This window comes from Ovis canadensis, chromosome 16 (genome assembly GCF_042477335.2).
Source record: "Ovis canadensis isolate MfBH-ARS-UI-01 breed Bighorn chromosome 16, ARS-UI_OviCan_v2, whole genome shotgun sequence".
In the NCBI taxonomy this organism is placed as follows: Eukaryota; Metazoa; Chordata; class Mammalia; order Artiodactyla; family Bovidae; genus Ovis; species Ovis canadensis.
The window spans coordinates 36,246,403-36,390,581 of record NC_091260.1 but is presented as its reverse complement, the minus strand read 5'-3'; the positions used below and the strand labels follow the sequence as shown (position 1 = coordinate 36,390,581).

General features: G+C 40.6%; 2 protein-coding genes and 2 pseudogenes across 2 annotated transcripts in view; 1 reads left to right on the top strand and 3 right to left on the bottom strand.

Annotated features, from left to right (window-relative positions):
- Window positions 1-45,193, top strand: part of IL31RA (interleukin 31 receptor A) — a 50,806-nt gene extending 5,613 nt beyond the window's left edge. The window contains exons 3-15 of the mRNA XM_069556514.1: window positions 1,263-1,380; window positions 2,565-2,734; window positions 9,597-9,748; window positions 15,927-16,092; window positions 22,693-22,772; window positions 26,170-26,386; window positions 31,757-31,939; window positions 32,942-33,043; window positions 35,401-35,547; window positions 37,852-37,992; window positions 41,005-41,098; window positions 42,710-42,791; window positions 44,127-45,193. Of these exons, the coding sequence (XP_069412615.1) occupies window positions 1,263-1,380; window positions 2,565-2,734; window positions 9,597-9,748; window positions 15,927-16,092; window positions 22,693-22,772; window positions 26,170-26,386; window positions 31,757-31,939; window positions 32,942-33,043; window positions 35,401-35,547; window positions 37,852-37,992; window positions 41,005-41,098; window positions 42,710-42,791; window positions 44,127-44,573 (2,099 nt within the window). The 3' untranslated portion in view covers window positions 44,574-45,193. The remainder of the gene's footprint in view (window positions 1-1,262; window positions 1,381-2,564; window positions 2,735-9,596; window positions 9,749-15,926; window positions 16,093-22,692; window positions 22,773-26,169; window positions 26,387-31,756; window positions 31,940-32,941; window positions 33,044-35,400; window positions 35,548-37,851; window positions 37,993-41,004; window positions 41,099-42,709; window positions 42,792-44,126) is intronic.
- A 29,543-nt stretch (window positions 45,194-74,736) lies between these two features.
- On the bottom strand, window positions 74,737-143,423 carry IL6ST (interleukin 6 cytokine family signal transducer). The gene is made up of 16 exons (XM_069556512.1): window positions 142,953-143,423; window positions 118,585-118,663; window positions 110,956-111,261; window positions 109,965-110,085; window positions 104,954-105,120; window positions 104,275-104,429; window positions 100,857-101,016; window positions 92,861-92,943; window positions 92,011-92,221; window positions 91,263-91,445; window positions 89,056-89,157; window positions 88,726-88,872; window positions 88,306-88,446; window positions 84,075-84,171; window positions 80,441-80,522; window positions 74,737-79,492 (listed from the first exon to the last, which is right to left on the bottom strand). The coding sequence occupies exons 2-16, from the start codon at window positions 118,646-118,648 to the stop codon at window positions 78,755-78,757; spliced, it is 2,757 nt and encodes a 918-aa protein (XP_069412613.1). The 5' UTR covers window positions 118,649-118,663; window positions 142,953-143,423; the 3' UTR covers window positions 74,737-78,754.
- On the bottom strand, window positions 87,244-88,065 carry LOC138421991 (GTP-binding nuclear protein Ran-like; annotated as a pseudogene).
- On the bottom strand, window positions 126,071-128,220 carry LOC138929767 (small ribosomal subunit protein bS18m pseudogene; annotated as a pseudogene).
- Window positions 143,424-144,179: the final 756 nt, after the last annotated feature.

The window sequence follows — 144,179 nt, the reverse complement described above, 5'->3', positions numbered from 1 at the left end:
CCCAAATCTAAGCAGTGAATACAACCCATTCTGAAACTATTTATTACTGACTTCCTATTAGAAGGTGTTACCTCTGGAAGAGTTGAAATGTATACATTAGTCAGATATGCAGATATATTTTATAACATCCTTATTTTCGATGATTAAGCTAATCAGTTTTCAAAAAGTTCCTGCTCCCCTGGAAAGCAAGCAAGGCTGAGGAAGGGGACAGCACGGGCAGTACTTATTAGCATTGTCTCCGTTTCTTCTGATTTATACTGTTTTCCAGCTGATTCAGTCTCTCTGTGATAACTGTGCACAGTTCCAGAGTTTCTGCCTGTCCCCCTACTCCTGCCTAGGGTGGTGTCTCCGTATATGAGTGGGTTTATGTAACTTCAGAGTCCTGGTCTCATAAATCTGTGTGAGCAAGTCTTTGTTTCCCTCTGGACGTTCTACTAGGGTCTTATCCCTTCTCTGCTGTCTGCTGCTAGGCAGCCAGCTTTGCGTGGACTTTGGGGTATCGTTGCCAAACCCACTCCTGAAGTTCATGCCCCAGCTGTTTGCCTGTGGTCTTGACATCCCCCTGTGCACAGAAACCTCTTCATCTGAATCCCAGGCCTGATCTATAGCCATATCACCCTGAACGTGCCTGATCTCTTCTGAATCCCAGGCCTGGACCAACCCCACACATCTACACCCACCCACAGTTCCTCACCCTGAGATACTGGGGACTTCTGAATCCCTGCTTGCTACTCTCGCCTGTTCAGGACTTATGTGAAGAGCTTCCCCAGCCCACTCTCTGCAGTGCTAGGACTTCGATATCATGCTGGAGTTGGTGCTGAGTGGTACATGAGGCTCCGACAAGACTTGCTATGCCTGGTGAAATAGGCCACCAGCCCAAATGACCTTTGTTCTTCAGACTCATGCATGTTTGTACTGTTGCACCAAGAACACTGACATCCGAGTTCTTTGCTCCATCTTACTTTCACTCCCCCACTCCAATATTTTACTTGCTACAAGTGATGGACTTCTTACTTCTTATCTGATAGGAACTTCCTTGAATAAAAATATAAGAAGTGTTTTTTAAGTCAAAATCTAGCTGTTTAAAGGGAGTAACTGCAGAGATGGAGTTAGATTCTTTCCATGGCCCTGAGAAGGAGAACCTATTATACCTAATAACTTAGCAAGAAATTCAGCTTTCGATTAATCTGTTTTCATCAAACTCATTAATGCTGGTAATATCTATCATGTACTAAAGTTATTGTGTTTGTGTATTTTTCTAGACCTGCCAGATAAGCCTGAGAATATTTCTTGCGTCTTCTACTATACGAAAAATTTTACTTGCACCTGGAGTCCAGAGAAAGAAGCTAATTTTATATCATACACAGTCAGGAGAACTTTGTGAGTATAGGAGCTTGTGTGCCATCAGGGAGAGTAAAGGGAGGAGGCAGAGGCTCCCAGTTTAACTCATGACTCAAGTCACTTAGACAGTAAAATGTTTTCTCAATTATAGCTTTTAGATAACCACTATTTGCATCCAGTGGCTGGGGTGATATCTTGGTTATTTGCAACCATACTGATAGGATCTACAGCTAAGACGGTGGGGAGGATGCTTGTATAACCATGACACACATTACCCTGTACGCCATTTTTGCATTCTGTGATAACCATGGAAAATCCTGAGATCCCTTCTGCTTTCAGAATTCCATGGTTCTATATTTCTGTATGTTCAGTCAATGCCCCCTCACCCCTGCCTTTGCAAATCCTTACTCAGTGGGCCCCCTCTTCTGGTCTCAGCCTGTTTCATCTTCCACATAGTCCCTAGAGGACTCTAGCAATACCCACCTACTTGATTCCTACCAATATGTGTAGTCGTTTTCATTAAGTTACAGCTTGATAGGGTTTAAGTTATCTAAGAAAATAATTGTAATGAGTTTTCTGAAAACAATGTACACCAGTGGCAAAAAATTCAATCTGAAAAATATGAAGAATATAAAAAAAATCACCCAAAATCCCACTACCAAAGATAACAATTTTTAACATTTTGATGAAGGCCTTCCTAGACACCTTTAAGAAGAGTTATGTAAATATGTAAGTTCATATTAATGTAATCATTATTTACCTAATATGCATCTTGCTTTTTTTCACTATTAATAGAGTACCAGGCATCTTTCCATATCAATAAATATAGCTGTATTAAAAACTATCATTTTAAATTCTATTTATATGTCTGCTGTAATTTATTTAACAAATTCTTTTTATTTTTTTCTTTTAAGAATAAGTTCTCAAGGTTAGAATCTCAGATTTTCAAGAGCCTATTCATTATTCCTTACCAATAGGAAATGCATTATATGAATGTAACTTTTGATGAACTTACAGGGTTCCCAGGGAGGTCTCCATGGTAACTTTTCTCTCTCCTTGAAGGTGAGGAAGGAATCTGGAGAGATAAACATCAATTTCTGAACTATACAGTTCTCAAGAGAGACCCAGAAGGGAGCTACCAAATACATGCTTAATATATTAAATATGCTTATGTTTCTAAACTGCTGTACTAAACTCACACTGAATCATTTTTTCCTTCAAAGGTGTTATTTACGTGAAAATGATACTTGTATTTCTACAAGTGAAAATGGTTCTTCATGCTCTTTTTATTCAAGATTAACACCACCAGATATTTACATTATTCAAGTGGAGGCTGAAAATGCATATGGTATAATTAAATCTGATATAACATATTGGGACTTATATACCGTAGGTAAGTGTCACTTTATATTCTTATGTACTTTTTAATTAAAATATACCCTCTTCTTCTTTTTTTTAAAAGAGATATCTGTAAACTCAAAAGTAGATTCACAGCTCAAGCATATAGTAGGTGTATGTTATGGGTATATGGAAAACTTGTCTTCTTTTGAAGAAGGAAAAGAGAGGTAGGGTCAGAGGGAAGAAGAAAGGAAGTAAGGAGGGAACTTACCAAAAAAAGAAAAAAGAATGAGAAGAAACATTTTGCTGGTCCTTGATTTTCTCTGGCAGTTTGTACCATAAATTATATTAGAAGAAAGTGTTTCTTCTTCAAAATATTATTGCTCCTGCAGGACAAAGTAAAACTCTTATTTTTAAAAATATCTCACTGATAGTTACTTTTTAAATTATTTTTCAGAGTCATTTTTACTATTTAATTTAAAAATAACATCATTTGTGAGATATAATTCACTTTATAAGATTCACCTTTTTTGTTAATTTATTTATTTTTAACTGGAGGATAATTGCTTTACAATATTGTGTTGGTTTCTGCCATACCTCAACGTGAATCAGCCATAGGTATACATATGTCCCCTCCCTCTTGAACCTCCATCCCATCTCCCACCCCAAAGATTCACCTTTTAAAAATGACAATTCACCAGTTTTTAAAAATCATATTCACAAATTTATACAAATATCACCAGGACCTAGTTCCAGAAACTTTTCATCACCCCTCAAAGAAACTTCATGCCCATTAGCAGAAATCCTTAATTCTACCTTCCCCTTGATCTCTGGCAGTCACTAACCTATTTTTCTGTCTTTATGGATTTACTTATTTTTGAAAATTCATATAAATGTAATGATACAGTATAGTCCTTGTATCTTATTTCTTTCACAGCATAATGTTTTCAAGGTTCAATCTATCTTGTAGCATTTATTCCTTTTCATTGCTGAATAATAATCCATCGTAGGGACATATCACATTCTGTTTAACCCCACATTGGTTGATAGACATTTGAGTTGTTTCCACTTTTTGGTTATGAAAGCTGCAATTATGAATATTTGTGTATAAATTTTTGTGTGGATATAGGCTTCAATTCTCTTAGATATATACCTAATGAAATTGCTGGGTCATATAACTCAGTCTTTAACTTTTTGAGGAACTGCTGAATTTTAACAAAATGGCTGTATAATTTTACATTCCCACCAGCAATTTATAAAGTTACCAGCTTCTCCATATCCTTGCCAACACTAGTTATTGCACTTTTTTAAAATTATAACCATCCTAGTGGGTACTGGAGAAGGCAATGGCAACCCACTTCAGTACTCTTGCCTGGAAAATCCCATGGACAGAGGAGCCTGGTGAGCTGCAGTCCATGGGGTTGCTAGGAGTTGGACACGACTGAGCGACTTCAGTTTCACTTTTCACTTTCATGCATTGGAGAAGGAAATGGCAACCCACTCCAGTGTTCTTGCCTGGAGAATCCCAGGGACAGGGCAGCCTGGTGGGCTGCTGTCTCTGGGGTCGCACAGAGTCGGACACGACGGAAGTGACTTAGCAGCAGTGGGTATTAGGGGACTTCCCCGTTGGGTATTACATCATACTTCACTGTTCTGATTTGCACTTAACAAATGATTGATGATATTAAGCATCTTTTCATGTGCTAATTGGCCATTTGTACATCCTCTCTGGAAAAATGTTAATCCATAACCTTTGCTGATTTTACAAATATGTTATCTTTTTACTGTTCAATTTTAAGAGTTCTTTTTGTGAGGGTCTGTGCTCTGCAGCATGTGAGATCTTAGTTACCCTACTGCTGCTAAGTCGCTTCAGTCGTGTCCGACTCTGTGCGACCCCATAGACGGCAGCCCACCTGGCTCTCCAGTCTCTGGGATTCTCCAGGCAAGAATACTGGAGTGGGTTGCCATTTCCTTCTCCAACAAGGGATCAAACCTAAGCCCCTTGCAGTGGAAGAGTGAGTCTTAATCACTGGATTGCCAGGGAAGTTCGAGTTCTTTATATATTCTGGGTATCAGCTTCTTATAAGATATGTTTTGCACATATTTTCTTTCTTCCCATGGGTTATGTTTTCCATTTTTTTAATAATATCCTTTGAAACTACAACATAATTTAATTTTGATGATTTTATTATAATTTATCTATTTTTTCCTTTATTGCTTGTGCTCAGGAGTCAGAACTAATAAACTAGTACCTAATCTGAGGTCACAAAGATTTCTACTCTGTTTTCTTTTAAAGACCTTTATAGCTTTAGCTCTTAAATTTAGTTCTATGATCTTTTTTGAGTTAATTTTTAAACAAAGTTAACAAACTTTGTATTCCTGAAATAAATCTCACATGGTTGTAAGTGTATAATCCTTTCTATATGTTGCTGAATTTGGATTGATAGTTTTTTTGTTGAGGATTGTTTCTTCTATCTTCTTCGGGAATATTGGTCTCTTGCTTTCTTTTCTTGTGATATCTTTGTCTGTTTTTGTCATCATGGAAATATTGGCCTCACAGAATGAGTTGGAAAGTGTTTCCTGATCTGGTTTTTTGAAAGGGTTACAGGGATAAAGACCATCCCCAAGAAAAAGAAATGCAAAAAAGCAAAATGGCTGTCTGAGGAGGCCTTACAAATAGCTGTGAAAAGAAGAGAAGCCAAAAGCAAAGAAGAAAATGAAAGATATACCCATTTTAATGCAGAGTTCCAAAGAACAGCAAGGAGAGATAAGAAAGCCTTCCTCAGTGATCAATGCAAAGAAATAGAGGAAAATGATAGAATGGGGAAGTCTAGAGATCTCTTCAAGAAAATTAGAGATACCAAGGGAACATTTCATGCAAAGATGGGCTCAATAAAGGACAGAAATGGTATGTTCCTAACAGAAGCAGAAGATATTAAGAAGAGGTGGCAAGAATACACAGAAGAATTGTACAAAAAAGATCTTCATGACCAAGATAATCATGATGGTGTGATCACCCACCTAGAGCCAGACATCCTGGAATGTGAAGTCATATGGGCCTTAGGAAGCATCACTATGAACAAAGCTAGTGGAGGTGATGGAATTCCAATTGAGCTATTTCAAATCCTAAAAGATGATGCTGTGAAAGTGCTTCACGCAATATGTCAGCAAATTTGGAAAACTTAGCAGTGGCCACAGGACTGGAAAAGGTCAGTTTTCATTCCAATCCCAAAGAAAGGTAATGCCAAAGAATGTTCAAACTACTGCACAATTGCACTCAACTCACACGCTAGTAAAGTAATGCTCAAAATTCTCCAAGCCAGGCTTCAGCAATACGTGAACCATGAACTTCCAGGTGTTCAAGCTGGTTTTAGAAAAGGCAGAGAAACCAGAGATCAAATTGCTAACATCTGCTCGGTCATCGAAGAAGTAAGAGAGTTCCAGAAAAACATCTATTTCTGCTTTATTGACTATGCGAAAGCCTTTGACTGTGTGGATCACAATAAACTGTGGAAAATTCTTCAAGAGATGGGAATACCAGAGTACCTGACCTGTCTCTTGAGAAACCTGTATACAGGTCAGGAAGCAACAGTTAGAACTGGACATGGAACAACAGACTGGTTCCAAATAGGAAAAGGAGTACATCAAGGCTGTATATTGTCACCCTTCTTATTTAACTTGTATGCATGATGCATCCAACACTGGGCTGGAAGAAGCGCAAGCTGGAATCAAGATTGCCAGGAGAAATATCAGTAACCTCAGATATGCAGATGACATCACCCTTATGGCAGAAAGTGAAGAGGAACTAAAGAGCCTCTTGATGAAAGTGAAAGAAGAGAGTAAAAAAGTTGGCTTAAAGCTCAACATTCAGAAAACTAAGATCATGGCATCTGGTCCCATCACTTCCTGGGAAATAGATGGGGAAACAACAGTGGAAGCACTGGCTGACTTTATTTTTTTGGCTCCAAAATCACTGCAGATGGTGATTACAGCCATGAAATTAAAAGACGCTTGCTCCTTGGAAGAAAAGCTATGACCAACGTAGACAGCATATTAAAAAGCAGAGACATTACTTTCCCAACAAATGTCCATCTAGTCAAGGCTATGGTTTTTCCAGTAGTTATGAATGGATGTGAGAGTTGGACTGTAAAGAAAGCTGAGCACTGAAGAATTGATGCTTTTGAACTGTGGTGTTGGAGAAGACTCTTGAGAGTCCCTTGGACTGCAAGGAGATCCAACCAGTCCATCCTAAAGGAGCTCGGTCCTGGGTGTTCATTGAAAGGACTGATGTTGAAACTGAAACTCCAGTACTTTGGCCACCTGATGCGAAGAGCTGACTCATTGGAAAAGACCCTGATGCTGGGAAATATTGAGGGCAGGAGGAGAAGGGGACGACAGAGGATGAGATGGCTGGATGGCATCACTGACTCAATGGACATGAGTTTGGGTAAACTCTGGGAGTTGGTGATGGACAGGGAGGCCTGGCATTCTGCCGTTCATGGGGTTGCAAAAAGTCAGACATGACTTAGCGACTGAACTGAACTGAACTGAACTGAACTGAAAGATCACTGGTAATTCGTCTTTAAACCTTTGGTGCATCTCACCAGTGTAGATATCTGGGCCTCAAATTTTCTTTTTATGAAACGTTTTGACTTGGGTTTCTTTTTAAAACATTTTTAGGAACTCCTTTTGAAATGCTTACATCACATTGCTAACATTGGCCGTACCTCTTGTTGATGGGCCTAAAAAGTGCAAGGTTTTTCATTTCGTAAACACAAACTATTATTTTATTATTATCTTTGCTTTCTTAACATGAACATATATTACTTTAGCAATAATGTAGATTGATGTGACCATTACAGAAAATAGTATGAAAGTTCCAAAAAGACAATTAAAAATACAAGTACCAAATTGATAATACAACTACCAGCAATCCCAATTCTAGGATCTTATTGGGATCTTAAAGAGATACTTGCATTTCCATGTTCATTGCAATATTATTCACAATAGCCAAGATATAGAAACAACCCAAATACCCACCAACAGAGGCATGAATAAAGAAATTGTGCTATATACATACATTGCAATTACTGTAGCTATTTTGGGAAGCAAAATGACATTTTGTGGAAAGTAGCCTAAAAATATTTATGTTCTTGTTGTTTGTTGTTTAGTTCCTAAATCATGTCTAACTCTTTTGCAACCCAATGGACTCTAGCCCGCCAGGCTCCTCTGTCTGTGGGATTCTCCAGGCAAGAATACTGGAGTGGGTTGCCCTTTCCTTCTGCAAGGGATCTTCCCAACCCAGGGATCAAACCCACATCCCCTCACTGGCAAGTGGATTCTTTACCACTGAATCACCTGGGAAGCTCCAAAATGTTTATACCTTTTAATTTAATCCTTCTGTCCTAGGGGAATCTAAGGAAGCCATGAGAGATATAGATAAAGATAAAACTATTATCCACTTACTTGTTCACTTAACAAATATCTGAAATTTGCTGAGTGCCAAGTGTTAATCCAAGGCCTTGTGATTGAGACTCAGCTTCTGTTTTCAGGGGGGCTTTAAAATGAGAAATTGGAAACACTATCACTGCAGATGGTGACTGCAGCCATGAAATTAAAAGACGCTTACTCCTCGGAAGAAAAGTTATGACCAACCTAGATAGCATATTCAAAAGCAGAGACTTTACTTTGCTGACTAAGGTCCGTCTAGTCAAGGCTATGGTTTTTCCTGTGGTCATGTATGGATGTGAGAGTTGGACTGTGAAGAAAGCTGAGCGCTGAAGAATTGATGCTTTTGAACTGCGGTGTTGGAGAAGACTCTTGAGAGTCCCTTGGACTGCAAGGAGATCCAACCAGTCCATTCTGAAGGAGATCAACCCTGGGATTTCTTTGGAAGGAAAGATGCTAAAGCTGAAGCTCCAGTACTTTGGCCACCTCAAAGGGATGTTTGCTGATTCCATAATGTTTTTCATAAAGACAAAAGATTTATTTAGCATAGCATCAGTTTTCTTTTAAAAAGTACAAATTTTTATATAGGTAAAAGCCTGGAAATACACCAGAATGCTAATAATGATGATCTCTGGTTGATTGCAAGGAGGGCATGGCAACCCACTGCAGTATTCTTGCCTGGGGAATCCCATGGACAGAGGAGCCTGGAGGGCTATAGTCCATGGGATCACAAAGAATCCAACATGACTGAAGTGACTTAGCACGCATGCTGGTTGATAGAATTATGGTTGACTTAAAGTTTTTCTTAGTAGTTTTTCTATATTTAAAAAATTTGGGGGGACTTCCCTAATGGTCCAGTGGTCAAGACTCCGCCTTCCAATGCAGGGGGTGTGGGTTCAATCCCTGGTCAGGGAACTAGATCCTACAAGCTACAACTATGAATTCTCATGCTGCAACTTAGACCTGGCACAACCAAATAAATAAATTTAAATAAATAATTTTTGAAATGAGCCTATGTTACTTTTATAACCAACTCCTTTTTCAAGGAGAGATTTAGGGTGAAAATGTTTATAGTGTTCAGGGGAGATGAGAGGTGCTTCCTACTGGGCACTTCTTCATCCTGGGAGTCAAAGAAAGAGAGATGGGGAGAACAGACAAGAGGAACCACCCATTCTCTGGTCATGAAGTTTCTTTTTACCTCCCTTCTGTTTGACAAAAGATCTGACCCAGTCAGTAAAAGGCTGATTTGTTAAAAACAAAAACACAGAAATATAGCCTCTCCTCACTGGACATTCTTTTTTGAAGGGGTGGGAGGTGGCAGCATTCTTTTTGCCCTGCTTTCTTAATGCCTTTTGCATACACTAAATCATAGAATATGCACTATGATTTCCTTTGCAATTCTGGGTGGATGTTATTAGCACTTTCTGGTCTTTGTGCAAATACAAGAACTGTATGATTTTTATTTTCAGCTAAAATTGAGCCGCCTAAGATTTTCAGTGTGAAACCAGTTTTGGGCCTCAAACAGATGGTTCAAGTAAAATGGACACAGCCTGTGTTGGCACCTAAGTCATCTACTTTAAATTATACACTTCGATTCAGATCAGTAAATAGTACCCATTGGGTAAGTTATGCCATTATAATGTTTCTAAGAGAATTATTTGATGTTTGTTGATCTGGAATAATTTTTTTCCATTTTCTACACTTAAAATAGAAGATAGACAATAGTGAATACTTTTCTCCCCAGTTTTCCATTTGGGCCTTTTAGATTGGAAAAGTGTCTTACTATACGCATCTTGCATTCTGAACATAGGGGCATACAAAAAAGTGAGAAATTTATTTTTGCATTTCATTATGTTTTGTGTCTAGCTACATTGGTTCTTGAAAGTCTATAGCTTGGGAATTTCCTTTTAAATTGTTTTAACCTTTGTGATCTATAACACATATTTAGAAAAGTAAACAAAACATAAATATTGCATTTAACAAATTATTATTGTCAGTGTACATGTAAAAACCATTGATATAAAAAATAGCATGCTATAGCCCCCTGCCTACTCTTTTCTGATGACATACTCCTCCTGCCTTTAGAACTAATGATTATCCTAGTTTTCATGGTAATTACTTCTTTGCTTTTTATTATGGTATTACCATGTAAGCCTGCATCCCTAAACAATGTAGTCTGAGACAGTGTATAAACGGAATCCATATATTTTGTATTTTCTTTATGTTTGGCTCCTCTCTCTCAATATTGTGCTTCTAAGATCCATTCATGTTTTACAGTGCTGGAGTTTATACATTTTTATTCCAGTGTAGTCTTCTGTTGCATGTACACAATGGAATCATGGCTTTAATTTGCACTTACCTGACTTTCAGTGAGATTGTATGTCTTTTCATGTATTTATTGGCCACTTGGAATTCTTCTTTGTGAAGTATTGATTTAAGCCTTTTGCACACTCTTTTTTTCTGCTGGATGATCTGACTTTTTAATTGACTTATAGGAGTTACTTACATATTCTGTTTATGAGTCTTTCATTTTTTATGTGTCTTGTAAACATCTCTCACTATGCATCTTGCCTTTTTACTTTCTTAATGGTATCTTTAGAGGAACAGAACTTCTTAATATGAATACTGTCAAATTTTATCAAGTTTTTCCTTTATATTTATTGTCTTTTGCATCTTGAGAAATATTTTCTTACCTCAAAATTCATAAATAATTATCATATTTCCATAATGCACTTTAATATTATATCAGCTTTCTATTTCTAACCAACTTACATTATTGACTCTTAGCTTCCAGCCAATTAAATCATTTAAATCTTTGACTTCCCCCCGACACACACACAAAAGATTTTCTAGTAAGAACATTTCCATTATCTTATAAACTTATCCCTTTTTAACCTAAAATGCTGATGTTTTATGTATTCCTATTGAATTTATTCAGGTTGGTCTTATCCATCATTTTGGCCTATTGAGAATCTTTATTCTACTACCCAAAGCCTGTAGTCAACTTTCTATTTTCTAACTTTTCAATAAACCTTAGAGTTAACTTTTTACTTTTTAATTTTTTAAATATCTTCGGATATGATAACACTTTTATACCTTCATCTAATCATTGATCAAAAAGAATGACTATATTGGAGCCCATCCAAGACATCAGCCTCTCCTTTGAGCTAAAAGAAGCTCATTTACTCAAGCTTCTTTGAATATAGAAGACCACCACAATCATTCAGCCTACTTTTTTCATCTTGGCCATGAGGCCATCACTAGACTTTTTCCTTTAGTGAAGCCCGTCGTACTATATCTATTGCATCCTCCACTAAACTAGAACTCTTTCAGAAAAACAAACAAACAAACAAACAAAAAACTGGTTAAGTTTCGCTTGTCTTATATTCAAGTCAAGAGAAATAATGAGTTCACTCTTCCTCTCAGCTTCTTTTCTGTGTCAATTCTGGATCCATTCTCTTAGAACTGACTATAGGAACATAAGACTCTCTAATTGGTAGTTTCTGGAACCCAGAAAGGGACCTCTAAGTAGGGCACTCCCCAGCACAACATAAGCTCATCTTCATACCACATATCATGGGCTCAGTGAATCTGAGGAACTTCTGTGTGATCTACTGTCTGGCAACCCTTGGTTTCTTTTGTCTGATCCCAGAGTCCTGTGACTACTTTATAAAATCCAACAAGAAAAATAAACCAGGATCTATATTCCTCTGGAAAATTACTAAACCATTTACAATACAAAGTGAGGGCAACACATGCAAATGACTTCAATCCCTAGCATCCTGTACCCCACCTCTTTGATACACTTACCTCCATCTGTACTCATCTTTGTCTCCCTCCTTCCAATCCCCTGGAAGGAAGAGGTCCTTCCTCCTGCTAACCTGGAGAAAGTGGGAAGGAGAGTGGAATGTGCAACCAGAATCTCTCTCAGTTCTCAACCACAACCAAGTCTAATCAGTTCTAAATCCAACTAAACCAATCCAGTCTTGTCTGGATGGTTCTCATCCCATTGTCAATGGAAAAGGTCTAAATTCTTAACCCTCCAGGGCCTGGCCCCTATCAACCCCTTCAAACTCATCTTCCATCTTGCTCTTGCTTCTCTAATGATTCTCAATTGCTAGTTTCCCTTGCGTCATGTCATTTCATTATTCTGTGCTTCTGCCTAGAACAGCTCTCTGCTTTGTACCTCTCCTCTTGGCCTAAACCTTGCTAGATCCACTCATCTCTCAGAACTCTGGTCTGACATATTTTCTTCTGGGAGTCTGAGATAGGTGCTCCTCCTCTGTCATTGCACTTAACATAGTCACTTAAACTCATCTCTCCCCATATTTGATGATAAGTTCCTCAAACACAGAGACTGTGATTTTCATCTTAGTTTTATCATTGCCTGCCACATATGCTCAATAAATGTTTAATTAAACTAAACCACATAAAAACTAACTCCAAAATCCCAATATGTTCATATAACAAGACTCATATTTGTGTGATGCTAATATATCGGTTTGCTTCCCAGGTGGCTCAATGATAAAGACTCCTACTTGCCAATGCAGGAACTGCAGGAGACTTGTTTTCAATTCCTGTGTTGGAAAGATCCCCTGGTGGAGGTAATGGCAACCCACTCCAATATTCTTGCTGTGATAATCCCATGGCCAGAGGAGTTTGGTGGGCTACAGTCCATGGGATTGCAAACAGTCAGACATGACTGAGTGACTGAGCACCCATGCACACAATATATGGGTTACAGAGTGCTTTTTACACTCCAAGCTACTCAGTCCTTGGAAATATCCTATAAATTGTTTCGTTAATAAGTTGTGTCTGACTCTTTGCAATCCCATGGACCATAGTCTGCTTGGCTTCTCTTTCCATGGGATTTCCCAGGCAAGAATGTTGTTGTTGTTCAGTTGCTTGGTCATGTCCGACTCTCTGCAACCCCATGTGAATGCAGCATACCAGGGTTCCTGGTCCTCCACCATCTCCCAGAGTTTGCTCAAACACTTATCCATTGAGTTGATGATGCCATCCAACCATCTCATCTTCTGTCACCCTCTTCTCCTCCTGTCCTCAGTCTTTCCCAGCATCAGGATTTTTTCCAATGAATAGGCTTTTCACATCAGGTGGCCAAAGTACTGGAGCTTCAGCTTCAGCATCAGTCCTTCCAATGAATATTCAGGGTTGATTTTCTTTCAGATTGACTGGTTTGATCTCCTTGCAGTCCAAGGGACTCTCAAGAGTCTTCTCCAGCACCGCAGTCCAAAAGCATCAATTCTTTGGTGCTCAGTCTTCTTTATGGTCCAACTCTCACATCCATACGTGACTACTGGGAAAACATAAGCAAGAATACTAGCATGGGTTACCAATTCTTTCTTCAGGAGATGTTCCCAACTCAGGGATTGAAACTGTATCTCCTCCATTGGAAGGTTGATTCTTTACCACTGAGCCACCTGTGAAACCCCTCCTATAAATAAGATATCACTATTCTTCTTTGTTATTTAGTCAGTAAGTTGTGTCTGACTCTTTGTGACCCTGTGGACTGTAGCCCGCCAGGCTCCTCCTCCATGGGATTTCCCAGGCAAGAATACTGGAATGAGTTGCTGTTTCCTTCTTCTAGGGATCTTCCTGACACAGGGATCAAACCCACATCTTCTGCATTTGCAGGTGAATTCTTTACCACTGAGCCACCAGGGAAGCCCCATTATTATTACAGATTAGTAAATTGCAATGTAGAGTGCTTTGGTCATCTGTCCAAGATTTGTAAGTTACAGAGTTGAGCTCAGGTTTTGTGATGCCAAGTTCAGTCATTCATTTGCCCATACTTTAGCCTCCAAACCACCTTCCCATGGCCCTAGTGTAAAGGGTTTCTACTTTTATAAAAGGGAACCATGTGGACACTCTACCAAAGGATTTCAAGACTATTTTAAGAATTTGATTTAGGCTTTGCTCCAAAACTTCTGACTCATCTTTTAACACATAAACAATTGGAATAAGCTAGGACTTGGCACAAAATACAGGTTGCTAGAAACAAAACTGATGAAGTTAATTAGAGTTTTGGTAGGAGTCCATTGCTTGTGCTGAGTTTGGAAAATTTTAGATTTAAGCCTGTATATAGAGGATCAATTGATCTTGGACCGAGTGAGGACCAAAGCCATATAGCCCGGAAAAAAGCCACAGTAAAGAAGCCTTAGAGGAGCACTCTTTGGAACTTTAACTGCATTTTTTACTGCCCTGAGCCTCGGCTAGGAAGAACAGGTTTGCTTAGGTACAGTGAAGAGAGCTTTCTGATTGTGAGGAGACCCAGCAAGAGACCAAGCATGTGCTGAGAGTACTAGCAAAGCAGAAGGAAAATTCTGAGAAATTAAAAATAGAAGAATATTATGTATTTTAAAAAGCATGAAAAGTAAAATAGAATGTCATTAGACTCCCTTGCATGTATTTTATGGATTAATACTGTTTTTATTTTGATTTATGCATGGAGAGTACCATGTAGTTGAACTTCTCTCAAAGGTCTTAATCTGGTTTTAACTGAGCCCCATAACTGAGGTCAGTTGGGGAGGGTACTTCCCCAGAGATGATGAATTGTCCCAAGATATGTTCCCAACAGCCCTGTTCTACCACTGCAACGTCTCCAGGGGCTTTTGCAGGAAGGTGCTTAGGGAACCTGGGGTTCAGCAGCAAAATTGCTCTCAGGCCGAGATGCTGCTTCCTTGCTCTGATGCCATCTCACTGGACTGGGAGTTCAGAACCGTCCATCTGCAGCTGGGATGTTCAGCTGTTGGCCACATAGACACATCCTAATTTTGCCCCAATTTCCTTTAGGCCCAGCACCTATAGTTGTGTACCTATTTTCACAGCTGTTGTTGTACACATAAGCGATGTCAGGACTTCCTATTCTTGCCAGATTCTATGGGCTAGTGTGCATTCTCACAAAGTAGTCACGTCTGGAATACAGTTGATTTTCATTAATAAGCTCAATATAAATTTATATAAACCTACAGCTAAAAGTTCATGTTACAGCAACAATGATCATGCTCAGTAAGACATAGCTGAATTTCTAGTTTCTTGTGGAGAGTTAAGTCCAGAGGGACTTTATAGAAAGCAACACACTCATTTACTAACAAGGAAACTGAGGTCTAGAAAGGGGAGGTGGTTTATATGCCTCTCCCTGTTCAGCACATTGAAAGAGTGTCAGAATCAATTTATTTATCTAGGATACTGAGATCTTTAGCAACTTGAGTGATCACCCAAAGACCAATCATTTGAAAAGGGAAGTTTGAATAGAAGGAAAGAGTCTGAGAATGAGGGGATCTGTGCTCCCATCCTAGTTCTGCTGATTATAAATGCTGAGGTAGTCCATAATCACTTAACTTGTCTGAGTTTCATTCATGACATGAGTTTGACTTTAATACTGTCAAGGTGTCTTTTACATGCTGTTCCTTGAGATCTTATCTCTACGTATTGTTGTCACCTCCAGAAATTAAACTGAGGCCTGTGTCGGGTGCCAGGACTCTACCCTGCATCTTCCAGAACAGCAAGATTCACTCACATTCAGTCCAGAGGCAGGAATCTCTACCTCACAAGCTTAGAAACAAGAAAGGGGAGGGGTGGTGATTCTTGGGGTAACTCACCTCTATTTGATGCTAACAGTTTCCAGGTATGTGGAGAAATTTACTTATGAAAATTAAAAACTGTGAAATATAATGCTACTAGTTCAGAAAGGTAAGAGAAGGTTGGGAAGTAAAGAAGAAAAATGGAAAGATAACATGTGGTCTCCCATCTAGCTCAAGGCTGTCTTTGTCTTGTAGATGGAAGTCAACTTCACCAGAAGCTGTGTGAATGAAGAAGAAGCATACAACCTCACAGGGCTGCAAGCTTTTACAGAGTATGTTGTAGCCCTGCAATGTGTGGTTAACAAGTCAAGGTTCTGGAGTGGCTGGAGTCAAGAAAAAAGGGGAATAACTGTGGAAGAAGGCAAGTTGGTCCCTTGTGTTTTCTTTTTTGCCTGCTCTGGTTTAGGGCAAACTGAACTGAGCCTTTGTGAATTTTGTCAAGTACTTTGCCATACTTGGGAATCATGGAATCCCACAATCCCAGAGCCAGAGAGTCTGTACAATGCCCCTCCACAGGGCATGCATGGCACATGCCTGAGCCTACAGGATAAGCGGGCCCTCCCCTAATGATGTTAGTGACATTAGCAGCTTTTTGCCTTGAAGGCAAAGGACCATATCTTGAATACTTGTGTAAAGTTCTTATACTATGCTTGAAGTAGTATAATATTATTTAAAGATGTCCTATGATAAATTAAAGATTGATGTTGCAAACCCTGAGCTACTGCTAAAAAATAAAGGTATAACTAATGACAAAAAAGTTCACATCTTTAATTATAGTGAAGGAAGGAAGGAGAAGAGGATTGCACCTTGATTGAATGGTTACCATGAGTCAGGAATAGTAACTAAGAATACTATTGGGTTAGCCAAAATGTTCATTTGAGTTTTTCTATAACCTCTTACAGAAAACCTGGAATGAACTTTTTGGCCAACCCAATACTTCAAATCTGTGGGCTTGATATAAAATTTAGCCTGGCTGTGGAGTAACTTTGGGCAAGATACACAAACTCTAAGACTCAGTCTCCTTACTAATTTTTCCCCTTTTCCATAATGAACTATAATTTATAAAACTGAGTTAATAGTGGTACCTACTTTTTAGTATTATTTTAAAGATTAAATGAAATAATGTGTTTAGCCCATAATCAACATTCAGTAATTGACAGATTTCCTATTAGTGTTATTAATTCTCCTAAAAGCCCTATAAAATATGTAGAATCACCTCCATTTGCAAGTGAGACAGATGGATGTTAATTTGTTCAGGGTCATTCAGCATGTTACCATGCTCTATAAATTAGGAGCCTTGCCCAGAGCCTGACCCCAGTAGATGTTCAATAAGTGTTTGATAAATGTGTTAGTTTCCTGTGGCCACTGTAACAAATTGTGGGTGTGTGGGTGTGCTCAGTTGCTCAGTCATGTCTGACTCTTTATAACCCCAGGGACTACAGTATGCCAGGCTTCTCTGTCCATGTAATTTTCCAGGCGAGAATACTGGAGCAGGTTACCATTTCCTACTCCAAGGGATCTTCCCAACCCAGAGATTGAACTCCCCTCTCTTGTGTCTCCTGCACTGGCAGGTGGATTCTTTGCTACTGCGCCACCTGGGAAGCCCGCATTTTTTTTTCTCTTCTAGTTCTAGAATTCAAAGGTCCAAAATCAGGTTCACTGGACTAAAGTCAAAGTGTTGTCACAGTTGGAGATTTTGAAGGGAGAATATATTTTCTTGCCTTTTCTTCCTTCTAGTAGCTGCCTGTATTCCTTGGTTTGTAGCCCCGTCCTATGAACAAAGCATATTACTCCAGACTCTTCTGTTATCATATTACCTTTTTCTCCTCTTCCATGTCAACTCTGTCTGCTTCCTTCTTGTAATGACCATTGTGATAACATTTAGGGCCCACTGGGATAATCCAAGATAATCTCCCCATCTCAAAATCCTAACCCAATCACAGGTACAAAGTCCCTTTGGCCATATAAGGTAACGTTTATAGGTGATCGAGATTTGTACTTAGATCTTTGGGGTTCATTTTTCAACCTACTACAATGAATGAATGACTAATTAAATGAATACCTGTCAAAGGCCACACATCTTCTGAAATATGTAAAAGAAACAGAAAAATGCTGATCACTCTAATCTTCTGAGGCTTAAACTTTGTTTATGAGACATGTAAGTTCTAGACCATGAATTTGCCCCTACCCCACCCCTGGGCATGATTTCAGGCCCTTCTTAACCAATCTTACAACAAGTGCCTCACTGGTCTTAGGCAACATGTGGGGTCAGCTCCTGTGCTCCCTGTTCTATATGGCAAAAATTTATTCCCCTGGATCCTGGTTGAGTTTCCCATGACACCCAAATTAGTGTTAACAGATACTTGGCATGTTTGCCCATATGATCATATGTCTGGGAATAATCTGGTGCCTTCTGAATTTCGTATCTCCCACTGGAGATGTTCATGTTTAGTCTGGACTACACACTGGTGGATGTAGTTACAACAAAGATTCATGTGACACACATAGAGGATTGGGCTAGATGGCCTCTGAAGTCCCTTCTTACTCTGAGATTCTATTCATCTATGGCATTCAGGCATCCAAGCTTCCATGCTCAACTGTAAGAATACAGAAAAAAAGTAATAAAAAATTTCTAATCATTATGCTTAGAACAACAGTACCTTACAAATGGCAAGTGCTATACAAATTTTAAATAAACAAAAATGCATGCGTGATTAAAACAAAACTAGTCAAGTTGTGGACCTAATGTGAATTTTTGATTAAAATTATATGCCGTATTTGGGAGCACTCTATAGACATCATCTCAATTAATCCAATCTTAAAACAAATATACTAGTTTACAAATAACCAAACAGCACATAAATTGTACAATATAAAATTACCCAATGGTTATAATCTGTTGGAGTGCTTAGTTATTGCTGTCTGTGGCTTGGCTCATCCCTGTCTTTTAAAATATTAGAATGAAATGCAAGCAGTATCCTTGTGCAAGCTGTCTTCTCCCTCTGCTATGCCTTTCAGCAGGCAATCTGGGAGAGAGAGTTCTTCCCTGGGTTTGATCTTGTTTTGTACAGCTCTCCTCCCTGTAGCTGTCATTCTTCTTAGAGACCTAACATCATTATGGTTCACTGTCTTAAGTTCATCACAGTCCAACCACTTGCTAATGTCAATTTCATATACTTGTTTCATCGCTAGAAATGAGATTTACCATTTCAACTGATTTATTATTTCAGCTTGCTTGGCTAAGATTGACTACCAAAACGCTAGATGCTAGTGTTCTCTGTGCCCTATGCTAATTAAATAAAATGAACATCTGTCAACATTACCACTGGACAATTTTTGCTTTTCTTAATTTTTTCAGAATCCTGGAAGAAACTAATGAAAATGTACCCACCCCTAGCAAATCCTAATTTATCCTCTCCTAATTCATAAAATGTTTCTGTTTCACAATGTAATGCCAGCTGTTTTATACACACCACTTCAAACCTTTTCTAATTTGAAAATTTCTGTTTCAAGTTGAATATGAAGCACTCTTCCCTTTTACATTTCAATATATTGATTATTAGGATTATTTACTCACATTAAAGCATATAAATATATACTACATGAAACATGCATACTACATGAAACAGCCAATTCATTAGAAAAGACCCTGATACTAGGGAAGATTTAAGGCAAAAGGAGAAGCGGGCAGCAGAGGATGAGATGGCTGGATCACATCACCAACTCAATGGACGTGAACTTGGGCACACCTCGGGAGACAGTGAAGGGCAGGGAGGCCTGGAGTGCTGCAATCCTTGGGATCACAAAGAGTTGGACATGACTTAGTGACTGAACAGCAACAGGAAACAGATATAATAATATTCAATTCCTGGCTCTGTTACTTAAAAGTTAAATTGGGCAATTGTCTCACTTCTTAACACCTCAGAAGAGGAAATAGTAATATTGATGTACCTAATTATAGGCCTGTGGAGGTTAGATGAGATGATTCAGGTAAAATGCTTAGTATGTGATGCTTGCCAAAAATGAGCGATTCTTAGTGTTAGCCTTCAGCAAAGGCAGCAGAATGTGTCTAAAGTGCTGATTGGTGGTGACTGTGGGTATTTCCAGATTGTAACTGGAACAACAGAGCAGCAAATTCTTACTACATCTGTCCAAACAGTTGATGCCTTGGAATATGTAAACTCCAATATGTAGTTGTAGAAGGAAATGGCAACCCACTCCAGTATTCTTTGCCTTGAGAATCCCATGGACAGAGGAACCTGGAGGGCTACAGTCTGTGGAGTCACAAGAGTCGGACATGACTTAGTGACTAAACCACCACCACCAATATGTAAATATTTTGGCAAAGAATCCACGTATGAATGCAGGAGATGCAGTTTCAATCCCTGGGTTGGGAAGATCTCCTGGAGGAGGAAATGGCAACCCATTCCAGTATTCTTGCATGAAAAATTCCATAGACAGAGGAACCTGATGGGCTACAGTCCATGGGGCTGCAAAGAGTTGGACACAATTGAGCATGCACACACAATTGTAGAAGATTTAAATGCTAGCCATTTGTTTTACTAAAAGTCACATCTGTAGGAAGTCTACATCAGAAAGACTGTTTCTCTCTGGAACACATCTGCAGGAAATAGTGACCACAGTGAAAGAAGAAAATACCTGATTAAATTCATTCATCAGCACCGTCTACCATCTACTAGAATCAAGTGGCTACCTATGGGGTAAATCTAAGTAGAATTTTACTCTTTCTAATCAATGACTGGAATGATTAATTATTTAATAATCAGTTTATTTTTGTTTCTGTCTATGCTTCAGATGAGTATTTGGAACTGGCTTGTAATCAATACTTTGTCTTTAGGTTTTTTCTTTCTTATTCTCAATATTATTATCCCTGAGTCTGACTTCCATGTAACTGGAACAGAGAGAGTCTGCAAGTAAGAAATGGATTGAGAGTGTTTCCAGGTCTGTGGGTCGCCTATGAAGATCTCATGACTTTGTAGCTTTGTGCTGAGAAGACTGTCTTCTGGGAGGAACACTGTCTTTGCTTACATCTCAGGGTGTATCCTGTTGACAGGCTGAAACCTGTTGCTCAGTGTCTGAGAAAGTTGAGTCCTGACTGTCCAGTCTCTTGATTCGGTAAAGACCTTTGGGAAAACTCCTGGCAGAGCTTGTGAAACCACATTTCAATGGAATGCAGATCGAGTCATATATAAAGATTAAATAGTTTCAATTTCCTTGTATGGAACTTACATGGAATTACAATAGGGCTCATTGGGAGACTTGGAACCTAGCAGTTAGACTGTGTTACCCACACTTTGGCTTCTGCAAGCGTAGTTGTAGAAATGTCACCCTTCATTGATGACAAGATAGGTCATTGATTTAATTGCCCTTTAGTGCACTTTTCTACATTATGAAGTTGTCTTTAGTTAGGGTTCAGTATGTAATTTCACTTTAAACACTCAATTACCTGAATTAAAAACAAAAAAATCCCTAAAAATGGTCTCTCAGTTCTAAAATAGTTTAGATCTTGGCCTGAGTGGCAGACCCCGTTTTTTGCAGACTGAATTACATTCTTTTCATCCTGTGATTTCCTCGAGAAAAGATTTAGTGTTCATCAACTGCAGCTTCAGAGACATTTCCTCAATTTCATAAGTTAAAGGCCAGTAGCCTTCTGAACAGTTCTTTAGAACCCTGCTTTCCTCTCATGACTAAAGTGTATGTGTCATTCTCTAGTCAGTAGCTCAGCATTTTGAAATTTCAGGTGCATGTCAGAAGGTTCAACTATAAATTACCAGTTGCCCACTTTGTGCCAAAACTCCTTGAGACAAGATATTTGGGAGATACAGTCCAGAGGTCAAGTGTAATAGAAATTGCTCTCTCTCCTATTTTTTTTTATTTTAAGTTTTATCCCTGAATAGTTAGATCATCAGAAGCTAACATGCTTGAACTATGCTGTCTTCAGGTATGTTGTTTTTCACTGGAGAAATGCATGAACCTAGCTTTCACGTTATGATCTTGTATTTCATAGAAGACAACCATGAGAAGTGTACACTTGCCATATTTATGTACTTTTGTTCAATTGTGTTTGCAGGCATCAGCTTTTAGGTTATTTTTTGTCTTTTCTGACGGGATCTACAAGATAATTCCATTTATGAATTTAATGCCCATAGCCTGAAAAAGCTTGCCTCTTCACAATGATTTCTATGTGTTCTTTTTTTCAGTCCATAAGGAATATACAACTAAATTTTATCTTTTTCATTCTTCCTGCCTGGAAGATCAGCATTAAATTTAGAGCTCACATAGGGGCTTAGGAAAGATTATTTCTCTGCTGCTGCTTTGATTTTTTTGTTATGCTTTATAACATTGTAAGTGTGTGGTTTCATCTCTTTGGGGAGTAGATATGGCATAAATTATATATAAAATCTCTTTAGCAGTTATCTATGTTATTCCTAGCTTTCATGTATGTGAATGATAGAGGACATGAGATGTCATTTTCCAATGCAGATTTGGGTGATAAATCATATTACAGTTGGATCTATTGTAGTTTTGTTTTAGCTTACCTTAAGTCATCAGATCCAAGAGCAGTTTTATTTTATTTTTATTTTTGCCCTACATGATTGTGGTTTTATTTTTTCACAAAATACAAAGCTTTTTACCACATTATAGTAGTTTCTAATACAAGAAGATCCCAACATTTTCATTGCAGGGGAGGAGTGATTTATATATTGGATATTAATTTTATAGATCTTTTGTTATTTTTGACTTTTGGTTGATTCTAGTCCTTCAACCACAGCATGAAGACATCATTGCAATGAAGTCTTCCACTCTCCACCTTACTCCTGCTGGCCCCCTCAAGCAAATCCTCCCCAACTGCAATTTCTAAACAGCCTCACTAATTTCACCATCTTCTGCTACAGCTCCCTTCTGTTTCTGCTGAACACCTCACTCTTATTCTTTACAGCTCCACATGGCCTGGATCTATGGAGAGTCCTGAGATCAGACAAAATGGATGGAAAAAGGCCAGTGCAGTTGTTGTTGAAGGTGACCTCTCTCTGGGTTATTTATTTATAATTCTGTGTAAAAGCCTTGGTCTCTTATACCTTTAAGAACTGTGATCATGGACATTTTACCTCCTTAATTTCCTTCCATAGAGGCTTTTATGCCCCAAATCTCACAATGATTTCCTATCTCAGAAAAACCCCTGTATGTCATTTTGTAGATGTCCTGAATGCAGACCCTGAGCCTTCTTCTTTGATCTGAAATGTTAACACTTGGAAATGTTAACACCTGGGACAGGTACAAAGCGTAAGTGTAAGTGCAAGTGCAGGAGGTGCCTTGACCTTCTGGAGAAAACCGTCGCTGGCTGGCCTTCACTTTAAGGCAATGTAAAATTATATAGCCCCCGCCCCCTCCTGACACTGGAGAAGAGCACTGGCTTGGGGGTGAGCTTACTAGTGTGCCCTGAGGTCATTGCACGGGTGCCCCCCAGAGCACTGGGATAATGGGGTGCAAGGATAGAACAGGGGCCAAATGGTCCTTTGTAGGATGGATACGTCGGGATGAGGAACAAAGGAGGAGCCAGGTTAGTACCGAGGACACGAAACAGGGGATGAGAGGTGATGGTAGGAAAAAGGATAGAAAAGGAGGGGAAGAGGGAATCAGTAGGAAAGGAAAAGGGCAAACAGAGGGGGAAAAAAACAGCCAGAAAGTAGGAGAGAGGAGTTGGGGGAAAGAAGAGAGGGAGGAGAGCAGTGAGATGCCCTGATTCTTTGGTGTGTCTCCAGATTTCTCAGGAAATACTCATTGGGTTATCTCATACTTGCTCAAGTCTGGGCAGGTTTCAAATGCTCTTGAAAAGGGGGAAATCACCCTGCTTTTTCCAAAAGACACTCCATTCCCAGCTACCTCAGGGTTGGAGATCCTTCTACCTCTCTCCTCTCCCCACCCCAAGGACAAGAGGGACACCCTCAGTGGCAGCAGGCAAGGGAGAACACAGCCCGTGGTGTTGGGAAATCTTCGAGAATTGATCCCAGACGTTGTTGAGTTCTTTCTCAGTCATCAAGTGTGGAAACGAGTTACTCTGTTGACGTATTTCTGAGAAGGAAAGTAAACAAGGGCACATCCTGTGTGTGGCCAGACCCACATAGGTCAAGTAGGCCAACCTGTGAAGTAGGTGAGATGGACTTGAACACCCTTCTTCTCCCCCTCGCCTGGGGACTGGTCTTCCTTTTGCTTCAACAGAGTTTTCTAAGAATTAGAGCTGCTTAAAAAAGAATGAACTAAAATCAGATCGTGGTGACGATTGCACAACTCTTGACTATACTAAAAGCCACTGAGTTGCACATGCCAAGAAAGTGAATTTTCTGATATGTGAATTATATCTCAAGAAAACTATTAGTTTATTATAAAAAGAGAATGAGTTATCATGAAAGATAAATGCCTCCCAGTCATTAGGAAGATGTTTAACTGACTTTTTATGTCATGGGAGGTGTAAAGGAAATTCTCAAACCAGAAAGACAGTGGGGCAAAGTGACTTCTGAAGTCCTTCTGACTTTATATTCAGTCATTCTGCTCATCTCTCTGTGTAACCAGTAACAGAAAGAGAAAAACAGGAAAGCCCTCTAATTCCTGAGAAATATTCAGCATGCTGATCTCTAGCAAAACATGGGCTCAGGTTCAAGGCTGAAAAAAAGAGGTTGGCCTGGAGCCCCTGGGGTCACCTTCATTTCTCACCAAGGATTTGGTCTGGTAGGGTAACCTTGAATGTTCTAGTCCTCTTAGCTGGAATGTCTGGTTGGGGAAGCTTGCTTTCTCCTTGGAGAGGGTGTTATGGGGATAAAAGGACAGGGCGCTCTCCAACCCCTGGACGTTTCCATGAAAGAAATGACCCAGGGCCAGAACAGACTTGGGATTGGCTCAGAGGAAATGCCTCAACTTTTGTTTATGCTTCTCTGTCCATTACCAATATCCATTGAATCATAGAAAAAGCAAAAGAATTCCAGAAAAATACCTGTATCTGTTTCATAGACTACACTAAAGCCTTTGACTGTGTGGATAACAACAAACAATGGAAAATTTTTCATGAGATGGGAATATTAGACCACCTTACCTGCCTCCTGAGAAACCTTATGAAGGTCAAGAAACAACAGTTAGAACTGGACATGGAACAACAGACTGGTTCCAAATTGGGAAAGGAGTATGTCAAGGCTGTATATTGTCACCCTGCTTATTTAACTTATATGCAGAGCACATCATGTGAAATGACAGGCTGGATGAAGCACAAGCTGGAATCAAGATTGCCAGGAGAAACATCAGTAAACTCAGATATGCAGATGACACCACCCTTATGGCAGAAAGTGAAGAGGAACCTCTTGATGAAAGTGAAAGAGAAGAGTGAAAAAGTTGGCTTAAAACTCAACATTTAGAAAACTAAGATCATGGCATCTGGTCCCATCACTTCATGGCAAATAGATGGAGAAACAATGGAAACAGTGAGAAACTTTATTTTCTTGGGATCCAAAGAGCCCACTGTGGATGGTGACTGCAGCCATGAAATTAAAAGATGCTTGCTCCTTGGAAGAAAAGCTATGACAAGCCTAGACAGTGTATTAAAAAGCAGAGACATTACCTTGCCTACAAATGTCCTATAAGTCAAAGCTATGTTTTTCCTTTAGTTGTGTATGTATGTGAGAGCTGGACAATAAAAAAAGCTGAGCACCGAAAAATTTATGCCTTCGAACTGTGGTGCTGGAGAAGACTCTTGAGAGTCCCTTGGACAGCAAAGAGATCAAACCAGTCCATCCTAAAGAAAATCAGCCCTGAATATTCATTGGAAGAACTGATGCTGAAGCTGAAGCTCCAGTACTTTGGCCACCTGATACGAAGAGCTGACTCACTGGATAAGATCCTGATGCTGGGAAAGATTGAAGGCAGGAGGAGAAGTGGGTAACAGAGGACGAGATGGTTGAATGGCATCATCGACTCAATGGATTTGAGTCTGAGCAAGCTCCGGGAAAGAGTAGAGGACAGGGAAGCCTGGTGTGCTGCATGCAGTCCATGAGGTCGCAAAGAGTTGGACATGACTGAGTGACTGAACAACAACCACTTCCATTTAAGACAGAGAGAAAGATGCTGCCTAAAGAAAGAAGGAGTGGTTTGCTTGCACTGGGGTTTGGGCATCATGCTAGTTTAGCTTTGTGGAATTAGACTCATGTCGAGGGTTTATACCAAGAGACCATTTAGAAATCCCCTCTTCTGGCATTTGGAGGGTTAACATGGCACAAGGTATGTTACTCATCCCAGAGGGATCATCACATGGTTATAGTTTAGCACCTAATAGTTAATATCACCTCCCATCCCTGATTCCCACCATTTATTACTATCTCAATGACTTTCTTTCTTTGCTGTTAGCAGTAAATTTTGTTTCCTTTGTGTTCAGAAGGCAAAAGGAACCCCAGTCCTGGAGAAAGTACTTGGTTACAACATATGGTATTTTCCAGAAAACAATACTAACCTCACAAAGACAATGAATACTACTAACCAGCAGCCTGAACTGTACCTGGGAAACCAGACCTACTGGATACATGTGATTTCTTATAATTCTCTTGGGAAATCTCCAGAGGCCACCTTGAGGATTCCAGCTATTGATGAAAAGTGTGAGTATGACATAAACTTCTTATTTAGATGCCTAACCCCATCTGATATGCCAAGGAGTTGTCCCTATCCTCTCAATGGTTGCTGTTTTTTTAGCATCAAAATGAAAATGAAGTAAGGACACTTTAGGTTAAGGTGGGGTGATCATAATCTTCAATTAATTAATGAGCTTCTTGAAATAATTTTCTTTTGGAATAAAGCCTGTGTTGAAAATCAGATTTCGTAAATCATATGATACACAGTCATGAGCCAGAAGTTCTGTGTGCAGCATGTATTTGTTTTATTCTGAGTGAGTATAAGCTGGATTGAGCATTATAAAACTGTCAGATCTGCCATGTTTATCCTCAGTGGCTAAAAGATGTCTTTCGAAATCTTCCCTTTACAGTGCTGACCATATCCCAGTCTTGATTTGTTCACTCTCCTGTTTTCTTCCAGAGAAGGCAATGGCACCCCACTCCAGTACTCTTGCCTGGAAAGTCCCGTGGACGGAGGAGCCTGGTGGGCTGCAGTCCATGGGGTTGCTAAGAGTCGGACACGATTGAGCGACTTCACTTTCACTTTTCACTTTCCTGCATTGGAGAAGGAAATGGCAACCCACTCCAGTGTTCTTGCCTGGAGAATCCCAGGGATGGTGGAGCCTGATGGGCTGCGGTCTCTGGGGTCGCACAGAGTCGGACACGACTGAAGCGACTTAGTAGCAGCAGCAGCTGTTTTCTTCCTTTTCTCCCTCCCATTTGACTATCTAGTTAGGGATATTTCTAATTTAATTAGAAATTAGTTAATTGTTGTTGTTCAGTTGCTAAGTAGTGTCTGACTCTTTGCAACCCCATGGACTGCCTCATGCCATAGGTTTATTCTTGCCAATAATTGCTCATTACACCTTTAATTAATTTAAAAAACGTTGCTACTTTCATACAAACTTATATTTTATATCCTGTTTTGGAATAAAATAGTTTCTTTGAGTCTTATTCAAGGAATATCAGGCAATCTATTTCCTCTTCCTGACTTTATTTTCTCTATAGATCTTATTGCTGTTGTTCAATTGATAAGTCATGTCTGACTCTTTTGCAACTCCGTGGGCTGTAACCCACCAAGTTCCTTTATCCATGGGATTTCCCATGCAAGAATGCTGGGGTGGGTTGCCATTTCCTTCTCCAGGGGATCTTCCTGACTCAGGGAAGGAACCCTCGTCTCCTGTGTCTCTGCAACAACGTGCAGCAATGGCAGCTATTTGCAACAGAGCCCTGCAAAACCTAAAACGTTTACCATTTGACCCTTTACAGGCCTCTTTGCAGTTCCCAGTCCAAGACATTTAAGAATGTGATGTTTTACAGAATTTTGTTTAATAGAGTCACCTGGAGAATAGTTATAATGATAAGTGTAACTTTAACAATCATTAGCTGTAATCATCCAGCATTGTCTATTAGGATGTGTCAGACATTGTGCTAAAATGATACAGTTCAATCTAATTTTAGCCTCAAATGACCCATGAGATAGGTGCTATCAGGTTTACTTTTTAGCTGATGAAGCTGTGATTCAGGAAAGCTTAGTAATTTGCCAAAGATCTCTCAGGTGGACTTAACCACAGGTCTACATGATTCCAAACTTGTCCAATATATTTTATCCAGAACTGTGGACTTAGTAAAGTGACTTAGAAATCTAATCACAGCTGCTGTGTGATACTGAACGATTATTTTCCTCTGTGGACCTCTATTTTCCTATCTTTCAAATAAATAATTGAAATAGAAACACCTTCAGGTTCCTTTTGGCCCCAAGACAAGAAGCTCTGCCTCTAGGAGACCTTAGCCAGCAGACAGCTGTGGAGTGGTCTGAGGCAGGACATGGCAAAACATGGCCAGTTGTCCAATGAGGAGGTTGGTACTGAGTTGAGGTAGGGTTCAAGTTGGGCTAGGAGGGTGGGCAAAGATGAAGCACTGCTAGCATCTGAGAATGGTATTTGATGGGCCCAGAGTGACTGACTTCATACAAATCATAAGAAATTAATGGCTTTTGCAATCTAAGTCCCTTTCCTCTTTTCTCAAGAGGGATCTATTTCCTACCACATCTGGGGGTGTATTGTGTTTGGAGAAGTTGCTCAAAAAGTGATTATTGAGTGATGGAGGCAATTAGTCGACATTCAGTAGAACAATGACTTGGAAACTTCTTTCAACAACCCTTAATGCTGCCCAGGCCCTTTCATCTTGCTAGGCTGACTTATGGCTTGATTCCACACCCTCTGTGGTCCAGAATCTGTGCTTATTTCTTAACTCTTTAGACCTGGCTTCTGCTTCTCAGAGTTCTAATGCTGCTAAAGAGAAAGAGTGTGTGGTTAGCAACCAACATGCACTTCCATCTTCAAGTTGGGATGTTCGTGCAAGTGGTTTATTAATCAGAAAAGGAAGGAAGGCCAGGGAAGAGGAGGAAGAGGAGGCTGAGCCAAAGATGCTGATTGATTTTCCCAAATCTCAACAAAGCGCCATAGACTAGGTGACTTCAAACAACAGAAACTCAACTGCCTCATTGTTCTGCAGGCTAGAAGTCTGAAAATCAGGCATTGGCAAGACCGTGCTCCCTTAAAAACTTCTAAGGGAGGATCCTTCCTTTTTATTCCAGCTTCTGGAAGCCCCAGGCTTTCCTTGGCTTGTATCAGTATAATTCTAATCCAACTCATTCCTCACATGACCAGCTTCCTGTGTGTGTGTCTGTCTCTGCATTAAAATTCCACTTTTAAAGAGACCAGTCATATTGGGCTAAGGACTCTCATCTTATTTTAGCCACTTACATCTGCTTTCCAAATGAGGTTACATTCTGCAATACCAAGAATATCTTCTGCAGGCACACAATTCAACCCATAATGGTTCTATCTGAGTTGACAGTCCTGGGGAGGGTGGCTCTAGCCTGACCCTGCACAGGAACTCTGAATTTTGTTACAGGTCAAAGTTATCCCAAGCAGGCAACATATAAAGACAGCAAAAGGCATCAGAGGGGATCGGTTGGCAGTTTAGTCTCTTAAGTCGTGTCCGACTCTTGCGCCCCATGGACTATATAGCCTGCAGGCCCCTCTGCCCATGGGATTCTCCAGGCAAGAATATTGGAGTGGGTTGCCATTTCCTTCTCCAGGGGCTCTTCCCAACCCAGGAATTGAACCCAGGTCTCCTGTATTGCAGGCAGATTCTTTACCAACTGAGGGGATCAGGGAACACTAATGTTACCTGCTTCAAGAGGCTGAGTAAGTTTCCAAATGCTCCAATAATGACTTTCAGCTTGACTGCAACAGTGACTAAGGATGCTTAGAGGCTGTGAGCAGGGGAAGGCAGGGAGGAGAGAGCTGGAATGCTAGGGCTTAGGTGGGGTTGATTTCCTGGCTCTGTACTGCTTGCCCCACTCCAGCTTCACAATTTCCCCATGTCTCAGAGCTGCCCTTTCAAGTTGACAGATTCTCTGGCCTTGCCTCTAGACCAGATGCTGAAGTCTCTCATAAAGGCCCAGTATGGGGAAAGAACTCCTTTCCCATCAATTGTGAGCTTCAAGAACAGAGGCTCCTAAATACATACACAGCCCTCTGGGGCTTGTTGTTTTCCTTTTATTTTAAATTAATTTTTATTGGAGTATAGTTGCTTTTGGAGGGGGGAGCTTCCTTGGTGGCTCAGATGGTAAAGAATCTGACTGCAATGCAGGAGACCTGCGTTCGATCCCTGGGTCAGGAAGATTCCCCTAGAGAAGGAAGTGTCTACCCATTCCAGTATTGTTGCCTAGGAAAGCCCATGAACAGAGGAGCCTGGTGGGCTACAGTCCATGGAGTCACAAAGAGTTGGACACGACTTAATAATGACTAATATGCACACAGTTGCTTTACAGTGTTGTGTTAGTTTCTGCTGTACAGCAAAATGAATCGGTTATACATATTCACATATCCCCTCATTTTTAGATTTCCTTCCCATTTCTTTGGCTTCCCTGATAGCTCAGTTGGTAAAGAATCCGCCTGCAATGCAGGAGACCCTGGTTCGATTCCTGGGTCGGGAAGATACCCTGGAGAAGGGATAGGCTATCCACTCTAGTATTCTTTGGCTTCCCTTGTGGCTCAGCTGGTAAAGAATCTGCCTGCAAGGCAGGAGACCTGGGTTCGACCCCTGGGTTGGGAAGATCCCCCGGAGAAGGGAGCAGCTACCCACTCCAGTATTCTGGCCTGGAGAATTCCGTGGCTACAGTCCATGGGGTCCCAAAGAGTTGGACACAACTGAGCAACTTTCACTTTCCCATTTAGGTCACCACGGAGCACTGAATAAAGTTCCTTTTGCCATAGAGTAGGTTCTCATTAGTTATCTTTTTTACACATAGTAATGTATTTGTTGCATAGGCATAGCAGAATTTAGTACCCCCTGGCCTCTTATGCCAAATCTCTATACTTGCCTAGGTTTCCAACTTCAAGAGGCATTTTAGCTTTTTTTGAGGGACTCTATCTCATCTTCTGCCCTCATCCAGGACCATCTTTTATGTTTATTTAAAAATGCTTCCTGTGGATTCCAATTCTAAAGGCTCAGGGTTGTTGCAGGTGGTGAGGAGTAGAAGAGGGGAAAGCCACATGCTGTGGTCTTCTGAGCCCCACTCCTTCATGCCCTCCTTCTCCTCCTTCTCTCCCCACATCTCCAGTAGTGCTCTTTTCTGCGTATCCAGAACATTTTCAGTAAGGGAACTCTCTGATTCTGATTAGACCCCAGGTACTAGATTTGAAGCCACATGTTCAACTTTTCTACTAAAGAACACTGTGGACTGTTTTCCCGCCTGTCTTTTTGCTAGGTCTGCAGGGAATGTAGTCATTTACCTATTGGTCCACAAATAGGTGCTTCATTTGAGTGTGTCTATATCCTTCTGTAGCAGACACAATTCTTCCTACCTGAAGATGGGACTGCATAGACAGGTTGTATAGCACCAGTTTAGATAGTTTAAATTCAAAGTCATCACCCTGGTATGATTTTAGGGTCACCAGCTTCCAGCTTCCCAGTCACAAAATTATAGATGCCTGAAATTCTACCTTTAGAGATCCATTCTTTGTCTCCGGCTTACTTTCCTTTTGACTTGCACAGACCTCAGAGCTGCCAGGTAATTCTTCTTAGTCATCAACTGTCTAGTAAGATTCTCTGCTGGCAACAGGCAAATTTAGGGAAGATAACAAAAGGCACTTCATCAAATATTAAGAGTAAGGAAAAGGGATACAATAAAAACATTAAAAATAGCATCCTAGTGGAAGGTGGCAGTGGAGATCCTGAACTTTGACCTTCTTTACACTTTGGGCAGTGAATAGATGTAAATGTGGTTGGTGCATCTGGAGGATGAGTTCGGTGTTGTGAAGCAATCTTTCCCTCTCCTTTCAGCGTTCCAGTGCATCGAGGCCATGCACACCAGCCTCACTCAGGACCAGCTGGTGGTGGAGTGGCAAAGCTCTGCTCTAGAGGTTGATACATGGATGGTGGAGTGGGTCCCAGACTTGGATGCAAAGCCCTTGGCCATCTCCTGGGAGTCTGTGTCTCACACCAGGAACTGGACAATCCAGCAAGGTAGCCAGTGAGGACCCCACAGGTTCTTGCTGTGTAGGATTCACTTTCATTTTTACCGGTTTTAAAATCCTTAATTTTGGCTTCTTACCTGTAAATTGTGAGTAATAGAATTTGACAGGCTAGGGCAAGCTTAGTGACATGTGCTTCTTGGCATTTCCCAGCATTGCTGGAATAAGAAGCCATGAGCATCAGACTAGGCAGCTGACGTGTTTCCAGGTGGAAAGTACCCTCTTTGGTGGTGGACACCCACCATCAGAGAGCTCTTTCCAGATACCGTGATCATGTGGATGCAATGTGGAAATCATGTGATTGCGTGGAAACACCGGACTTTGTATCCCATCTGTCCTACTCAGGGGGCCTCCTTCAGTTCTGGCTGCATGTTTAGGTTCTAGGGCCCTTCCCCAAGTGACTGATACAGAGAATAGCCTTCTTTTCAAGAAAGTCCCTGCTCCATATAAGACATTTAAGTGAGGCTTTACTCTCCCAGTCCTATCACCCCAACCATTTTTAATACTTAATAGCATCTATATGAAGAATTATACTTATGTAGGGATGCAGACAGACAGAAGAGCTAGAATTTATGGTAGCTGAGTTCTCTAGGGTGATATGCTATTGAAAGAAGAATTAAGTTTATTCTGAGGTGCATCCCAAATGATGTAACAAAGTCAGTGACGAAGGAGAGCCTGGATCTCTTACTTCTCCTTTCCTGGGTGGCTCAACCATTTTGTCAGAGTGGTGCAGGTTTGGTTCTAGGAATTAGTTTTTAAATGTTAGAACCAACATAGATATTAGAGACCATCCAACTTAACTCCCTTATTTTCCAGATGTGGAGACGATAGGGAAATAAAATACCTTCTGTAAGTCATATGTCCTAAGTCTTAGTCTAGCGTTCCTTCCTCTATGCTGTGCTCTGCACCTAACGCTTCTTTCTCCCTCCCTCCCTCCTTCTCTCTCTTTCCCTCCCGCTGCCCCATTCCCTCTCTACCTCCCCTTTTTCTACAGATGAACTGAAACCTTTCTGGTGCTATAATATCTCTGTGTATCCAATGTTGCAAAACCGAGTGGGTGAACCATATTCCATCCAGGCTTATGTCAAAGAAGGTGGTATGTATGGACAAGGTTCCACTGGGCAAAGGCAACTCTGGGGCCTATCCATCATTTACCCAAGGCTGCGAAGGCCTGTAGCTTGTTCACAGTTGCTTTAGTGCTTATCCTTGCTGCACATTTAGCTTGTAGTAAGCTATGTATACTTATTACAGTTTGTAGTAGTTGACACAGTTGGGGTCAAAGTATGGAGTCACTGAATTTTAAAGCTGTGGTGGACATTAGAGATCATCAAGCTCAAGTCCCTCATCTCACAAAAGCAAGGCTCAAAGAGGTGAACCAACTTGCCCAGAGTCACAAAGAAACAGTGCCAACAGCTCTATAATCAGAAAAGACCAAGCTAGGGACCCTAAGAATAACTTGGAGATGCTAAAAAATTATATTTGATTGTATAACAATAAGCAAAGGTTTTATTGGTGAACTGCCGGGGTCCAGCCCCGGTGGATCCAGGGTAATTCGAAGTGGAGATGGAATCGGTGTCCTAGGAAAAAACTTATTTAATTACAGATATAGATTAGAAACGGATAGTGTAGTAGGAAATATTAGTGGAGAAAAAGAGGCTGAATAACTTGGTTTATGTGGGATACCAAAAAAATTCCAAGACAAGGAATTTGCACCATCTACGTTGGGCCACCGGTGCCACTTGAATATCAGAAGATGCCCCTCCTCGGGCTCCTTCTCACATGGAACTTAAAAGCCAGGGCAAGTAAGTAGACGTGGCAAGCACCCATTCTCCAGAGGGGAATTCAGCCAGAAAAATGGGGAGCAAGAAAGAAACGACACGGGGGAATCAGTCTTTCCAGAAACTGATCCAATCTCTTTATTTTTTAGGTTTGCTTATATACCCTTTGTTACACATAGAGACAAATGGAAACTTTAAAGTCACATGGGGGTCGGCAGTCCTGACCTTTATCAAAATCAGGTGCTTCACATAAATGTATACAAAACAGGTCATAGGGGTTTTACATCATCTTCTGGCCATGAGGCCTGCTGACATTTTACGACCCTTTCTTTCTGATAATCGTCAGTTAACCAGAAAACTTATTTTTTCCAAGGGTGTTTTTCTTAAACCAGGCGCCACCCTCTGAAGGTACCAGATAAAGTTGCATTCCTATAGGGTGAGGGTGTAGTGGGTTATAACTAAGAAAGGAATTTATTTAACCTAAGGTTAACATGATTAATCTTAAAGGTTAATACTTATTTCTCCTATATGCTAGTTATATTTATTATAAGGGCAGGGAATATGGAGATTTAGCAGCAAACATCAGCCCAACAAATGAAAACCCTTCACTGATGTTCCCCTTAAGATCTATTTAGTCTTAAGATAGTGATAAAGTTACATTTTTACATAGCAAGGACACAGTGATTTATAACAAAGTACAGTGAGTAACAGAAGAGAAAATTCATTAATTCAAAAAGTCTAGTATTGCTAACATCAAAAACTACTATATTTCCTTTTCTATATTCCAAATACATTAATATATTCCCAGGTGCCTAAGGATATGGAGGCCTGGCAGCAATCATTGACTCAACAATGAGAAAAGCCCTATGCTAATTAAGATTTTCAAAATACTCCAAACTCTCTGTGCTGTTTATGGTTGAGAAGTAGTAAACAATCATGTGCCTAGTGGCAGGAGTGTGAATAATCCTGTCACACAAACTAGTCTGCCAGCAGAGAGGTTTGACCTGAGACACCCTTGTCACGCCCAGGAATTTTTATTGACTGGACCTGCAAGTTTACTCCTTCTCCGAGAGAACTGGTGGGGAACAGCCCCCCATAAAGTCAGAGGTGTAGGTGAGAGCATGAAACAGTAAAGTAGGTAGACTCTGGTTTTGGGGGTAGATGCTCGGGAACAGGGGGTTTCCTGAGGCTCCATCTTGCCTTTGTGTATGCCGAAGCCTCCTTCCTCATGACCTTTGCCATGGGTGGAGTTCCTCACGCTGGCTCCCGGCATCAAACCACTCAGACTTTACTTCTACCTTTTTGGAAGTTAACATCTTCCAGATTCAACCTTAGGAAATATATCCTGTCACTCAAAGATAGCTCACGGAGGCATAATCTTCAACGGTTTGATAATAGCTATTACACGTATGGATGAAAGAGCTGGGTGCCAAATTAGTGAGAGGTCTATGAGGAAGTACTCTTTCTCTGGTCTTTGACTCTGCTTCTCTTCCTGTTTGAGAGGCATGATTCTAGACAACAGTTTTCTCAAGACAAGTTGATTCATCATTTCCCTACTCTGCCCCATCTCCCACCCCCAGCACTGATTACAGTTTGAGGACAGGGCAGAGACTTCGTAGGGGAAGGACCTGCTGGGGTGTGATTCGGTGTTCATTTGTCTCCTCGTCCTATAAAGTTCCATCAGAAGGTCCCAAGATGAAGGTGGAGAACATTGGTGTGAGGACAGTCACAATTACATGGAAGGAGATACCCAAGCATCAGAGAAATGGCTTCATCAACAATTACACCATATTTTACCAAGCTGAAGATGGAAAGGAATTCTGTAAGTGAGCTTATAGTCAAGCTGAAAGAACCCCAAGCCCCAGATAGATGCTGCAGCTAGACCTGCTATCGAGGTAGATCCTGTGGTGGGTGCCCTTCCATTTTGCAGGAATCACTAACTTCCTTGAGATTCTCTGAAAACAGAGTCAAGGGTGTCCATCTCTTGAGTTTTTAAGAGTCAAATGAGGTTGAAATGACTGTACCTGAGAGTCCTGTAGGGACCAGAGAAATTGATACAATTTGTGCCCATCAGGCTGTGAACAGTGGGCCTCCTGGGAGCTTCTTGACCTTTACTCCAGAGTGGCACATGCCTAGATTAAAGGCTAGAGGGGACAGACCCTGTTTGGTGGCACTTGCTTCAGTGAAGGACCCTTTACAATGGCTTCTACTGTCCACTGCCTTTTTCTTGCATCTACAATATTGCCTGACATCTTCAATTGTGGGCTAGGCCTGGGTTTCTGTTTAGGCTAATTTTTTTTGTTGTTATGGTAAAATACATATAATGTAAATTTTACCATTTCAAACATGTGAAAGTATACAATTTAGTGGCACTAAGTATTAAGCATCCATAATGTTGTAACCATAACACTACTTATTTCCACTCCAAACAGAAACTGTGTACCCATCAATCAGTCACTTCCTTACCCTTGTCCCACAGTCCGCGGCCACCAGAAAACTCCTTTCTGTTTCTATGGGTTTACCTATTCTGGATATTTCATATAAACAGAATCATACAATATGTGACCTTTTTTTTTTTTTTTTGGCCTGGCTTCTATCACTTGGCATAATGTGTTCAAAGTTCATCCATGTTGTAGCATGTATTAGTCCCTCATTCCTTTTTATGGCTAAATAATATTTTTTTATATCAAGAAACATTTTTTAAAATCCATTCATCAGTTGATAAAACATTTTAGCCGCTGTGATTAATGCTGCTGTGAACATTGGTGTATAAATATCTGTTTGAATCTCTGCTTTTAATTCTTTGGGGGTATATACTAGGATTAGAATTGCTAGGTCATTTGGGAATTCTAAGTTAACTTACCAAGGAGCCACCAAACTGTTTTCCATAGCAGCTATACCAATTTACATTACTACCAGCAATAAATTAGAGTTCTAGTTTTCTACATCCTTATCAACACTTGTTATTTTCCATTTTTAAAAAGTGTGGCTGTCCTAGTGGGTATAAAATGCTATCTCAATGTGATTTTTTAAAAATGTATTTATATATAATTGAAGGATAATTGCTTTACAACAACGTGTTGGTTTCTGTCATATATCAACATGAACCAGCCAAATCAATGTGGTTTTGATTTGCACTTCCATAATAACTAATGATGTAGAGAATCTTTTATATGTGTTTGTTGTCCATTTGTATATCTTCTTTTTTAAATTTTTATTTTTACTTTATTTTACTTTACAATACTGTATTGGTTTTGCCATACATTGACATGAATCCACCACAGGTGTACATGCGTTCCCAAACGTGAACCCCCCTCCCACCTCCCTCCCCATAACATCTCTCTGGGTCATCACCGTGTGCCAGCCCCAAGCATGCTGTATCCTGCATCGGACATAGACTGGCGATTCGATTCTTACATGATAGTATACATGTTTCAATGCCATTCTCCCAAATCATCCCACCCTCTCCCTCTCCCTCTGAGTCCGATTATACAGAGTGAAGTAAGCCAGAAAGAAAAACACCAATACAGTATACTAACACATACATATGGAATTTAGAAAGATGGCGATGATGACCCTGTATGCAAGACAGCAAAAAAGACACAGATGTGTATATCTTCTTTAGAGAAAGTCTTTTCAGTCTCTTTGCTCATTTTTAAATTGGGCTGTTTGTCTTTCAGTTGTTCAGTTGTTAGGGTGTTTTTTTTTTTTAAATTCTGGATACAAATTCCTTATCAAATGTATGATTTGCAAATATTTTTTCCATTCTGTGAGTTTTTCCCTCTCTTGATAGTGTCTTTTGATGCACAAGAACTTTTAATTTTGATGAAGTGCAGTTTAATCTTTCTGCTGCTTCTGTGCTGAAGTCATATTTAAGAAGTCTTTGTCATATTCAAGGCCATATAGATCTACCCTATGTGGTTTTGTAAGCATTTTATAGTTTTAACTCTTATATTTAGGTCTTTGATCCATCTTAATAAGCTAATTATAATGGATAGAGAGATAGGAGTGTGAGATGGCCAAGCTTGGAAGCACACAGGTTCCAGTGCTCTTATTTGAGCTGCAATAAAGCACAGTTTTCACTTGAGTTTGGCTGTGGTGTTTGACTTCTATATTTTTCCTTTAGCCAAGACAGTCAACTCCAGCATCCTGCAGTATGACCTGGAGTCCCTGACACGAAAGACCTCTTACACTGTTTGGGTCAAGGCCAGCACCAGTGCTGGGGGAGTTGATGGCCCCAGGATAAACTTCAAGACATTGTCAATTAGTGAGTACTCCTTTATTCCCTGGGAATGTCTCCTTGGCATTTCTCCTAGGCCAGTCACAGGTGGTGTTTGCCAGGGGCAGGGGGAAGCCAAGTAAAAGGGTGAAGTAGGAAGAACCATTTGTTCTCTGACTCACTGGCCTTCCAGGAAAACATATGAGTAATGGGAGGGAGGGCAGGAAGACTGAGAGCTGAATTTGGAAAGATGGTTCATTTTGCTTCTTCTTCGGGGGTAGCCCCAAATCTTCATAGAGAGGAGGGATCAAGTTAATGCCAACTTTACTGACCCTTCAAACCAGCCCCACCTGAAGACAGTCCCCAGTTCACAGTCGTCAATCCCTGTGTGTCAAACAAGTAAAAACCTTGCACCATTGACCCACTTAATGTCACATTTGTGGAGTCTTCTGAGTAAAAAAGTGCATAATATGTTCTAGTAATCAGATTTTATATTAAAAATGGGAGAAAGAAAAATTTAATAAATACAACAATAATATAAAATATAATGTGATTCATATGATGCTTGTGGGGGCTATTCAAGAGGGAAAGAAGATGGGCTGAGAAGGGAGATGAAAGAGAAAAAAGAAAGGAAGATGGGAGAAACAGGTTAATTTTTCCAAGTCTTTGAATGACAGAGATTTGATTGTTCAGTTGAGTTCAGTTCAGTTCAGTCGCTCAGTCGTGTCTAACTCTTTGTGACCCCATGAATCGCAGCATGCCAGGCCTCCCTGTCCATCACCAACTCCCGGAGTTCACTCAAACTCACGTCCATCGAGTCAGTGATGCCATCCAGCCATCTCATCCTCGGTCATCCCCTTCTCCTCCTGCCCCCAATCCCTCCCAGCATCAGAGTCTTTTCCAGTGAGTCAACTCTTTGCATGAGGTTGGCAAAGCACTGGAGTTTCCGCTTTAGCATCATTCCTTCCAAAGAAATCCCAGGGCTGATCTCCTTCAGAATGGACTGGTTGGATCTCCTTGATATACTAACACTGTTTTTAAAAATGAAACTTAAAAGTGAAAGAATATTGCAAAATTTCAATAAAAGCTAGAAATAGTCTAAGTATTCTTGGAAGTCCCTTGTTTATCATGTTTCCAAGAGAAGACAAGTAGTTTATGGTTCTAGAAAATGTGGGTACAGTATATGTTTCTACACAGAAAACATGTTCTTTTTTTATTGACTGAAACATTGTCTTTAGGGACTTCTTTTTTGATACTGCTCTTTAAAATTTTTAAAAATCGTGTTATATTTTTACAACACTAGGCACAAATTGCATTATCTGGTGGAATTTCTCTAGGGGTCAACTTGAAGGCAAAATTCTACCTTGGAGCCTTTCTTACCTTTGGTTCTTATAGATCTCCCTGCTTCTATCTTTGATCCTCTACCATCTGTTTTCCACACAGCAGCCAGAGTTTAGAATCCTAGATGCCCTGCTTAAAAGCCACCAGTGGCTTCTGTTGTATTTTAAATAAAATCCAAACTCCTTCCCATAGCTTTTAGGGCCCTTCCTCATCTGTCCCTTCCTGGGCTCACCTCCCACCACTTCCCAATTATGTTCCCACTTATGCTCCTGCATCTGCTCTTTTTTCTGCCTGGAATGCTTTCCCCAAAATGAACATGGCTCATTCCTTCTCATTATTCACATTAGCTCAAATTTCACTTCTCCCAAGAGCCTTCCTTTGCCACCCTATCTAAAGGTGCTAACTCCTATCCTACTTTACCCTAGTTATTCTCTAATAATAGAAATAATTTTTAAAAATACCCATTTTATCTGAAATAATCTTGCATTATTTATTGTCTCAATTCTTGTACAATTCTTTACTCTCATGTAAACTCCATGAGAGTAGGGATTCTTGTGTTTCTTGCTGTTTATTTTCTTACTCAGAATAGTGTTTGGCAAATTGTAAGTTCTCAGAAATTGTTTATTAAATGAATGAAACTGGAGGATGAACCTGGGGAACATAATTTCTGTCAGTATTATTCAGGGAAGGAGAAATGAAATGAATTTGAATTAAATTGGAAGAAAATTGACAAGGAATATGTTGCTAAAACTACTGGTTCGGTTCAGTTCAGTTCAGTCACTCAGTCATGTCCGACTCTTTGCAACCCCATGAACCACAGCACGCCAGGCCTCCCTGTCCATCACCAACTCCTGGAGTCCACCCAAACCCGTGTCCATTGAGTCGGTGATGCCATCCAACCATCTCATCCTCTGTCGTCCCCTTCTCCTCCCGCCTTCAACCTTTCCCAGCATCAGGGTCTTTCCAATGAATCAGCTCTTCACATCAGGAGGCCAAAGTATTGGAGTTTCAGCTTCAAAATCAGTCCTACCAATGAACACTCAGGACTGATCTCCTTTAGGATGGACTGGTTGGATCTCCTTGCAGTCCAAGGGACTCTCAAGAGTCTTCTCCAACACCACAGTTCAAAAGCATTAATTCTTTGGCTCTCAGCTTTCTTTATAGTCCAGCTCTCACATCCATACATGACCACTGGAAAAACCATAGCCTTGACTAGAGAAACCTGTGCTGGCAAAGTAATGTCTCTGTTTTTCAATATGCTCTCTAGGTTGGTCATAACTTTCCTTCTAAGGAGTAAGCATCTTTTAATTTCATGGCTGCAATCACCATCTGCAGTGATTTTAAAGCCCAGAAAAATAAAGTCAGCCACTATTTCCACTGTTTCCCCATCTATTTGCCGTGAAGTGATGGGATGGGATGCCATGATCTTTGTTTTCTGAATGTTGAGCTTTAAGCCAACTTTTTCACTCTCCTCTTTCACTTTCATCAAGAGGCTCTTTAGTTCTTCTTTGCTTTCTGCCATAAGGGTGGTGTCATCTGCATATCTGAGGTTATTGATATTTCTCCTGGCAATCTTGATTCCGGCTTGTGCTTCCTCCAGCCCAGCATTTCTCATGATGTACTCTGCATAAAAACTGGAAGGAATTATTAATGTTTGATTTTTGTCAAGAAAGTAAGGAGCTCAGCCTACTACTGACTTTTGTTCTCCTTTTCCCAAAGGTGTCTTTGAGATTTTTCTTGTAACTTCTCTGGTTGGAGGGGGCCTTCTTATTCTCATCATCCTGATGGTGGCATATGGCATCAAAAAACCCAAGTGAGTTTGGAGACAACAATGTGGGCCCTCAAAATCAGGGATGGAAAGGGGGTAGAAGGCACCATGGGTGGAAGAGGGCACTCTGCCATTTAGGCATATTCGTTCATTTTTTGATTTTTCACATAGCTACTGAGTTTATCATGTGCCTTACACTGTGGCACATCAGAATTCTAACTGGAGCAGATGATCTCCACCCCCCCACAGCCCCATGTACCAGGCCTAGGACTTTTTGAAGCCAGGGAAGTGCCAGCTGCCTCACAGGCTTTATCTGCTATGTTCTGCAATTGAGACTAGAGCTGGGGAGAAGATCCTCTCTCTCAGTGTCTAGTGGGGACCACTGGCAGCAGCAAAGGGTCTCCAGGTGGCCAGCTTCTCTTCTAGGTAGAGTAGGGAGCAGGGTGCCCATGGTGCTGGAGCACTGGCTAGCACATGCCCAGCATAGACTGCTCCTTGCTAGTTACACAGTGTTGGAGGGCGGGCTGAAGGCCATTTGTCCTGCCTGCTCTGGCCACTGTATGGAAGGAAGCCTGTCTTCAGGGTCTTGTGCTTTCTCTCCCGGGGTGCCTCATTCTACCCTGAGGGTCACAGGCTCCCTCCCTGGTAGGCCTCTCTCTCCAGAACTGCACAGTTGTGAGCCTTCTCTGCCAAGCTGCGCTTGCGTGTGCACGTGCGCTAAGTCACTTCAGTCGTGTCTGACTCTTTGCGACCCTAGAAACCCCGACTAGGGACCATAGCCTGCCAGACTCCTCTGTCTGTGGGATTCTCCAGGCAAGAATACTGGAGTGGGTTGCCATGCCCACCTCCAGGGGGTCTTTCCAGCCCAGGGATTGAACCCACGTCTCTAATGTCTCCTGCATTGGCGGGTGGGTTCTTTACCACTGACGCCACCTGGGAAGCCCAAGATGTGCTTAGTTATGGTCAGACTAAGTCAACCTCAGTTCCTGTGGATTGTAACTGAATCTTCAGCACAAATTCTTGTACATTTTGCATATCTAAAAGCTCCCAGGTGCTGATGATGCTGCTGGTTGGGAACCACACTTTGAGAATCACTGCTCTAAAATATGGGTATCTTATAAGACTTAGAGTGTTTCCTTTCCTGTGGAATAAATCTCAAACAAATGGCTCTGCAATAGTGTGATTCCCGGCACCAGGATCAGGGGGTGGGAACACAGTGGCAGGAGAGTGGGAAAGAGTAGCTTTGTCTGGGGAAAGGTCTCCCTCCATCACATCCCACAGATAACTTTCAGTTTCACCACCCACCCGCCCCCAACAAAGTATTTTGTTTTCTCAGTTTCCATCAGGAGGCTGTGAGCTTACCATTATTCAATAGGGAGCCATACAGTTCCCCATGTGTGTGTGCATGCTCAGTCATGTCTGATTCTTTGTGACCCCCATGGACTGTAGCCGACCAGGCTCCTTTGTCCATGGAATTTTCCAGGCCAGAATATTGGTGTGGGATGCCATTTCCTTCTCCAGGGGATCTTCCCAACTTGAACCTGGGTCTTGCGTCTCCTCCATTGGAAGGCGAGTTAACACTCTTTCGGTTTGGCCATGCAGTACAAGTAAAATGCTTCTTGCACTCACTTCCTGTTTTAAAATCTCTCTTATTAGCAAACTGAAGCACCTATGTTGGCCTGATGTTCCCAACCCTGCTGAAAGCAGTATAGCCACGTGGTGTGGAGATGATTTCAAGGTAAACACTCCTGTTTCTATTAAGGAGATTGTGAGCAGGCTGGTTATGGGAGGTGGACAGGATGTTGCAGGTGGGGAGCAGTCCTGGGCTGAGATTTGCACAGGGTTCACATAAGGGGAACTCGAGGTTTAAACATCCCAGGGAATGGCTGGCAGGACAAGTGGAATCAGCCTTCCTGGAACAACTTTGACCTCAATCTTTGGACAAGAGGAAAGGACTTCATTAGGCTCATAGAACCTGGTGTTTGCTGGGCATAGAACTGGTCCTATAAAGGATGCCACAGAAGAAAGACACTGGCCTTACCTTTAAGGACCTGACTGTCCAGTTAGAAAGAAGGAGAGCCCAGCTATAAGGTTGGAGGCCATTGAAAAAGCAGCCTGGAGCAAATGAATCCAGAAACCTTGACTGCTTATGTGCATTTCTGTCCAAAGGCTGGGGCAGGCTGCATCAAATTGTTTTTCTCAGATTGGAGAAGTTGGCAGTGGGTATTCTCATGAGTTATTCATAATAGAAAGTTTCCTTTCACATACATTTTGAAAGTGAAAACTGTCCTGAAATTTTTAAGGTTTAATTTCTTGGTTAAGTAGAAATAATCCCAATCAAGCATAACCTTTAAAACCTTATTATTGAAGGACTATTTTCAGTATCCCTTGATCCAGGAATTTTTAGTATTAGCCCTCATTTCAATTCAGAAGACTTTTTAACATGGACATTAAAATTATTTTATTATTTATTTAATTAAATTTTTGTTATTTTTATTTTCTTCTCTCATCATTCATGTATTATCCTATTTAACTTCCTACTGATCAAAAGTTATTAAGAGAGTAAATTAATTCATAGGAAGTATTGTCTGATGTCTAAAATGTTTTTTGAATTATCTGTAGCACCCACTTATTAATCACTCAGTATATGCCAGGCATTGAACTAGGCTCTGAGAATGCAAAGAGGTCAGACCCTGCCCCTGCCAGGAAGCCATCTTTGATTTTTCTGGTGACATTGGGGAAATCATTTGTATTTATGACTGTGGTTTTTCCATCTGTAAGAGTTTTAATTTTGATGCCTCCATCTCCACTGGGATTCTGTGAGCCTGTGATTATATGAAAAATAGCTTTGGGCTCCCTATAAGAAGAAATTATTTCAATATAGTGTGTTCTTCTCAGGAAATAGGCTTCTCTTGCCAAGCTCCCATGGAAGGGCACCACTTCTAGCCTCTGAGATGAATGTGGCAGACTAGTGCAGAGGTGGGCTTTGGGTGTCCCAAGCCCAATAGCTTTTGTCTACATCACATGTGGCCCCCAAATGACCACTGAGGGCGTGTCTCTCTCACTTTCCCAGGGTAAGCTAAATCTGAAGGAGTTTGACGACTCTGTGAACAGAGAAGACGGGATTCTAAAACCATGTTACTCACCCAATGACCTTATTGACAAGTTGGTGGTGAACTTTGAGAGTTTTCTGGAAGTGGTTTCCACTGAGGATCCTGGAAAGGTTTGGGAAAATATCTTGGGAGGAGAAAAGAATGAGTACGTGGCCTCCCCAAACAGGCCTTACTGTCTCGCTGTTTCAGCCAAGATTCCACCCGGAGGGCCCCAGTGCCTGTGCTCAGGGATGCTAGAGGGGACCTGCCCAGAAGCCAGAGAGCAGCTTCTCCCTCCCGTCCAGGGCTTTGGGCCAGACCATCTCTGTGAGGAAGGAGCACCAAACCCATACTTGAAAAATTCAGTGACAACCAGAGAATTTCTCGTGTCTGAAAAACGTCCAGAGCAAATCCACAGAGAAGTCTAAGTGCTGCCGTGGCTTGACTCCCACTGTGTCTCAGTGTGGGTGACACACAGAGGGGGAAGGTATGGCTACAAGAGCTTTCTTGGCATCTTCCCATCCTGCTGGTGTTAGAGAAAGCCTTGCACACCCCCAGACTTGGTTGGTACAGACGTGGAATTTGCTTGAGAAGAAAGGATGCTGATCAGCCTGAGCACTTTGCAGACGAAGAACAATTTTGTCGTTGTTGTTGTCCACCTGACAAGCTGTCCCTGAGGCCCCTGGCAGATGGACTTAGAGGGGCAGTAGACACTGGAGGCAGACATATGTGGCCTTCCCAAGGAAGTGGACCTTGGGCATGGCCTGTGCTGGCGCCGCTCCTCGCAGCTCCAGGAGAGACTTTCCCTGTTGCCAGAAGACCGTTGTTTAGTTGGCACTTGGGTGACCTGCTGGGAGTCGAGGGGATCTCCCATCTCCTTGACTTCCCTGGCTCTAGGCTCTACTCTGAGGCAGCCCTGGCCTCGCTTTAGAGTCGCTTTAAATCTCTCTTTCAACACAGAGGCGGCAAGTGGGGTGGCCTTCTAGATGGAGTGCCTGAAACACCTCATTACCCTCATTAAATCTTAAGTGTTTGCAGCAACAACCAACCCAGGACTCTTGCCCTTGGCCCACTCCATGCCTGCAGCGGGGGGTGGAGGAACAAGGGAAGGCCTCAGCATGGTGCTGGGGGAGGGACGCTAGCCTGGGCTGGCAGGTCCGCCCTGCTGTCCAGGTCATAGCCCAGCCCTACCAACAGTTTCCAGAGGCCCCTGCTGCCCCTCCGTCTGTACCCAAGCCTGGGGGTTGAAAGGCACTGTAGATGGAAGTGGCTTTTTGACAGGGACTCTGGTCCCTCATGCTGGCCCGGAGCCCAGGAATGCTTATGGAACACACCCTGCAAAGGCCTCTCCCCAGAAGCAGCCAAGCAGGGCCTGCACCCGTGGAATGCTTAGTAACTGTGCTGCTCCCACACCGGGCTCCTCTGCCTTCACCCGACACAGCCGGGAGCCCACAACCTTGACTGGCCCAAGGGCTGATGGCAGACCCCTGGGAACTTGCGGCTGGCCCTGGGCTCACACCCTGCGCACAGTGGCTTGCTGGCGTTGGTGATGGCTCGTCTGGCCATTGCAGGAGGTTGCTGAGAACCTGGTGAGGAAGGGGCAGTGGGGCCCAGTGAGCCCAGCATTTGCCAGAGAGAAAGGTTGATGGTATTTTCTCCAAGAGTGAGAAGTCTGTGCTTGTGGTCCACAAGCAGCGGTCACAGACTTCACAAGCCACTGACTCAGGTGTGCAAAAACATTGCTTTACTTTCCTATAACCAAGATTAATTTCCAGTGCCAGCCGCTGACCTTTAGAAGGAACCACCCCAAGTTAGAGATTGTGAGTTGCCTCGGGTTTGGAGCTCGGGCTCACCTGGGATTTCAATGCCCCGTCCATCCTGGGACTGGCTCTGAGTGCCAGCAAATATTCAGGGGAATGTGAGGTCTGCTGCCTGACCCCGGGCAGGGATGTGCCCTCTTCCCTGTCCCCTGCCACTTTCCTCTAATCACTGCATCCTTATCGTGGGCACAAGCAAGGATGCTTTCCCAAAGCTGTCTCCTCATTAAGTCTCCAGTGTCTACAGCACCCCCAGATTCCACAGTCCTGGTTCACAGAACAGTGACCTCTGATACATCTAGGAATAAAGGATGCCTGGGGCAGGCGCTGGGAGCCTATGTTCTGGGAGCAGAAAGGGACCAAATGAAAGGGACTCCCGGCTGTGGTGGCCGCTCTCGGCCCTGACGCCTCCCTCCCCAGCCCTCTTGTTATGTGGGCACTCCTGTGGACTCCCTGTCTTCCAGAACCCCAGACAGGCCCTTTCCACCCACCTCTGATCTCTGAGCTCACAGGAGGCCCCAGCCTGGGACCCCGCATGCCTCTCTCTCCTGAGAAACCCTCTGCCACCTCCAGCTGAGGGGCAGGGACTGCCATGAGTCCCTCTATTCTTCTCCTCACACCTTTTTGAACCTAAAGTCCAAGAAGTTGATGGTGGGGAGAGAGGAAAGTTCACAAATTGAAGTGGGTTTCAGGGATGAAGCCATTACCCTTGCTCTCCCTCCCTTACCATTCGTTGACACCTGAAGCTTCTGATGAATAGCTGGCAAATACCACGCCCTGGGGCTTCCCAGGCAGCAATACAGGTAAAGACCCTGCATGCCAGCCAGTGCAGGAGACAGAAGAGATGCGGGTTCCATCCCTGGGTCGGGAAGATCCCCTGGAGGAGGGCACAGCGATCCACTCCAGTATTCTTGCCTGGAAAATTCCATAGACAGAAGAGCCTGTCGGGCTTCAGTCCAGTGGGTCGCAAAGAGCTGGGCATGACTGAAGTGACTTTAACGCGTGTACCACACTCTTGGCCCTTCCTCTGTTTCATTCCCTTTCTCACTTTCCTTCTTGCCTCCTGTCTTCTGCTCCTTTTTCCCCACCATTCCCAGCAGCTTTGCATCTTTTTAAACGCTTCCTTTCTTCCCCTCCCATTTCTTGTTTCTTTTCTTTTTATCCCTTTCTCCCCTTTCCATTAGCCCCCTTATAACATCTTAAGATTTACTTCTGCTAGCTTTGAGGGCTAGGGAATTTAGGGCCCTCTGTTTTGTTCTAGATGGCCCAAGGTGGTTTCGCAGGAGTCAGTGTTTCCTGCCAGGAAAAGGGGCAAGTTTCAAGGAAGGCCAGCGAGCACACTGAGCAGCACTGCTCTGCAGAGCAGGTTGCGGGCCTGGCCTGGGAGAAGCCGGCGGGGGCCTTCCCCTCCTGGAATCCAGCCCTGGCCCGTCCCTGCTCTAGGGTCCTGCGCTGCCTCTGTGGCTGCAGATGGAGAGGGCCATCTGCGTTTTTTTCTGTTGCTGTCAGAGAGACGCTGAGAAGACACAAACAGGAAAACTTGTTTTATCAAGCTCATAAAAAACTGATAAAATTCTCCTTAGAGTTTTCTGGGGCTCTGGGAACCACGCAAACAGCTACATTAGTGCCGTGACTAGCCTTTGTTTCACAGTAATATCAGAAAAAATTTTTAAAGAATGGGAGAGAAGTGGTTAGTGGTTCAAATAAGAGAGATGGTACCTTCATCCTTTCTCGGGCAGCTGCAATAAAACGTGTGAGGTGGGGGTCCTGGTGGGGGTGGGGCTTTGAAAGAGGCAGAAGATGGGCAGGTCCTGCCACCCCCCATGGCCCCTCCTGCCTCGTGTGGGGAAAGCCTGTGGAAAGCGTGTGGGGTCTGCCCAACACCCCCAGTCACCCCCTGCCCCCAGTCCCTTCCCCAGGTCTCCAGGGGCTCTTAGCTATTGCTGCTGTGGCAGGCATGCTTCAGCCCAGGTCCCTGCCAGCTGGCCCTTGAGCCCAGTCTGGGCTTTGTGTTTGAAGGGCCCATGAGCCAAAAATGATTCTTACATTTTCAAAGACTAGAAAACAAAATTAAATGAAGAATAACATTTAATGATCTGTGAAAATTCTACAGAACTCAGTGTCTACTGATGAAACTTAGTTGGGACGCTGTCACACTCGTCTTTTATATATCATCGCCAGCTGCTTTCTGCACACAAAGACAGAACTGAGTAGGTGTGACAGAGTTTCTCCCATAGAGCCTAAAATGGTCACCATCTGGTCCTTTATAGAAAACATTTGCTGACCCACCCCTGTGAAGCCCACAGACACAGGGCTCAGACGGCACAAAGTGTTTTAATTTTGAAGTATCTGCAAAGGAAAAACAAAATCAGGCTGTGTCACTCTGGACTCCTAATTGGTTCAGGACAGACCTCTTAAAAGGGCACATATTCCCTGGCTCCCCGCGGCCCTCACGATCTCTGCCTCTGCCTGTGACTAAGCTGGAGAGTTGTGGCTTTTCAGCACTCACTCTGGTGGTTCTCGACCCAGGTCATTTGTCTCCCATCCTTGACTGTCAGACATTTGGCAATGCCTGAGGGTGCTGCTGGCATCAAGTGAGTAAGAGCCAGCAAAGACGGTGGTCACCCTACAAGGCACAGAACAGCTCCCGCAACACAGAATTATGAGTCTCCAGGCATCAGTGGTGCCGAGGTGAGAAACCCCGACTGAGCTAACCTCTGCCCTGCACCCATAGCACTGGCCGTGGGGCCGCTCAGTGCCCACACACAGCTCTAGGGGTCTCCCTTGTTTATTTTTTCGTAAATTAAATTTTGTTCTGGACTCAAGTCTACAACAGCAACAAGAACAAAAACCTCAATACCAATTATTTATTCCAATCTTAATTCATTTCTGATATGACCTGTGTTCCTTAAATGAATGCGTCTCCATTTAATCACAGGCGACATGTTGGTCCAGTTGGAGCCTCCCTTTACTGTCGCTTGTTATTTCGTGTATAAAATGTCAAGTGTGGATACAGTTCATAGTGGCCGCATCGCCCCTCTCAGTGTACCTGCATCTTGTGGTTTGCTAAGGATTGTTTCAAATGTCCTCCTCTTATAGGGAGAAACTTCAACGAACATTGTTGCACAACATTTTCTTTTCACACCTTTGTCCTCACTTCTTGGGTAGAATTGCTGGGTCAAACTAGTATGGTTATTGCATGACTGTTCCCCCACAAAAGCTACACTGATTTGCATAGCACCAGACACTGCTGTAAACTGGACTTTGTCAATTTACTGGGTATGGTCAATGAAACTTCATAGTCATTTGTCTTGCTTAAATCATTGTGAAGCTAAACTTTTCCCATTTATATTGTATAGCCCACAGACATGTGGGACCCTATCCACATGCCTGATAGCACCCACATAGGGGCTTATGGTTGAAATGGCTCATTATGTTGACCTCACAAACAAACAATAAAATCACAGTGATCCTTGAGACTGACCAAATTGCCCAAATGCTATTCTATTTTCTCACTGGCCCCTACTTTCTCAAGGCTACAAGACCACTGGATTTCAGACCTCCAGCTACATGTCAGCAGGACTCAGCTACAGGCTAAAAATTAACCATCCCTTCGGATAAGTTTTCATTGGCAGGGTGTAAGGAAGACCCCATCAGAAAGGGAGGACACTGATTCTCCTTAAGGGCCAGTCATCCTCTCGTTTTCCCTCTAATAAGTTTCTTTTTCTTGCCTGACTGCCCAGCTTGCTCTCTTTTTCTCCACACGCTCCTTACAATGTCCACCTGTTGACATTTAAAAATCTTGTATTTCTAAGCTCCTGAGGGCATTGAGAGACCAGCTGAGCTGCTACAAACGAGAGGCGCTCAGCAGGACTTTAGAACAATTGATGGACTTTATCCTTCAGCTGACAATTCAAAAATATCGGTTGTGTATGGGGTCACACAGAATTGGACATGACTGAAGCGACTTAGCAGCAGCAGCAGGGCATTTTAAAAGAGAAATTTCACGCTAATGTATTTTGTTAATTGTTTTATGTAGATGCTAATTAGCAACAAGGCCTATTTGTCTGTGGCAAATAGTATGTGGCATTACCATGCCACATCAAAGTATGTGGCATTACCATGCCATGTGCTCTTGTTGGGAATGCCCCCTTGCTGCTAAGAAAGGGGAGTGACTCCTGCGGGAGAGCAGACAGCCAGCCTGTAGGGAGCCACGTGGCGAGGGGAGGGGTCTGGAGGGGGGGCTGCGGGTCCAGGTCCTGCCAAGCTTGGGGGGTGAAATGCCGGGAAGATATCCCGAGGCCTGGACTTAGAGATAGAAATCAAGATGTGCATACCGGAATGCTGATGTCAGGGAGGAAAGCTGACTCTGTACCAGAGAAGCGCCTCTTGGTGTGCTCTGCCTGTCTTTTCCATGGATTGTTCGTATGTCGATATAACATGTAATGCATGTGCATGAAAGTTCATGTGTGTGAAAACATGGTTATTGTAATGAGAATAGCCTTTCACATGCTTTATTGTAAGTGCACTTATATTTTGATTTTTCAAATAATAAAGCAGTAACACCATTTTTAGCTAATGCATATACGTCCATTTTAAAGTTTTACCCACTCAGATGTTTAACATAAGACTTCGAAATGTAAAAGACCACCTTTGTTAGACATGAGGGGTGACTGTGGGAAACTCTAGAGCTCAGGTGACCAGGAAGCAGAGGTGGGCAATTACCCCTCATGCTCACCTCCCACTGCAGAGCCAGCCGGGCCTCAGGCGCAAGCCCTCGCTGTCCTCGGACCTGATTCCTCCTCGTGGCAGCATTTCAAACTCCTTCCAGCTCCTCAAGCTCCCTGGGGTCTCCCCTCACTGCTCCCCTCACATCAGCAGGTAACATGGTCCCCACTCATGGCAGCCCATCTCTCCTGCGAAGGTCAGAGGCGGAGGGGACCCAGCTTGCATCCATCCCTTCCTTGGCCTCTCCTGTACTGTCACCTTCTCCCTCTCCAGCGATTCCTCCCCCTAAGCCTCTTAACAGGCTTCCAAGAGAAGAGGACAGCAAACGTGCCTCCATCTCCGCCTCTGCTGTCTGTGACCCCACGGCTCCACTGAACATCAAGGTAGAGAGAGCCGCACCCCAGCAGCAGCTTCTCCAAGCGGCTCAACTCCTTTATTTTTCTTTTCAATAATGAGAAGATGGAAATGCTAAAATGTTCTAGAGGAATAGAAAGAAAGTGCTTTAGGAGCAGACAATTTGGAAACAAAGGCTTCAGACTGGCTTCTTAAGTGTTCAAGTATAAGGCACACATGTGCCCACTGTTGTTGGAGAAGCCCTGGGGTGGGGGGGTTACCTCAGGTTTTGTTCTGTTCATCACTAAGGTCACTCCTACTTGATGCTCCATGGCACTTACTAAGAGCTTTCTGTGCACCATCCAGCAGTTCTCACAATGCTGTGTGGTACTGTTATCCAACTTGCAGAAAGGTGGGGACCATCGATAGGCTGGTGTTATTGTTCAGTTGCTAAGTCGTGTCTGACTCTTTGCAATCCCCAGGGATTGCAGCATGCCAGGCTTCCCTGTCCTTCACCATCTCTTGGAGTTTGCTCAGACTCGTGTCCATTGAGTCGGTGATACTATCTAACCATCTCATCCTGTGCTGCCGCCTTCTCCTTTTACCTTCAATCTTTCCCAACATCAGAGTCTTCTCCAGTGAGTCCTCTCTTTGCATCAGATGTCCAATGCTGGAGCTTCACCTTCAGCATAGGTCTTTCCAATGAATATCCAGGGTTGATTTCCTTTAGGGTTGACTGATTTGATCTCCTTGTAGTCCAAGGGACACACAAGGCTGTGATTTGTGAAGGGGTGAAAGGGTAGTGAAAAAAGTGAAAGTGTTAGTTGCTCATAACTCTATGTGACCCCATGGACTGTAGCTCGCCAGATTCCTCTGTCCATGGAATTCTTCAGGCAAGAATACTAGAGTGGGTTGCCATGCCTTCCTCTAGGAGGTTTTCCCAACCCAGGGATCAAACTCCCCACATTGCAGGCAGATTCTTTACTATCTGAGCCACCAGGGAAGCCCAATAGAGTAGTACCATTATCCAATTTACAGACAAGGAAATTGAGTTCAGAGAGGCTTCAGGGACTTGGCCAAGACTCTGCAATTGGGGAATGGTGGGTTGGAACTGGGCCGCTAATTCCCCTGAGCTGCCCTGCCTCTCTCCTGAGATCAGAGAGAGTTAAAGAGGATTGGATTCTTCAAGGTGCAGAGGGCCCTTGAGACTCTGTTCCTGGTTGTGTCTGGAGACTCTTCCTCTCTCTTTCTCAGTGCCTGCCAGGACCCCTGAGATTGGTTATTGATCCAGGAGTGAGTGGAGGTGGAGGCAGGCACTATGTCCCTGTTCTCAGAAAAGGGAATGACAAGAAGAGAGAAGACCCAAGGGAGCTTGAGCTTCTGGATGGGCTTGGGATGCTGCAGGAGCAAGACAAGATGTCGCAACAGAGTGATAGACTCTGTGAACACCCTGGCCCCTCAAGCAGGACACAGGGAAGTCTGGTGGAAGACGGGACTTCCCATGAGATTTGGAACAGGGCCCTGCATGTAACCTTCCCTTCTGACTAATTCGCTCTTTCCACTCCTCCCTAATCACTCTTCTGCTCTTTGTTTCTCAGACTACTCTTGGTTGACTTGCCATTTGAACCTCACAGATCCCAGGGGTTGAGTCCCTAGTGGACAGCTTGCTCCGCAAACTCTTTGTCATTCACACCCAGCCTTCAGCTGCATCTGTGTCATCCCCAAATTTCCATCTGCACTGAGCCCAGGATCTGCATTTCCAATTGCTCGTCAGACATCTCCACTTGAAACGAACATGTCCAGGACAAAGAATGTATATCACCAACCCACCCCTCCTCTTTCAAACCTTGTTTCTCCATTCTCCTACTTGGACAACCTGAAGTCATTGAAGCTCCTTCCTTCCTTGCCATCAGCACCCAGTGGGTCACTGAATCCTTACCCTTTTCTCTGCAAAACTCCTCTCCCCCATAAGCCTCTCTTCTCTATTCACTCAAATTCCATGCCAACCCCTCGCTTGGTCATCTTTGGTCTGGGTCTTTGAGCAGCCTCCTCCCTGGTTTCCCTTGCTGCGACCCTATTTTCTACACCCAAATCCACCTTCCACATTACCTCTAGAAAGATTTCTATGCACAGGTCTGGTTCCATCTCTGGCCTGCTTCCTAATACTCAGTTGAATGGTCCAGAGGTAACATCCAAACTCCATAGCATAGTAATGGGTGAGGTTCCTTTTAAATTATTTGCTCATGTGCTACACTTTTAAAGAGTTAACAAATATTAGTTTTTTATGGCTTCTGTAACAAATTACCACAAACTTTGTTGTTCAGTCACTTAGTCATGTTCGACTCTTTGTGGCCCCATGGGCTGCAGCACACCAGGCTTCCCTGTCCTTCACCGTCTCCTGGAGCTTGCTTAAACTCATGTCCATCAAGTCAGTGATGCCATCTAACCATCTCATCCTCTGTCATCCCCTTCTCCTCCTGCCTTCAATTTTTCCCAGCGTCAAGGTATTTTCCAATGAGTCGACTCTTCTCATCAGGTGGCCAAGGTATTGGAGCTTCAGCTTCAGCAACAGTCCTCCCGATGAATATTCAGGACTGACTTCCTTTGGGATTGACTGGTTTGGTCTCCTTGCAGTCCAAGGGACTCTCAATAGTCTTCTCCAGCACCATGGTTTGAAGGCATCAATTCTTCAGCACTCAGCTTTTTTTTATTGTCCAGCTCTCACATCCATACATGACTACTGGAATAACCTTAGCTTTGACTAGATAGATGTTTGTCGGCAAAGTAACATCTCTGCTTTTTATTGTTTTTTAAAAAATATTATTTATTTATTTATTTATTTCTAGGTTTGTCACCACAAACTTAGTGCCTTTAGTGACATGAACTTATCTTACAGTTCTGTAGGTTAAAAGTTCAATGTCATCTCACAGGGCTAATATAAAGGTGCCATCTGCGTTGTGCTCCTTCTGTTTCAATGCCTTTTCCAGCTTCTAGAGGCAGCCTATATTCCTTGGTTTGTGGCCCGCTCTTCCATTTACAAAGCCAGCACCACTGCATCACTTTGATGGTTCTTCTGGAGTCCTGTCTCCCTCTGCTCCCTGGGGATGAGCTCAGTCTGAGGTCTGAAGCACATCACTAAAGGCCCAGCCAAAGCTTCACTCTGTGTCTGATTAGCTTTGTCTGCTTCTTAGTGTTCCTGACCCAGGGACAAGCCTTGTCTGAGACCAGAGCCCCATGGAAGCTAAATACGGACCATACCTGGACAGAGACCTGAATAATCTTATTGCCAGCAAAGCTGCCTAGAGTGCCTGGCTTAGATCTGTGAACCAGAGGACTTACTAATGGTCACCCCAGAATTAGACACACTGGGTTATGAGCCCATCTAGACTCCACAGGGCCCACTCTGCAGGGACAGGCCTTTTCTACGGGGTGGAGAGCTGACCAGGGTGCATAGGCCTTTGGATGGGCTGGCTCCCAGACAGATGCACCAAGAAACCAGCCCGTGGGCTGCCCCCTGGAGCCCTTGAGAGTCCTGGCCCATCAGAACTGCAAAGATAAGGCCCTGGGAGAGGAGCGAGGGGAGCCTGTGCTGGGTCTCAATAAGCTTCCACTCGGTTCAGAACTCCAAGTACTCACTTGGTGTTTAGGACACAGCAGCGTTCTGCACTCCAAGCAAGCACATCCCAACTAGTGGAAAACCTCCAGTGCTGGGGGGTCGAAACCATGGTGTGGTACATACACATCTCAAAGTTTCTTTATTCCAGACTTTCCTTCATAGAGATCAACCTGAAGGATGGAAAAACTCCCCTTTGCCCTTGCAAATAAATCACAAATATCTACTTAGAAGCTACGTTGAACATTTTCTCTGTAACTCAAGGAGTCAGCATGTGTCTGTAACTCAAGCCCCTCCCAAGACATTTGATCGGCTAGCTTTTGTTGTCTTCTAGGGAAAAAATAAAAAGAGTTCCAGGAAAAATATTCTAGGATTGTTAATGCAGATTTTCTGATGGTAAAATAACAGCCTCCTAAACTGACAATTCCATGAAATCTCAGGGCTGGTGCCAGAGAACACATAATACTTCAAGCCAGACAGAGAACGTGCCGTACAAAGGCAGTGTCTCTTGGACCCAAAGCAATGTTTTCCACCTCTCCCTGCCAAAACAAAACAAAAACAAAAACAAAATACCCCCAAAACAGGCACACAAAAGCCAGAAACAAGAAACAAACAAACAACAACAACAACAAAACAAACCCAAAGGAAAAACTTCAAAAGGAAACAATCCTAAGAGAAAACAACAAAATGAAACCCAGGGCTCCTACCATCTGTATTTTGTCCTTTGAGACCCTCTGCCCTTCTTGGCTGGGTGAGCCTGATACAAATGAGCTTGGGAGGGTCCCTCCAAGGTCTGCAGTCCCTGGTGACGACAGGGTGGTCCTGGGGACCCATGGCTGTGCTGCCCATGGCAGAGTGCAGGCCCACAGATGGACGCATTCCTGACTTCACGGGCCGGGCAGGCAGTGAGGCTCTGTGAGAGCCTGGAGATAGCAGATGGTGGCATCTGGCATCAGAACCACTACATGTGAGTTGGGACCAAACTTGGGAGATGGGGCAGGGGGCTGCCACCCTCACGTCTTGTAAATGGTCATCCTGGCTTCCTCCTGTTCCTTTCTGGGGATGGTGCCTGGCCGCTTTCGCTGGTGAGGGGCAGTGGGGGGAAGTGACTGATGGTCGTCTCTGGATGTTTGCGTCCCTGTTTCAGTTCAGTTCAGTTCAGTCACTCAGTCATGTCTGACACTTTCTGACCCCATGGACTGCACCATGCCATGCTTCCCTGTCCATCACCAACTCCTGGAGCTTACTCAAACTCATGTCCGTTGAGTTGATGATGCCATCCAACTATCTGATCCTCTGTCGTCCCCTTCTCCTCCTGCCTTCAATCTTTCCCAGCATCAGGGTCTTTTCAAATGAGTCAGTTCATTGCATCAGGTGGCCAAAGTATTGAGGTTTCAGCTTCAGCATCAGTCCTTCCAATGAATATTCAAGACTGATTTCCTTTAGGATGGACTGGTTGGATCTCCTTGCAAACCAAGGGACTCTCAACAGTCTTCTCCAACACCACAGTTCAAAAGCATCACTTCTTTGGCGCTCGGTTTTCTTTATAGTCCAACTCTAGCATCCATACATGACTACTGGAAACCAAAGCCTTGACTAGATGGACCTTTGTTGGCAAAGTAATGTCTCTGCTTTTTAATATGCTGTCTAGGTTGGTCATAACTTTCCTTCCAAGGAGCAAGGGTCTTTTAATTTCATGGCTGCAGTCACCATCTGCAGTGATTTTGAAAACCCCCCAAATTAAATCTCTCACTGTTTCCTTTATTTCCACATCTATTTGCCATGAAATGATGGGACTGGATGCCATGATCTTAGTTTTCTAAATGTTGAGTTTTAAGCCATGTTTTTCACTCTCCTCTTTCATTTTCATCAAGAGGCTCTTCAGTTCTTCACTTTCTGCCATAAGGGTGGTATCATCTGCATATCTGAGGTTATTGATATTTCTCCCAGCAATTTTTATTCCAGCTGTGCTTCATCCAGCCCAGCACTTCTCATGATGTACTCTGCATATAAGTTAAATAAGCAGGGTGACAATATACAGCTTTGATGTACTCCTTTCCTGATTTGGGACCAGTCTGTTGTTCCATGTCCAGTTCTAACTGTTGCTTCTTGACCTGCATACAGATTTCTCAGGAGGCAGGTTAGGTGTTCTGGTATTCCCATTTCTTGATGAATTTTCCGGTTTGTTGTGATCCACACAGTCAACGGCTTTGGCATAGTCAATAAAACAGAAATAGATGTTTTTCTGGAACTCTCTTGCTTTTTCAATGATCCAGTGGATGTTGGCAATTTGATCTCTGGTTCCTCTGCCTTTTCTAAAACTAGCTTGAACATCTGGAAGTTCATGGTTCCTGTACTGCTGAAGCCTGGCTTGGAGAATTTTGAGCGTTACTTTGCTAGCGTGTGAGGTGAGCACAATTCACGTTCTTTGGCATTGCCTTTCTTTGGGATTGGAATGAAAACAGACATTTTCCCAGTCCTGTGGCCACTGCCAAGTTTTCCAAATTTGCTGGCATATTGAGTGCAGCACTTTCACAGCACCATCTTTTAGGATTTGAAACAGCTCAACTGGAATTCCATCTCCTCCACTATCTTTGTTCATAGTGACGCTTCCTAAAGCCCACTTGATTTCTCATTCCAGGATGACTGGCTTTAGGTGAGTGATCACACCATCGTGGTTATATGGGTCATGCAGATCTTTATTCCATAATTCTTCTGTGTATTCTTAATATCTTCTGCTTCTGTTAGGTCCATACCATTTCTGTCCTTTATCGAGCCCATCTTTGCATGAAATGTTCCCTTGGTATCCTAATTTCCTTGAAGAGAGCTCTAGTCTTCCCCATTTTATTGTTTTCTCTATTTATTTGCACAGATCACTGAGGAAGGCTTTCTTATCTCTCCTTGCTATTCTTTGGAACTCTGTATTCAAATGGGTGTTTCTTTCCTTTTCTCCTTTGCCTTTTGCATCTTTTCTTTTCTAAGCTATATGTAAGGCCTTCTCAGACAACCATTTTGCCTTTTTGTATTTCTTTTTCTTGGGGATGGTCTTGATCAATGTCTCCTGTACAATGTCATCAGCCTCAGTCTATAGTTCTTCAGCACTCTATCAGATCTAATCCCTTGAATCTATTTGTCACTTCCACTGTGTAATCATAAGGAATTTGTTTTAGGTCATACCTGAATGGTCTAGTGGTTTTCCATACTTTGGAATGTATGAATTTGGCAATAAGGAGTTCATGATCTGAGCCACAGTCAACTCCAGGTCTTGTTTTTGCTGACTGTACAGAGCTTCTCCATCTTTGGCTGCGAAGAATCTGATTTCAGTATTGACCATCTGGTGATGTCCATGTGTAGAGTCTTCTCTTGTGTTGTTGGAAAAAGGTGTTTGCTATGACCAGTGCGTTCTCTTGGCAGAACTCTATTAGCCTTTGACCTGTTTCATTTTGTATTCTAAGGCCAAATTTGCCCATTACTCCAGGTAGCTCTTGACTTCCTATTTTGCATTCCAGTCCCCTATAAAGAAAAGGACATCTTTTTTGGGTGTTAGTTCTAGAAGACCTTGTAGGTCTTCATCGAACCATTAAAGTTCAGCATCTTTAGCATTACTGGTTGGGACATAGACTTGGATTACTGTGATATTGAATGGTTTGCCTTGGAAATGAACAGAGATCATTCTGCCTTTTTTGAGATTGTATCCAAGTACTGCATTTTAGACTCTTTTGTTGACTATGAGGGCTACTTCATTTCTTCTAAGGGATTCTTGCCCACAGTAATAGATATAATGGTTATCTGAGTTAAATTTACCCATTCCAGTCCATTTTAGTTTGTTGATTCCTAAAATGTCAATGTTAACTCTTGCCATCTCCTGTTTGACCACTTCCAATTTACCTTGATTCATGGATGTAACATTCTAGGTTCCTGTGCAATATTGTTCTTCACAGCATCAGTCTTTACTTCCATCACTAGTCACATCCACAACTGGGTGTTGTCTTTGCTTTGGCTCCATCTCTTCATTCTTTCTGGAGTTATTTCTCCGCTGTTCTCCAGTAGCATATTGGGCATGTACCAACCTGGGGAGTTCATCTTTCACTGTCCTATCTTTTTGCCTTTTCATACTGTTCATGGGCTTCTCAAGGCAAGAATGCTGAAGTGGTTCCCCATTCCCCTATCCAGTGTAACATGTTTTGTCAGAACTCTCTGCCATGATTCATCCACTTCGGGTGACCCTACATAGCATGGCTCACAGTTTCACTGAGTAAGACAAGGCTGTGATTCATGTGATCAGATTGGTTAGTTTTCTATGATTGTGGTTTTCATTCTGTCTGCCCTCTGATGGAGAAGGATAAGAGGCTCACGGAAACTTCCTGATGGCAGAGACTGACGGAGGGGGAAACTGGGTCTTGTTCTGATGGGCAAGGCCATGCTCGGTAAATCTTTAATCCAATTTTCTGTTGATGGTTAGGGCTGTGTTCCTTCCCTGTTGTTTGACCTGAGACCAAACTATGGTGGAGGTAATGAAGATAATGGTGACCTCCTTAAAAGGTCCTGTGAATGCACTGCTGCACTCAGTGTCCCCAACCCTGAAGCAGGCCACTGCCAATCCATACCTCTGCCAGAGACTCCTGGATACTCATGGGCAAGTCTGGGTCAGTCTCTTGTGGGGTCACTGCTCCCTTCTCCTGGGTCCTGGTGCACACAAGCTTTTGTTTGTGCCCTCTAAGAGTCTGTTTCCCCAGTCCAGTGTCAGTTCTGGCAGCTCTATGAGTGGGGTTAATGGTGACCTCCTCCAAGAGGGTCTATGCCATACCCAGGTCTGCTGCACCCAGAGCCCTGCCCCTGCAGCAGGCCACCGCTGACTGGTACCTCTGCAGGAGACACTCAAGCACAGGTCTGGCTCAGTCTCGGTGGGGTCTCTGGGTCCTGGTGCATATAAGGTTTTGTTTCAGCCCTCTGAGCATTTCTAGTGGGTATGGGGTTTGATTCTAAATGCAATTTCACCCCTCCTACCATCTTGCTGGGGCTTCTCCTTTGCCCTTGGACGTGGGGTATCTTTTTTTGGTCGGATCCAACATTCTCCTGTCGATGGTTGTTCTTAGAAGTCCAAGACGGTGGAGTAGAAAGACATGCACTCATCTTCTCCTGTGAGAACTCCAAAATTACAGCTCACATTCCTGTTTATTGATGGCAAAAACTCAGCCTCTGTGCACTGGTACCAACTCCAATCTCAGAGACAGAGTTTGGGTGAAGTTGAAAAGAACAGCTTTATTGCTCTGCCAGGCAAAGAGGGAGACAGTGGGCTCCTGGACTCAAAAACTGTGTGTCCTAACCTAGGAAGATTTGGTGAGGAGTTTTATAGCAATAGTTCAAGGGTATGGCTGCTGACAATATTATGGTGTGTGTACCCCTTTAATCTAGTCTTAGGTGATTTTCTCTGATATGAAAAATGCTGACATCTTTCATTGGCAGGTGGGGGGTGGGGTTAGTTCTATAAAGGGCTCAGAGATACTGTTATGTGTATTCTTTGTGCTAAGTCACTTCAGTCATGTCTGATTCTTTGTGACTCTATGGACTGTAGCCCACCAGTCTCCTCTGTCCATGGGATTCTCCAGGCAAGAATACTGGAGTGGCTTGCCATGCCCTCCTCCAGGGTTTCTTCAGAACCCAGGGATCAATACCACATCTCTAGTCTCCAGCATTGGCAGGCAGATTCTTTACCATTGAGCCACCTGGGAAGACACAGGCAAGCTGATATTGCCTCCCTTTTACAGAACTGCTGCTGCTGCTGCTAAGTCTCTTCAGTCGTGTCCGACTCTGTGCGACCCCATACACAGCAGCCCACCAGGCTCCCCCGTCCCTGGGATTCTTCAGGCAAGAACACTGCAGTGGGTTGCCATTTCCTTCTCCAATGCATGAAAGTGAAAAGTGGAAGTGAAGTCGTTCATGTCCGACTCGTAGCGACCCCATGGACTGCAGCCTACCAGGCTCCTCCGCCCATGGGATTTTCCAGGCAAGAGTACTGGAGTGGGTTGCCATTGCCTCCTCCTTTACAGAACTATTAACTTATTAATGAAGAAAGAAAAGTTATGTGGTCCGTGGTGAGTCTGCAGTATTGCTGAGAATGCCTTAAACATCCTCAGGAGCAGTTGGCTGTGATAATGAGTATCTGTTGTGATAAAGAGAATGTGTTTTATTAAAGAGAATAAAAGCTTTATTACAAAGTACAATTAATATTTCAGGACTACTCAATGCTTTTCAGCTGTGACAGAAGTACTGTACACAGTGGAATGCATGGGATCTGAGAGATGGCTGTGCTGGCTATTTCAAGCCCAAAATGTCTAAGTGCATGTGAATTACAATGTTTTCTAAAAATATTTTTTTGTATATTTGGGTTTTGCAGAGGTATCTTTAATACTGCTGATTTAAAATTTAAGAGAGAAAACATCTCTTTGTTTGTCCCCCAAGTGCCTTGTGTGCTCAGTTGAAACCGACTCTTGCAATCCCATAGACTGTAGCCCACCAGGCTCCCCTGTCCATGGGATTCTCCAGGCAAGAATACTGGAGTGGGTTGCCATCTCCTTCTCCAGGAGATCCTCCTGATCCAGGGATTGAACCTGTGTCTCCGGAGTCTCCTACTTTAGCAGGCAGATTTTTTTTCACCTCTGAGCCACCTGGGAAGCCCTAGGGCTGAGGGTGCCTTAGGTTAATTTCCCCAAAGAACATTCTGAGACTCCAGTTCAGGTGTAACAGATCTATTATCAGTGCATTCCCAGGAGGCGCTGGGAAAGGTGTGAGCGAAGTTTAATGGGAAAGAGGAAGAAGCTGAGGAGGGTGGCATTTCAGACACGGTCCCGAGGAAAGCAGCCCTCACCTGACCCCACAGAGGACGCTGGAGGTAAGTGGCTGGGTCCCCAGTGTGTGTCCCCAGCCACGACAAGGGGCCTGGGCTTTTATGCTTTTAAACCCCTTAGTCATTGCTATAGGCTTCTGCACTGGATGTGCAACTTTCCAGGCATATTTGACTGTGTGTGGAGGGACACCAGCTGCCCACCTAAGAGGAGGCACAGAGATGGTTAGGAAGCAACGCTTGGGACCTTGACCGATGGGGAGATACACCGGCATCCCCGCAAGGTGGCCACATTTAGCAACTAAAAATACAGAGCACGTGTTTATTTAACAAGAACCAGGTATAGGCTTCCCAGGTGGCGATAGTGGTAAAGAACCTGCTTGCCAATGCAGGTAGATTTAAGAGAGATGGATGCAGTCCCTGGGTCAGGAAGATCCCCTAGAGGAAGGCATGGCCACCCACTCTAGTATTCTTGCTGGGAGAATCCTACGGAAAGAGGAGACTGGTGGGCTACAGTCCATGGGGTTGCAAAGAGTCAGACTTGACTGAAGTGACTTAGCACGCACCCAGGTTCTGTGCTATGTGTGTTGGTCAAAGATTCTGTCATTTTAGTGTTCCCCTGGCGGCCTGTTCCCCTCAGCACCCTGATGCTGAGGCTGGAGCTGAGTGTTTGGAGCAGCATTGCAGAGGGCCTGTCTTGAGCCCAAGCCTTGCTTCCTGCTCACCTGTGGCCCTGTCTGAGTTCCTTGGCCTCAGTTTCTTTATCAGAAAATGGGTGGAAGAATAGTACCACTGTATTTAATTAAGTGGAGATTAAATGGAGTGAAGATGGTTCTGAGCTGAATTCACTATTTGGCATGTACTAAGTGCCCAGTGAGTAAAAGATATGCTTATTACTTGCGTTAAAAAGATTTTTAAAAGACCGTATTTTGAATGTGAGACAGGAAAGTAAATGGTGATAGAAGTTTTGAGGAGTGAAGGAAAGGTAAGAAATAGTTCTTGCAGTGGTGAAAGAATAATTTTATATTTGCAGTTGGGTGGACATCGTGCTGCTCCACCCCGAAATAGTTTGCACAAGGCGGAGAGGCAGGCAAGTAGGTGTGTCCTGGGTGTGGCCCTCTGGATGAGTATCAGGGAGGGAGAGGCCCTGGTAGGATCCTGGTGATCCTGGTGTGGGGGAAGGCCGCAACCCTGATAGAAACAGTGGGTGGGGCATGTGGGTTGTTGAAATGGAGCTTTTCCAGTGGGAATGTTGGAGCAAGTAGGCAGGGGAGGGGAGGCTGTTTGGCTGAAGGGAAGGAGAGGAGAGGAAGTGCTCTGGAGATTCTCGAGAGCCAGCTGGGTTGTCTGCTTCAGGCCCGCGGGCCCTCCCTCAACACTTCCTCTTGTCTTCCTCTCACTCAGGATTCATCAGATGTTGGGAAACAATAACTGATACCTTTTTTTCAGTTAAAAAATTGGGAAAAAAAAAACAACACTGCATGACCTGTTGACTGAAAAAAGAAAACAAAAATTCAACCTAGAGTTGAGAATGATGTTTTATTCACTGGTCTTACTGAAGACAGTAACCCAGGAGACAGGCTCTCAGTTAGCTCTGAGGAACTGCTCCAAGGAGGTAAAGAGGGAAGCAAGATATACAGAAATTTTTGCCTCAAAAGCCAAAAAACACCTGCATACTCGAACATCAAAAGATTACTGTGAATCACAAAACCCAGACATCTCAAGTTAATGAATCTAACGCTTTTCTATCTATGCAGTTCGAAACTCTGGGCTTTTTGTAATTAACCCTTCAGTATGCTCCTTAACTATCCGGGGCCAGTATCCTGTTTTTCTGTTCTGAATTCCCCTCAGGTAGGGAGTGGCTGTAGTGGCTGATGGCTTTACGGCCATTCTGTTCACTGAAATGACAGGTGACATTCTTACATCCTCAATCCTGGCCTCTAGCCCAGGTATCTCTTCAGCCTCAATCTCCTCTTTTTACCATGCTGCATATGCACTTTTGAAGCCAAAATGCATGTCTATTTTAAAAATCTCTCCAGTGCGTTCTCTCCCCACTTGACCTCTCCCGTATTTGGTGAAGTACCTACAGTGCCCACTCCATTACCTATCTATATTCCCGTAATACAGGGGATGTGGGTTCTACCCCTGGTCAAAGAACTAAGATCCCACATGCCTCGGAGCAACTAAGCCTGCATGCCACAACTGGGGAGTCTGTGAGCTGCAATGAAAGATCCTGCAGGACCCAACCAAGATCCTCTGTGACAACAAAGAGCTGATGCAGCCAAAATAAATAAAAATAAATGACTTTTTAAAAAGATACCTTGTGTGTGTGTTAGCCGCTCAGTCATGTCTGACTGTTTGCGACCTCATGGACTATAGCCCACCAGGCTTCTCTGTCCATGGAATTCCCAGGCAAAAATACTGGGAGTGGGTTGCCATTCCCTTCTCCAAGGGTTCTTCCCAACCCAGGGATCTAACCCGTGTCTCCCGCATTTGCAGGTAGATCCTTTCCTGTCTGAGCCACCAGGGAAGCCCTTAAAGACTAGATTTTCTTAAAAAAAAAAAAAAAAAAAGGACTACAAGTAGACATATGACTACTTAAGCAACACCTCTGAAGTTTAAACATTCAAAGTGTTCACATCATTTTCTTCAAGATCTCATTGAGAAATCAGGAAATCATTCTGTTTGGAGCTGTCTTATTGTTTTGCCTGGAGATAACTCAGAGCCTGGTGTTTGGCTTGGACTTATTGGCCTTTTCTGATGTGTTCTTTTTAAGGCTAATCCTAAGCCTGTCTATTTCACCTTCCATTCCAGACAATGACCTCTGAGAGCAAGGCTGTCCTCTTTTTCTATTAGAACCCTCCTAACTGAGTTTTTCACTCCTGCTTCACTTCATTCGTTCATCTTCTCATTTTCTTTGTCTGCAAGGGTAAGATTGAATAAAATAGTCTGTAAGGATCCATACTGGCTTTCATTTTTTTCTCGAATTTTTGTTTTTTGATTTGCTGAATGTATGTGCTGGTTTTAAACAGCTTTTGTCCTTGGGTAGGGGTGGAAGGGGGTTGGGGATGGAAATCAGCAGAAGCTTTCACATTGGAGGTGGAGAAGAGGGTAGGTTCCTAACATCCCATGGTGCCATGCAACTCTGGGTAAAACAAAATCTGAGACACACACTAAAAATTAAAAGAAATTCACTAACGAATTAAAAAGTCTGGTCTGTCTATACGTTCATCCAGCTCTTTTTATAAACAAGATTTTTCAAGCACCTATAAATACCAAACACTGTGCTAGGTGCCAGAGACATAGAGACAAGTAAAACAGGGACCCTGCCTCCAGGGGGTTCAGCTCCCTAGTCAGAGAGAGATAAACACTGGCATCGATCTGGTCTCAGGACACAGGAGACCCTTAACTTCAGGGGGAAGGAGAGAGGAAGAAAATGGAAAAGGTCTCACCCAGGAAGATATGTGTGAAGATTTTATTGGTGAGTAAGTAAGAATTTTCCAGTTGAGCTACTTCAAATCCTAAAAGATGATGCTGTGAAAATGCTGCACTCAATATGCCAGCACATTTGGAAAACTCAGCAGTGGCCACAGGACCGGAAAATGTCAGTTTTCATTACAATCCCAAAGAAAGGCAATGCATAAGAATGCTCAAACTACCACACAATTGCACTCATCTCACACACTAGCAAAGTAATGCTCAAAATTCTCCAAGCCAGGCTTCAACAGTACGTGAAAAGTGAATTTCCAGGTTTTCAAGCTGGTTTTAGAAAAGACAGAAGAACCAGAGATCAAATTGCAAACATCCGCTGGATCATCGTAAAGGCAAGAGAGTTCCAGAAAAACATCTATTTCTGCTTTATTGACTATGCCAAAGCCTTTGACTGTGTGGATCACAACAAACTGTGGAAAATTCTGAAAGAGATGGGAATACCAGACCACCTGACCTGCCTCTTGAGAACTCTGTATGTAGGTCAAGAAGCAACAGTTAGAACTGGACATGGAACAACAGACTGGTTCCAAATAGGAAAAGGAGTTCGTCAAGGCTGTACATTGTCACCCTGCTTATGTAACTTATATGCAGAGTACATCATGAGAAGTGCTGGGCTGGAGGAAGCACAAGCTAGAATCAAGATTGCCGGGAGAAATATCAATAACCGCAGATATGCAGATGACACCACCCTTATGACGGAAATTGAAGAACTAAAGAGCCTCTTGATGAATGTGAGAGTGAAAAAGTTGGCTTAAAGCTCAACATTCAGAAATCTAAGATCATGGCATCTGATCCTATGGCAAATAGATGGGGAAACAGTGGAAACCGTAGCAGACTTTATTTTTGGGGGCTCCAAATCACTGCAGATGGTGATTGCAGCCATGAAATTAAAAGACACTTGCTGCTTGGAAAGAAAATTATGACTAACCTGGACAGCATATTAAAAAGTAGAGACATTACTTTGCCAACAAAGGTCTGTCTAGTCAAGGCTATGGTTTTTCCAGTAGTCATGTATGGATGTGAGAGTTGGACTATAAAGAAAGCTGAGCGCCAAAGAATTGATGCTTTTGAACTGTGGTTTTGGAGAAGACTCTTGAGAGTCCCTTGGATTACAAGGAGATCCAACCAGTCCATCCTAAAGGAAATCAGTTTTGAATATTCATTGGAAGGACTGAAGTTGAAGCTGAAACTCTAGTACTTTGGCCACCTGATGTGAAAGACCCTGATGCTGGGAAAGATTGAAGGTGGGAGGAGAAGGGGACAATGACAGAGGATCAGATGATTGGATGGCATCCCTGACTCAATGGACATGAGTTTGAATGGACTCCGGGAATTGGTGATGGACAAGGAGGCCTGGCGTGCTTTAGTCCCTGGGGTCACAAAGAGTCGGACGTGACTGAGCGACTGAACTGAGGGAAGAATTTTCCAGCTGAGCTATGGATTGTGGCCAGGAGACCATTTTAGAAGAAATCATATGCATGGGCCAGGAGACAGGAAGAAACACAAAATGGTCTGATAACTAGCAAGTGCATACCTGGAGAGGAGGCTGTCTGAGGCTGGAAAAACAGGATCAGAAGATGAAGCCTGGAAAGCAAATGTCGACCTTTTGTTTGGAGCAGCAGGACCTCAGTAGGCCCTTCCTGCTGCCAATGCTGCCCTCTAGTGGATTAGCTGGAGTTGGGCAGGTACAGCTGGAAAACCACTTTGAAAAAAAGGCCTCTGAAGAGGTCAGGCTGGGAGGTAGTACCTGTGCTTCGCAGCAGACACATGAAGTTCATGGCAGAACCAACCGGGACAGGAGGAGTGTGATCTGAGCACTCAGGAAAAATGCCCTCCCCTAGATCTTTTGGTCACTGGCTGTAGTTGTCAGGTTCCACCGTTAAGAGTTGTTTTTTAAATAAAGCAATGAGACTGCCTGGGCTTCGCTGGTGGCTCAGATGGTAAAGAATCTACCTGTGATGTGGGAGACCTGGTTTTGACCCCTGGGTTGGAAAGATCTCCTGGAGGAGGGGATGGCAACCCACTCCAGTATTCTTGACTGCAGAATCCTTATGGACAGACGAGCCTGGTGGGCTACAGTCCATGCGGTCACAAAGAGTTGGGCATGACTGAGAGACTAAGCACACACACAGTGAGAATGCAGAACCTGTGTTAACAGGCACTGTGCTTGGGAAGGAGGGACACCTTTACTTCTCTTTTAGGTCTTTCTACACGTGGCTAGAGCAAATGCATGGGCTGAGGGTGATCTCCACAAGGCAGCCGTGAGCAGTGGCGTGAAGTGAGATCTTAATTCCCTGACCAGGAACTGAACTGAGGCAGGCTGGACATGAAAACCATAATCAGAGAAAGCGGACCAAAATGATCACATGGATTACAGCCTTGTGCAGCTCAGTGAAGCTATGAGCCATGCCATGCAGGGCCACCCAAGATGGATGGGTCATGGTGGAGAGTTCTGACAAAACGTGGTCCACTGGAGAAAGGAATATCCTTGCCTTGAGAACCCCATGAATAGTGCTAAGCTTCTCAGGTAGCACTAGTGGTAAAGAACCCACCTTGCCAATTCAGGAGACTTAAGAGAACGCAGGTCGGAGACTTAAGAGGATCCGTTGGGACGATCCCCTGGAAAAGAAAATGGCAACCCACCCCAATATCTTGCCTGGAGAATCCCATGGAATGAAGAGCCTTGTGGGCTCTTCCATAGTATCACACAGAGTCAGACATAACTGAAGTGACTTAGCACAGCACAGCTCATCCTTGTCTCAAGAACCCCATGAACAGTATGAAAAAGTAAAAAGATTTGACACCAGAAGATGAGCTCCCCCAGCTTCAGTTCAGTTCAGTCGCTCAATCGTGTCTGACTCTTTGCAACCCCATGAATCGCAGCATGCCAGGCCTCCCTGTCCATCACCAACTCCCGGAGTTCACTCAGACTCACGTCCATCGAGTCAGTGATGCCATCCAGCCATCTCATCCTCTGTCGTCTCCTTCTCCTCCTGCCCCCAATCCCTCCCAGCATCAGAGTCTTTTCCAATGAGTCAACTCTTTGCATGAGGTGGCCAAAGTACTGGAGTTTCAGCTTTAGCATCTTTCTTTCCAAAGAAATCCCGGGCTGATCTCCTTCAGAATGGACTAGTTGGATCTCCCTGCAGTCCAAGGGACTCTCAAGAGTCATCTCCAACACCACAGTTCAAAAGCATCAATCCTTTGGCGCTCAGCTTTCTTCACAGCTTGGTAGTTGTCCAATATGTTACTGGGCAACAGCAGAGAGATAGCTCCAGAAAGAATGAAGAGGCTGGTCCAAAGCAGAAATGACACCCAGTTCTGGATGTGTCTGGTGGTGAAAGTAAAGTCCAATGCCATACAGAACAATACTGCATAGGAACCTGGAATGTTAGGTCCATAAATCATGGTAAATTGGAGGTCATCAAGCAAGAGATGGCAAGAGTGAACATTGACATTTTAGGAATCAGCAAACTAAAATGGACTGGAATGGGTGAATTTAATTCAGATGGCCATTATATCTACTACTGTGGGCAAGAATCCCTTAGAAGAAATGGAATAGCCCTCATAGTCAACAAGAGTCTGAAATGCAGTACTTGGGTGCAGGCTCAAAAATGACAGAATGATCTCGGTTCATTTCCAAGGCAAACCATTCAACATCACAGTAACCCAAGTCTATGCTCCAACCACTAACACTAAAGAAGCTGAAGTTGAACAGTTCTAATGAAGACCTCCAAGACCTTCTAGAACTAACACCAAAAAAAAAAAAAAAAAAGTACTTTTTATCATAGGGGATTGGAATGCAAAAGTAGGAAGTCAAGAGATACCTGGAGTAATAGGTAAGTTTGGCCTTGGAGTACAAAGTGAGGCAGGGTAATGACTAACAGAGTTTTGCCAAGAGAACACACAGTCAGAGCAAATACCCTTTTCCAACAACACAAGAGAAGACTCTACATATGGACATCAATAGATGGTCAATACTGAAATCAGATTGATTATATTCTTTGCAGTCAAAGATGGAGAAGCTCTATGCAGTCAGCAAAAACAAGACCTGGAGCTGACTGTGGCTCTGATCATGAACTCCTCATTACAAAATTCAGGCTTAAATTGAATTAAGTAGTGTAAACCACTATGCCATTCAGGTATGACCTAAATCAAATCCTTTATCATTATTCAGTGGAGGTGATAAATAGATTCAAGGGATTAGATCTGATAGACAGAATGCCTGAAGAACTATGGAAGGAGGCTCATAACATAGTACAGGAGGCAGTACCAAAACCATCCCAAAGAAATGCAAGAAGGCAAAAGGATTGTCTGAAGAGGCCTTTGTCTGAGAAGATAAATAGCTGAGTAAAGAAGAGAAGTGAAAGGCAAAGGAGAAAGGTAAATATATACCCAACTGAACGCACAGTTCCAGAGAACAGTCAAGAGAGATAGAAAGCCTTCTTAAGTGAACAATGCAAAGAAAGAGGAAAATAGTAGAATAGGAAGGACTAGAGATCTCTTCAAGAAAACTAGAGATACCAAGGAACATTTCATGCAAAGACATGCACAATAAAGGACAAGAATAGCAAGGACCTAGCAGAAGCAGAAAATATTGAGAAGAGGTGGCAAGAACTCACAGAACTGTACAAAAAAGGTCTTCATAACCTGGATAACTATGATGGTGTGGTCAATCACATACAGTCAGCCTGGAGTGTGAAGTCAAGTGGGCATTATGAAGCATTATTATGAACAAGGGCTTCCCTGGTGGCTCAGTTGGTAAAGAATCCGCCTGCAATGCAGAATGTGAATGTGAAGTCACTCAGTCATGTCCGACTCTGTGACCCCATGGATGGTAGCCTACGAGGCTCCGCGATCCATGGGATTTTCCAGGCAAGAATACTGGAGTGGGCTGCCATTTTCTTCTCCAGGGGATCTTCCCAACCCAGGGATCGAACCCGGGTCTCCTGCGTTGCAGACAGACGCTTTACCATCTGAGCCACTAGGGAAGCTACCTGGGTTCAATCCCTTGGTTGGGAACATCCCCACTCTAGTATTCTTACCTAGAGAATCCCCATGGACAGAGGAGCCTGGTGGGCTACAGTCCACGGGGTCACAAAGAGTCAGACACAACTGAGCAACAAAGCAGCTAGTGGAGGTGATGGAATTCCAGCTGAGCTATTTCAAATCCTAAAGGATGATGCTGTTAAAGTGCTGTACTCACTAGGCCAGCAAATTTGGAAAACTCAGCAGTGGCCACAGGACTGGAAAAGGACAGTTTTCATTCCATTCCCAAAGAAAGGCAATGCCAAAGAATGCTCAAACTACCACACAATTGCACTAGTTTCACATGCTAGCAAGGTAACACTCAAAATCTTTTAAGTTAGAGTTTAACAGTATGTGAACCAGATGGAAGTTCTGGACTTAGACAAGACAGAGGACCAGAGATCAAATTGGCAACATCTGATGGATCATAATAAAAGCAAGGGAATTCCAGAAAAACATCTATTTCTGCTTCATTGACTACAGTAAAAGTCTTTGTGTGGATCACAACAGAGGAAAATTCTTAAAGAGATTGGAATAGCACTGTGGACAGTGATGGCAGTCAAGAAATTCAGATACTTGCACCTTGAAAGAAAAGTTATGACGAACCTTGACAGCATATTCAAAAGCACAGACATCACTTTGCCGACAAAAGTTCATATAATTGGAACTATGGTTTTTCCAGTAGTCACATAGGGATGTGACAGTTGGATTCTAAAGAAGGCTGAGCACCAAAGTTGATGCTTTCAAACTGTGGTGCTGGAGTAGACTCTTGGGTGTCCCTTGGACAGCAAGGAGGTCAAACCAGTCAATCCTGAAGGAAATAAATGCTGAATATTCATTGGAAGGACTGACGCTAAAGCTGAAGCTCCAATACTTTGGCCACCTGATGTGAAGAGTCAACTCATTGGAAATGACCCTGATGCTGGGAAAGACTGAGGGCAAGAGGAGAAGGGGGTGACAGGATGAGATGGTTGTGTTAGGTAGTTAGAATAGGAAAAAGGAGTCCAAAATGGTGGTATCGAAAAGAAGCACAAAAGGCCTCGAAAAGGGAACAAAGGAAAAATCCGCAGACCAGAGTGAGAACCTCAGATGAAACAAACATGCCCTCTTCCTGGCTAGTCCTAATTTGCATAGCATGGGCGGGGGCAAAAGGGTGGGGGGAGGAGAAAAAACCGTATAAAACAATGGGGAGCCAAGATGGGTTGAAACCTCTCCTTTGGGGTCGGCCTGCCCTCATGCCTCAAGAATGTACTATCCTTTGTTTATTGAATAAACTCTGAGGTGGAACTGAGCTGTCACACTGGTTCACCATTTCAAATCTTTGTTGAGGCAAGACAGAACAGAGGAAATTATACAGTTGGATGGCATCACTGACTCAACGGATCTAACTCTGAGCAAACTCTGGGAGATAGTGAAGGACAGACAAGCCTGGTGTGCTGTGGTCCATGACATTGTAAAGAGTTGGACACGACTTAGAGACTGAATAACAACAAAGCCTGGATGAAAAGCAGGAATCCTAGCCATCAAACCAACAAAAGCTAGAGGCTAGAAGCTAGTTTTCCCTGGATCTTTGCCCCAGTGAAAAATGCATTTATCACTGAGGCAAAACTGTAAATGCAGATATTATACAAAGTTCACTTTTAGAAACATAGCACAAGTGGGAGAGCACACAGAGAAATTAAGACAGGTAAAGCAGAGACGCACACCCAGAGAGAAATGATGTGGGCGTCCCCGCTGGTGAGGAACACAGAAAAGAGGCTGTACTGTGCTTAGTCCCTCAGTCCTGTCCAACTCTCCAACTCCATGGACTTGCAGCCTTCACGGCTCATCTGTCCACGGGGATTTTCCAGGCAAGAATACTGGAGTGGGTCGCCACGTCCTCCTCCAGGGGATCTTCCCAACCCAGGGACTGAACCCAGGTCTCCCGCATTCCAGGTGAATTCTTTACTGTCTGAGCCCCCAGGGAAGCCCATTGACCTGGAATCACTACATGCTTCCCTTTGCTTCTCCACTTCCTTCTCTAGCTCAGGTCTCCTTGCCTCCTTCTTTTCTATACTCTATTGAGTAGCCAGACCATGTTTATCTAGACTTAAAGATGGAAATTTGGAAAACTCAGCAGTGACCACAGGACTGGAAAAGGTCAGTTTTCATTCCAATTCCAAAGAAAGGCAATGCCAAAGAAGGCTCAAACTACCGCACAATTGCACTCATCTCAAACGCTAGTAAAGTAATGCTCACAATTCTCCAAGCCAGGCTTCGGCAATATGTGAACTGTGAACATCCAGATGTTCAAGCTGGTTTTAGAAAAGGCAGAGGAACCAGAGATCAAATTGCCAACATCCACTGGATCATGGAAAAAGCAAGAGAGTTCCAGAAAAACATCTATTTCTGCTTGATTGACTATACCAAAGCCTTTGACTGTGTGGATCACAATAAACTGTGGAAAATTCTGAAAGAGATGGGAATACCACAGTACCTGACCTGCCTCTTGAGAAACCTGTATACAGATCAGGAAGCAACAGTTAGAACTGGACATGGAACAACAGACTGACGGTTCCAAACAGGAAGAGGAGTACGTAAAGCCTGTATATTGTCACCATGCTTATTTAACTTATATGAAGAGTACATCATGAGAAATGCTGGGCTGAAGGAAACACAAGCTAGAATCAAAATTGCCAGGAGAAATATCAGTAACCTCAGATATGCAGTTGACACCACACTTATGGCAGAAAGTGAAGAACTAAAGAGCCTCTTGATGAAAGAGGAGAGTGAAAAAGTTGGCTTAAAGCTCAACATTCAGAAAACTAAGATCATGGCATCTGGTCCCATCATTTCATGGCAAATAGATGGGGAAACAGTGGCTGATTTTATTTTTCTGGACTCCAAAATCACTGTGGATGGTGACTGCAGCCATTTAATTAATTTAAAAATTACAATTAAAATTCCTTCCTTGCTCCTTGGAAAGAAATTTATAACCAACCTAGGCAGCATATTAAAAAGCAGAGACATTACTGTGCCAACAAAGGTCTGTCTAGTCAAGGCTATGGTTTTTCCAGTGGTCATGTATGGATGTGACAGACTACAAAGAAAGCTGAGCGCAGTAAGAATTGATGCTTTGAACTGTGGTGTTGGAGAAGACTCTTGAGAGTCCCTTGGACTGCAAGGAGATCCAACCAGTCCATCTTAAAGGAGATCAGTCCTGGGTGTTCATTGGAGGGATTGATGTTGAAGCTGAAACTCCAATACTCTGGCCACCTGATGCGGAGAGCTGACTCATTTGCAAAGACCCCAATGCTGGGAAAGACTGAGGGCAGGAAGAGAAGGGGACGACAGAGGATGATATGGTTGGATGGCATTGCCGACACAACGGACATGGGTTTGGGTGGACTCTGGGAGTTGGTGATGGACAAGGAGGCCTGGCGTGCTGCAGTTCATGAGGTCGCAGAGTCACACATGACTGAGCAACTGAACTGAAACATGGAAAAGACCCTAATGCTGGAAAAGACTGATGGCAGAAGGGGGTGACAAAGGATGAGATGGTTGGATGGCATCACCGACTCAATGGACTTGAGTTTGAGCAAACTCTAGGAGATGTGAAGGACAGGGAAGCCTGGTGTGCCGCAGTACATGGGATTGCAGAGTTAGAAACAACTTAGCAACTCATCAATGAAACATGTACCTGGGCTTCCCAGGGGGCTCAGTGGTTAATCTGCCAGCAACGCAGGAGACATGGGTTCGATCTCTGGGTCAGGAAGATCCCCTGGAAAAGGGAATGGCTACCCACTCTAGTATTCTTGTCTGGAGAATCCCCATGGACCGAGGAGCCCAGAGGGCTACAGTCCACAGGGTCGCAAAGTGTTGGACATGACAGAGCACACGTGCAATGCAAATATGTATATAAGAGCACAGTTGTACTATTTCTGTTTATATTCTGAGAGCGTTGAAGGAAGGTTGTATATTAAGAACAAAATTTAAACCGGAAGTTAAAATTGTTTGTCTCTGGGCCAGGAAAACGGAATGCCTTTTTGGCAGTAGGATGGACTGACCCATAATATAAATTAGGATAAGACAAGAAGTATCACAAAGAAGTCATGCTGTAAGAGCCTGTAAGAGACCTAACCAAAGATTAACACAAACACAAAGCCCAAGGCTGAGATGCTATTTCTGCAGCCTTTAGTATATGTGTGAAAGGATGAAGTTAAGTGAATTTTTCACTCCCTGCATATTTAGATAAAATCACAATGTGAAGTTACACAAATCTAGTAGTTCAGATTTCCTTCCAGGTGGAAGTAGTACTTTTATACACTATACTCAGCAAGCTCAGGGGAGTGGTGGTGGAGCTGGATCGATCGGCTTCACGCCTCACTGTGACAAGACTCCAGGGGGGTGTGGGTACAGACAGGTCACAAGCTGGCACAGCACCTCTGTACTTTTCACGGGCAACCCATTGAAAAATATCCAATGGGAGGTGAGATGCTGGGATTCTAGAAATCATCTTGTAAGTCCAGAAAACTCATAAATGAATTTGCCATCTCCAAGTCTATTCTATATTAAGGCTGAGGTAGGGTATTGATTTTCTTCTAAATCCTGATCCATTATGTTAAATGAGGAATTCAGAAACCACAGAACCCTCCAAAAGCACCAAGCTTATTAAAGCCTCAACACCAACAATGATAAAGTTACCTTAAATATTATGTATAATGAAACCAAATGGTAGTGACCACACCCAGAAAAAATTTGAGTAAGAATTTATTACATTTACTTAAAGGATTAGAGCTGATATATAAGAGAACATTTAGTTATGTCAACATAAAAACAATAGCTGTAGTTATGATATGCACATGCAATTCATTCTGCAAAAATAAAAATACACACTACTCTTTCTAGACAAGCCTTCTATATGAAGTAAGAGTAGGTCAAGGTCAAAAGGCAAGTGAACTTGAAAGGATTGCACTTATAATTAAACGGGACATAGCCAGGGTATAAAGAGGAGACATACCTAATGCTAACCACTGTATTGCAGAACTAGCAAATTGCACACTTATTTTTAGAGTATACTATTCAACATACATATATACTAAGACTAAAGAAATTTCAAATATCCACCTTTAAATTATCCCTTTATTTCTGACATATCACATTTTGATATTCATGTAATAGCATTTGAAATACGTAGTTATCATTGTCAAAGCTTATGTTTAAGGGATAAAAGGTCTGTAAGATCTACCACCATTGGCCTCAAATGCACTTTCATCATGATCTATCAAGTGTAAAAAAGAACTGGGTAATTAAGTTAAACTAACCTGCTTTAACTACAAAAAGCCTTTAAAAATTTAGGAACAAATATGTAACAAAAGAGCTCATCCAGAGCCACCTTTTCATTTTTAATGCAATGTATATTAGAATATCATGTGAATACATGTACAAGTAGAATATACAATGAAAAAAGAATAGACTGACTCCAAAGATCAGTATTTGGATTTGGAAAGTTTTGACTTGCATCTAAATTCTGCTTATAAATAGCCTGAAAGGAACTGCTATCAAGGACCAGTCTAAAGAACTAGGCTGTTAAGTTTGCTGGTTTAAAATTTCTTAAACCTAAATATCTTGCCATTGTATGGCTTCATATTCTTTTAGTTTACAGAAAAAGTGCAAAAAAAATTTAAAAGTAATCTTAGAGGGCAACAGAATCGAATATAGCCTACAACAGAGTTATCCCAGTATTTTTAAACAACTGAACTTTTAAGTTTTATGTAGCTTATTATGTTGACATTTTACCCATTTCAACAAACAGAAGTATAAGGTATATAATTTGTTCTTGACACCAGAGGAAGAGATTGGTGTGGAATATAATGGGATAGAGGAAGAGCTTTCCTACTTGATGTATAGTCAATACATGCCAGTTAACAGAAATATTTTAGGGAATGATACTATATAATTATCTACTTCTAAATTTACGTCATGATTATTTAACTACTTAACTATGTGAGCAGAAAAAAGACATCTTTTTAAAACTTGATATTTATAGAGCGATTTTAGATGTTCCACTTTAAATGTGAATTTTCATAGATAAATGTTTTCACAATAAACTAGGGTCACTGGATGACTTCACATGTTAAAAAAAAATCTCTCATCAAAGAAAAAGGCTGAAGTTAAACAACTAGGTGAGGAACACATGAGCACAACACACGTGAATGACTCTGCCTTCTCCCTTGTTTCCACTCATGTGTTGGGTATATTCCCCAGCGATGAATGATCCATGTTAAAAAAAGGGTTAAACTGTAAGGTTTTAGTAGGTTTGAAGTCTGATAGTTTTCCATGAGTTATTTAGCATCGTGCTTTTATGAAGGATGAGGGTAAGGTATCAAAGACACCAGTAATGAATAATCAAATTACAGTAACAACAAATGTAACATATGCTTGATTATTATTTTCAATCTTACAAGAGGGTAACTGCATCAAGTTTTTGGATACTAGATATTTAACGAGTAATAAACCCACTATCTTAAACATAGTCTAATTTTCACATAAATGAACCTAATTTCTCTGCCGACCTAAAGTATAATTCACATGTATCAAAACAGATTATTCTACGACATGCCTTATGAAAGTAATTTTCATAAGTTTCGTGACTGCTTTTCTCTTTTGGGGCAAAGATGTATATAAATATTTCCTGAATGAATTTTTGCACAGTATCCAAACATCCACTTAATATGCCTAAAGTGCTTTTGTGGTTAGAGGGCATTCACTCGCTGCACCATGTTGTACGTTAAGTTTCAACATACAAATCTACTTATAATGATGTCCTTTCTTAAATAACTGTTTGTTCTCATTCCTTCAGATCGTGAGTTCACATTTTATAATTTCCCTCCCCCCATGTATGATCATTACACTAGAATGTTCTTCACGACACTGCTATTTGTTAGGAGGAAGGTCAGAGCTAAACATGGTTATAACAACACGACCACTTATTTTGAGGAAATGAAAAAAATGTAGTAGATATAAATTTGCTGACATTTAGCAAGACCAATCCTTTCCTGATATGGACCAGCCTTTGATGGCCAGCTTAAATGGTGGTGGTGCTAACCTTGTAGAGTGTGAGTCTGGGGTCTGTCCCTACTTTTCCTCATGATTCTGACAGTCTGCCAGTCTCACGCTGGTTTTGCATAAAGAAGAACTGGACATATCAGAACACAGCATCTGCTCTGTCTCACAAAGCCCAGACATGTGAAAGAACTCCGACTTGTTAGGCAAGAATACAAAGGAGAAAGCGCAACAGGAAATCTACTGTGAACAATACTGATGAGAGAGCAGTGAGCAGACTTACATCTCAACTGTAAATGTGCACTAAATTTTCTCAACCTTTTATTCTTCAATAACCTCTGCAAATATTTTAAGTTGCCCTGGCTTTTGTATCTTAAATATGGCAGAGAAACAAACTTACTTGATAGCAGTAGTCAATACATGATCGATTTCTTCTTACTCAGCCCCTGCCTCCTTGTCAAGGTGGTGGGTAGAGGATAACGTGAATGTGAAAGTGAGTTTAGCACTAAACTCTGGAGGCTCAACTCACTTTCCCCCTGAAGAAGAGAACATGTGGGAAGAGGTTTAAAATATTCCTAATTATCATGTAGAACTAAGTTCCACCTACCTCAGGGCTGGCAGACATTCTCTTCATTAAGTGCCTCTACAATAAGGATATTTGCTAACTCTGATACTTATTAAGATCAACATGTACATTTTGGGGGTGGTGTTTTGTTTTGGTGAGTATCGCCCAAGTCCTATAACTTACTAGTCTGCTTCAGATACCTACTAGAAAAAAAAAAAAACAAACTCAATCTTGGCCTACTGAAAAACAGAGTATTAAGTCAAAACACAGTTTAAGGTGAAGATATATTGTATAAAGTGCTTAATCAACCAAATTCTCTGATGTCTTAAAAAGAAAGGTCAATAAAGTTTATATATAGGTATAGAATGTTTGAGATAGTTTGTCATACTCATTCCTAGCTCTTATCCGGACACTCTGCTGAGTTTGTGAACTGTATCTTCAAAGGCTGTCAATAACAATAGAAAGCAAATGTTTGAAAATTTACTTAATTATTGATTGTCTAATATTCAAAAATTAATATTTTTATTTTGCTGTGTTAAAACAGAATTCCTTTTCTCCAGCAACTGGCAGAGTCACTACCAATGGAAAAGGATTAATATCTTACATGTTGGTACGATTATAAATGACCCAAATTTTTTCTGGCAGACAACAAAAGCTGGGCTCATATTAGCTGTATCATCTGGATTCTTTTTAAATTATGTTGTCAGCTAAAGTAGAGGGTCTAAGACCTTGCTCCTCTAATTTTTGTTAATTCTCTCCCTAAGATTTGATATTCAATGACTATTCTCATTAAAATCAGTATAGCTGTTTATGACTAGCTTTAACTTAAATACCCTCTGTTTTCTAGACAGCAAAACAAAAAGTTTCACTTTATAAATTTTAGATAAGCTTTGTTTTTCTTCAGTGCAAACATCCTGAAACAGCACAAAGTCATTCAGCTATTCAGAGGATGAAGTCAGTTTATGTAGTGCTTAAAGTTGAATCCCAGATATACTGGGATGGAAAAAGCCCAAGTGGCAGGACAGTACATTCTTGTCCTTAAGGGCAAATGATCATCTTCAGCGAGTGAAGATCTGAAATCACAGATAAAGTATTTTTAGCTTTACTTTACAGGCATTTCTGAGGATGTAACAGGAGCTGGTCTTTCACTGAGGCATGTAGCCACCTCGTCTCACAGTCTGTGGTAAGTAACTTTTAGGCATTCCTTCATCAACTGCAGCCTCCATCCCAACTGTTTCAAATCTCTCTACTTGTCCCTCAATGCCTGGACCAAAAGCATCCACTGCAGGAACTTCCTGAAACATTTTCATTTTCCCAGATCCATAGGGCTGTGAAATATGATCTGAAATCTGCTGTTGTTTAAGTCTAACAAAATCTTCTTCATTGACTGAGGAAACTTGCTGTGACCTTTCAAAATGCGAAATATCTGGACTGGTTTCATGTTGACTGCAGTTTTGTTTGAAATACCGCTGCCTGGGCAGAATGCCATCACTGCCATCTACATTATCTACCAGCTGTAAATCTTCTGGCCGTTCTTCGGAATCCAACAAGGGCTGGGTGGACTCAGATCTTGAGAAGACTTGGACTGATGGTACCTGGTGTCTATAGCCACTGTGTACCACTGTGGAATACTGGACAGTGCTTGAAGTGTTCTGTGCAGATTCATTTTCATCACTGCTAGAAATGCTTGGCCTAGAAGATGACATGCACGAAGACCCTCCAATACCACTACTGTGTCCTTCAGTATTAACTTTTTCTTTCTTGAATAGGTCCAAAGATTTCAGATCATCTGGGAAAGGCTTTTTGTCATTTGCTTCTATTTCCACAACACTTACATCAGTGAAATTGCCATCTGGATACATTTGATCTTTTGAATTAAAATGCTAAGGAAGACAGAAAATTAATTATTACCTATGATACACATTCATTTAGAAAATCTGAAATAATTATATATAACATATTAGTTAAAAGTCACAAAATGCATCTCTGAAACTCCTCAGTAACTTAATAGTGCAAAGATAATCTATATCACTAAGTCACTGCTAACTTCTTGAATCATGGATTTTGTGAAATTTGTCTAAAAGGTAAGAATTAGACTGCATTTCCTCAGAATTCCAAATCAATATTGTCGGGGTGTTACATTTTTATAAACTAACCAACTCAATGGACATAAATTTGAGCAAACTCCAGAAGATAGTGAAGGATAGGAAAGCCTGGTGTGCTGCAGTCCATGGGGTTGCAAAGAGTCGGATACGACTTAGGGACTGAACAACAGTAACAAAAGTCTAGAAGTAAAATACTTCATGCCTAGTCTAGGCAGCCTAGGATTAACTGGATAGAAAAATGAAGAAAACATTAAGAAAAATCAAACTCAGGTTTCATAGGTTATGAAGGACTGTCAGAAGTAAAAAATACAAATAATCTTTCCTTTAAGGAAATCTAAGAAATTTATTATAGGCTTCCAGAAGTCACTTAATCATATTAAAATCATAGACCTTAAATTTGATTTTAATATACAATCTAAAATGCTTATCTTACAACAGAATTATCACATAGCTATATTAAAACACTAGGCTTTCAACTTACAAGTTCAGTCAAATATTTTTAATGTATACTAAACAGAATTAGGAATATAAAGACAAATATGCTATGGTGATAATAAACTCCTAGAATATGCAAGCGCTATTTTTAATTTTGACTAAAATTCTAATTTATGTACTATTTTATTTTCATTTACTTTTCAATTCAGCCCGATTGTTTTTTGCTTAAACTCTACAAATATATCGTAATACACTCGTGCATTCTAAGTAGTCAGAAACATTTTTTCTTACCCTTGGAGGTGTGTGAGGTGACCACTGGGCAATATGACTCTTTGAAGGATCTGGAACATTAGGCCAGATGTGTTTTTTAATTCTGGAGAGGAAAGAAATACTGCTTATGGAGAACCGCTTGTAATACACGTGATCATTTAAATCTTAAGAATAAAACCAACTAAACAAAAAATACCTACTGTACTCCAAAGCTAACAAAAACATCATTTTTCTTGTAACCAACAGAATAAAATACTATTTAAAAATGCATAACGATCTGAATCTTTATCCTTAAAGAAAAACTGATTATAAGACTAAAGCTGATAATCAGTATTCAATTTTTTAAAATCTCTGAAATCAAATTCTGCAATAAAAACCACTTAAAAACTTTAGCCAGGGGTACAAAACATTGTGGCACACCTTCTCTGCAAAACAAAAACCCCAAAATGTTCAATTTCCAACTAAAATAATTCAGACAATGATAAATTATCACACTGGTACAAGATAAAATATGATTTTTCACAAGGAAGAAAAGGCCAACATAAAAATAATTAATTCAAGATATCCTTCATCAAAAACCTATTTAAATATGTTTAATATAGTACCTACCACAACATTAGACATTCACAAGTGTATGTAAGTACACAGGAAATGAGTCACCTTGAGAATAAGTTCAAATAAAAAATAAAAATGGGTAGTAAGATCCTAACAGATTGTCCGGCAGGAACAACTATGAAGTCTGGACATAACAGAAAAAGCAACAGAGTTAACAACCTAAATAAACTGACCAACCAAAAAAAAGGAATTCCTTGACAGACACCAATTACTGAAGCAGACTGGAAAAGAAAACTTTAATAGCCCTATACTTATAAAAAATTCAATTTGTAATAAAAAATCTCCCTACAAAGAAAAGAGAAGCCCCAGACAGCTTCACTTGTGAATTCCATTAGACATTTAAAGAGGAAATAATACAAACCCTATACAAACACTCCCAGAAAATTGAGGTAATATGTACTGATTAACTTTAAGAGGGCATTCATCTGATGAGATAATCAGTATTACCCTGAATCCAAAATTAAACAATGATACCACAAAAAAAGGACAAATCAATACCACTTCTTAACATAAAAATACGAAAACTGTTAGCACACCGAATCCAGCAAATTCCAAGTAATGCAAGATATAACATATGACAATCAATGATAAAATTCACCATATTTATGAAAGGAAAAAAAAATCATAAGCTCATCTCAACAGATGCAGAAAAAGCATTAGACAGAATTAAATACCCATTCATGACAAAAACTCTTAGCAAAACAGAAATACAAGAACCTCCTCAACTCACAGCTAATATAACATGTAATAGTGTTAAGAGTGAATGCTCTAAAAAAAAAAAAGAGTGAATGCTCTCTCCCCTAAGATTGGGAAGAATGGAAAGATGCTGGCTCTTAACACTTCTATTCAACATTGTACTTACTGAAGGTCTGAGCCAGTAGAATAAGAAAAATAACTAAAAGTATAAAGACTGGAATAACCATCTTTACTTGCAGGCAGCATGACTGTATATGCAGAAAGTCCTATGGAATCTAAAAAGTGACTACAATAAATTAATTTATCAAGATCTCAGTATATAAGACCAATATGCTTAAAAGGATCAATTTTCAATATACCAGCAATGAACAACTAGAAAATAAAAACATGTAAATTCCATTTATAACAGCATAAAAAAATATTTAGGAAGGAATAAATTTAACATAGCCTGAAGACTACGCAACATTGCAAAAGGAAACAAGAAATGTACCATGTTCATGTACTGAAAGATGTATGTGACTCATGAACATGTGAACTCATGTTTACACTGCATTTTCCCCTAAACTGATGTATAGATTCAATAAAATTCCACTAAAAATTCTAACAGATTTTTAAGGGAAATTTATAAGCTGATAATTTTATATGAAAAGGCAAAGAACCTAGAAAAAATAATTTTGAAAAAAAAAAAAGAATACTGGAGGAATTCTGCTACCCGGTCTTATTGAAAGAGAAGTTGCTTAGTTGTGTCTGACTCTTTGCAGCCCCGTGGACTGTAGCCCACCAGGCTCCTCTATCCATGGATTTCTCCAGGCCAAGAATACTGGAGTGGGTTGCCATTTCCTTCTCCAGGGGATCTTCCCGACCCAGGGATCGAACCCAGGTCTCCCGCATTGTAGGCAGACACTTTACTGTCTGAGCCACCAGGGAAGTCCCCAGTCTTATTGTAGAGCTATAATAAATCAAGACCATGTGGTATCAGCACCAACAGACATATATAACAAAGGAACAGGATTAAGAGTCCACAAATAGATCTAGACTTATACGAATAATTGATTTTGGTACAGGTTGAAGGCAATTCAACAGGAAAAGACAGTCTTTTTAATAAATAATGCTGGAATGACTAGGTATCTATGGAAAAAATTCTTTAACCTGACTTCACACCATGCACAGAAATTTATTCTAAACAGATCACAGCACAGGGTTAAAATCATTAAATTTCTAGAGGAAAATATACGAGAACATATTTGTGACACTTGGTTAAGCAAAGACTTCATAAAAAGGACATAAAATCAACTACCATTAAAAAATAAAAACCCTAACAAAATGGACTTGATCAAAATTAAACACTTTTGCTTTTCTGAAATCACAGTTAAGAAACCAAAAAGGCAAGCCACAGTCTAGAATTTGTAAAACATATGTGACAAAAAATTTGTAACAAGATATATAAAGAACTCTTAAAGCACAATATTAACAAATCACCCAATTTAAAAATGGACAGAAGATTTCAAGACATATCACAAAAGAAGATGTAAGGTAGCACATGAAAATATCTATTACTAGTCCTCAGGGAAACAGAAGTTACAATCACACTGAGACAGCACTATAAACCCCTGAGGAAGAACAGTTAAAATTAAAAACCTTGACAGTACAAAGAACTGGGGATGATATCGAGCAAATGGAACTTTTCACATTGCTGGTGGGAATACAAGATGATATGGCCACTTTGAAAAACAGTTTGACAGTTTCTTATAAAGTTAAATATGCATCCATTAATGCTGGATTATATGATCCAGCAATCCCACTGCTAAATACTGACTCAAGATAAATGATAATCTATGCCTACACAAAGATATGTATGTGAATGCTCACAACAGCCAAAATTCAAGAAAAACAACTTAAATTTTCATAACAGATGTACGGGTCAACAAATTTTGATCTTTCTATACTATAGAATACTATTCAGGAATAAAAAGGAGAAAAATATTAGTATATGCAACAATATGATGAATCTCAAAAAAGTCAAGTGAAAGACATCATACACAAAAAATTACATGCTACTTGATTCCTATACATGTGAAGTCCTAGAAAAGGCAAAAATACGACCACAGATCACTGACTGCTGGGGCCAGGGGCTGAGGGAGAGGACAGACTACAAAACAGAACGAGGAAACTTCCAGGGTGATGGAGATGTTCTCCATCCTAAGTGTGGTGGTTAAACATCTACACACAGCTACAAAAATTCATCATCAAACTGTTCACTTCAAATGGATGAATCTCACTTAATGTAAATTATAGGTCCAATAGAAGTGGGGGGAAATGCAAAAATATGAACAAGGGTACTCACAGGTCTCGCTTATTAAAGCAGAATAAAACTCCCAAAAGGGTTGTCAATAGGAAGGCTAAGCAAACAGGTACAACAATAGCTTCAATTTCTCCTTGAGCTAAAAAACAAAAAGGGCAAAGAAGGAAAATAATTGTTGACACAAATGCTACAGACAAATAATGCAACTTTCCAACCAGGTTACTGTTGAAAAGATGAAATATCATCCTAACTTTTTTTTTCACAACCGTTTCAAACTTAAAGGTATTTCTCTCTCCCCACCCCTCCCCCTTGGTAAATCATATCCTAGTTGCTTATACCTTAGGTCATGGTAACCTGAACACAAAGTATACATAAAATAGAAGTTGGTTGGGGGAATAAAACTGATTAGTTCAGTTTATGGGATAGATAATATACCTGGTAAGAGCTTTCAAACCTAACTATTACATTTATCATCTGCACTCAGCAGAATCTTAGCAAAACTTACTTTTGAGTTCTAGGAGTGGAATTGGAAAAGCTCTAAATGATTTCAATAACTGAACTACAAAACTTTCTGTAAGGAATAAAAATGTAAACTTCAGGTAAAATTTTAATTATTATTTACTGATACAGGGCTAAGAATTTTAGGAGCACCTTAACAGGCACAAGGAGTGGCAGAAGTAGGAATATCATCATCTAAAAAGCAGCAAGCCTCAGATTCCTAAATACCACATGAATCCCTCTCTGAATTTGAAAGAGAGCTTAGTAATCAAATGAATCGCTAATTGGGATAATTTATATTAGAGATTTTTTAATGATTTGGTTGTTTCTGGTAAACTCCTCCAACCCTCCTTCAATTAGGTCTTTTACAGGAGAACTGTATGGAAGTAGTACAACAGCTACACATTACTCAGTCTTACCTTCCCACCACGCATATCCCTTCGTAAGTAACTTTACATCCTGTGAAGCATAACAGGAACTAAACAGTCAGAGGAATAAACTATAGGTTGGAGAATATTAATTCCTGAATGCTAAGATTCTCATACACATGACATCAAATTCAGGCAGAACCTGTCCTTTACTGGTGCTGAACTTCTTCCTCAGCTTCCACGCCTTGGGCCTTTCCCTCATGCTGCTCCAGGATGCTTTCTTCTTCCTATCTGTCCACATCTTAACTTCAAAGCTCAAGTACTGTCTTCTCCACAAAAATCTCTGAAGGTGAAAACTTCCCACTACCAGTAACTTTAAATGCTTGCTCTATTTACTAGTAGCATGGCTCAAATGGCTCTCTGTATTGTTTACTTATACTTTATTTCTTCAACTAAGCTATATGGTCCTTGAGGGCAAAGTCAAAGCCATGTGGAGTAGGTATAATGGATCCATAAAACAATAGGTCAGAGGGAAAAGTGGATGAAGCAATATTAAGTATGATCTCAGTTTTGGGAAAAAAATGTATGCATAGAAAAGACTAGGAGGATATATAAATACACTAAAAGATTATTTTGGATGAGGGAATAGGAGTGATTTTTCTTCATCTTTGTATTTTACCGAATCGTCTAAATTCCTTATAATGAACACTACTTTTGTCAACAGCATACATTTTTAAATTACTTTTATTTTTCTAAAGATCATGGCACAAAGTTTTATTTCAAATATTACAGGTGTGCCCCCACTTTCAGAAAGTTCCCATTTTACCATCTCACTTTCACAAAAGACTTACACTAATATACTAAAAAGCTTTTTTCATAAATTACATTGTCTGTTTTTGCTAACAAAAATAAATGTATAAAAAAAGCTTGTTACTGTATTTAATGTAGGTCTTTCATGACAATGAAGCAGTATAATGCAAACTTGCCAAAGGTGGGGGATACTCTGCTCTAAACCATTTTGGCTTATGAAAGGTTTCAGAGGAATGCTCAACTTTTGGTTAGAGGTGGAAACCTATATTTGTTACATATATATTCTACAAACATGTCACCACAAATCTTATCCCACAGACTGTATTCATTATTGGCCATCACAGAAAAGCTCAGGATCTTTGAATATCTATCTTATGTAGTAGTCACTTATCCACTTATTTGCTCATGCAGCAAACATTCAACCAACAAGGAATATGGAGCTTACTATTTATCATTCACTGTGTTGGTGCTTGGATATGACAAAAACAATTACCATAAAATAAGGTAATTTAACAATGATTCAAAATGTAGTAGTTACAGGAAAGAATGCATTTTAAGTCTGCTGTAGGGAGGCCATAGGAATAGCCAGAACAACAAAAGGTATAGGGGAATGTACTGGGAAAAGACATAAAGGTGGGGAAAATGAAAAGAAGTTTAGGGTCAAAGAAAGAGATTATGAAAGGGCATGCACAAGCAGCAATTAGAAAGCATGAGCAACTGAACTTTAGTTTATGTAAGTGAAAACGAGATGAAGAAATTTACTCCAACTACCCCTAAATTTCTGGGTTTGACAAAGAGCTGTGACATGGACAAAGAAAGAGAAATCTGTTTGGGAAGAGCAAGAGAGGGTGGCTGAAGTCTTAGACAGGGACTCTGAAATGGAAGATAAGAAAACAGTGCCAGGAACAGAGCTCTGGAGAATACAAAACATTTAGAAGAGCAGAAAAGGAGACCAAGAAAAAAGTACCACACAAGGAGGAGACTCAGGAGGGTGCTACTAGAAAAATACACCAAAGGAAGAGACTGTTTCAAGGATGAACAGGCCAATAGGAAGGATCAAATGTTGGCAAGTGTAGGGAAAAAAGATGACTAAAAAGCATGCACTGGACAGGACCACTAAGAGGTCTTCCATGTGTGACAGCAGAGAGGCTTCAGTGGAGTTGTGGGTGCGTGGAAATCTGGTTTCAGCAGGTTAAAAACTGAGCTGGAGGTACGGAAATGAGACTACAAGCGTGGATTAGTCTTTACAGCTTGTGTGTGTTAGTTGCTCAGTCGTGTCCAACTCTTTGCCACCCCGTGGACTATAGCCCGCCAGGCTCCTCTGTCCGTGGAATTCTCCAGGCAACCTGCCCATTAAAGGAAGAACAAGAGAAGAGACTATACCCAAGTTTTTTAAGATAGTTAAAATACAACTTTATCCTGATTCTAAATGAAAAGGAGTGGGAATGACAGTTCTCCTTCAGCATCCAAAGATTAGGCACATGTTCTGCTTAGCTACGTAATAATGTGGCAAATACGCTGCACCAGTGACATTACAGGACAGTCGCCTATATAACTAGACTTCCGACGCTGGGCCCCAGCTTCACTTTCTCACAGGTCATCATTTTTCATCTGGAAGAGCAGTCGTGTGAGCAACCTCTAAATCATGCTTGTACTGTGCTGCCAAGGCTATGTCCATGACCACCTCTGGCGGGGCAAGAGCAGGCATGGCGACCAACTCCAAGTTAGGGTCTCCGATCAATTTTCTAGCAAGCCAGAGGAAGGGCTTTTCAGAGATGTAGTTACTTTTGGCAGAAATGTGACAGTACTGAAGATTCTTCTTTTGGTGGAAGACAACTGACTTTGCCTTAACCTTCTGTCCATAATATCCAGTTTGTTGCCACACAACACAATTGGGATGTTCTCACACATACATACCAGATCTCTATGCCAGCTAGGCACATTCTTGTAAGTAACTCTCAGTGTTACATCAAACACTATAATGGCACACTGACCTTGTATATAATAGCCATCTCTCAGTCCACCAAATTTCTCCTGACCAGCTATATCCCCTACATTGAACTTAATCGGTTCTCTGTTGGTATGGAACACAAGAGGATGGACCTCAACACCCAAGGTAGCTATATATGTCTCAAATTCACCAGTAAGACGACATTTCACGAATGTAGTTTTTCCAGCACCACCATCACCAACCAATACAAGATTGAACTTGGGGTTCTCCTTGGGCAGCCAATGCGATGTTACTTCCCGAAGCATCTCCATGCCAGTCTGACTAAGCAAGACCATACCCAAGTTTTGCCAGTGAAAAAAATGAACCCGTTTAGAAAGATAGACAAATTATTTTGGGATTTATAGAGTACAGGTGAAATTAGAAGCAGCTGAAGAAACAACAGCAAAGTATGGAAAAAATTTTCTGCAGTTTAAAGAAATAACCAAACAACAAAACAAAAATCATAATTTATGAACACATCATTTATATGAATCCAAAGATGCACTTTAAACAAAATTTTAGCATGTAAGTTAAGCCCATTTTTAGTCTGATTAAATTTTTAAAAGAAAAGAGAAAAAAGGAAAACTCAAGCATCATTATTCCTTACCAAACTTTGGTGTAGTAAAAGTGAATTCTGGACCATCCTTTCCACCTTCATCTGTGTATGCTGCCATTCGTACCATGTACAAAGTGTCACTAGTCAAAGAGGACAGTGTATATTCTGTGTGGGAAGAATCCACATTCACAGCTAGAAGAAAGCAGTAAGTGCACTTTAACCAACTACTCTTGCATGGTTTGGCCTATATTTGACACTGGGAGAACACGAAAAAGGAATCAAACCATATTTCAACTAGAAAACAATGTATTTTTAGTAGGATCATGAAGGCAACCATAAAGCATATTTTCAGGTATCTCTTTTCTGAGCATAAAATGCTATATTAAGATGTAAAAAACACAAGACTTAAATTAGTATTTAAAAGCCTAAGAAAAAACACCTGATTCTTAATAACTGATATAGCTTTATTACCGATTTCATTTCCAATGACGGTTCTATAAAATATAGTATAATTTCTGATAAATCCATTCTGAGCATCAATAGGAAGGTGGTCCCACTCTAAGACAGCTTCATTTTTCCCCACTTTTTTTGTCCGAACAGTAGGTCCTTTGGAAGGTGCTGAAACAGAATAAGGTATTTACTAACTGAAAAGCATAAGAATTTAGTAAACCATTACAACTTGGTAAAATTTCATTATCATGGAATTATTTGAACATGAGACATACCCTTATTTAAAAAGGATAAATGTCTTTGTCAGTACAAAATGCAATGGTTTTTCAAAGAAAGTAGGGCTGGACTTACCAGCTTGTTTAAGGTATGCCTTTATATGCTCGGGGCTTCCTGGTCCATCATCATATACTGGAGTAACTGTTATCAAGTAACATTTCTTCTCTACTAGGTTTCCTAAAGTAAGAATAGTAGATTAAGCATTTTCTTCCTTATAATGAAAAAAAAAATTAACTCTATTACTTACTTTTAAATTATAATTTCATGACCACTGAGTTTTCTTTTATTTATTCATTTATGTTTTTAAAATTGAAGTACAGTTGATATACAATGTTAATTTCAGGTATACTAAATAATAATTTGACATCTGCTTGCATTATGAAATGATTACCATTGAACTTTCTTTTAAAACTACAACTTTTTAAGTAAACACTGCCTTTTGTGTACTAGATTCAAGCTTAACAGTAAATCTTTATGAAAATAAAAGGTTATTTTTATTGCCAATAAGTGAATAAAAATATTTATACTGTCAATAAAAGTAACAAATGACTGCATTTATAATCAGGATTTATCAAATGGGTCTTTCTTATAGTTTGACAATTTTTGTACATTTTACCTAATTGAGACCTGCCTATGAGCAAGATGTCACTAATCAGAGCTAGGGAAAGCACAAATGGCTGTGGCTGGCCAGGTGACTGGGGAAAAAGAGAATTAAGTATCATTTCCCACAACAACAGAATTTTAAAAGAAAAAATTATCTTAAATACTTCCTTTATTTATAATCTTTCCAAATTAACAAAGTAATCTATGTCTTTAGCACATAACAACAAAATTTATTTTTGTTTATAAAGTGCAGTTTATACCTTCAACAGGAACTTACATTTCCTTAACTGTTTATTCATGAAGTTATATATGCTTCTTTGTCTTCATAAATAGTCATTTTCTTAATGATTCAATATTATCAGGAAGATAATTTTTATATTCTGCTTATACAGTGATGTTTTACCAGGCCTACTGAACTCTGTGGGAATACTTGCACAAACTGAAGGTCTCCAGAGCCTTTGCTCTACTGTCCAGCTATTGTCCAGCTAGGGCTTCCCAGGTGGCCCCAGTGGTAAAGAATCTGCCTGCCAATGCAGGAGATGCAAGAGATGCGGGTTCAGTCCCAGGGTGGGGAAGAGCCCCTGGAGGAGGAAACGGCAACCCACCCTGGAGAATTCCATGGATAGAGGAGCCTGGCGTGCTACAGTCCAGGAGGTTGCAAGGAGTCCGACATGATTGAGCATGTATGCCACCCGTGGTCCAGTTATTACCAATCTATTTCCTCTATAGCTCTACTTTGCTTTTACTTGGACAAGACTGATAAACTAGACAAGTGGGATTAGTAAAATTATATGTTAAATAATGGGTTAATGAAGGCCAAACAGCCTATGTTATGAATAAAGCTCTTTATGGCTATATATAAACAGCATATTTTTTAACAGCTTTCTTATGATTAATCATATTATTTGTAGCTGAATTCTAATGGTTATCCTCTTTACACGCATACAAACTGAGTGCTTTGCTTTCTGTTTAAAGTTGTTCTATCACTTTAAAGCTACTTGAAAAGTAGTAACTTGCAATGAGAGCAATCCATACTGGAGCTCTTACTTTCTGTCCTTCATTAATACTTCCAGTTTAAAAGATAAGAAAATCTAAGTTCTGATTCTGCTTCTCTTGTTCAACAGCTATAAAAAGTTAACCAGCCATCCAGATGCTCAGGGAAATTTTTCTCATCAAAGGATGAAGTTAAATCAGGTACAGAGAACATACTAGTTAGGAGCAGAGATTGGATTACCTTGTATTTTTCTTACTTTACAGTTTTGTGAGCATTCCTTTTATGATCGAAACAACAGGAGAGTATTATAGAAGATAGTATTAACCCCACTTAGCATTGGAGAAGGAAATGGCAACCCACTCCAGTATTCCTGCCTGGAGAATCCCAGGGACGGGGGAGCCTGGTGGGCTGCCGTCTATGGGGTCGCACAGAGTCGGACACGATTGAAGCGACTTAGCAGCAGCAGCAGCAGTCTATAAACAGACCCTGAAGTTTAGTGAGGTTAATAAGTGTGACTTGCTGAGAGTCACAAATCTAGTAAACAAGAGTTGACTAGTAAGAAACAATGATAAACTGGACGTCTTTTCAATGGACCACAAAGCCTACAAAGCAGAAAAGTACAAGAAAAATCTGTCCAAAGAACTAGAAAAAGGACATCGACTTAAGTTTTTCTAGCAAGATATACCTCTTAAATAGGTGCGATGTACAGTACCATCTTCTTGTTGCCATTCTGGGATACAGGGCGATTTATCAGATAACACACACCACTCAAGTATGTATCTGTTTACAGATTCATCTGGAGCAGTCCATTCTACCCAAAGCACGTTATCTTTGGGAAATGCTTTAAGACTGGTTACCGGGTGAGTAGCTTTAAAAAAAAAAAACCAAAGTATGAATACTGATATGATAAATGAACATTTATAACTCTGAAGTTCCAATATTTTACATTCATTTTCATAACCATGTGATCTATCTTGCTATCATGTTTTTGTAGCACATAAGATTAAACTGTATTTACATGAATAAAAGCACTAATTTATAAACAGTCAATTTATTTTCAAATGTTAATTCCTTTCCCAAAATTCTTCAAGTATTCTGTGTATATAAGCTGCATTTTCTTCTTCTTTGAAAGCTACAGATAAAGCTATAAAAAATAATATATTTAAGTTAAATGTATATAATAAGTTCCTCAAACCTAAAAAATATATTTTTAAAAAAGACAAATAATCATAAAATGCTTAAACGAACTAAGTTGCAAAGTTTAAGTGAACCACAAAATGATGGAACGATTTGGCTGCTGATTGATTTCTAAAAATTTAACCACCGTAGATACTGAGGACATAGTCTTAGGATACTTATGTTTTTACAGGAGTCCTGTCCATACCTAACTACCCTTTACCATTTGTAAGTGAGGCTCCATCTTAGGGACAAACCTTGAAAATCCCAGGCAGGGATAGTTAAAACAGACGCATCTGATTTGCCAACAAGATTTCTTGCTGTCAGAGTTGCTACATAGCGATCATTTGTGAGGTTTACTGTCAGTTTTGTGTCTTTAACTGTGTAATTTTGTGAATGTGATTTCCATTTTGTGAGAGTCACTTCATAATCCAAAATTTTTCCATTAGCTTCAAAAGGAGGCAATGTCTGTAATAAAACAATTTACTTTTAAAACATATTTCACAAATCTTGAATAAAGGTAATGTTCTTCTTCATGTTCATAAATTCTGTCAAATCTCTAAATATTTAATTGCAAGGGGCTGGCAACCTTACTTTGAACTCACTACTGAAGGGAAACTACTACACACTGAATGAAGAGTAAAACCATGGCTTCAACCAAGAGGGAAAGTAGCACCATTCTGCTAGCTATTAGTTCTCTATACAGTTCTTCACTGATGGTATGCTGGCCTAAACTAGTTTAAGTCTGAATATTTTATTTTCTACCTTATTTTAGCATGATCCATTCATGACCATTTATGGAGTGCACAACAACTTTATTTCCTATTACCAGCATACATTCTGACTACCCCAAATGTTAATTATTTTTTGAGGCACTGAGGAAAGTTCGATAAAACACAGGCCCCTTATAGAACTTTCACAGAATTATGCTGAAATATCTATGAGGTATCACTAGCAGTTTATGAACCATTTTTTTAGTATATATAAAGCTTTGCATTTTTATTAAAGTTATCAAATACTATTTGATACCAAAAATTAAGCCCCACTCATACCATATAAAACATATTTATATGAGATAAAAGGATATAGTCAATTTTTTTTTCTTACCTTCCATTTGAGTTGTACAGATCTAGTGCCATGAGCATGAGATGGCTCTATCTTATACCAGAAACTTGGTGCCTTGGATGGTCCTAAAGAAATGATATAAAATTTTTAAAATAAAAGTTTCTATTATAACAAGATAAGCTAAAACCCTAGAAATTATTCTCTTACTTTGTTTTTAATATTCTTGCCCTTCAATGATATGGTGTCTCTATTCTTTCTTTACACCAGCATTTTCCCACCTCAGCATGATATGTCTTGGACTTCACACCTTTAGTCAGGGTGATAGCTTGACAATTTAGATTATATTGCAACTCTTTAGTAATCTTAAAATTGTAAAGGTACAAATATATCCTAAGCAATAACCAAAGATGCATCACTTTCTTATTGCTAAAAAACAAACTGAAATATATTTAAGTACATGTGTATAATCCCTAAATGAATATATTTAAGGATATAAGACAAAATAAATGGAGTAAGCATAGTATTAAGTTTATTACCTTATATTGGGAGTCAATGTAATGGAATATAATATAAATAAATTCACAGAATTGTTGTAATAATCACCAACCATGTGAAAAAGCACTTTACAAAACATCAAATCTGATTGCTAATTAAGTTTTAAAAATTCAAGAACTTTATAACTGCAAAATATGGCATTAAATAGAATAAAAAACAATCTGAGTAAAATCTAACCAACGTTGTGCTGACCATGAAGAAGTTAATTACAGGTGGACAAAACAAAGAGGAAAGGCAGACCAGAAAGGCTGGGGGAAAGGCTGCTGGTACAGGGGGTTTGAACAGATACATACATGAGTACAGTTCAGCATCCCAAAAGAATAAAGAACACAAAGCTATAAAGGAAATTTTAGAGGATAGAAATGGTTAAAACAAAACATGTTTTTAAACATCAATTGTTCTGATGTTAAAAAAACTCTGGCTTCTTTCACTAATTTGAAGAAATGCATATTCCAATTGTTCATAGCTTTTTGGACACCAGGAAATCTCTTTTGATTTGACAAAGGTTATATGCCATCTCTCCAGAAAATGCACACATGTATGAAACGCAATATTTTGTCTATATCTTAAAGTAGTTTAGGAACTCCCTCAAACTGATCGACGTACTTTTAAACTCTTCAAGAATACCAGTTTCAAAATTCCTAGCCAAGACAAAGGAATCTGACTCCCGAACCAGCAAGCATAGGATAACTTTCTTTCTTGGCATTTTTCAGAATAAGAGAATATTTGCAGTGGAGAACGGTACTTTACTTTTCTGCCTTTGACATTCTCAATTCACATAACTTTCATGAAACCTTTGGCAGAGCTCTGTGGAAGTGAAGGGATTTAGGAGGTAGGGAAGGTTTCAAAGTCATAGCTGCTGCCACTGACACCTCAAGAGGGTGACCGTGACAAGAAAATGCTCAGAAAAAAAATCTGTATTCCATAGGATTATTTTAATTAAAGGCTAACTGCTCTATAAGACTGTGTTGGTTTCTGCCATGTATCAACGTAAATCAGCCATAGGTACACACATGTCCCTTCCCTCTTGAACCTTGCTCCCACCTCCCACCCCATCCCACTCCTCTAGACTGTCACAGAGCACTGGTTTAAACTCCCTAAGTCATTCAGCCAATCCCCACTGGTGATCTGTTTTCCATATGGTAGCATATATGTTTCCATGCTACTCTCTCCATTCATCCAGTCCTCTCCTTCTCCCCAGTGGCCACAAGTCTGTTCTCTTATGTCTGCATCTCCACTGCTACCCTGCAGATAGGTTCATCAGTACCATCTTTCTAGATTCCATATGTATGTGTTAATATACAATACTTATTTTTCTCTTTCTGACTTATTTCATTCTGTATAATAGGGTCTAGGTTCATTCACCTCATTAGAACTGACTCAAATGTGTTCCTTTTTATGGCTGAGTTAATATTCCATTGTATATATGTACCACAATTTCTTTATTCATTCATCTGTCGATGGACATCTAGGTTGCTTCCATGTCCTTGCTACTGTAAATTATGCTGTAATGAACACTGGGGTACATGCGTCTTTTTCAATAATGGCCTTCTCAGGGTATATGCCAGTAACGGGATTGTTGGGTCATATGGTAGTTTTATTCCTAGTTTTTAAAGGAGTCCCCATATTGTCCTCCATAGTGGGCTGTATCAATTTGCATCCTCATCAACAGTGGAAGAGGGTTCCCTTTTCTCCACACTCTCTCCAGCATTTACTGTTTGTAGATTTTTTTGATGATGGCAATTCTGACTGGTATGAGGTGATTTCTCATTGTAGTTTTTAATTTTGATTTGCATTCCTCTAATAATGAGTGATGTTAAGCATCTTTGCATGTATTTATCAGCCATCTGTACGTCTTTGGTGAAATGTCTGCTTAGGTCTTCTGCCCACTTTTTGATTAGGTTGTTTTCCAGGTATTGAGTTGCATGAGCTGCTTATTTATTTTGGAGATTAATCCTTTGTCAGTTGCTTCATTTGCTATTATTTTCTCCCATTCTGAGGGTTGCCTTTTCACCATGTTTTTAGTTTCTTTTGCTGTACAAGAACTTTTAATTAGGTCCCACTTGTTTTTATTTCCATTATTTAAGGAGGTAGGTCATAGAGGATCTTGCTGTGATTTATGTCAAACAGTGTTTTGCCTATGTTTTCCTAAGAGTTTCATAGTTTCTGGTCTTACATTTAGGTCTTTAATCCATTCTGAGTTTATTTTTCTGTATGGTGTTAGTAAGTGTTCCAATTTCATTATTTTTCAGGTAGCTGTCTGGTTTTCCCAGCACCACTTATTGAAAAGACTATCTTTTCTCCATTGTATATCCTTGCCTCCTTTGTCAAAGATAAGGTGCCCATAGGTGTGTATGTTTATCTCTAGGCTTTTTATCTTCTTTCATCAGTCTATATTTCTGTTTTTGTGCCAGTACCATACCGTCATGACAACTGTGTTTGAGTCTCCTTTTCCCAGCCTTTGGGGTTGTATTCCTTCTTCCTTTTGGTTTCTGCCCTTGGTGGGTGAGGTTGTTCCAGTGGTAGGCTTTATGTTGGGAAGGACTTGTGCCTGCCTTCTGAGGGGAGGAGGGGAGTTTTTTCCCTCTGATGGGCAAGGCTGTGTAAGGTGGTATTCTTGGGTGTCTGTTGGAAGCTGGTCTGCCGATGACTGGGTTTGTTTTGTTTTGCTTGTTCTTTGGGTGAAGAATCCTGTACTGGGTGCTGCTGGGTCCTGGATACAGGTAGAAGTCTTCATGGGAGTTCTCACTGATTAACACTTCATGGGGTCAGGAGTTCTTTGGCAGTCTAGTGTCCTGGATGCAACCCTCTCACTCCAAAGGCTCAGGGCCTGATATCTGGCCAGGGAACCAAGACTCCATAAGCCATTTGTTATGGCATTAAAGAGGACTGAAACAACCACAGGGCTTCCCACGTGGCTCAGATGGTAAAGAATTTGCCTTCAATGTAGGAGACCCAGGTTCTATCCCTGGGTCAGGAAAATCCCTTGGAGAAGATCATGGCAACCCACTCCAGTATTCTTTCCTGGAGAATCCTATGGACAGAAGAGGCCGGCAGGCTACAGTTTCACGAGGTCACACAGAATCGGACGTGACTGACTTTCACAACAAACACACAAAACAGAAAACAAGAAACAAAAAATGAATCCCAAATAGTACATACAAAATCAGACAAATGTCAAAAACAAAGGTGCATGCACACACGCACACGCAGAACAATCCAAATAAAAGAAAATATAAGAGTGCCCTGGTGGTGAACAAAGGAAACCAAAAACGGTATCTCGACCAATTAAAAACAAAACACAAATCAGAAAACAAGACAAAAGCAGACTGCCAACTGGGGAATAAAGCAAAAAACAAACAAACAAAACAAACAAACAAAAAAAAAACAGACTAATGAACAGGGTGAAAGAAAAGGAAGGCAAAAGATGGAAAAGCAAAGTTAAGTAGAAGTATATGAAAACAAAATTATATATATTAAAGAATATACCAGGAAGAGAACAATAAGAAAAATAAACAAGCAATTTTTAAAAGAAAAAACCCCATAAAACTGCAAAAAGACAACATAGACGTAGAAGTATATAAAGGAAATACAAAGTGTGATTAAAAAAAAAAGTTCTCCAAAGCTTAAATAGAGTTAATAATAAAATGAACAACCATAGCAACAGGGGAAAAAAAATTCCAGAACCAACTACAGAATGAATCAGAATAATAATAATAAATGTTTTTCTCTGATCTCAACTGTCAGCATCGTTTCCCTTACTATGAATCACCTCTGCCTCCCTAGAAAGCCCTCCAATACTGGGCTGGTCTCTGGACCTGCTGTGGGGACAGCTCAGACTCTATAATCTGGCCCTATTCCTGAATGTTCTTGCCTCCAATGTCCACAGCTGCCAGAGTTAGGCATTTTCTTTTGTGGGAATTCTCATTCTCCTTTTATATATTCCATACACACAGAGTCTGCCTACTTGACTGTGTAGGTTTAATCTGTAGTTTGTACAGCTGGTGGAAAGGTGAAAGGTTTTCAACCCTCTTCCTTAGCTACATTGCCTCCACAGTTTGATTGTGGTTTTATCCCCACCTCTGAATGTGAGTCGTCCACAGGAGTCTGCTCCTGAGGATGCCTTGGAGGACTTGGGTCTGCCTCAGTGAGGACCGGGTGTAGAGGTGCTTCGATTATGGGGATCCTGGCAGTGCTAGGAACGCAAGGGAGCTGGTGGCCACGGGTACAGAAGATATAGTGCTCTTAGGGTTTTTCTAGCCTCTGGCCACTCTGTCCCAGAGAAGATAAAGCATGGAGGTGGTGTGGCTACTTGGATCATGGCGACCTTGGCAGCACAGGGGAGCCTGTGGCCATGGACACAGGAGGTATGTTAGGGTTTTTTCTAGCCTCTGGCAGCTCTGCCCCAGTAGGGATCAAGTGTGGAGGTAGCATAGTTGCTTGGATTGTGAGGACCCTTGAAAGGTTGTTGCTGAGCCATGAAAGATGCAAGGATTCTTGGCCTCCAGAGGAGAGAATTCAACCCAGGGCCAGTAACGAGGCTTGATCACTCAGAGCTTTTGTGTAATAAAGTTTTATTAAAGTATAAAAGAGACAGAAGACTTCTCACATAGACATCAGAGGGGGGCAGAAAGAGTGCTCCCCTGCTGGTCTTTAGCAGGAAGTTATAATATATATGTACACCTACTAGCAGGCTGCTAATTAGAGAAAGGAAATGTCTCAAAACTTCAGAGAATGGCACCAGACCCCTCACCCACAACATTCATTTTGAGGTAACACTGGCACAAGGTGAGTTATCCCAGGCCACAAAATGATTGACAGGAATCTTGAATAAAGGCATCCAAACAAATACATAGTCTCATTAACATAGATTAGGAGAACAATTGTATGAGTAAAACATACTGGTTTGTTGAGCCATTATCGGGGGATGGGGGTGGTGGGGGTGGTGTGTGTGTGTGTGTGTGCTTAGTCGCTCAGTCATTTCCGACTCTTGCGACCCCATAGACAAGCCTGCCAGGCTCCTTTGTCCATGGGCTTCTCCAGGCAAGAATACTGGAGTGGGTTGCCATTTCCTTCTCCACGTGATCTTCCCAACCCAGGAATTGAACCCAAGGTGGCTCAGAGATTAAAGTGTCTGCCTGGAATGCGGGAGACCCGGGTTCTGTCCCTGAGTTGGGAAGATCCCCTGGAGAAGGGAATGGCAACCCACTCCAGTACTCCTGCCTGGAGAATCCCATGGAGGGAGAAGCCTCGTAGGCTACAGTTCATGGGGTCACAAAGAGTCGGACACGACTGAGCAACTTTACTTACTTACTTACTTACTCCTGCATTGCAGGTAGATTCTCTACCAACTAAGCTGTGAGGGAAGTCCCATATATATATGCAAAATATATAATTTTGTATAGAGAAGGGGAAAAAAATGTGTCACGTGTAGTTTGTTTCCTCCTGCCGCTTGAGAAAAAATGTCTGACACCTGCAGCCTATTTCCTCCGTCTGGAGACCCCTAGCCTTCCTGCCTGTTACCCTCTCACCCTGGAGGCACAAAGTGTGCAGGGATGCCAGGTGCCTCAGGTGCAGGAGCTGTGGCACTATTAAGAGTTTTTTTTTTAACCTCTGGCAGCCTCTAGCCTCAAAGGGCCTCCCTGGCTGGTCCTTTCCTTGTTTCTTGGCAAAGAAGGCACTCAAAGGTCCCCCTAGGGTGGTGATGAAGTGTGAAAGTGTTAGTCGCTCAGTCATGTCTGACTCTGCAATCCCATGGACGGTAGCCCACTCGGTTCCTCTATCCATGGAATTCTCCAGGCAAGCATACTGGAGGGGCTTGTCATTCCCTTCTTCAGGGAATCTTTCCAACCCAGGAATTGAACCTGGGTCTCCAGCATAACAGGCAGATACTTTACTGTCTGAGCCACCAGGGAAGCTGGCTGGGGTGCTCCTCTGTTGCTCAGTGTGTCAGGCACACAAAGGGCCACCCTCTGGGTTCTTTCTCTGTTGATCAGCTGGCATGTGGGGAGAGAGACTACAGAGATGGCTCCATCCCCTGCATGTGACTCAGCAGTATCACCTTACCTCCATGACTACCCGACTTTCCTCCAAAGGCAATCCCTTCTGCAATCTCCTCCCTCACGTCCCTGGGAGCCATCTCCCTGCAGTCAATAGCAGACCTCACCCCGGGATTGCTCCCCAATCCCTACATTCCAGCTCCCAGCCACCACATGTTCCAGAGGACTTGCAATCCTGTCTGGGATACATATGGACGTGGCAAGGATCGTCTGTGTGGTTCTCACTCCATCCAGACTGTCACAGATCAACTGCTGCACTCTCTAACAGCCTCAAATGCTTCCCTGCATCCCAAACAATGCCCCAGTGTGGTGATCTGACCCTTGCTTCGGTTCCCTCACTCTCCAAGTACAGGTCCAGTCCTGCTTACTCTCCTCTTTCTTACTTCCTTCCTTCATCCTGCCAAGTTTTGTGTGGATCTATACATTCCTTTCCAGGGGTCAGGGACTCCTGCCTGCTCTCAGCTGGTGTTCTGAAAGATCTTCTGTATCTGAAGATGTATTCCTGAAACATTTGTGGAGGTGTACTACATGTCCACTACTCCTCTGCCATCTTGTCTTCCCCCCTCCCTACGATTATTTCTTGATGGTTATAGATGAAAGGGGAAGGAATCTTACTTCATATTGTGTATCCTTTTATGCCTTTTGGATTCTACCTATATGCATTGTATTATCATGAAAAACAAAGGGAAAATTAAAATAAACCAATCAATCAAAATGCAACAATGCTTTTTCAGGGGCTTATTAACTACTGATAAACAAATGAATAAAAACTACAGTACAGCTATCTTTTTGACAGTGAAGGTCTAATGCACATTTTGGTAGGTAGTATGATTTTACGGAGGAGGCGATGGCACCCCACTCCAGTACTCTTGCCTGGAAAATCCCATGGGCGGAGGAGACTAGTAGGCTGCAGTCCATGGGGTCGCGAAGAGTCGGACACGACTGAGCGACTTCATTTTCACTTTTCACTTCCATGCATTGGAGAAGGAAATGGCAACCCACTGCAGTGCTCTTGCCTGGAGAATCCCAGGGACGGGGGAGCCTGGTGGGCTGCCGCCGCTGGGGTCGCACAGAGTCAGACACGACGGAAGTGACTTAGCAGTATGATTTTAAAGATTCAGGATATGATCCTCTAGTTAGAGATATTTTGAGACTACTCTCCTTTAATAAAATGTTCTAGATTTACCAACTATTAATGATTTTCTCATTGTATCTAAGACACCATTCCACAATTTCCTTTAATTATATTAGATTTGTACTATCAATAATGTATATTAAATTTTACATCTTAAGATCCTTTAAAAAGTATAAAATATCAGTTTGAATAAAATGTTCATAAAAGATGCAATGAAGTCTATATTATTAAAAGCAGATAAAATATATAGTCAAAATTCAATTTTTTCTTCATATATTTATTTACTTACTATCTTCATATGTGATACCACTTGCTTCTTCACTCCAGTCACTCCAATATCCTTTACCATCTTCCTTCATACAACGAATCCTAAACACATATTCTGTAAAAGGTTTAAGGTCCTGAACAGTGAATGAAGATCGGGTAGATGATGTATCTTCAGGAGGAACCTGAAAACAAAGCAAATTGACCAACAAAAAATCCCGAGGTATTTATTACACATCTTCTAAGCTGCCTAATATTTAGAAGCTAATTAATGAAACAAGCCTAATAACTAATGAAAAAAAGACTAATTTGACTCAAGCTCTGCAGAGAAATAAATCAAAGTGAAAAAAGCACTCAAAATTAGTAAAACTTAACAGGTTTGGGAAATATGGAAACAACTATTATTAATCTTCTCATCCTTTTTTTATTTCTTTCTTCTATGCTCCTATAACACTCATGGTCTTAACAGGAAAAAGAGAAATTCCAATTAAAATTTAATTCAAGGAGGGTTTACTAAGGGAAATATGAGCAGAGTGTAGGAAACCTTATTAGATAGTATAGGCAGTACTCTTTGGGCTTAGTGGTGTTACCACCTTTAGAATCTAAGGGAAGAGGGGTGGTACCAGAACCTGGAAGAACAGGGTCACAAAGGGTTAACTTGAGAGAAGTAGTGACTTTAGGTTGAGACAGGAAAGCTTTATGGAGGAAGCAGCGCAAAAAAATATGCTGATCTCACTTCTCTCTCCTCCCTCTTGCCAAGACCCCGCCACAACCAACAGATACAATCCATACAGGTCTGCATCCCAAGACAAAGAGTAGGTGAAGAAGGGTAGAATATAAATCTAGAGGGGCAAAAAGGAAGATATCCAGCCCAATTATGAAAAACAAAAGCTATCTTTGTAGATAAACTTGGTTTTCAGAAAAAAAAGAGCAGACTAAACATAGATTTAGTGACTTCCCTGGTGGCTCAGGCAGTAAAGCGTCTGCCTACAATGCAGGAGACCCAGGTTCGATCCTTAGGTCAGGAGGATCCCCTGGAGAAGGAAATTGCAACCTACTCCACTACTCTTGCCTGGAGAATTTCATGGATAGAGGATCCTGGCAGGCCCCAGTCCATGGGGTCGCAAAGAGTAGGACACAACTGAGCGACTTCACTTCACTTCAAACATAGATAAAAGGTTCTTTCTACCACTCTGAGATTTCAATATTGAATACAAAATGTGTCAGTCTTTTTTCTACAAGTGAATTAAGATACTATGATATTGAAAAAATTCTGAAGAACTTCTGGTATGTATCTTCTCTGTACAATCCTCATGTACAACATGAAGCATTAATCCACTTTAGTTTGTTGCTTTTTCTGATTGTATTCCGAGTCCATGTGGAATAGAGGACAGAAGCAGGAAGGTCACGGGCTCAATTCCCTTTGGAGCTCAGAGAAACAAAGCAAACGCATACTGTTAATGATAAATGGAGTTATAACAGAGAGTAGTATGCAGATCTCAATGCTATGATGATAACCTTTTAAATTAAAAGCTCCTAGTATTTCTTCTGCTTATAACATCATCTTTAGGTGGTGGTGGTGGTATTCAGTCACTAAGTCAGATCCGACTCTTTGCAACCCCACGGGCTGCAGCATGCCAGGCTTCCCTGTCCTTCACTATCTCCTGAAGTTTGCTCAAATTCATGTCCACTAAGTCAATGAAGCCATCCAACCATCTCATCCTCTGTTACCACTTTCTCCTCCTGCCCTCAATCTTTCCTAGCATTAGGGTCTTTTCCAGTGATTTGGCTCTTCACATCAGGTGGCCAAAATACTGAAGCTTCACCTTCAGCATCAGTCCTTCCAATGAATATTCAGGGTTGAGTTCCTTTAGGATTGACTGGTTTCATCTCCTTGCAGTTCAAGGGACTCTCAAGAGTCTTCTCCAGCACTATAGTTTGAAAGGATCAATACTTGGGTGCTCAGTGCTCTTTTATGGTCCAACTCTTATATCTGTTATGTGACTAGTGGAAAAACTATAGCTTTGATTAGATGGACCTTTGTTAGCAAAATGATGTCTCTGCTTTTTAATACACTGTCTAGGTTTGTGACAGCTTTTCTTCCAAAGAGCAAGTGTCTTTTAATTTCATGGCTGCAGTCACCATCCACAGTGATTTTGGAGCCCAAGAAAATAAAATCTGCTGTTTCTATTTTTTCCATCTGTTTGCCATGAAGTGATATGACCAGATGCCATGATCTTAGGCTTTTGAATGCTGAGTTTTAAGCCAGCTAGTTCACTCTTCTTTTTCACCTTCATCAACAGGCTCTTAAGTTCCTCTTCAATTTCTGCCATTAGGGTGGTATTATCTGCATATCTGAGGTTGTTGGTATTTCTCCCAGCAATCTTGATTTCAGTTGGTGACGCACCCAGTCCAGCATTTCACATGATGTGAAAGAAGTTAAAAGTAAAGTGTTAGTTGCTCAGTCGTGTCCAGCTTTGTGATCCCACAGACTACAACCTATCAGGCTCTTCTGTCTATGGAATTCTCCAGGCAAGAATACTGGAGTGGGTTGCCATTCCCTTCTCCAGGGTATCTTCCTGACCCAGGGATTGAACCTGAGTCTGCTGTACTGCAAGCAGATTCTTTACCATCTGAGCCACCAGGGAAGCTCACATGATGTACTCTGCATGTTAAGTTAAATAGGCAGGGTGACAATATATAGCCTTGACGTAGTCCTTTCCAAATTTTGAACCAGTCCATTATTCCATGTTCAGTTCTAACTGCTGCTTCTTGACCTGCATACAGGCTTCTCAGGAGGCAGGTAAGGTATTCCCATCTCTTTAAGAATTTTCCAGTTTGTTGTAAATTTGGGTATACAGTCCTTTTATTTTTCAATCTTATAATCCGTCTATTTTATGGGTTGGCAAACTTTCTATAAAGGGCTAGACTGTAAATACTTTAGGCTGTGGGCCAAATGGTCTCTGTTGCAGTTATTCAACTCTTTCTATGTAGCACAAAAATCATCAGAAAGAATACGTAAACGAATGTTTGTGGCTGTGTTCCAATACAACTTTATTTACAAAAACAGATGACAGGCTGAATTTGGCCTGCAGATGTAGTTTGTTAATGCCTGCTCGACCTTACCCCTATAATCTCTTCATTTTCACTCCTCTACCTAATCTGCTCCTGTTATCTGTGGTCCTTTCACCTCTCACCAAAAATGCTACTCCCTCTCATTCTGCATCACTTCCATATTTCACTTAAAATCTACTGTGCTGAGCAAAATTGTATTCTCTGTCTGGATGTCTTCCTATTGGTCCTTGCTTGAAATACAGATCTAGAAGTGTCAAGCAAACTACTTCACATAACCAGAAATTTAAGACATTCAGAAAATGCCTGAGACTTTTAGGTTAGTGGGTTAAGGACAAGACTATTTGAATAAACAGTAACTTTCAATTTACCTGGTTCCAAGTTGAGGCATCTTTGGTCCTATATTGAATGTCATATTTCAGAGTTATAAAACTCTTAAAACGTGAGTCAGTCCATGTCAATTTTAAAATACTAGACAGTTCCTTTGAGCTGTTGACTGATAAAATATGTGGTGGATTGAGCTTCACTGAAAAATAAAAAAGATCCTAATGTTTACCATGGTTTACTTTTATAATTTCTTACAAAGTCCAATATACTCTTTATATTTTATTTCATAATATGCATTTATTCTCACCAAATGAACAAATCCGTCTAAAAAAATGCTATACCATACTACTATACTGGAAGGAAAAGGTTCTTAAAGAAATTCTAGTTCTTTTCCTTGTCAATTTATTACTTTTGATAATATTTTCAGGTCCAGATATTAAAAGTTAAATAGTGATGACATATGGAATTTAAAAAGAGTATAAAAATGAGCATATACACTATGACTATAATGCTATAAGATGTTTGATATCTGAATAGATATCAGAGATAATATTAAAAGCAGCTGCCAGTGTGGTTGGATTATGGATATTTTTCTTTTTCCAAACTATTTTTAATGTTGTTGATAAAGTTAATTTGCAGAAGTCACTAAGAAAATAAATGCTTATTATTTTCTATTAATTAAACTCAAAACTAATAAATTCTCAAATTTAGGTTTATAAGTACCTTTATCTATAGGATCAAAATTGATATGATCTGAGGCAACCTTCCCAAGGGCATTCTCTGCTTCTACCCAGACTTCAATGTTGACAAAATACACAGGAGGATAATCAACAGTGCATGAGGTGGGGGTGTCACGTTTTGCTTTACAATCATCAAACTTCTCTGTTGCCCTAAATACAAAAATGGTAAAGTCAGTCATTAAAAGATTTGAATAAATTAAGAGTGAAAAGGGTTACTTGAAAAGAGTTTGATGAGACCCAGATTATCATACCTTAGAAAAAACAAGTTAATTTCAATAAGTTTAAAACAAACTATTGAACACTAGAAACAAAATTTGTTAGAATTCACCTGTTTTTCTTTAAAACTGAGTTTGATCTATATCTTAAAACACAAGATTATTTTCAAAATTTTATTCCAAGAATATATTTAGAATCTTATGCTCTAACCCAATGACCCTTCTCCAAAACTTATTAGTGATATTAGTCCTGTTTTTTTCCTTTCCTTGAACAGAACCTTTACAGTATTAGCAATGTCTTTCTTTAAGCACAGTATGCTTTTTCAAAACACAATATGCTATGAGGTGATAGAGCAGGTATAGAATTTCTATCCTTCCAGAAAATTCCCTCAGTCCCTTTCCAACCACTAAACCACTTTCTAATTTCTATTACCATAGAAAGTTTCAAGTGATATGACTAAATTTACTCACATACATTTAAATCATGCATCAATTAAGAATATATATGCATATATACATATACATATATATATATATATATATATATATATATATATGCGCTGTTTTTTAAAATAGAAGGATAAATCAAAACCAAACCAAAACGGGTAACCTTTGGAAGGAGGGGGTAAATAAGGTAAAGGAGACAGGGAATGGAGACTTCTATAAACATACTTTGTCTTAGAAATTTGTGTGGATTAATTTATTACTGTATACAATGAAGAAAATTCTTAAAAACCACAAGCAAAATGAAACAGCTCAAAGAAAGGAGATATAGATGTTAGATGAATTAACTAAAAACATATAGTCTGGATTTTAAATTGGAAATACCAGTACGAGTTCATGATGTATTTTATCTTAAAAACATTTTTTGTTCTTTACACTAAAAAAGCCTAGAAACAACAACCCAGTAGCAATAAGCTACCCAACACCCAGACTACAGTCTCTAAATTATATTCCACACAAGTGGAACCATGACTACTTGGGAATTGGTTGATTCTAGGTCTGGAACAGAAAACATATTAAGATGAACCTGGAACATCATGTCACTTCAGGAATCAGGAAGCTATCAAAGAACTCATGAAGTTGTGTCAAAAGGATAAGCCAATCTGAAAAGTTCCCACTAAGATGGGACAACTTAAGTATTAAGAACAGTAACTGTAATAGATTAAAACACATCAAATCAAGAATTCCCAATGGTCCAGTAGCTAAGACTCTGCGCTCCCAATGCAGGTGGTCAGGGTTTCACCCCGATCTGGGAACTAAATACCACATGCCGCCACTAAGAGTTCGCATGTTGCAACTAAAGAACCTGAATGATGCAAAGAAAATCAAAGACCCTGCATGCTGCACCTAAGACCTGGCGCAGCCAAATAAATAAATAACAAGACATCAAATGTTTAAATATGAATTCATAATGAGGAGAAAAATCTCTTATATCTACCTTTGGAAGATGCTAGGGACTAATTAATTAATGATGTAAATGTTCAAGTGATTAAGGGTGGAAGTATATGGATGTCTCTAACTCACTCTGAAATTCATTAAAATGAGATGGGTTGGTAGATGGGAGACAAGTACAGTAAAATGTTAACTGTAGAATCTAGGTAATGAGTACATATAAATGTTCACTGTAAAATTCCTTCAACTTTTCTTTACATTTGAAAAACTAAGCGGAAATTCTGTTAGTACCTGAAACCACTGCTCAAATTTTAATATAAGAAAAACAAAAACAAACACCATATGGTCATTCCTAGTGAAAATACATATAACTCCTATGGATTATTTTTTTGGGGGGGAAAACTGATTAAATGTCTAGATCTAATAGCAAATTTCAGTAAATAAAGGGACAGAGGAATGTGTTAAATGATGTAAACCCATTATTTTAACAACTGAACTGCAAAGAAAGAAGGTAGAACCTATGGTTAAGAGAGACAAGATATGTGAATTGGCAATATATGGTGATTACTTAAATCTTGATTTGACAAGTGTAAAAATATATACATATATTCATGGAGTAACGGGCAAATTTGGCCTCGGAATGTGGAATGAAGCAGGGCAAAGACTTTTGCCAAGAAAATGCACTGGTCATAGCAAACACCCTCTTCCAACAACACAAGAGAAGACTCTACACATGGACATCACCAGATGGTCAACAGCGAAATCAGACTGATTATATTCTTTGAAGCCAAAGATGGGGAAGCTCTATACAATCAACAAAAACAAGACTAGGAGCTGACTGTGGCTCAGATCATGAAATCCTTATTACTAAATTCAGACTTAAATTGAAGAAAGTAGAGAAAACCGCTAAACCATTCAGGTATGACCTAAATCAAATCCTTTATGATTATACTGTGGAAGTGAGAAATAGATTTAAGGGCCTAGATCTGATAGAGTGCCTGATGAACTACGGGATGAGGGTCGTGACACTGTATAGGAGATGGGGATCAAGACCATCCCCATGGAAAAGAAATGCAAAAAAGCAAAATGGCTGTCTGGGGAGGCCTTACAAATAGCTGTGAAAAGAAGAGAGGTGAAAAGCAAAGGAGAAAAGGAAAGATATAAGCATCTGAATGCAGAGTTCCAGAGAAGAACAAGAAGAGATAAGAAAGCCTTCTTCAGCGATCAATGCAAAGAAATGGAGGAAAACAACAGAATGGGAAAGACTAGAGATCTCTTCAAGAAAATTAGAGATACCAAGGGAACATTTCATGCAAAGATGGGCTCGATAAAGGACAGAAATGGTATGGACCTAACAGAAGCAGAAGATATTAAGAAGAGGTGGCAAGAATACACAGAAGAACTGTACAAAAAAGATCTTCACGACCCAGATAATCATGATGGTGTGATCACTCATCCAGAGCCAGACATCCTGGAATGCGAACTCAAGTGGGCCTTAGAAAGCATCACTACAAACAAAGCTAGTGGAGGTGATGGAATTCCAGTTGAGCTGTTTCAAATCCTGGAAGATGATGCTGTGAAAGTGCTGCACTCAATATGCCAGCAAATTTGGAAAACTTAGCAGTGGCCACAGGACTGGAAAAGGTCAGTTTTCATTCCAGTCCCAAAGAAAGGCAATGCCAAAGAATGCTCAAACTACCGCACAATTGCACTCATCTCACACACTAGCAAAATAATGCTCAAGATTCCCCAAGCCAGGCTTCAGCAATAAATGAATCGTGAACTTCCAGATGTTCGAGCTGGTTTTAGAAAAGGCAGGGGAACCAGAGATCAAATTGCCAACATCCGCTGGATCATGGAAAAAGCAAGAGAGTTCCAGAAAAACATCTATTTCTGCTTTATTGACTATACCAAAGCCTTTGACTGTGTGGATCACAATAAACAGGAAAATTCTGAAAGAGATGGGAATACCAGACCACCTGACCTGCCTCTTGAGAGATCTGTATGCAGGTCAGGAAGCAACAGTTAGAACTGGACATGGAAAAACAGACTGGTTCCAAATAGGAAGAGGAGTACGTCAAGGCTGTATATTGTCACCCTGCTTATTTAACTTATATGCAGAGTACATCATGAGAAATGCTGGACTGGAAGAAACACAAGCTGGAATCAAGATTGCCAGGAGAAATATCAATCACCTCAGATATGCAGATGATACCACCCTTATGGCAGAAAGTGAAGAGGAACTAAAAAGCCTCTTGATGAAAGTCAAAGTGGAGAGTGAAAAAGTTGGCTTAAAGCTCAACATTCAGAAAACAAAGATCATGGCATCCGGTCCCATCACTTCATGGGAAATAGATGGGGAAACAGTGGAAACAGTGTTAGACCTTTTTTTTTTTTTTTGGCTCCAAGATCACTGCAGATGGTGACTGCAGCCATGAAACTAAAAGACGCTTACTCCTGGAAGAAAAGTTATGACCAACCTAGAGAGCATATTCAAAAGCAGAGACATTACTTTGCTGACTAAGATTCGTCTAGTCAAGGCTACAGTTGTTCCAGTAGTCATGTATGGATGTGAGAGTTGGACTGTGAAGAAGGCTGAGCACTGAAGAATTGATGCTTTTGAACTGTGGTATTGGAGAAGACTCCTGAGAGTCCCTTGGACTGCAAGGAGATCCCACCAGTCCATTCTGAAGGAGATCAGCCCTGGGATTTCTTTGGAAGGAATGATGCTAAAGCTGAAACTCCAGTACTTTGGTCACCTCATGCGAAGAGTTGACTCATTGGAAAAGACTCTGATGCTGGGAGGGATTGGGGGCAGGAGGAGAAGGGGACGACAGAGGATGAGATGGCTGGATGGCATCACTGACTCGATGGATGTGAGTCTGAGCGAACTCTGGGAGTTGGTGATGGACAGGGAGGCCTGGCATGTTGCGATTCATGGGGTCACAAAGAGTCAGACACGACTGAGCGACTGAACTGAACTGAATCCATGAGACAACTGGGAAAATTTGAACAATAATTAAAAATGTAACAATATGAGAGTATTTTCAATTATATTTGGATTTTTTAAAAGTGTCCTTATCTTTTCCATTAAAGTACTAAAATATTTATTGATGAGATGATATGATGTCTATTTTTTAAAAACAATCTGAGTGTGGGGTATATATAAAGTAAGACTGGTAATGGGCTGATAATTATTGAAGCTTGGTGATGAGCATGAGGATTTCTTACACTATTCTTTCTATTTTCATGTTTCAGGTGTTCTAAAATAAAAAGTTAAATAAAACATTTAAAATTTTGCATTTAATAATACTACAAGATAAAAACTCTACCACAAAGGCAAACTTAATAAATTCAATGTACAAAAAATTTAAAATAACTTGCCACTCAGATTTTAAAGTGTAGTTTGTTTCCAGGTGTGTTTCCCTTCCAGGATCCCACTGACACATCATTTTCTTTCCTTCATTCACAATGCAACTCAAATTTTTAGGTTTTTCAGGAGGCACTAAAAGGGAAAAATAAGCAAATTTCAAAAAGCTTCATATTCACAGAAAGCATGCAATTTATATACTCCTCTAGACATTTAAGATAACCAAAATCAGACAGAAAAAAACAAAACCAAGAAAAGACATAATGAAATACTGGTGACTAAAACATTAATTTCTTTTCTATGTAAATTCAAACATTTTAGATAGTAACATACATTTTCTATCATACTTGTCATTACTAGGTACATTTCAAATTAACTTTCTACACAAAGTTTCAACTTTTATTTATAGCTGGAAAGCATTATCAACTGACTTTTCAAGTGTATTTTAGATAGAAGCAAAAATGATTCATTTATATCTCTCCCTTCCCAAACTCTGCTGGCGAGAAAGCAAACGCTAAAATTATAGTGTTAGTTGATCCACAAATTTGGCAATCCATTCTTGGATCATAGTAAATTTATTTGTCTACTTCAATATAAAAGGATCCTCCAGTATTGATTCACTTTCTTCAGATAGTTGCTTTACACTGCATTTTCTCCACAACTAAGGAATATTGAAAGTCACTATGAGCACAGTCACAGATTTCAACTCAACATTTTTGGTGGGTATCTCTTGTCAAAATGTTTTTCTAGAAAGCTGACAGGTGCTTGACTTTCAGGAAAAATATTAAACTTGTGTTACTCCTTAGGCTTCTATATATTTGTAATGCAAATGCAATTCTACTCCTAAGCTTATTTTTTTCTTAAACGTTAAAAAGAAAAAACAGTCCAAAACTCATTGAGCTGACAGTTACTGCATTTCAAAAAGACCAAAAGACAATGGACATTAAAGATGTAATTCAACAGTCATGACAAAGTCTGAAATAATAAAAGTAAAACAAAACTTACAGCCTGAAATGATTCTGATTCCATAAACACTCCGATTAATCTGTCCAAACATACGAATGTTGCAAGTGAGCAGAGCATTTATTAAAGTTATATTTGGAAATGTGACACTAGATGCTGTTCTGTTTATGACAGCATATTGTTCATAAGGAACAGTAACACGGCCTGTTTTCCAGAAAATTTCATTAGCAGTCACATGATAATCATTCATACATTTTTCTTTTAGCACACAAACTGCCGTGAAATTCGAACCAAGTTGTACAACTGAAGATTCAGGGTGGATATGAGCACATGGAACTATAAGTTCACCTGGAAAGGAATAATAACAGAAAATGTAAGAATAGACTGAATTTTTCTGGTACAAAATGTCGTTCTATATCAGTACAGTTTCTCTATCATCATTAAAATATCTCTAAAGACATAGAAAAAGAAGAAACACAGTGAAAGTTAGTATCAACAGAATTTAATGTCTAAATTTGAAAAGAATTATACTGATTACGTGGCAGATGGAGCTGGATTTTACAAAAAAAAAAAAAAACCTATGCAAATTTCAGCCCTTTTTATAACATTCTACTTTGCTTTAGGAAATAGTTTGCCTGCAGGGTGATTCATATTTGCTCTACCACCAATTCTCTCAACTCACACCCAGTGTCTAAATAGACCCACCAGAAGACAGGGGATGGTCTCTGCTTCTTGCCAGTCCTGAATGCCTTTGAGGGTGCAGATGGGGACACACAAAGACAGTATGCGTTGTTCATATGTCAAAATCAAACAAAAAGTAAAGAGCAAGGGTGTAGCAAAATAAAAACAGGATGAGTAAAATAAGATGACCAAATACACTGGTTTTAACAATAAGTATATGGGATACAATCTCATATTAAAAAACAAAAAACCAAATTATATAAAAAAGTAAAATGCAACTACATGATTTTCCTATGACCTACTCCATGTTGATGACATGTAAACCCCTCTTTCTGACTCTAATTTTCTGTTTTCAGTGGCTTACAAGACATCCACTTGAGATATTTCATAAGTACTTTAAAATGAACATGTCTAAAATTATAAGTATCATAGTTTGTTTCAGTCGCTCAGTTGTGTCCGACTTTTTGTGACCCCATGGACTGCACCATGTCAGGCTTCCCTGTCCATCACCAACTCCCAGAATTTACTCAAACTCATGTCCATTGAGTCAGTGATGCCACCCAACAATCTCATCCTCTATTGTCCCCTTCTCCTCTCATCTTTAATCTTTCCCAGCATCAGGGTCTTTTCAAATGAGTCAGTTCTTGGCATCAGGTGGCCAAAGTATTGGAGTTTCAGCTTCAGCATCATTCCTTCCAATGAATATTCAGGACTGATTTCCTTTTGGATAGACTGGTTGGATCTCCTTGCAGTCTATGAGACTCTCAAGAGTTTTCTCCAACACCACACAGTTCAAAGGCATCAATTCTTTGGCGCTCAGCTTTCTTTACAATCCAACTCTCACATCGATACATGACTACTGGAAAATGACAGCTTTGACTAGATGGATCTTTGTTGGCAAAGTAATGTCTCTGCTTATTAATAAGCTGTCTAGCTTGGTCATAGCTTTTCTTCCAAGGAGCAAGCATCTTTTAATTTCATGGCTGCAAGTCACCATCTGCAGTGATTTTGGAGCCCCTGAAAATAAAGTCTGTCACTGTTTCCAATGTTTCCCCATCTATTTGCCCTGAAGTGATGGGACCGGATGCCATGATCTTAGTTTTCTGACTGTTGAGCTTTAAGCCAACTTCTTCACTCTCCTCTTTCACTTTCATCAACAGGTTCTTTAGTTCCTCTTCACTTTCTGCAATATCTGAAATTATTGGTATTTCTCCTGGCAATCTTGAGTCCAGCCTGTGCTTCCTCCAGCCCAGTGTTTCTCATGATGTAGTCTACATACAGGTTAAACAAGCAAGGTGACATAATACACCCTTGACATACTCCTTTCCCGATTTGGAACCAGTCTGTTGTCCATGTCCGGTTCTAATGCTTCTTGATCTGCATACAGATTGGTCAGGAGGCAGGTCAGGTGGTTTGGTATACCCTTCTCTTGAAGAATTTTCCAGTTTGTTGTGATCCACACGGTCAAAGGCTTTGGTATAGTCAATAAAGCAGAAATAGATGCTTTTCTGGAACTCTCTTGCCTTTTTGATGATTCAGCAGATGTTGGCAATTTGATCTCTGGTTCCTCTGCCTTTTCTAAAATGAGCTTGAACATTTGGAAGTTCTCAGTTCACGTACTGGTGAAGCCTGGCTTGGAGAATTTTGAGCATTACTTTGCTAACATCTGAGATGAGTGCAACTGTGCAGTAGTTTGAGCATTCTTTGGCACTGCTTTTCTTTGGGACTGGAATTAAAACTGACCTTTTCCAGTCCTGTGGCCACTGCTGAGTTTTCCAAATTTGCTGGCATATAGAGTGCAGCATCATCTTTCAGGATTTGAAATAGATGAACTGGAATTCCGTCACCTTTACTAGCTTTGTTCAAAGGGATGCTTCCTAAGACCCACTTGACTTCACATTCCAGGATGTCTGGCTCTAGGTGAGTGATCACATCATCATGATTATCTGGGTCGTGAAGCTCTTTTCTGTACAGTTCTTCTGTGCGTTCTTGCCACCTCTTTAATATCTTCTGCTTCTGTTAGGTCCATACCATTTCTGTCCTTTATTGTGCCCATCTTTGCATGAAAATTCCCTTAGTATCTCTAATTTTCTTGAAGAAATCTCTAGTCTTTTTCATTCTATTGTTTTCCTCTATTTCTTTGCATTGATCACTGAGGAAGGCTTTCTTATCTCTTCTTGCTATTCTTTGGAACTCTGCATTCAAATGGGTATATCTTTCCTTTTCTCCTTTGCCTTTCACTTCTCTTCTTTTCATACCTGTTTGTAAGGCCTCTTCAGACAAACATTTTGCCTTTTTGCACTTCTTTTTCTTGGGGATGGTCTTGATCAATGCCTCCTGTACCATGTCATGAACCTCCATTCACAGCTCTTCAAGCATTCTGTCTATCAGATCTAATCCGTTGAATCTATTTGTCACTTCCACTGTATAATTGTAAGGGATCTGATTTAGGTCATACCTGAAGGGTCTAGTGGTGTTCCATACTTTCTTCAATTTAAGTCTGAATTTGACAATAAGGAGTTCATGATCTCAGCCACAGTCAGCTCCCAGTCTTGTTTTTGCTGACTGTATAGAGCTTCTCCATGTTTGGCTGCAAAAAATATAATCAATCTGATTTTGCTATTGACCATCTGGTGATGTCCATGTGTAGAGTCTTCTCTTGTGTTGTTGGAAGAGGGTGTTTGCTATGACCAGGGCATTCTCTTGGCAAAACTCTGTTAGCCTTTGTCGTGCTTCATTTTGTATTGCAAGGCCAAAATTGCCTGTTACTCCAGGTGTTTCTTGACTTCCCCCTTTTGCATTCTAGTCCCCTATTATGAAAAGGACATTTTTTTTTTTAGTGTTAGTTCTAGAAGGTGTTGTAGGTCTTCATAAAACTGTTCAACTTCAGCTTCTTTAGTTACTGGTCGGGGCATAGACTATGTATCACAGTCCCTTCCAAACTTATTCTTTCTTCTTCTCACTTTCCTATTGCCGCTGAGACACTACTCCCATCCGGTCGCCTAGGCCAGATAACCTTGCAGTCCTCACTCTCTCATTTAGCCTCCTCCCACACTCTCTGGGTCTTTTTGTTTCTATATTCTTAGTATGTATAGCAACCTCTTCTCATCAACCCTACTTTGGCTGCTGGCACTCAGGCAATCACATTATACCACAATCTGACCTCCTTCTAGTTTATCTTAAACATACAGCTCCCAAAGTTACTGTTCAAAAATGATTATGCCATTTCCCTATTTTAAATTACTTAATGCCTACCTATTACCATCAAGATAAAATGCTCAATACTTGACATGATTCTATCCTTCTTCTCTATTCTCACTATCTAGAAACTTAAGGCAGCTTTCTTGAGTGAATGCCAATGGAATTTGAAGTTCTAACAGCTTTAATTTATTCACTTGGAAAATGAAGTTAATAATGACTATCTTGAAAGTTTCTTGCGATTAGATATTAGTTATGTAAAGAACCTACTACAATGCCTGGTCTTCAAAAGGCCTCCAATAGATGGTAGCCTGTCACCATTGCTTGGCTTCCCTGGTGTCTCAGTGGTGAAGAACCCACCTGCCAGTGCAGGAGATGCAGGTTTGCTCCTGGGTCAGGAGGATCCCCTGGAGAAGGAAATGGCAACCCACTCTAGTATTCTTGCCTGGAGAATCCCATGGACAGAAGAGCCTGGTGGGCTACCATCCCTGGCGTTACAAAAGAGCGACTAAACAACAACAAATCATCATTACTACTATTATCCAGAGACAAGTAATCTAGTCACACTGACTCTGGAAACGTCTCTCAGAGGTGACGGGTTCTAGCAGTTAAGATAAAAGATGTATAGAATCAGAGAATCAAAAAACTGATAACAACCTTGGAGAGAATTTACTTCAATCGTTTATTTTATAAAGAACGCTGAGATACTTTTATGGAGTAAACCTCAAATATCAGGCAGATTCTTCCAATTCTCAACTTGGTCCCAGGCTAGACTGCACAAAGGATAAAACTACTTTTAAAAACTAAACAATTAACTTCTTATTCCATATCTGTCATTATGCTCATAAGGCCCAGAGTGAAACTGTTTGTTTCAAAGCTTGTGCTGTGGCCTGTTTGTGTGGCCTTCCGTTACTGATGCATGGCTGTGGCACGTCCTAGCACACAAGCTCCTGTCAATGTCCATCCTGCGACAGAGTTACCCGGTGACAATGAGCAAGTCCTTAAAACCCCTCCAATCGCACTTTGTTCCTTGGTAAAATCATTCCTGTTTGACTTTCTCTTTAATAATGAGAGGGAACCTTACCTAGGAAATATACTTCAGAGTACTAAAGAACATGGGATATAGCCAGAGACTAAATAACAATTTTTAATCACACAGAATAAGAAATACTAGAAACAGGCAAATGTTCCAGTTTGCGAAATGAAGCACAGGCTCACTGAAACCATCCTGTGCCAAATGAAATCCACTTTTACAGGATTACTAGGCTGATTTTTGACTACTCTTGATCTATAGAAACAGATATTTCGTAACTTCAAACTAAAACATTTTCATTTGATTACCTACATATAAAAAAATCACTGACTAAAAAAAGTCAATGAGAGGGAGGCTAAAGGAGTATGGCTGAAGTGCCTCCCCTCAAACCTTGGGGCAGACTGTACTTTCCAAAGAAGGTCATGCTTATAAATGCATCCTATTCAACATGCTCATCTTACAAAGTGACTAATACTCCTCCAAAGAAATGAGGTCCATGTTTCCCTTTTGCTCTCAGATCTTTAAGGGTGCTTATGCCTGCCCCAGCCAACAGAGTGTGCTAAATGACTTCCAAAGCTAGATCACAAAAAAATACAACTCCTGACTAGCTCTCTTTTTCTCTTGCGACATTTGCCATGGAACCCAGCCACATGTAAGCAAGCCAAGGCCGCAAGGACAGACCACATGTGGTGTTTTAGCTAAGAGCCCCAAAGCCCTGAATCTACAGCCATCATCAACACCAGACATAATAAGTGAATGAGACTTCAGATGACTCTAGCTACTCAGCACTGAATATTCTAGCTGAGGGCCCAGATATCACAGGGAAAAGGAGAATCTCTGTGTCTGACTGAGCCAGTCACACATAAACCATGAGAAATAATAAGTAATGCCATTTTAAGGTATGAAGCTTTAGAGTAAGCTGTCTGGCAGCAACAGATAATATAGTCCTGTTATTTTCAACCTTTTTATCAACAACTTAGGGGGAAAACAGACACACACACTTGTCAAATCAGCAAAAGATTATAATGGATTGCCAATAATTTGGATAATGTCAGGATTCAAAATTATGCTGAAGGACTAGACTGATAGGCTAATAAATCTGGCAAAATCATCTTCTATTTAGGTTGATAAATAAATATAGAGTGAAGGGGAAATGGCTTTAAAGTAATTGACGTGAAAACAATCTGAGAATTTTCAGTGACTGGTAGGTAGATGGCTTAACATTAAACTACAGTGTATCTTAACTGGCAAAAAATTATGCTGCTTTAATAAAAATGATCCTTCAAAAGTAACTAATAAAATCACTATACTCAGAATATGTCGAGTTCTGATATATTTTTTTCCTTAAGTGCATTTTATTCAAACCTTAATAATAAATATATTATTACATTCCTTTTTATAAAGTGTACTATGGGCAGGTACTGCCCAAATGCCTTCTGTGTATTAACTCATTTAAATCTCACAATAACCCTAGAAGTTAGAGACATTACTATCCCCATCTTACAGATCATGAAACCGAGACACAAATTAAGTGACTGGCTAAAGTTTCACTGTTGTTAACTAGAATTAAGTAGGATGGTGAGGTGAAGGTGAGGTGAAGTCGCTCAGTAGTGTCCGAGTCTTTGGGACCCCATAGATTGTCAGGCTTCTCCACCTATGGGATTTTCCAGGCAAGAGTACTAGAGTGGGTTGCCATTTCTTTCCCCAGAGGATCTTCCCAACCCAGGGATCGAACCCGGGTCTCCCACATTGTAGGCAGACGCTTTACCGTCTGAGCCATATGATATGAAAAATCAAGGGAAGAGTCAGGAGGGTAATCAGTGCATACAGATTGGAAGTCAAATCCGACAAAGAATAATTAGGATAACTAGGTAAATTTAATTTGGGCAAGAGAGGGGTTAGAAAGCATTCCTTCAATACTTGAAGACTTGAACAGTGGAAAAGGAAAGTGGATCTACAATAGAAGGATTTTTAAGGTTAATGAGAAAAAGTTACAAGGAAGAAAATTTGGGTTTAAGACTAAGGAAAGACTTTTAAATGAGAAAAAATTTCAGCCTAAGGTTTGTATCATTTCCAGTGTTTAAAAAGAGGCTGCATTCTTGAATTTAAAGAGGGTTTGACTTAGAGCAATACTTCTCAAATTATCTGGGGTAAAGGATCAGTTTAGGTTTTATTCACCCAATCCTTTACAGACATACACTTTTGTTTTATATTATGTTTGATGAGGCAAGTCCATTGATCACATGCTTGGATATCATGGCTATGCCAAATTGTTAAAAGCATTTCTAAACATTTATTCTTAATTTCTGTACTCATCTCATTATGGACCAATAACAACCAGTTCTCAGGCTGTGGACCAGTTGGAGCAGTATTGCTCTAGGTAATCTTTCTTCTGGTATCACAATCTCACTTCTGCTCAGTGACATCTTTGCCTATTAAGGAGTGAAGTGCTAAAAGTTAACAAACCTGATTCTGTTTCTTTATTTAAAAAAAATAAACAAAATCCCCCTTTTTCCTTCTCAATATTAAACTTACTATTAGTACAGCTGAACAAGATTTAGGATTACTGAGTGCTTCAACTCAAATTATACAAATTATAATTTGTCAAGAGCATTTTAACTTGAGTCCATTTTTAAGGCAACATCGTTCTTTCAATAATGATCCTAAAGAATAAATATGTAAGCATAATTATATAATTATTCAGTAATATACAAACCTAATTTATGGGATTGGGAGGTAGGATATCTCATGAACCTTACCTATAGATTCAGTGGTGAGGAAAATAAACAAGGCTTGCACTATCCAAGTTTGCAATGTGAACATCTTGCATAGATATTTCTGTAAAAGACACATGCAATATTATTTTAAATATTTTTACTCTTACCATGCATAATAAAGACACAAGTTCTAAAGCTCTTTTGTTTCCATTGTATAGTTGTTTTCTAAAAGGTGGTAAAATTCTTGTGAGAATGCAGAAAACAAACTGAACTCTTCAGAATATTTTTCTTTATTCCCCCTAATGTTATGCCTACATAAAATACAGCTGGGAAACATACTTTATACTTTGGTGGTTTTAGTCACTAAGTCATGTCCAACTCTTGTGACCCCACGGACTGGAGCCCACCAGGCTCCTGTGTCCATGAGATTTCCCAGGCAAGAATACTGGAGTGGGTTGCCATTTCCTTCTCCAGAGGATCTTCTGGACCCAGGGATTAAACCCAGGTCTGCATTGCAGGCAGATTCTTTACTGACTAAGCCACCAGGGAAGCCCAATTTATACTTTAAGGTCAATTAAAAGAGCAATCCTGTTTCTATATTATGAAGTCTTACACTGCTAGTAAATACTCTGTGAGACTGAAGAGTTCAGAGAGACAAATTTCTACATGGCAAAACCTCACCATTGGCAAGTTCAAAAGATAATAGCCAAATAGGAAAAAAAGAAGCTTGTAATTCATAGTCTGACCAAAATTATCCCAATATATGAAGAATGCCTACAAATCACTACAGAAGTCCAACACCTCACCTTCCCTGTTTAGAAGACAACATGCAAGATGAGCCAAACAGGCATTTTATAGAGAAGGAAACACAAGTAACTCAAACATATGAAATGATACTTTCAACCTCACTCATAACTAGATACAAATTAAAACAAGCCTGATAGGAATGTAAGATGATACACACACTTTGGAAAACAATTTCGCAGTTCTTTACGAATTAAAAGCACATCATAAGACTTAGCATTTCCACTCCTAATAATGTATCCAAGAGAAATAAAAATAAATGTCCATATGAAAACTTATATCCAAACCTACAGCAGTTTTGCTTATAATAGCCCCAAACTAGAAACAATCCAAATGTCAATCAACTAGTGAAAGGATAAACAAATATCCAAACAGCAGTATATCCATACAATAGAATACTACTCAGCAATAAAAGGGGATAAACTAGTGATACAGGAAAGAGCATGAACAAATCTCAAAAGCACTATGTTGAATGAAAGAAGCCATACAAAACAGGCTATATTCCAAATAGGGAAAGGGTACGTCAAGACTATATATTGTCACCCTGCTTATTTAACTTATATGCAGAGTACATCATGAGAAACGCTGGGCTGGATGAAGTACAAGCTGGGATCAAGATTGCTGGGAGAAATACCAATAACCTCAGATATACAGATGACACCACCTTTATGGCAGAAAGCGAAGAACTAAAGAGCCTCTTGATGAAAGTGAAAAAGGAGTGAAAAAGTTGGCTTAAAGCTCAACATTCAGAAAACTAAGATCATGGCATCTGGTCCCATCACTTCATGGAAATAGACGGGGAAACAGTGGAAACAGCGTCAGACTTTATTTGTTTTGGCTCCAAGATCACTGCAGATGGTGACTGCAGCCATGAAATTAAAAGATGCTTACTCCTTGAAAGGAAAGTTATGAGCAAACTAGTTAGCATATTCAAAAGCAGAGATATTACTTTGCCAACAAACGTCCGTCTAGTCAAGGCTATGGTTTTTCCAGGGGTCATGTATGGATGTGAGAGTTGGACTGTGAAGAAAGCTGAGCGCCTAAGAATTGATGCTTTTGAACTGTGGTGCTGGAGATGACTCTTGAGAGTCCCTTGGACTGCAAGGAGATCCAACCAGTCCATTCCGAAGGAGATCAGCCCTGGGATTTCTTTGGAAGGAATGATGCTAAAGCTGAAACTCCAGTACTTTGGCTACATCATGTGAAGAGTTGACTCATCGGAAAAGACTCTGATGCTGGGAGGGATTGGGGGCAGGAAGAGAAGGGGACGACAGAGGATGAGATGGCTGGATGGCATCACTGACTTGATGGATGTGAGTCTGAGTGAACTCTGGGAGTTGGTGATGGACAGGGAGGCCTGGCGTGCTGTGATTCATGGGGTCGCAAAGAGTCAGACACGACTGAGGGACTGGACTGAACTGAACTGCTCCCTGGAAGAAAAGCTATGACAAACCTAGATGGCATATTAAAAAGCAGAGACGTTTCTTTGGCAACAAAGGTCCGTCTAGTCAAGGCTATGGTTTTTCCAGCAGTCATGTATGGATGTGTGAGATGGACTATAAAGAAAGCTGAGTGCCAAGAAGTAATGCTTTCGAACTGTGGTGTTGAAGAAGAGTCTTCGGAGTCCCTTGGACTGCAAGGAGATCAAACCAGCCCATCCTAAAGGAAATAAGTACTGAATAGTCATTGGAAGGACTGATACTGAACCTGAAACTCCGATACTTTGGCCACCTGATGCAAAGAACTGACTCATTTGAAAAGACCCTGATGCTGAGAAAGATTGAGGGCAAGAGAAGGGGATGACAAAAGGATGAGATGTTTGGATGGCATCACCGACTCAATGGACATGAGTTTGAGTGAACTCTGGGAGTTGGTGATGGACAGGGAGGCCTGGCATGCTGCAGTCCATGGGGTCACAAAGAGTTGGACATGAGTGAGTGAGTGAACTGAACTGATATAATGTAAAATTCTATATATGAGAAATTCAACAAATGACAAAACTAGGGAAAGGGGAATAGATATAAAGGGGCACAAAGGAGCTTGTGGGGACAGAAATGTGCTATGAATTGACTATGGTGGTGATAAAATTCTATTCATTTGTCAAAATTTACCAAATTGTGTCAAGAATTGTGAAGGCTCTGAGATTTGATTCTACTTACAGGTTAACCGGTTAGTTTCATGGATACTAGAGGAAGACACAAGACTCTTGAGTCAGCTACATATGATTTTATTACTCATACCAGGAACACCAATCAAGATTAACAGCATTTTCCTGTGCCAGTCGCCCAAACTCCAATTCACAGAACGCTGTGAAAAGTGTCATGAAACACCTGTACCTGCAGAGGGTTGTGTTCCAGGAGAGGAAGACTAAGCTTATTGGAAACCTTAATCTTTTAAAATGGCAAGAAGCACACCTGCTGGAGAAGGAAATGGCAACCCACTCCAGTATTCTTGAATGGAAAATCCCATGGATGGAGAAGCCTGGCAGGCTACAGTCCATGGGGTCACCAAGAGTCAGAAACGGCTGGGCAACTAACACACACACAGACACAGACACACACAGACACACAGACACACACACACACACGTACACCTGCCCTCTACTTTGGAGGGAAACATGGCATCTGTTTACCACGGCTGTCAGAAACCTGCTCTTTGCTTTATGAAGAGATATCATTTCTATCTTTCAATATCCTTGAAAAGACAGTCTGGAAGAAAAGGCAGTTAGAGCTATTGCTCATAAGACATTCAGAAATGCAAGAGACCCAAGGGAAATTGCTTTCTAAATAACTGTACACTAAAAGTTGGTGAATTTTATTGTTTATAAATTGACCTCAATTAAAAACAAACAGAACCTATCCAGATAACACGTCCAGGCAAAAGAAATGAGTGCTAAATTTCTTCAAGAAATGTACAAAAATTTTCACAGAAGTTGTATTCATAAAAGTTGAAAAGTAGAAACAACCAAACCAAAAATCCACAAGCAGTAGAATTACAGTATATTCAAGTAACTAAATCACAGCAATGAAAAAGGATAAATTAAAGGTACTCACAGCAACATAACTAAATTTCACATATAATACAGAAGAATCCAAATGCAATGAAAGTATGATCTATATGATTTCCTTTATATTAAGTTCAAAAACAGGCTGACTTAAATCTTTGGGATAGGTCCTAACAGTGGTTATCTTTTGTGGGAAGGGTAGTGCAAGGACAAAGAGAACACTCTGAGACAGTGAACCATGAGCTCTGTACTATGATTTGTGGACTTCATTGTATGTAAGCTGTATTTAGTAAAAACAGTAAACAAACAAAATTACTGCAGTATTCTCACCTTAAGTACTAGCAAAAAATTAAAAAGTAAAAGGTAATTAAATGTTGTGAAATATGACATAAAAGCATTCTTATACACTGAGAGTTACAGTGTGAACTAGCATAACCTTCCCCTCAAATTCTACACCTATAGCTATGAATTCCATTGTTTGTACATTAGACCTCAGTTAAAAACAAAAACCCTACCTACACAAGGTGTATGGCCAGTGTTGCTCTATCAATCAAAATTAAAGTACACATTTGAATCTAATTATTCTACTTCTACTACAGGATCCTATGGATACTGTAAAACAACACATATACACACTTATTCACTATAGCATTCAATTTAATAGTAAAAGGCAGGAGCAACCTAAATGTTTGTGAATAAGGGACTAGGTAAACTGTGACATATACAATTATAGTAGTCATAAAAAATGTACAGATATAGAAGTGTACAGATAGAAGTGTATCTAAAATACACCGCTAAAGTATAAACAGTGTATTTATTATTCATGGGCAAAGACACCGCAAAAAAGACAAAATACATACTAATTTAAATACGTGCATAAAATATCTCAGGAAGGATAAAAATTCAAATACTAGCTGCCACGGGCTGTTTGAGACACTAGACTGGGAGGGAACCCCTATACAGTACACTCTTTGTACCTTTCCAACTTTGTACCCTGTGGCTTCAGTACTAAAAAGTAAATAAAATTTAAATTAAAAAACACAATGTGTTTTTTAAAACTTCCCTGTCCGGGAAGTTTTATCTCTCCCAGATAAAACTACTAACTTCTTGATGAAGACTTCACAGTACTATGTATGAAACACAGTATTATTTCATGAAATATTAATACTAACTTCACTTTTATATTCCCTAACCAGGTAATAGTCAATCTATAACAAAGCAATTTCATAGTGAATTCTTTAGAGTGTCTCAGATAAAGCTATAAAAAAGAACTAAGTTGCAGGATCCCTTTTTCCTACCTGTTTTACTCCTTCACTTCCCAATTCTGAATAGTCCTAGAATAGAAAAATCTACCATGTCATTCAACTGTTCATCAAAGCAACAGAACAAAAAATACATATATATGAGCATGTTGGTAGAGTACTACGAGCGGATTCCCAGGTGGCTCAGTGGTAAAGAACCTGCCTGCCAATGTGGGAGACATAGGTTCAATCCCTGGGTTAGGAAGATGCTCTGGAGGAGGAAATGGCAACCCACTCCACTATTCTTGCCTGTATAATCCCATGGACAGAGAAGCCTCTGGGCTATAATACACAGGGTCACAAAGAGTCGGACACCACAGCAACTGAGTATGCATGCAGAGTACTATGTGGTCATGTCATCCTGACCCACTACCCTAGCAAGTACCTTGTTCACACTGTAGAGAGGTTCTTTATAGTTCTGAAAAAGGGCAATCTTTCTATTTATGCACTACAGTCTCATAACAAAACTCTGAAACAAGAAGTCCCAGTTTATTGTTCTATGTCCGGTTCTAACTGTTGTTTTTGACCTGCATACAGATTTCTCCAGAGGAAGGTAAGGTGGTCTTGTATTCCCATCTTTTGAAGAGTTTTCCACAGTTTGTTGTGATCCACAGAGTTAAAGGCTTCGGCTTAATCAATAAAGTGCAAATAGATGTTTTTCTCGAATTCTCTTGCTTTTTTGATTTGAGGGCTTATCCTGTTTTAAAACTGACAGAATGGTTCACTTTAGTTGTCACTCAGTCCCGTCCGACTCTTTGTGACCCCATGGACTGCAGCAAGCCAGGTTTCCCTGTCCATCACCAATGCTCAGAGCTTACTCAAACTCATGTCCATCAAGTTGGTGATGCCATCCAACCATCTCATCGTCTGTCATCCCCTTCTCCTCCTCCCTTCAATCTTTCCCAGCATCAGGGTCTTTTCCAGTAAGTCAGTTCTTCACATCAGGTGGCCAAATTATTGGAGCTTTAGCTTCAGCATGTCCTTTCAATGAATATTTAGGATTGATTTCCTTTAGGATTGACTGGTTGGATCTCCTTGCTGTCCAAAGGACTTTCAAGAGTCCTCCAACACCACAGTTCAAAAGCCATCAATCCTTCAGCACTCAGCTTTCTTTATGGTCCAACTCTCACATCCATACATGACTACTGGAAAAACCATGCCTAGACCTTTGTCGGTAAAGTGAGGTCTCTACTTTTTAATATGCTCTATAGGTTTGTCATAGCTTTTCTTCCAAGGAGCAAGCGTCTTTTAATTTCATGGCTGAGGTCATCATATGTAGTGATTTTGGAGCTCAAGAAAATAACTGTTTCCATTGTTTCCACATCTATTTGCCATGAATTGATGGGACTGGATGCCATGATCTTCGTTTTTTTATGTTGAACTTTAAGCCAACTTTTTCACTCTCTTCTTTCACTTTCATAAAGAGGGTCTTCTTTGCTTTCTGCCATAAGGGGTGGTGTCATCTGCATATTTGAGGTTATTGATATTTCTCCCGGCAATCTTGATTCCAGCTGGTGCTTCATCCAGTCCAGAATTTTGCATGAAATACTCTGCATATAAGTTAAATAAGCAGGGTGATAATATACAGCCTGGATGTACTCCCATCACAATTTGGAACCTGTTCGTTGTTCCATGCCCAGTTCTAACTGTTGCTTCTTGACCTGCATACAGATTTCTCAGGAGGCAGGTAAGGTGGTCCGGTATTTCCATCTCTTGAAGAGTTTTCCAGTTTGTTGTGATCCACACAGTCAAAGGCTTTAGCATAGTCAATGAAGCGAAGATGTTTAGTCACTATGCCATGTCCAACTCTGCGACCCCATCAGTCTCCTCTGTCCATGGGACTTCCCAGGCAGGAACACTGGAATGGGTTGCCATTCCCTTCTCCAGGGGATCTTTCTGACCCAGGGATCAAAACCATGTCTCCTGCATTAGTAGGAGGATTCTTTTAATTTAAATTTATTTATTTAAATTGAGGCTAATTACTTTACAATATTGTATCGGTTTTGCCATACATCAACATGTATCTGCCATGGGTGTACACGTGTTCCTCATCCTGGACCCCCCTCCCACCTCCCTCCCCGTACCATTCTTCTGAGTCATCCCAGTGCACCAGCCCTGAGCATCCTGTATCCTGCATCGATCCTGGACTGGCGATTCATTTCTTATATGATATTATACATGTTTCAATGCCATTCTCCCAAATCATCCCCCCCTCGCCCTCTACCACAGAGTCCAAAAGACTGTTCTATATATCTGTGTCTCTTTTGCTGTCTCGCATACAGGGTTATCATTACCATCTTTCTAAATTCCATATATATGTGTTAGTATACTGTATTGGCGTTTTTCTTTCTGGCTTACTTCACTCTGTATAATCGGCTCCAGTTTCATCCACCTCATTAGAACTGATTCAAATGTATTCTTTTTATTTATTTATTTATTTTTATTTATTTTTTTTATTGCAAAATACGTTTATTGATGATAACTTTATATAATTTACTCCCTATATTTGATGTTACAAACTTTAGGGTCTTTGAGATAGGCAGGATCCTTGTAGGTAACTGGCATAAACCCCAATATTTGAGCTCTCTTAATTGCTTTTGTGATTTCTTTTTGTTTCTTCCCACAAAGACCTGTTATGTGCCTTCCATAAATGCATCCAGTAAATGGAGAAATAAACTGGGATAAAAGCTGTACATTCTTATAATCTACACGTTTTTCACACAAGATACATTTTTTCAGAGGCTCCTTATAAGGATTTTCCATTGGAATTGGCAGGTCCTCACTGCTGGTTACCTGTTTATATTGTGAACAACTTCTCCACAGCACTGCACGAGTCCCGGGATTGGTGAGGCAGACAAAAGCCGTTGGGAAACGCGTAAACTTTCTCTTCCCTAGCCCACCGAAAAGAGCTACCACGGCAGCCATAGTTCCTTGCTCCTCCCTTTCCTTTCCTCCAAATGTATTCTTTTTAATGGCTGAGTAATACTCCATTGTGTATATGTGCCACAGCTTTCTTATCCATTCATCTGCTGATGGACATCTAGGTTGCTTGCATGTCCTGGCTATTATAAACAGTGCTGCGATGAACACTGGGGTACACGTGTCTCTTTCAATTCTGGTTTCCTCGGTGTGTATGCCCAGCAGTGGGATTGCTGGGTCATAAGGCAGTTCTATTTCCAGTTCTCCACAGTGGCTGTACTAGTTTGCATGCGCACCAACAGTGTAAGAGGGTTCCCTTTTCTCCACACCCTCTCCAGCATTTATTGCTTGTAGACTTTTGGATCGCAGCCATTCTGACTGGAGTGAAACGGTACCTCATTGTGGTTTTGATTTGCATTTCTCTCATAATGAGTGATGTTGAGCATCTTTTCATGTGTTTGTTAGCCATCTGTAAGTCTTTGGAGAAATGTCTATTTAGTTCTTTGGCCCATTTTTTGATTGGGTCATTTATTTTTCTGGAATTGAGCTGCATAAGTTGCTTGTATATTTTTGAGATTAGTTGTTTGTCAGTTGCTTCATTTGCTATTATTATCTCCCATTCTGAAGGCTGTCTTTTCACCTTGCATATAGTTTCCTTTGTTGTGCAGAAGCTTTTAATTTTAATTAGGTCCCATTTGCTTATTTTTGCTTTTATTTCCAGTATTCTGGGAGGTGGGTCATAGAGGATCCTGCTGTGATTTATGTCACAGAGTGTTTTGCCTATGTTTTCCTCTAGGAGTTTTATAGTTTCTGGTCTTATGTTTAGATCTTTAATCCATTTTGAGTTTATTTTTGTGTATGGTGTTAGAAAGTGTTCTAGTTTCATTCTTTTACAAGTGGTTGACCAGTTTTCCCAGCATCACTTCTTAAAGAGATTATCTTTTCTCCACTGTATATTCTTGTCTCCTTTGTCAAAGATAAGGTGTCCATAGGTGCATGGATTTATCTCTGGGCTTTCTATTTTGTTCCATTGATTTATATTTCTGTCTTTGTGCCAGTACCATACTGTCTTGATGACTGTGGCTTTGTAGTAGAGCCTGAAGTGAGGCAGGTTGATCCCTCCAGTTCCATTCTTCATTCTCAAGATTGCTTTGGCTATTTGAGGTTTTTTGTATTTCCATACAAATTGTGAAATTATTTGTTCTAGCTCTGTGAAAAATACCATTGGTAGCTTGATAGGGATTGCATTGAATCTATATATTGCTTTGGGTAGTATACTCATTTTCACTATATTGATCCTTCCGATCCATGAACATGGTATATTTCTCCATCTGTTAGTGTCCTCTTTGATTTCTTTCACCAGTGTTTTATAGTTTTCTATATATAGGTCTTCAGTTTCTTTAGGTAGATATATTCCTAAGTATTTTATTCTTTTCATTGCAATGGTGAATGGAATTGTTTCCTTAATTTCTCTTTCTATTTTTCTCATTATTAGTGTATAAGAATGCAATGGATTTCTGTGTGTTGATTTTATATCCTGCAACTTTACTATATTCATTGATTAGCTCTAGTAATTTTCTGGTGGAGTCTTTAGGGTTTTCTACGTAGAGGATTATGTCATCTGCAAACAGTGAGAGTTTTACTTCCTCTTTTCCAATTTGGATGCCTTTTATTTCTTTTTCTGCTCTGACTGCTGTGGCCAAAACTTCCAAAAGTATGTTGAATAGTAGTGGTACAAGTGGGCACCCTTGTCTTGTTCCTGACTTTAGGGGAAATGCTTTCAATTTTTCACCATTGAGGATAATGTTTGCTGTGGGTTTGTCATATATAGCTTTTATTATGTTGAGGTATGTTCCTTCTATTCCTGCTTTCTGGAGAGTTTTGATCATAAATGGATGTTGAATTTTGTCAAAGGCTTTCTCAGCATCTATTGAGATAATCATATGGCTTTTATTTTTCTATTTGTTAATGTGGTATATTACATTGATTGATTTGTGGATATTGAAGAATCCTTGCATCCGTGGGATAAAGCCCACTTGGTCATGGTGTATGATCTTTTTAATGTGTTGTTGGATTCTGATTGCTAGAATTTTGTTAAGGATTTTTGTATCTATGTTCGTGAGTGATATTGGCCTGTAGTTTTCTTTTTTGTGGCATCTTTGTCAGGTTTTGCTATTAGGGTGATGGTAGCCTCATAGAATGAGTTTGGAAGTTTACCTTCCTCTGCAATTTTATGGAAGAATTTGAGTAGGATAGGTGTTAGCTCTTCTCTAAATTTTTGGTAGAATTCAGCTGTGAAGCTGTCTGGACCTGGGCTTTTGTTTGCTGGAAGATTTCTGATTACAGTTTCAATTTCCATGCTTGTGATGGGTCTGTTAAGATTTTCTATTTCTTCCTGGTTCAGTTTTGGAAAGTTGTACTTGTCTAAGAATTTGTCCATTTCTTCCACGTTGTCCATTTTATTGGCATATAATTGGTGATAGTAGTCTCTTATGATCCTTTGTATTTCTGTGTTGTCTGTTGTGATCTCTCCATTTTCATTTCTTATTGATTTGATTTTTCTCTCTTTGTTTCTTGATGAGTCTGGCTAATGGTTTGTCAGTTTTATTTATCCTTTCAAAGAACCAGCTTTTGGCTTTGTTTATTTTTGCTATGGCCTCTTTTGTTTCTTTTGTATTTATTTCTGCCCTGATTTTTAAGATTTCTTTCCTTCTACTAACTCTGGGGTTCTCCAATTCTTCCTTTACTAGTTGCTTTAGGTGTAGAGTTAGGTTATTTATTTGACTTGTTTCTTGAAGTATGCCTGTATTGCTATGAACTTTCCCCTTAGCACTGCTTTTACTGTGTCCCACAGGTTTTGGGTTGTTGTGTTTTCATTTTCATTCGTTTCTACACATATTTTGATTTCTTTTTTGATTTCTTCTGTGATTTGTTGGTTATTCAGCCGTGTGTTGTTCAGCCTCCATATGCTGGAATTTTTAATAGTTTTTCTCTTGTAACTGAGATCTAATCTTACTGCTTTGTGGTCAGAAAAGATGCTTGGAATGATTTCAATTTTTTTGAATTTACCAAGGCTAGATTTATGACCCAGGATGTGATCTAGCCTGGAGAAGGTTCTGTGTGCACTTGAAAAAGCGAAATTCATTGTTTTGGGGTGAAATGCCCTACAGATACCAATTAGGTCTAACTGGTCTATTGTATCATTTAAAGTGTGTGTTTCCTTGTTAATTTTCTGTTTAATTGATCTATCCATAAGTGTGAGTGGGGTATTAAAGTCTCCCACTATTATTGTGTTATTGTTAATTTCCCCTTCCATACTTGTTAGCATTTGTCTTACATATTGCAGTGCTCCTATGTTGGGTTCATATATATTTATAATTGTTGTATCTTCTTGGGTTGATCCTTTGATCATTATGTAGTGTCCTTCTTTGTCTCTTTTCACAGCCTTTGTTTTAAAGTCTATTTTATCTCATATGAGTATTGCTACTCCTGCTTTCTTTTGGTCTCTATTTGCGTGGAATATCTTTTTCCAGCCCTTCACTTTCAGTCTATATGTGTCTACTGTTTTGAGGTGGGTCTCTTGTAGACAATATATATACAAGTCTTGTTTTTGTATCCATTCAGCCAGTTTTTGTCTTTTGGTTGGGGGCATTCAACCCATTTACGTTTAAGGTAATTATTTGTAAGTATGATCCCGTTGCCATTTACTTTATTGTTTTGGGTTCCAGTTTATACATCTTTTTTGTGTTTCCTGTCTAGAGAAGATCCTTTAGCATTTGTTGGAGAGCTGGTTTGGTGGTGCTTAATTCTCTCAGCTTTTGCTTGTCTGTAAAGCTTTTGATTTCTCCTTCATATTTGAATGAGATCCTTGCTGGGTACAGTAATCTGGGCTGTAGGTTATTTTCTTTCATCACTTGAAGTATGTCTTGCCATTCCCTAGCAGGAAGATTCTTGTATCACTGGGCCACCAAGGGAGCCCCAAATTAAAGTATATATATATTATTACAGCAATATATGTTATGCACCTGCTTCAAAAATGAACTCAGTTTATTCATTCAACAAATGAATGATGGACAGGGAGGCCTGGCATGCTGCAATTCATGGGGTCACAGAGTCAGACACAACTGAGCAATTGAACTGAACTGATGCTGAGAATGATTCTAGATACTAGGAATATAAAATGGAACAAAACATATAAGATCCTGCCTCATTTGCTTACACTCTATTTTGGGGACACAAAGAAAGTTATTAGTTTCCTAGGGCTGTTGTAAGAAAGTACCACAAACTTAAAACAAACTTATTCTCTTAAAATTCTGGAGATCAAAAGTCCTTCTGAGACTCTGGATAGATTTCTTCTTCGCCTATTCATAACTTCTGGTAGCAGCTGATAGTTCTTGACATATCTCAGCTTTTTACCTTCAGCGCCACAGAGTAAATATTTTAGGTTTTTTTCGCACTATTGATATATGTATCTTTCCCCATCTTTTTATGTTTAGACTTTTTATCTCTTCTTATTTAGAGTACTATCTTCTTTGTTGCTGGTGTTTGTTTTGCTTTGGTTTTGTAAGCAGCATGTATTTGTTTCCTGGTTTTTGTTCTCCTTATTTTTGTTTTTCTCTCCATATTTTTCTCTTTTTTTTTTGCTGCAGGGCGCAGTATGCAGGATCTTAATTCCCTGACCAGGGATGGAACCTGTACTTCCTGCAGTGGAAGCACTGAGTCTTAACCACTGGACCGCCAAGGAAGTCCTGTCCTTATTTTTGTTAACTGAGTTTTTTTTGTGTGTTTTTCACTTGTTACCTTTGGTTGACTTATAATTTATAATTCTTTGTTTTGTTATTTTAGACATTGCTTTATGGTTTATAATATACATCGTTCCATGGGATCGCAGAGACAGACTGAGCGATTAACACTTTCACTTTCATACATCTTTAACATATCACAATCTTCCTGCAAGTGATACTGTTATCACCTCATGTAAAGTAAACTCTTAAGAGTATACATACATTTCTCCTCTCTTGATATTGTGCTATTTTGGCATGTAACTTTCATATGTTATAAACTCCCCATGCATATTTCGTTTGAACAATTATTTTAAGAGAGACTTAAACAATAGGAAAATTTTATGTATTTACCCATGTAGTTACCATTCTCAGAGTGTCTCACTTCTTTGTACAGAACCACATGTCTATATGATACTGCCCTTCTGTTTGAAGGACTCCTTTAACATTCTTTTCAGAATATGGGTCAACTGGTGATAAATTTTTAGAATTTTTGTATATCTAAAATATCTTTCATTACCATTTTTAAAAAAATACTTTAATGAATTTGTTACAATATTGCTTCTATATTGTGTCTTGACTTTTGGCTTGGAGGCATGTGGGATTTAAGCTCCCCAACCAGATATTGAACATGCACTGCTGGCACTGGAAGGCAAAGTCTTAACTATTGGACTGCCAGGGAAGTTCCAGCAGTTTCTTTATATGCATCCACTGGTCAGTACTCGGCTCAACAGTTGAAGAGGGGAGCTGAAGCATTCAAGAATCCTCTTACTTCAAGAGCTCTCCAATATTCTATTCTATGGACTCCACCCATCTTGGGGTCCCTAGTCGTCATCTTCAACTCAAAGAGTATCCACTGGGCTTAGCCTAGACCTAGATTTCCCCTACCTTTGACATGGTTTGGAAACTCAATGCAGTGTGTGTGTTCACGTGTGCACACTCAGTCACTCAGTTACGTCCCACTCTTTGCAACCCCATGGACAGTACAAGCTCCGCAGTCCATGGAATTTTTCAGGAAAGAATACTGGAGTGGGATGCCATTTACTTCTCCAGGGGATCTCAAATCTGCATCTCTTGCATCCCTGAATTAGCAGGCGGATTATTTACCACTGCACCACCAGGGAAGCCCTCTCAAGGTGGTAAGCTAGTTCAATCACAGGCTCACTTGTTTCCCATCTTGCAAGATCATTGCTTTTCACCACCAAGTGTTGAGTCTCTCGATTATGACTATTCTTTGTATGCTAACAATTACAGAAAACTAACCAAACTGATCACTTGGACTACAGCCTTGTCTAACTCAATGAAACTATGAGCCACGCCGTGTAGGGCCACCCAAGACAGATGGGTCACTATGGGTAGTTCTGACAAAAAGTGGTCCACTGGAGAAGGGAATGGCAAACCACTTAAGCATTCTTGCCTTGAGAACCCCATGAACAGTATGAAAAGGCAAAAAGACAGGACACTGAAAGATGAATGCCCCAGGTCAGTAGATGCCCAATATGCTACTGGAGAAGAGAGGAAAATTAACTCCAGAAAGAATGAAGAGACGGAGCCAAAGCAAAAACAATGCCCAACTGTGGATGCAACTGGTGATGGAAGGAAAGTCCGATGCCGTGAAGAACAATATTACATAAAGAACCTAGAGTCTTCAGTTCATGAATCAAGGTACACTAGAAGTGGTCAAACAGGAGATGGCAAGAGTAAACATAGACATTTTAGGAATCAGTGAACAAAAATGGACTGGAATGGGTGAATTTAATTCAGATGGCCATTATATCTACTACTGTGGGCAAGAATCCCTTAGGAGAAATGGAGTAGCCCTCAGAGTCAATAGGAGTCTGAAATGCAGTAGTTGGGTGCAATCTCAAAAATGACAGAATGATCTTGGTTCATTTCCAGGGCAAACCATTCAACATCACAGTAATCCAAGTCTATGCCTCAACCACTAATGCCAAAGAAACTGAAGTTGAACAGCTCTATGAAGACCTAAAAGACCTTCTTAGAACTAACACCAAAAAAAGATGTCCTTTTCATCATAGTGGACTGGAATGCAAAAGTAGGAAATCAAGAAAAACCTGGAATAACAGGCAAATTTGGCCTTGGAGTACAAAATGAAGCAGGGCAAACACTAACAAAGTTTTGTCAAGAGAAGACACAGGTCAAACATTCTCTTCCAACAACACAAGAAACAACTGTACACATGGACATCACCAGATGGTCAATACCGAAATCAGATCGATTATATTCTTTGCAGCCAAAGATGGAGAAGCTCTATACAATCAGCAAAGAAGACCAGGAGCTGACCGTAGCTAAGATCATGAACCCCTTATTGCCAAATTCAGACTTAAATAGAAGAAAGTAGGAAAAAACCACTAGACCCTTCAGGTATGACCTAAATCAAATCCCTTAAGATTACACAGTGGAAGTGACAAACAGATTCAAGGGATTAGGTCTGATAGAGTACCTGAAGAACTATGGACAGAGGTTCATGACATTGTATAGGAAGCGTTGATCAAAACAATCCCCAAGAAGAATAAATGCAAAAAGGCAAAATGGCTGCCTGAGGAGGCCTTAAAAAAAGATAAGTAAAGAAGAGAAGTGAAAAGCAAAGGAGAAAAGGAAAGGTATACCCATTTGAATGCAGAGTTCCAAAGAATAGCAAGGAGAGATAAGAAAGCCTTCCTCAGTGATCAATGCAAAGAAATAGAGGAAAACAATAAAATGGGAAAGACTAGAGATCCCTTCAAGAGAATTAGAGATACCAAGGGAACATTTCATGCAAGATGGGCACAATAAAGGACAGAAACAGTATGGACCTAACAGAAGCAGAAGATATTAAGAAGAGATGGTGAGAATACACAGACCTATACAAAAGAGATCTTAATGACCGAGAAACCACGATAGTGTGATCACTCAGCCAGAGCCAGACATCTTGGAATGTGAAGTAAAGTGGGCCTTACAACACATCACTATGAACAAAGCTAGTGGAAGTGAGGAAATTCCAGTTGAGCTATTTCAAATCCTGAAAGATGATGCTGTGAAAGTGCCGTACTCAATACGCCAGCAAATTTGGAAAACTCAGCAGTGGCCACAGGACTGCAAAAGGCCAGTTTTCATTCCAGTCCCAAAGAAAGGTAATGTCAAAGAATGTTCAAACTACCACTCAATTGCACTCATCTCACATGCTAGCAAAGTAATGCTCAAAATTTTCCAAGACAGGCTTCACCAGTATGTGAACTGAGAACTTCCAGATGTTCAAGCTGGATTTAGAAAAGGCAGAGAAACCAGAGATCAAATTGCTAACATCTGTTGGATCAGATAAAGGCAAGGGAATTCCAGAAAAACAGCTATTTTCGCTTCATTGACTACGCTAAAGCCTTTGTCTGTGTGGATCACAACAAATTGTGAAAAATTCTTCAAGAGATGGGAATACCACACCACCTTGTCTGCCTCCTGAGTAATCTTTATGCAGGTCAAGAGGCAATAGTTAGAACCGGATATAGAACAACAAACCGGTTCCAAATTGAGAAAGGAGTACGTCAAGGCTGTATACTGTCACCCTGGTCATTTAACTTATATGCGGATTACATCATGCAAAATGCCACACTGAATGAAGCACCGGCTGGAATCAAGATTGCTGGGAGAAATATCAGTAACCTGAGATAGGCAGATGATACCACCATTATGGCAGAAAGCAAAGAGGAACTTAAAAGCCTCTTGATCAAAGTGAAAGAGGAGAGTGAAAAGCTGGTTTAAAACTTAACATTCAGAAAAAAGATCATATCTGGTCCCTTCACTTAATGGCCAACAGATGTGGAAACAATGAAAACAGTGACAGATTTTATTTTCTTGGGCTCCAAAATCACTGTTGATGGTGACCTCAGCCATGAAATTAAAGGATGCTTGCTCCTTGGAAGAAAAGCTATGACAAATCTAGACAGCATATTAAAAAGCAGAGACATTATGTTACTGACAAAGGTCTGTCTAATCATGGTTTTTCCAATAGTCATATATGGATGTAAGAGTCAGACCATAAAGAAAACTGAACACCAAAGGATTGATGCTTTTGAACTGTGGTGTTGGAGAAAACTCTTGAGAGTCCCTTGGGCAGCAAGGAGATCAAACCAGTCCATCCTAAAGGAAATCAATCCTGAATATTTATTGGAAGGACTGATGCTGAAGCCAAAGCTCAAATACTCTGGCCACCTAATGTGAAGAACTGACTCACTGGAAAAGACCCTTATGCTGGGAAAGATCGAAGGGAGGAGAAGGAGACGACAGATGATGAGATGGTTGGATGGCATCACCAACTCCATGGACATAAGTTTGTGCTAGCTCTGAGAGTTGGTGATGGACAGGGAACTCTAGCGTGCTGCAGTCCATGGGGTCACAAAGAGTCAGACATGACTGAGTGACTGAACTGAAGAAGTATTCTGCCTAAACAACACAAATATCTTTCAGCACAAGAAAATACACCAATGCTATCCCCTAGATTTAGTAAAAGATTAAAAAGAAAACAACACAACCATTGCACTAGATGCCTGAAAAGCATCTCATACTATTCAACAACTGTTCAGTTAAAATTTTTAAATAACAACAAAGTACTGAAAACTAAAACTGAAAGAAATGGATATTTATCTTGATGAAGTAGATAAGAGGATGGACTCTATAATCAGACTGCCTGTATTAAAATTCTAGATCTTCTATTTTTTGTAAAAACATCTTAAGCAAGTTATTTATTAGCTCTAAATTTCATTTTCCCTATCTATAAAAATGAGGATAATACCACCACCTACTGAAATGTCAAGAGTAAATAAGTCAGCACACACAGACTGCTTAGAATCCATTTGCCTCATACTCAATAAACAGTAACAGCTGTTAGCAGTGCTGCTCTTGCTGTTTCTGCCACAGTACTTAATCAGAAACCTATAGTAAACATCATATTTAAAGATAAAAATTAGAAGCATTCCTATTAAGGTCAGGCTTCAAACAAGATGCTTTGAGTCATCATTTATTCAACATTGTTCTAGCAGACTTAAACAAAAAATAATAAACTGATAAGATATAAAAATGGAAAAAGAAAAACTTGTAGATGATATGAAAACAAACGGAATCAATTAACAAACTACTAGGACGACTGAAAGCATAACATAACAGTTGAACAAAAAGATCATGAAAAAAATCCCTCTCCCATACACTGGCAATATCCAGTTAGAAAATGTAACAGAAAACAAAAATCCTATTGACAATAGCATTTAAAATAATAAAATATATCTAGGCAAAACAGGAAAATCAGAGCAGTGCAAGAAATTTATGGAGAAAACTATAAAACTTTACTAAAAATTGTTCATTAGTAAGACCTAAACACCATGGAAAGAAAAAATATACACACACACATATAGACACATCAGTTCTTCACAAATATATTAATGCAATACAATTTTAATTTATCTTGCAATGTGGTTTACTTTACAAACCAACTTAAAATTTTACATATAGAGAACAGCCAGAAGCCAATTTTCAAAAAGAATAAACAGAATACTTGATGTTATATTTATTAAGACTTACTATAAAGTTATAGTAATTAAAACATGGCATTGGCATAGGAACAATTAAATCAGGTATAAAACAAAAAGTCCAGAAACAGACACAAGTGTGTATGTGTGTGTCTCTGTGTGTATAAGAATTTAATATTTTATGGGAAAAAAAACTACTGACATCACTGGGGAAATAGAGGACTATTCAGTAAATAGCATTGAGACAACTGGTTTCACAAGCAAAAGAATAAAGAGCATATATCCCAGACTGATTAAGGATCTAAATGCAAAACCAAAATTGTAGGACTACTGAAGAAAATACCGAGTATATTTTTGAGTTTAGAGTTGGAGAAAGCCTTTTACAAATTATTACTATAGGGGAACACATACCACAGAACATCCAAACAAAAACAGACTGCACAGAAGACCAATATGAAATGCATTATTCAGAGGCAATGATAAAACCAATCTATCTTAGAGCAAATGGTGAAACTAGTTAATTTGGGTCAAAAGCAAATGAGAATTTAGAAGCAGAATTTTCAAATTTTCACAGGGCAACAGATTCATTGTGCTAAACGGAATGAAGCTCCTTCTATGGATATATATACATTCAGCTTTAAAACAATAATCCATAATATACCACATTTCAAGGGATTGAGCTCTCTTATTCATGTTAATTGGCTAATATTTCTCATGAAATTGCACTAAGATATGATAAATAGAATAAAAAAGAGACTGTAGCCATTTAAACAATATCACAAACATTCTGAAGCATTTCACATTGATTATCTCTGCTTCCTATTAATTTTCATATCTCTCAGTTTCTATGCATCCATATTGTGTGGTTGAATTCTTTCCTTTATTCACTTTACTGTCTCATTCACAGCATTCTCTGCTAGGTCTTATCTTTTGGCTATGCTGCTGCTGCTGCTGCTAAGTCGCTTCAGTCGTGTCCAACTCTGTGCGACCCCACAGACGGCAGCCCACTAGGCTCCTCTGTCTCTGGGATATGCATGTACCCAAAATTATTTGACTTCTATTCTTCTTTTAAAGCACCAACTTTGAAAATGTATGACTTCAACTGCTACCTTCACACAAAATAATTTCAAATATTCTGATATCTTCCTTCTAAGTTCAGTTATATATCATCATCTTGGATATTCTGCCTGTAACTCAAATAAGTTTAATAGATCTAAAAATACATACTCAACACACACATAAATACATAAATGAACCCACTTAAAAAAAAAAATCACAGTGCTTTCTGAAAGTCACTTAGTCCTGTCCGACTCTTTGCGACCCCATGGACTTTGTCCATGGAATTCTCCAGGCCAGAATACTGGAGTGGGTAGCCTTTCCCTTCTCCAGGGGATCTTTCCAACCCAGGGATCGAACCCAGGTCTCCCGCATTGCGGGCGGATTCTTTACCAGCTGAGCCACAAGGGAAGCCCAAGAATACTAGCGTGGGTAGGTAGCCTATTCCTTCTCCAGGGTATCTTCCAAACTCAGGAATCAAACCGGGGTCTCCTGCATTGCAGGCAGATTCTTTACCAACTGAGCTATCAGAGAATCCTCATCCAAAATTACATCCTTCTTGAATTTTCTACAGTAGGGTCTCTCATTGTCTCTTGCCTATACATTACATTCTAGCTTTTCTCAGTTACAAATCTATTTAATCTTCTTTCATAATCTTTCCCACTTGTTTTTTCTTTTCTACCCTCTACCATGACCAACCTAATTCAAGCACTGATTACCTCAGTTCTTACAAACTGCCTTCCTCCTTCTGGTCTCTTTCTTCCCTCCAACTCATTCTGAATATTATTACTGATGGGTGAAATATCTCTAAACCTATTTCAAACTTGTCACTCTTTTCCTCATAGCTTTTTAAAGGGTGAATAATAATGCCCAATATTTTAGCTATTTGAGAACTTGAAAATTTGGTTTCAGTGTGCTTGTCCAATTTCTCCTTTTTAATATTTAAATCTATTCTTAAGAAAAACCAAAACCCTCTACTCAGATTTTGCCCTTAAGCTCTAGAGAAAACTGCAATTAATCTGGTTTCTACTCTGATCACGCTGAAATTATTTTTCTAGTTTCCTAAATGCAAAGCAAATAATTAAGCTCTTCATTTTACTTAACTTTACCATGCCACACAATTTGCTCTTTCCTTATGTCATGCCCTACTAGCTGCCCTTACAGACTTTAAGCTCAAGTCACAGCAAACTACTGCTTTCTCTAACATACTGTTTTTCAGAGTGTGCTTCCACAAATGCTATTCCTTGACTCTAGAAATATCTTTCCCCAAACTCTGCTTTGTACTAATTGTTTATAATTCAGAAGAAACATTATCTCTTCTGTGGAATTCCTCCCCACTCCCATAAACATCTTTGCTCCCAAAGCACTTGTATACAGTTCCCTAACAGGATCCACAGCATTTGCATTGTAATTTTTGTTTATATTTTTCATATCCTGAGAATCTAACAAACTTTAAAGCACACTGTTGCTGTTGTTTAGTCGCTAAGTCATTTATGATTCTTTTGCAACCCCATGGACTGCAGCCTGCCAGGTTCCTCAGTCCATGGGATTTCCCAGACAAGCAGACTGGAGTGGGTTGCCATTTCCTTCTCCAGCAGATCTTCAAGACCCAGGGACTGAACTCACATCTCTTGCATTGGTAAGTGGATTCTTTACCACTGAGCCAACAGGGAAGCCCTCTGAAGCACACAGTGGACAATTAAGAGTGGGTTTTAAAAGACCTCCTGGAATGGCCATATTATTCCAGCTGTCACTCAAGTATACTATATGAAGAAGTAGTATAGTTACCAGCTTTAGGAGCTCAGATTCTGAAGTCAGGATGTCTAGGTATAAATTCTGGATATACCTCAGAAGATACCACTTCAATGGCAGAAAGAGAAGAGGAACTAAAGAGCCTCCTGATGAAGGTGAAAGAGGAGAGTGAAAAAGCTGGCTTAAAACTCAACATTCAAAAACTAAGATCATGGTATCCAGTCCCATCACTTCATGGCAAATAGATGGGGAAAAAGTGGAAACGGTGACAGGTTTTATTTTCTTGGGCTCCAAAATCACTACAGACAGTGACTGAAAACATGAAATTAAGTGACACTTGCTCCTTGGAAGAAAAGCCATGACAAACCTCGGCAGTGTATTAAAAAGCAAAGACATCACTTTGTCAACAAACGTCCATCTAGTCAAAGCCATGGTTTTTCCAGATGTCATAGATGGATGTGAGAGTTGGACCATAAAGAAGGCTGAGCACTGAAGAACTGATCCTTTCAAACTGTGGTGTTGGAGAAGGCTCTTGAGAGTCTCTTGGACAGTAAGGAGATCAAACCAGTCCATCCTAAAGGAAATTAACCCTTAATATTCATTGGAAGGACTGATGCTGAAGCAGAAGCTCCAACAGTTAGGCCACCTGATGTGAAGAGCTGACTCACTGGAAAAGACCCTGCTGCTAGGAAAGATCGAAGGCAAGAGGAAAAAGAGGTGACCGGGGATAAGATGGTTGGATGGCATCACTGACTCAATGGATACGAGTTTGAGAAAACTCTGGAAGATAGTGAAGGACAGGGAAGCCTGGCTTGCTGCAGTTCACAAGTCTGCAAAGAGTAGGAATCAACTTAGCAAATGAACAATAACTACCACCACTTAACAGCCCTGTGGCACCCGGTGAGTTAATTAAGCTCTCTATGCCTTGGCTTCTTTCCTTATAAAAAGAAAATAATAAGATGTACTTTATAAGGTTATAAAGATTAAATGAATTAATATAAGCAAAGTGTTCAAAACAGTGACTGACACAAAATAAGCATTACACACACATTGTACTACTATGATTACTATACCTTGATTATTGTTTACCCTTTCCACATTGACTTCTATTTGGAATGGGCTCCTTTCATTTTTCCCTTTATCCAAATCTTACCCAGGTTTCACCCACTCCAGTATTCTTGCCTGGAAAATCCCTTGAACAGAAGAGCCTGGCAAGCTACAGTTCACGGGGTTGAAAGAGTTGGACACGACTTAGCAACTAAACCACCACCTACCCAGTTTTCAAGGTTGATGACCTCTGGTAAATCCTTTGATCATTTCAACCCATAAATGATTACTGCCTAATCTGGATATTTATAGCATCTTCTGTATCACTCTGCATTTAATTAAAACTACCTTGCATCCTTCTTGTTTTTCACAAAATGTCTACCCAATTGCTGTAAACTCTTTGAAGGTCCTAAGGACAATTTATGCACCTTTCTGAGTTCCTACAGTAACTACTAAGTGCGTAGTACTTGTTATGCAAAATAATAAAGCTCAGTAGAAACTTCAACTCTGATCAAAATGTCTTTGCAATCAAAGAAATGGAGAAGACTGGGAGAACATTCCATGCTTCTCTAAGAGCCAAACTGCAAATGTATCAGCGCCAGGGAATTCTGACTCCCATTAAAATAAGCTGCTCTCAAATAGCTTCTGGGAGAAAAAAACCCTCCCTGCAGAGGAATTTTGGGGAGTTCTTCCCAAATTGTAGCAGTGGACCCTTTAGGAGAAACGTGTTAGCATGACAAAATGACTGATTGAGAGTGCAGGATTTGGAATTACAGGTCTAGGTTTCAAAGGGACACTGAGCTTTAGTTTCCTTCTTTATAAAGTGCGTACTGAAACATCAATTTCACAGGTATAGGACAATCGACATCCACCCTAACATTTAACTGAAATGTAAATTCCCTTGGAAAAATTTTAAATAAATTGAAAATATGGTAATTCATAAATAACTGAACACATTTTTCAGTACACAAGAAAATGTATTAAATTAGCCACATATATTCTAAATTACCTATGAGAAAATTAAACATGTAGAGTCAATAATACAGAATTGGGATGAAGCAAAAATTCTACCACAAAATTCATCTTTTATGACACTTTCTCCATCCAGTAATTTTTTCTTCCACTTGTGATTAAAAACAAGTATTCAAAATTGTCCCCAAAGAGAAATATTTGGAAAGCACAATTTAACTTAATAGCAAGTTGGTTCTATAATTGTAGTATTCCAGTTTACAGTTCAAAAATACTTCCAAATAGGAATTAACATGAATTTAAGAAATTATGATAATGGCGAATGGCTCATATGATGATCTGAGTCAGTAATTTCAAATTAAGAGTTGTTCCAACTTGAAGCTGGCAGTCACACAGTCTAAAGGGTTTGTTTACTGTACTGACTAAACCAAACACTCCAATCTTTTAGAATTTCATCCTGGCATCCTAACAATTATTTTAAAGCAGTATAATCGCTGAAATGCCCAATACTACACAAATTAAACCGAAATGGGAAGAAGAAAAGAACAAAAGTGGCAGGTCTTATCTTTAAGCTGTGATTTTGTTCTTTTTCAATTCGAAAAAATACTGAAAAACAGAACTCTGCTGCTTGGAATGATCTTTAAACTTGGGGGAGGGGTGATATAATTTTTTAAAAATCCGGCGCCTTTAGGACACAGTGATATGTGGGGTTCATTAGGGCCTGGCTCTGTAAGCAATCAAAAGATGAAAAGAGGCATTAGTGAGGAATTTTAGTACACGGTGTAACTTTCAGCAATGTTGAAGCGTTACAATGATGAAAAGGAAATTAATCTCCGAGATGAAAATGAAGGGTCAAGTGCGGGGCTAATGGAATTTAAGGGAGATAGAAGAGGAACCGGGGGAAACCGGGGACTTGGTAGCCAAAAGGGGTAGAGTCAAGAAAGGTGTTGGAAACTAGAGGCTTAAGAAGGGGTGTGTGTGTGGTTTGTGCGTGTGTACTTGTGTGTAAGTGAGGCTTTTTTTAGCGTTGGGAAATCTAGGTGATAAACTTGTGGAGATCAAATTCGGAGATGTGGGAACAGGGAGAGAAAGGAATGTGGGGATTTCCAGGCTGGGGTAACAAGAAGTTTGGGGCGCGCGCTGTCGGGGCGCCCCTCTCCCGGAGAAGGATGGCCCCTCGAGTCCCCTGACCCGGCCGCCCCGACGCAGCCCTCACCGTCCGGCTACACGGCCCTTCAACCCGGCCAAGGCCCCTCCTCACCTCAGGCCGCGGTGACTCGCTCCTCCGCGTCTCCACAGAGCACGTCCCACTCGGCGCCTGGCCCGGCCGACTCCGTCGGCCAGCAGCCGCGGCCGCAAGCTCAGCTGCGCCCGGGCCTTCCCCGCGCGGCTCCGCGGGCCTGTCGGCTCCTGGCCTCAGCTCCGGCTAGCTCCCGGGACCTTCCAGCAGACGCGGCACGCGTCCCTCCTCCCGCTGCGGGGCAAGGCGCCCCCTGACCCCGCCCCGCGGCGCCCCGTAACGCCCCGCCCCCGGACTTGGACTCTGTAAGCTGATTGGCCTCTGTGATACTCGGCGCGCTCCGGCATTGGCTCAGCGGTAGCCCGAAGGCGAGGAGGCGGTACTCCGAGCGGCTGCTATTCCCGTAACGCGGTTCCTGGCGTCCCGGATTCCGGTGGCTGCGCCCGCGTCGCCTCTCCCAGACTAGATCGAAGGGTTCCCCCACCTCCCCTCTGCGGGCGGAAGGAGCGGAATGTTCCATTTTTCCGTGGAATAACGGGGTCGTGAACTAAAGCCCGGGTGCTACCCGTGCCGTCCGTCCTGACTTCTTGCCGAGGCTCTTTTGGCCTGCGTTCAGTGCCTTCCCCAGGGACCTCGGAGCCGCGAGGGACTGCCGGCTGTCCTTGGGGACTGGGGAAGCGTGGGAGTTCCTCAGGGAATGTGAAGGGCTCGGTGACAATGATTCCATGTGAGATTACCGCAGATTGTGGCGGCTTCGGCTCCAAGCCTTACGTAAAAGAACCTTGCCATGATATATATTTTTAAGTTAATAAATATGTTTGGGTGTGATCGATCAGAGAACCTCAGAGTTGGTGACACGCCAAGAAACTAGTTTTTCGTGCAATTTGTACTTCCAATCTGTGACAAAAATACCAAATAAAAACAAATTTCATTACAACCTTTCTCTTTCCCGCTAGTGGTCTGGGAAATGAACCTTTAGGCTCACTTTGATGTATATTGTTTTCAAAGTAAGATGAGAAGCTTAAAAGATAAATGGTGTGTGTGTGTCTGTGTGTATCAAGAAAAACCCAAGGCCAGCGCCTTTTGTGGAAAAATGGCAGGCTATTGGAGGGCAATAATTGAACAAATTATACCCATAAATTAACAATTGTAACGTTTTTCATTAAATTGAGGATTCAGATACAGTAAAACACAAAGCAAATTATGATCTCCTAGTTGATCAGATAATTTTTAAAACACAGGGAAATG

Bases quoted from the DNA above. Each gene is read 5' to 3' on its own strand.
- IL6ST (XM_069556512.1), bottom strand. From the start codon at position 118,648: ATGTTCACATTGCAAACTTGGATAGTGCAAGCCTTGTTTATTTTCCTC. The intron at 105,121-109,964 runs GCAAGTTATTTT...TTTTGTATTTAG, and splicing joins TACACTTTAAAATCTGAGTG to GGCAACAGAGAAGTTTGATG. The intron at 80,523-84,074 runs GTGAGTACCCTT...TTTCCTCTCCAG, and splicing joins TGCTTTAATAAGCGAGACCT to AATTAAAAAACACATCTGGC.